The sequence below is a fragment of the Coffea arabica genome, chromosome 10e, assembly GCF_036785885.1.
Source record: "Coffea arabica cultivar ET-39 chromosome 10e, Coffea Arabica ET-39 HiFi, whole genome shotgun sequence".
NCBI lineage: Eukaryota > Viridiplantae > Streptophyta > Magnoliopsida > Gentianales > Rubiaceae > Coffea > Coffea arabica.
Genome location: NC_092328.1, coordinates 7,560,278 through 7,698,156, shown reverse-complemented (window position 1 = coordinate 7,698,156; position 137,879 = coordinate 7,560,278). Strand labels below are relative to the sequence as shown.

The window sequence follows — 137,879 nt, the reverse complement described above, 5'->3', positions numbered from 1 at the left end:
TCATTGAAACCACAACATAAGAAACCTTCATTTATTCAACGCACATTACAGTTCCTAGAACTACAAAACATCTCTCTTATGCATAAAGAATAGCAGACTGATAGTAGTAGGAAATTCATAATGGCTATTTAACACTAGGAAAAGAAAGGAAAATTGCTAGATCTATTTACCAATTTCTATATGTAGATTTTCATCACATGAATCGCGTTAACATCCTGGAAGAGAAGTTGATTGAAGCATCTAAGGAAGAATTAAGGTTTTCATGGGATTAATCCTTTATACACTGATAGTGTATACACTATCAAGCCTGGATGCATGACAACTAACTTTAATTTGAATTTAAAACCCCAAGTTTTGCACACGTGGCATGCATCCAAGTCCAATAGTGTATAAACTATCAGCATATAGAAGATTAATCCATTTTCAAGGCGAAGTACTAGAAATGGACTACTAGCTAAAAAGAGGCTCCATTTCTGAAATTGTTTTTGGTTGGCTTCAAAACAATCATGATGGAAAGCCTCTTTTAGAAACTTTAATTACTACTACAGCCGTATTTAGCAATTGATCAACAGCAACATAAACAACAGTGAAAGATTAGCAGGTTATCTTCATGAACTGAAAGAACTTCAATAAGCTTACACTTACCAGTATGCATAGTTTTTAGCAATAGTAGTCTTCAAAATAAGAAGATTCTATGCTATAACTAATGATCTAATATTCAAATGAAAACAATTAGTTCACATTAAAGTACATTGTTACTGTTAAAGTGCCAGTAGCACAAACATAAAGTTGGCATCATTCCTAAGCCCAATGCATCTACGGTTGCTATGCACCAAATGTATAGAACTACTCTACTATATCAATGCAATTTATCAGTCTTGATCTCACAGTAAGTATCATCTTTTTTTAATTTTTCTTTCAGTCAACAATAGCATGTTTAATCATGCAGAACCAATATCACTAAACCCTTGATCAACATGTTCACCCCTGTGAAACACACAAATTCCATTGCCTTTTAGGACTCATGAGGAAAATAATACATCTAAAGTCATCTCTTTTTCTCATTTTCCATAAAATATTCTCATGTGCAAGCAAAAGGCCGTCTTAAGACATGCCTTGCTGCCAATTACATGGCTATATATTTCCTTCGTGTCATTTCCTTCTGCAAGATTCAATTGGTAAAGAAATACTTTTTCGGGAACATTGAGAACACACAAACTACTTTGATGTTTAGAGTAAACCTCACGTGTATAGAAGTCAGAACGAAGTTAAATCCACATAATTAAACGATCATATATTTGTTGAATCTCAAACACAACTGCAGATTTTTTCCCCTTCCTAAGAATAAAAGAGACAGAGAAATGAGAAGGTCAAACAGAAAACTGAAGGCAGTGAAACCCAGAAAAGGAAGGAGACACAAGTGAAACACTATGAAATCCAAAGCTCGGTTCACTAATAGTATGTGCTAAAGTCATTTCATGGACCTCTGAGCTTTTGCAATATATTCAAGAGAAAAATCTACACACTAATATTGAGCATCCATGCAAGACTTAGACAAGATCTTTCCATGCTAAATGGTCATATCTGCAATCTCAAGACTAAACAAACTTTCTTTCCAAAAATTGCAGGATTTGCAATACTAACAAGAGAATATTATGGAGCGTTGCACCAATTTCCAGTCCACAGCAGAAGCGGTTACCCCATAGTTCACTTGAAGACGTAGAATAAAGATGATTCATTTGCAGCCTGTTTAATTGATGGTGTACAACAGGAGAACCCACACATACAAGGCTCTTGCTACTACATGATCTATGTAAAAGCTCAAGTTCTAAAATGCTATATCAGACGTTTAATAAAAAACGCAAATATGTAGAGAAAGGCCAGACATTTCATTCTTGTCCAATGAATACACGAGATCTCTTCTTTACGATTCTCATATGTGTAAGACTCACAAGTTATATTTGGCATCTATACAGTGCAATCCATTTTGGCATTTTCTGTTTCTATTACTCTGCAGTCTGTTTACTGTTCTATCTGTTAAGAATCCAAATTTCAAAATGGTAAAAAAAATATGAAATTCAACAAACAGGCAGCCAGTCTCACGTGACCAGGGATAGATTCACATCGGCATCTATGTAGTGCAAGCCATTTTCCATCCCTGGTACTATACTGTCGGCTTACTGTACCTTTATCTATCAATTATCTGAATTTTAAAAATGCATCATCCATTCTCACATAAGCATGCAACAGGAAAAAGGTAAGGTTAGAACAAATATATCATTGGGGAAAAGAAACTACAAATTCATTGATCCATGCCAGATACAGAAACAGTCTGCCCTGAAACAATCTTAGAGCTACAAGAATAACACAGCATTTATATGCTCAAATAATCTACAACAAATAACAAACTATTGCAATGCCACTAGGCCGCTAAGGTGAATACACATGAATCAACTGGCCAATTACAAGAAGCAAAACTTTTATGCGGAGAAAAGCAGGAATTCTATCAGGATATAAATCTTCATTAAAATGTGTCCACCAAACCATGATATCCTAACCAAGTGAAAAAGAGGAATTTTCAAGCCAGTGATATTGAGTTACCCATCAAAATATTCAAAGACAAAGAAAGTCATAAAATGAAATAAGAAACTTAAAGCCTCTTCAGTAATTCCACAATCAATACATCCATCTGGAATTAGCAACAACAAATGCAAGCTTAAGCATTTCTCTTAACAATAATCAAACCCCCCCACCCCCCCCCCCAAAAAAAAAGAAAAAGAAAACACAAGTCCCCAATTGAATATATCTCTTTGTTTCATGGGATGCCTTCAGGTAATGACCTTTCTCCTTAAAAAAGAACCCATCTAATTACCAGTATATAACTTCTAAAGACCACACAACTTCTGCAATTCAAATCCTCTTTGATACTATCAATTCCAAAAGTTATATGGTTCCACAAGATTTAGACTATCTAATTTACAATGCCACACCTTTAACTTGCTTAAAAGTTGAATCGAGACAACACACAACCTTGGATAGTCATATAGTCCTCTATGCCTTAAAAAAGATAAATCTAATCCTGTATGCATGACCTTAGGATGATCTGAGATGCCTACTATTAAATTATCTTATGTCAACATAGGTCCAAATGGAATTTCTTTTTCCACAAACGAGTTGATTGAGTTTTCCAAGCTCATTCACTTTATTCTTTGACTATCAGGCCTTTCAACATTTCACTTTATCCACTTTAACCATATCAATATCATATATCAATTACACGGTTAGCCAAACCATGGATTTTAAATGAAATTGGTTATTTAGCTAATGCAAGACATGCTCCATTATTCTTGACATATGAACGTGTTTCCCGAAATTATGGTATTAACATATCAAAGACATGGCAGATCAAGTTTCAGTATCAAAACAAGCTATAATACTTACTACTGGAAATTCTATGAATGCACCTAAATAGGTTTCCGACAATGGACATAGTTTTATTTTGAATTTGAAGATTAACAAAAATGCCATAGTATTTGAATAGGAGGCTAAACAACTCAAAATATGACATATGAACGTGTTTCCCGAATTATGGTATTAACATATCAAAGACATGGCAGATCAAGTTTCAGTATCAAAACAAGCTATAATACTTACTACTGAAAATTCTATGAATGCACATAAATAGGTTTCTGACAATGGACATAGTTTTATTTTGAATTTGAAAATTAACAAAAATGCCATAGTATTTGAATAGGAGGCTAAACAACTCAAAATCTTCTTTACCACTGGGGTTTAAGATGCCACATTCGTTCAAAAATCAATGGTTTGGCTAATCTCAAACTTTTGGAAAATGAGCATGTCAAACTTGTATACAACCAAATCTCCCCAGAAACTGTCTCCTATTTTGCAAGTTCCTAACTTCAATTAAGCAAGCATCTGAAGAGTTCAACTTAGACAAAAAATCTAGGAAGCATTTCCCGGAATGTTTACTATACAATAGTGTTGGGTGCTATTGGAATCTCCCATCCCAAAAGCTAGCTCAAGGGTGAGGCTTTCCTCACACTTATAACCTAACACCTGCCCCTTCCACAATCAATGTGGGATAAACATAAAAAAAAAAAAAAAAAAAAAATTGTCCTTGATTACCAAACTTCTCAAAGGTTTTTGTCCTTCATAGTTTACTGGGACTAAGAAAATCAGTTGCCCTTGCATCAAAGCCTTATATCGCAGATGATTGTACACCAACTTTATCAATTCCACTCAGCTTACATCACACATATGAGTTTCAAATAGAATTTTTAGTTAATTACAAATTTTGCCCCTTCAAATCTCGTTTTGAATAATTTCACTTGACTACAACTTTTCCTCTTTACAACTCCCTAATAAGAGCATGTTCTACATGATTCATGGCTTGTTCTCAACAATTTATGCTTTTTTAAGCCGATTATTAAAAAGCTGACAAGTGAAAAGCAAAAAGCAATCACAAAGCACCTCAATGGCCACTTCTTATAATCCACCTATTTCAACTTGGAATAAGATAAAATCAAAAACCAAAGCCACCATCAGTTGAGAACACTGCAAAACAACTTTTAGCTTATAAAAAGCTGCAATTAACTGATTTTACTTATTGAGACGAGCACTAAGTAATGTTGATCTATAAGAACAACCGAACTTTATCTCAAAGAGCTAATTTCTATCATAATCCAATGAAAAGAGATTAAAAAACCATCTAATTCTTCATAAACATGGATAAAATGCTTTCACATTAGTTATATCCAACACTTTCACTACCTTCCAAGTATGGCTCAAGAACTTTTTTTCCAGCATACTGCACTAGGCTGATTTGACTCGAACCAAAAATGGCATTAACCTAAATGCATCCATTCTAACATATTGTAAATACTTCTGCAACCAAACAAAGCTATTTGGAATTACTCCACTTCCTGCTAGCTTAATAGCAATCAATTAATCAATCCATCCTAAATTGAACACATTTGTCCAATTACAAGTCATCCTTAGTGAATGGCCTAAAAACTTACTCTGCACATAACTAGCAAATAGCTTATGGAACATGACAGTATCCCCCCTTTTATCTCCTTTTTAACATTATGTGAAACCAACATGATTCCTGCACTCTACTGTTCATATCGCACATTCAACTCACCTTAAAAGTTATTCAAATTCCAAAATCAAAAGAAAACATTGTATTTGAGATACAGAAATCAATCAGAAACATTTTAAGGCAGTGATACCTTTTGTACAAAAAAAAAGTTGCAAGGACCTGAATTACAACATTCAGAAAAAAAAAAAAAAAAACTAAACTTATTGTCGATGAGTGCACCTACTGAATCTCTTATAAGCAACTTTGTTTGCAAAACAATGTAAACAAGAAAAATTCATTCTTAAAGTTAGATGAATCCATAGCTATACTTATAACTATGTCATGTCAGTGCTTGACAATTCGCATGTGGATTTGGATTAGTTAGGCTATAATGTGTTAACATGTCCAAACGGTAGTAATAACTACATTTAGGCAAGAGTTGGGTGTATAAACAACAATTTGCTCAATTTATGCATTCATTTTTACATACATTCATTTTTACATAAAAATTCTGCTAACTTTTTAAGATTCATTTTCAACAATTTTCAAGTGCTCTATTCTTGGAAAACTTAACCACCGAATAACATTTTGGATAAGTTGCAATGCCCGTGGAATTACAACCTCGAAATTATCTGCAAAATTATTCAAGCATGACTATCTAATGGTTCTAACATATATCAAGGGCTTATCAAAAGAAGATGGGTTCTGAATAAGATTCAATTACAAGGATAAGAGATCTAATTATACTGCCATCCAACAAGAAAAAGAAGAGGTTCAAAATACAAAAGAGAAGATTTGAATACTCTATTGAAGAAGGATTGATTTAAGTGGGAATTTGAAGGAAACAGGTGATGACTAATTCATGGACTGTAATATGTGTTTAAGGAAATATAAGGAAGACGGTGATGAATAAATCTTGGACTATAATATGTGTCTCACTTGAAAAGTAGACTTGAACAATAATTCATGTACAGGCGGTAGGCGAGGTGGGGAGACCAGTAACAACCAGAAAAAAATATCAAAACCACGAAAGCCTCTAGCGAAGGAAAGGAAATGGATGTATGGCTTTACTATCAATTTGAGTACCTGAGATAAAAGTATATAAGGGGATAAAAAACTAAAAAAGAGTTGTCGGTAGCTGGATGTTATCGATAATATAAGCACAAAACAACAACTTGAAATGGCACAATACATGTTACATATGTTGACAGCTTGATGCAAGAAATGAAAAGTTAAAACATGTACATCCTGAGCCCCACGAACTAAACAAAAAATACCAAATAGAACATGATGCAATTATCAGTAAAACGGCCAGGACATCAAATACCGTCCAGCAAAAGAAACAACAATAAAAAAACAAAATAAGGAAAAATGGTATCCATGCAATAACAAACATGAGGCCATCGTAGATTTAACCAAGAATGCTAAACAGGCCGTGGTATTAATTACTAGTACTACAGCCACAGTGATAAGCAAGCAAGAATTGACACTAATCAACTCACTTGATTGCTAAAAAGATGATAAAAAAAAAAGGCTTTTTAATCAGTGACCAAGCTAAAGTTTCATACACGAAATGTAGTAGTAGAATTATGGGCAATAATCGGTAAACATACCTGAGGCTGAAAATAAAAAGAATCCGTGCATAGAATGACCAAGATTGAATTTTTATCAATGGTTTTTAGCATCTCCTGATCTGCAAGGAATTTTCCGAAAGAAAACATCAAAGAAATGGAAATATAAATTAGAAAGGAAAAGAAAAAGATTCTCATGGACAACTTGCACTGTATTTTATTCCTAAACAACCATAACGGCCTTCCCACAGACCCACACCCAAAATGCAAACTTCCTTTCGGATGAAGTTTAAAACTCCAGTTGGCTTCCCAGAAAGGTCATACAAGTAGAAATAATCCATAAACATGGAAGGCCATTTGGGTTTTCACCTCAGCAAAAGGCATCAAAGACATGCAATTTATGGAGCGATTTGAAGATATGAAGTATGCCTTTAAACTGTCAAAGACTGCTAATCAAGAATCCAGCAAAGGAGGAGTTTGAGTTTGGACTCTGAAGAGATCAGAGATGAATGAAAGGCGATATAATTGTTCTGGGCTGGGGTGTTTCTCGAGGAGAGACAGGGAATATGAATACCTAAAAGTTGATGTTGAAACAGAAAGGTGTGTGAGATGAGGAGAATAGCGGGGATTGGTGGGGGCCTGGAAAATATCTGGAGGCAGGAGAAAGTGGGATTTATATAGGGTGTGATTAGAGGAGATGGGATGTGCCCATGATTGGTGGGGTTAATAGTCTGGACTAATTTAACAAAAAAAATTAGAGTGTTAATGATCTAAATTTGTCTGGAAGTTCATACCTGAAGATTTTTTGGTAAGAGCAAAGGTGGTTTAAAGTGGAAACACATCATTCATTCACTAGAATAACGTGTCAGGACTACTAGATCTTGATTAAGTGCCCACTCTTCTGGAAGAATTCTTTTTTTCATTTTTTTTTTCTTTTTCTTGGATTAGGATTAATTGAATGTGCCCCAAAACTATCAAATACTTTTGTGATTTGATGAATACGAGACAAAAAAAATAATAAGAAATAATGTTGTGATTATAAGAAAATAGTTGAAAATTATATTTATTAAATAAGTAAAATAATATTCAAAAAAACGATCTATTTAACGGGTGAGCACGTGTTAATTAATAGAAAAATATATAAATAGAAGAGAAAATTATAATTATTAGTGTGTGTGTCTATATATATATATATATATATATATATATGATAGATTGAATGAAATATAGGTACGGATACCTGTTAAAAAATTCTTAGAAAAAAAAAACAAATTTTCCAAATCTCGATATTGCCGTTGGGGACAGCTACAGTTAGAGCTGGCAAACAGGTTACTCTCTATAAACTACCATTAGTTGAGCCAAGCTCTTAATTAGCTGTTGAGCCAAGAATCATCAGCTTGAGATATTTCCTAATTTTAATCTCGTACTTCTTGGTTGGGTTTTTTCCTTTTTTTTTTCTTTTTTGAGAATTTCATCATTTAAACATCAATTTTTTTTGTTTGGGGGATAGGTTACGTGATACGGAGGAGGGGTTCTGAATTCAAAATCTCTTATTTATATTAAAAAAATTAAAATATCCAAGGAGCAGCATTGAGATATGATGTAAATCTAAAAATGTTTTATAGTTTAAAAGGAACCACTCCACATAAATTTTCTTATTTATCTAGCAATTGAAGGTGAATTTTTTGAAACAAAGGTATCCATTATGTACATCCAAATTAATAGAGTTAAATTTGTTAAATATTAAGATGGCAATAGTCTTGCAAAGATATTGAGCTAATGATTGCTGCAATATATGTAAACTAAACTTTGTTTATTACTGAATTAATATTCTTCAATATTTCATTTCAAACATTAAATTATATTCAAATTGTAAGAAAAAGAAAATTTTATAACTCTTTTAACATTGTTAGAAGAATGTGATGTCATGCTTATCTTTTGACATCTATAACCTAGGATCAACAAATATGCTTAATATTTCAGATAATATCTATTCTAATGGACTGGATATCTTTTAGGGATAATTTCGGAAACCTCCCCTAAGGTTTCTTACCATTTCACTGAGCTCCCCTAAGATTTGAAATATTACACTTACCTCCTTTGATTTGATAGTTTTAGTAACAAAACTTTAAAATAATATTGACTTGGACAATTTTTTAAATGAATACCCAAAAATACTCTTGTGGAATGAGTTTTAATTTATTTTCCTGTAAAATTATAAGATTATTTAGTATAATTATAAGGAAAATGTGCTAAATTTTTCATGTCCATATCTACCATTTGATAAACAACTATAATAATAATTTTATTACTATGATATGATATTTTTAATGGTATTTGATTATGGATTTATATTTATAAGATAAAAAAGAAAATGTTGAAATAATTCATTTAGAGTTTTTAAATTTTTGGAGTAGTGGGATTATCATAATTTAATAGTGCTTTTGGGCCATTTCTTTTTTATTTATTGTATTTTAATAACAAAAAATAGAAAACAAAGATCAGCAAAAACATTGGATTACATATAAAATTAACTCGTAAAAAAAAAATCACTAGTTCAATATTTGGTTATAATAGAAACCTAGAGACAATAGTGGTAGTTCTACAGTTTTATTGATGAAAAATTTTAAAAAAGGAATAAGAAGGAAAAAGAATGAAAAAATAATTTTAAAACTCATTCTAAATATAAATATACCAAATATGAGAATTTCATTAAAATATTTAAGGGTAAAATTGTCATTTTAAATGACAACGGAGGTATGTGTAATTTTTCAAAACTCAGAGGGGCTCAGTGAAATTGTCAGAAACCTTGGGAGAGGTTTCTAAAATTATCCCCATCTTTTATAAGGAATTGGAGGAATATGCATCAATTTTTTCTAGGAAATCCCCGATGAAAAAGACACACTATGTCTTTCTTTCTATTGAATCGATCATAATCATTGCTTACATCACAAATAGGAGCTAATAAAGAGACTCGCGATTCTGTAGAAAAACATGGCGATCCCTTGTGGAAAAATAGTCTAAAATCAACTGAGATGATTAGTGACAAATTAGAAACTTACACGCTGTTTTGTTTAGTACAACAAAGAAGCTTGGAGAAATATGTGAATCATTACGAATCCATTAGTTAAACTTTTGCTTTTGTTTGCTTCACTTAATTATTAGTTTTTTTTTACTTGAAGTTCTCTGGTTCTAAAACGGTGACATAATGTTCAGTTTATGACAATTATAAATTCAAAAATTATAGCTCCAGTGGACTCAACAGTCAATAGCACTTATTTCATATTTCATAATTTTTTTGGTAGCATTCAAATATATTAATCTATTGATAGCAAAACTAAGCCCATTTATATCGGAATTTTTGAAATTTTCTTTTTAGAAAAGTGCATTGTAATTGTATCAACAATTAATTGTAATTTAAAAAATACATCAACAAATTATTCTAAATTTTTTTTCATGCAAAACTCGCAATCTAATGCTAAGCTAATTGGTTCATTTGAAATTTTGAACTACGTAAAAAATGGTTGAGCTAAATGCTTAACACAAAGGAGAGCCGAGCCGATCAAACAAGCCGACGTGCCCGATTGAACAATCGTATGTCAGGCAAGCCATCTGAGGTCCGTGTCAGGTGAATATGAAGCCACGTTACTGGAATATCAGCCATGAAAGTGGTTTGTCTTAAACTGAACACGTAGCCTAATGATAATCCACCAAATATTTTATTTTTTTACACAATTTCCAACACATCATCCACATAAATGACGAAACACACTATTAAAATATGAAGTTTAAAGTTATTTAAAAAAAACAAAAACAAAAAGTAAAACCATCATATGGTTCCCTAGCAACCTAACAATGGCTACGTGTCACATTTAGAGTCCATAAACATGCAAAATAGAAAATAAAGAAGAATACAAAAAAAAATTACCAGATATTTTTGGAGGAATGACAACGGGGAAGGCCAGTTGTCCCAAAAGTGCAAGCTAAAGGGTCACCAGAAAATCAGATGTTTGAAGACTACTTTGAATCTTGAACACATTTGAATTGCACAAAGTGGCTTAAGAGCCTAATCAACCTTCAAAATCTTCGAATTCAATCTCAACGAGTCAAGAAAATATTACTCGAACTCGACTCGAGTTAGGAACAATCATACTCAAATTCGACTCGTCAAAGTTTGACAAGGTTTGAGTTTGAGTTTGAAAATTTCTGGCAGTCCTAAACATAATCAGCTTCATTTAATCGGCTCTTAATCAACATTTAAGCCACACAATGCCTTTGCAAACTTGAATTTAGCAATTCCTGACATGAAATTAAAAGTAACAACAGCTAACATCTAGTGTCTGATTGTCCAATATCCGGTAATACAGTCATGAAATGAGAAGCAAATGACCACATAATTGTTTACAAATTCTTCACTTCAAATGTTAAACAGTCGTGGATTCTTGGGACCTGTTAATGGAAAATATAATGAGGTGGGGGCACAAAAAATCTTTTTGACATCGATGATTGGGCCTAGAGAAGGGTGTTTGATTGACCAGATTCTGGCCAGATATTTTTCTCTTTCCTCATTTCTTGCTCTTTCTCTCCCAACAGTTCACGTTGGGAGATTAATATCCTTACAATATATAAGAGGTACTTTTGCCTTACTGTTCAAAGCCAGTTTCATCTGCTCTTCCAAGGCCTTACCCGTCATTTTGCCCTCCATCCAGTGTTGCTTATATATTTTCTCCTCCTCTCACGCAGGACAATTTTGTATGTAAGAAGTGGAGATTTTTTATCTTCATATTACGCTTTTGCCCTTGATTTGCTTATTATTCCTTCGTTTACCCTCAATAAATTCTTTTTTTTATGGTACTGTGAGTGTTATGAAATTGGGTTTTTTTGTCAATTCCTTTGACAAGATTGCTGGGTTAAATCAACAAACAGTAATCTCAGTCTCCAATTTATATTTTCCTCCTTAAAGATGCCTTTCTTGTGGATTATAAGATTTTAGCTTGAGGTCATCATTGGAAAGTAAATTTTATGCCCCCACTTTCATGAATCTACTGTTCCCAATGCCATATTAAGCACAATGGTATACAGATTAGTCATGCGCATATGTACTGATCTCCGTCAATTTGCTTTGTTCTATTTGCTTTCATCTCCCACTGCTTTGCTTCCTTTGCATTGCCGCTGCTGGTACTCATCCTTTTACTTTCTTATGTTTTATATTTTATATAATATTTCCTCATTTTTGTTCCACCAAATCTAGATAATGATCCCGCACATATAATGTACCTGAACACGATTACGTTTCGTCTGTGCAAAACACTAAGTTTAAACTTATAATAAACTTTTACCATCCACTAACAAATTACGTTTGACCAAACTAACTTGTAAAACTCAATGCTCAGTTCAAAACAAAATAATACTATACACATGTGAACAAAGATTTCAACCATACAAAAAAAAAAAAAACAACAACAAAAAGCTGCAGCTTCACAGACATCTTTTACATAAAATAATTCCTGCAACTCACAATTAGCTACATAAATAAACACACATTTTCCCATGTTTTACTGCAGAAAATTTAACCCAAGTAACTTTCCCATGTTTTACTACCAATCTTTCCACACAAGCATTTTCCTAATACCTAAAACAAAACAGGCCAACCCCAGGCACCACCCGCGCCTCGCGCGGGGAAAACAACCTAGTATATGAAATTGGATGGTTAGTAATGAGTTTTTGGACACAAATATTATTAAGGTTTTGTTTGATAACTCAATTCAGTACTTAAATTTAATGAATTCAGATTTTAATATATTTAGATATGTTTGATAACCAAAAATTGAATATCTGAATTAATTAAGTGACACTGAATTTTTTAGTCAAAATTTGCTCCCAAAATTAAACGATAAGTTATTTACTTATTATTGGATGTGATATACACTCAAATGTATTACATTTACTACTTAACAATTCAATAATTTAATGGATTCATATTTTAGACTTCAGTTTTATCAAACGCACTCCAAGTAATCTATCTATTTCTATTTATATATACCTATTCACTAGTTGAGATATTCGAAAAGGTTTAATATTCTGATATGTGTTATTTTTAGGGTTGTTGAATTATCTTATTCTTTGATAAATTTAACTGAACTTATCCAATATTTATATGTTAGTTAAATTCAAATGTTTTAATCCCTATGTAACGCGGAAGTAAATTTAAATATCTAAGGGTCTGTTTGGTTGGAAGTAAAATGTTTTCCTTGGGAAAATATTTTTCGTGGAAGTAATTTTCCATGAAAATCATTTCCCTTTCATCATTTTCAGGTGTTTGGTTAGCTTATTGTAAATATTTTCTTACTTCATTTTTCTGGTGTTTGTTTAACTTTTGAAATATTTTTACTTTTATCTCTATCTTTACTTTCTACACATTATAACTACATACTTCTTTTCATGTAAAATAAGAAAATTTATCTCATTGTTTAACTTTAAAAAATCTTGGAGAAATGTATATATGAATAAAAAATATCTCTTTAAACAATAAACAAATTGCTGGCCATTTAGTGTCAAATATCAATCACATGCAATGCTTATTGTGACATATATCTTGCACTCTCACTGCTGAAAGTTCTCTAGAAAAGAATGTCCCTATTATACATAATTAATTACTAGCATAGGATGAGCAGGATGAGGTTTTTTTTTATTTTGAATATACTAGGGGGAGGGTTGGGTTGGGTTGGGTGGTATGGGTGAGGGAGTCTAAGAAAGAGGTTTTGGGTTCGAGTCCTCCTGTTTACACTAAAAAAAAAAAAGAACATACTACAAGATGTTTTCAGTAAGTTTGGAGCATACCACAGGCGGGATGCATGCATTTCGGAAAACAACTTCAGTAAGTTTGGAAGGGAAGTTGTTTTCCATAAGATGAGTGAAAATATTTTACATAGGAAAATGTTTTCAGTAACTTTTGTGCAACCAAACACGAAAAATTAGGAAAATATTTTCCTGAAAAATATTTTCACCCGAAACAAACGAACCCTAAATCCTTACTTTATTCTAAAATTTAAATTATTATTAACCATTTATAAGCCCTGTGCATAAAGTTAGTTGATTACCATGAAAAAAGCGGATCAACTTGGACCTGATTTAAGTGAAAGGTTCACAGCTTGAAGGTATAATATTGAGTGATTTTGCTGAACTAGAACTTAACGCCATAATTATATATATATATATATATATATATATATATATATATATATATATATATATATATATATGTATTTATATATTTTGAGTATGTAGTAGTTGTAGATGGTTGAGGAAATTAGACAACGCTCTCACAATGATGGGTACTTCTAATTTCACGTCCTCAGTGGCCATCACCTCTCCTTTGTCTGCCCCTCATGGGTAATTCGGTTTGGTCTCAACAAGCTTCCTTAAGAGCTGGTATCCAATGCCCGTAAGGGTCCGAGCTGGTGTCCAATACCCGTAAGGGTCCGAATCCTGTGGTTATCGTGTTCGGAGGGATGGGACTTCTCCTCCCGAGCCGAAGTGAGATTAGTCGGGCCCCGTAAAAATCGACCCGGATACCCACTCCGTCAGCCAAAAAAAAAAAAAAAATTCATACTTCAATGCCCATGTTACATCTATCATGTTTATCAGTAAAAAAACTCATTTATCTTCTCATTTTCGGCTCCCACATTAACCTAGCATGACAAAACTTCATAAAAATTGCACAAAATATATGACAATGCAGCCGAAATTATCGCGCAATGACGAAAATTGTTACTAATAATTACAGATGCTGTAGATTCGCCCTAGTCTCACAGAAACAATTAGGATGGTGAAAATTGATGAAATTTGTTCTCAATCAAAATTTACGCATCGATAAACTAAATTTAAGAAAAGAAATAGTTGTACAAATCGCCAGACAATTTTTCAAGCTTCAACTCATGAAAGCATTTTTATCTACAAAATGGATTTGACCATTTCCAAGTGGGACTCGAAGATTATATGGACCATTTCCAACTCAAGAAAGCTCCCAAAACTTTAGGAGTGAAAGACTGAATCAACGGATAATTCGCTGCGAACTTGCAAGTGCTCGCAAATCTTAAAAGGAGTTATCAGTCATGTCGATCAACTAGCATTCTCCTAGGTGGCTTCCATGACTAATTTGAGAATCTACTTGGTTGGGAAGATTAATTGTTGGGGTCACAGGCTAAGTGTTGCAAGAGTCCTTACGTCTAAATACAACAAACTCGTACAAAATGCTATGTGATACTTTCTCACCCATGAATTTAACTAGAAAAAAGGTGAAACCACCAAAAAAAAAAAAAAGTGATAGGTTGATCTTTAACAGTAATTATGGGAAGACTACGGGGCAGATTATAACGAATCCATTGAGATAATTAACAATGTGAATCTTGCTGCTTTGAAATGGTTCAAATAAATACCAAAGTGACATCGAAGCTTGTTCTAGTTGGTAAAATACTTCATCTATAACGGACAAGTTACAAGTTCGAATCATTATAAAAATAAGTGGAGAAACCACTGTCGATCATCTATAAATTTTTTTAAAAAAATAAACACCAAAGTTTGTTTGAGCTGATTAAAATGCTGTGAATTGTCATCATCTGACCTACTTTGTCACCGCCAATGGGGATAATTTTCTCCCTTCCATCTTTTGCAATTTCGGTTCCTTTTTTACAAGTTTGTTCTTCCTATTTCTCGTGGGCCGGACTAAACATATGCAACTATTACAGGGACGAATATTTAAGATTATTGTTTCCATTAATTCAAAGCAAATAAAGCAAATTTGCTCAGATTCAACTAAATTCTAGAAAAGAAATCTTTCTAACAACACAATTGCATAGTTGTAGAAAATCACTGAAAAAGGTACTAAATTAAGTTACGCATTTCACCTATGCAGGAGTCAATTAGAGCACTTTAGGATTAATTGACTTAATTACCACGAATGACAATTACATAATTTTGCTCTAATATAGTTGTTAAGAAATTTAGACTGTGCCTAATTGAATATAACGTACTTGTTACTATCACATAAGTTCAATTAAGCCTTCTGACAATCTTAAGTAATTTCTGAAGTGTCATCACTTCCAATCTGAAATTCTGTTGGATCAAGTTATTTGTGTGTTTACTTTTCTAGTATACAGATGTTTTTCAGCTATGAGTTCTTAACACAAATCTCAAAAACTACTACTATAGTGATCAAGAGTAGAAGTATCAGTTGAAGCAAAAGAAATAAATCATGTATAAGAATAAATAGAAAATTAAAATATATGCATATAAATTAATTCCAAGTAATACTAGTTAATTCCCCCAAATAGGAGATACTAGCTTTATCCCCATGCTAAGCACGGGACTTACACATTTATAAAAAAAAGTAATTAGAGTTTTAGAATAAATTATTCAATATTACTATTATAATAAAAATTTAGCTAAAATTCTTAGGCACTATTTGGATTAAAGGATAGGGAAGGAAAGGAAAAGAAAGAAGAGGACTCTAGTGGAAAAGAAAAGAAGGAGAGTAGAAAAAATTTAAATCTATTCATCTTGTTTGGATTATGGAAGGAAAGGAAAGCAAACTATCATGCATTAGTTATGTTTTTATTCATAATTTACAAGTTTAATTTATAAACACCTGATAAGTATTTTAGAAAAGTTTCATTAATTTTGGTATCCTTTCCTTCTATTTTCACTCCCTTTTGAATAAAAAAGTATGCTGATAAAAAATAACTAAATGTTATCTCTCCACTTCCCTCCCAATCCTTTCCTTTCCTTCCCCAACAATCAATTCAAATATTAAAAATCTTATTCCTCCATTTTATTTCCTTTCCTTTCCCTCTTATTCCCTCAAAACAAATACTGCCGTAGAGTCAAATGCAATTTCATATGAAATGGATTACAAAACTATCCATGCCATTAACTTTTGAACACAGCAATCATTGGCAATTGCCACTTCATGTGGCAGTCTTAATTGATTTTCTTTAATGTAGTCTCTACTCATATCAAATCCCCTTCCCCTTCCTCCCAGATTAGACTAGATTAGATTATACGAATTCTCTACCGTTGTGACAAAAAAAATTTGTTGGTAATTTTAATATTATTATATGTTTTTGTTATTTTGAAATTTAAATTATAATAAAATGTGTAAAATTTGTAAATCTGTAACATACCAGTGCCGGATATCTGCAATTCAAATACTTTCTATTGTACACAAATATTTATTTCACAAAATGCAAATTCATAGCATGCCAGTATATATATATTTAATACAGAGTTGCTTTTTACATATGGCTGGTGGTGACCATAGTACTCCTTTGAAAATATCGAATAAAGGATTTAAAATAGTCAAGATTCATTAGGTGAACTACCATTTTGTGATCTTTTGGGCTATGAAATGTCTATCATGCATTCGTGCCTAAAGGTAATTGTAGTCGTACTTAATTAGCTAATTTCCAAAGTAGTATCTCTACTCTTGAAATTAGAAAGGTTATTAACTTTAGATTCTCACGGGATTATATTTCTTGTGGTTCTTCCATTCTGAAAAACTAGCATTTTGACTCGTGCTATACACGGGATTATATTTCAAATCAAAATAATATTATATATATTTATATATTATGGTACAGAATAATAAATAAATAAATAAATATATGTATATATACTAAAAATTTTAAAGAAGTGTATGCTTAACATGTTGAAAAAAATTTAATTCATAATGATTTATATGATAGTGGAATTGTTAATGCATTTAAGGAGAGGGTTAGGTTGGATGGTAAGGTAAGAAGAGTTTTCAAAAAAAAAAAAAACCAATCTATCAATATCCGACAAAACATATTATGTTATACCCATATATCAAAACTTATGATATAAAAAAAAATTATAACCAATTTATTTTCTTCAATTTTTAGAAAAAAAATTCTTTCTCCTATTTTGTGCCCCTAAAATTGTTGACTGCATTTAGATTAGCATTTTTCATAAACTTTAACGTAGATTTTTTTAAAAAAATCTCTATAATATGTGTTTTTAGAGTTTTCAAAATTATTAAAAATCACAATCATTTCTTTCATCTCTTATCCGCCATCCTTGTAACCCATATTTTTTCTTCAACCTTCCTGCCACTTTTCAACTCCTCATCATTCCCTTTCCTCCCCTCTTCTCCCACCCAACCTCTAGATTCATATCCCTACAACCCAGTATATTTAACTTTACCTACCATAATGAAAATATAAAACTGAAAATTGATTACAATGGTTGCAATTATTAGCATCTAAAAATGGAAATGAAAAGCTAATAATATCTATAATACCCTCAAGTACTGCAATCAATATATATATATATATATATGTATTTTAACATAGCAAATACATATTTACATATGAAGACCGCAATAAGAATACATAAAATAATTAATGATACCAAAAGTTATCCTTAGTGTTTAGGTTTGCACTCTTATTCAAATTTAATCAGGGTCAGATATATACAAATTAAGTAGTATTTTAGAGTCGAATGTTCTATATCTTACTTTTAAACTATACTGTTACTTTTTTTAAAATTTTTTTGGTAGAATTGGTGTTGTTATTATCATTATTTTTATCAAAAATGAATATTAAAAAAAATCTATATCTTACTTTTAAACTATACTGTTACTTTTTTTAAAAATTTTTTGGTAGACTAGGTGTTGTTATTATCATTATTTTTATCAAAAATGAATATTTAAAAAAAAATTCCACATTAAAAGGCCAGTAGTTTATCAAAAATGAATATTTTAAAAAAAATTCCACATTAAAAGGCGAGTAGTTTTTTGTTTTTGCTTAGGATTACTAAGTTAAAAGATAAAATACTATCATTTTTTTTTACTTTTACTAAGTTTGACAATGTTTCTTCTTTATTTACCCTCTCACTATAAACTTCAAAACAAATTTCTATATAAGTAGAGCCACTTCTTACTTATTTAAATTAGAAAGGTATAAAAGCCACTTCTTATTTAGGAAAATGTTATTTGCACTCCATTTTTTATTATTCGCAATCCCACCATTTATTTTATCATATAATCTAATTAATGAAAGCATGAAAGGATGATATATTTATTATCTCTTCTTATGGTCTTATAGAAGTATTAATTGGAATAGAATCATAAATAACGCAAGGCAATCATATATATAGATAAGAGATGGTAAATTGTGATTTTTGGTGAAATCATATTGTTATCTCTTATTATTGGGTTGGAGGAGTTTTAATCGAAGTGGAATTATTAATTGGAGGAATATTATTTGGAGTGGGAAGATGTGTGAAGGGAGGAGTGTTAGTTGGAGTGGAATTCTTATTTGATGGAAACGTAGTTGTGTGTTTCAAACGTAGACATGATGTATTTTATGAAATAAAATAAATGTAAAATGCTAGAAAAATAGAACTAAGAGTGGGAAGGTGTGTGGAGGCTTGTTGCTAAAAATCCCTTCTCAAATTTATATAGATATAGATCCTTTGAGAACTGTAAGGGTACTTATAAGGGTATAGTGGTGCATTAGCAGTAAATAGTAAATAGTAAATAGAAATAACAGTCGCAGTATAGTTCCTATTCTAATGCAACCATAAATTGACTGAAACGTCAAAATATGATAAAGTGAGGTTGCATATACCATCCGGCATTTTTTGAAATCGTTAAGACACATAATTAACAATATAATGAAACTTAATTGAAGTGGTCTTCAATTGTTGATGGTTTATGGAAAAGTTTATAGGCTAGTGAAATGCAAAATTAGGGAAGAAGTGGGGAGAGGTTGTTGTGAATGGACAGAGTGAGAATTTTTATTGTAGGGTTTAAGTTGTTTCTATTTTGGATAGTTAAAAAACAAATTTGAAAGTTTGGATAACTAAAAAGATTGCACTTAATAGTAGTTTTTAAAAATTGTATGGATAAGTGACAACTAACGAAGCAGCGTAATATTAAAAGTTTGGATAATGTTTGGATAATTAAAGAGATTACTATTTTTAAAGATTGTACAGATAAGTCTTATATAACTAATTTAATGTAAGCAGTGTTTGTTTGAGATTCGTACAGATAACTAACTAATATCTTTGTAATTTTAAAACTAACAAAGTGTGATAAACATCAGATTCATCAGCATTATTTGTTAAACAAATGTCAAGTTCTAAGAACATTACAAGCCTTCTAAGAACTCTACTCTCATGATGCCTCCCTCCCTCTATTCTATGAGATCCCTAGCAGGTTCAAAAATCATATGTATATTTTGATTTTTTTTTTTGAAAAAACCCATATCTTAGAAAAAATAAATAAAAAAAGGTCAACCAAGAAATTGGGGTTCTAATTGAATCAGCAGGTCAAACAGGTTTGATTGATCAATTTCTTATTTGGTCCGACTAGAAACTATACATTTAAATTAGTTTCTTTACTTTTTTTTTTTTGCACAATTGATACTTATAACTTCCAAACAAAAAATGTTATCGTCATGTGATAATAGTTGAATATTTAAAAAACTATTTTATTTTTAGAAAAATAAAATATGAAAAAATTATGTTTTTTCCTTGAAACTAATTGAAAAAATTTAATTTTATCTTTGACCACATAATCTCATTGTAATTGTAAAAGTACAATTAAATGAAATTAAGTCTTCTGTTAATGTCTATATATGTGTGTGTATATATATATATATATATATGATATATCAACTACAATAATTAATAGTTAAAAGCACTTTATTTATAAATTTTACGTATACTAAAATAACTATCATGTGTTAACAAAAATTATTTTGGTGAAATCCCAACCCCTCCCTCCCCCAACTTCTTAAATCTCACCTTCCCCTAATAAAAAATAATTAAAAGAAAAATATTATTCTTGTGATTGTCTAATTTAACTATTTACTCATTGATTGAACTAGTGACCTGTTCGTTCAGTTTGCTTTTGCTGGGCACCTTGCCGGGATGGCTTAATAACTATGATAAGTAGCCAATGTTTTGAGTTAGCATGCAGTGACGAGGGGATTCAGAAGTACCAAAACTCTGGAAGTTTAGGAATTGTATTCAGAAGTTAACGGAAGATTTCTTTTGCCAAGTCGAGATCTTAAGAGTGGTATCTCAAACTTGAGAAAATTAAGCAACGTGTCAGTTGAGAAGCATATCTGATAAATAACAGACCTATCTCATTTTGACTCTTTAAACATTCTCAGAATCCCAAGGAACTCAGTCTCAAGTATTTTAGCTTTCCTTCTGCAGTGTCTCTCCTATCTTAACCTTCTCTCTCTTTTTTTCATGGCATCTCTGGAAATAAGTGAGGACGATTCAACCTTGAATGCTCCAAAACACAAAGATCATGAGTATGATACCAAAGATATCGACCCAGAGGAAGAGTCACCAGTAGAACAAGTGAGACTGACAGTCTCAAACCATGATGATCCTTCCCTTCCAGTATGGACTTTCCGGATGTGGTTTCTTGGACTCTTATCATGTGTACTTCTTTCTTTTCTCAATACTTTCTTCGGCTATAGAAGCCAACCACTTACCATAACTATGATATCTGCTCAAGTTGCTACATTGCCGTTAGGCCGTTTTATGGCAAAAGTCCTACCAAAAAAGAAGTTTAGGATCCCCGGTTTCGGATCCAGACAGTTTTCATTGAATCCAGGGCCGTTTAACATGAAAGAGCATGCACTAATCTCTGTATTTGCTAATGCTGGCAGTAGCTTTGGTGGTGGAACTGCTTATGCTATTGATATTGTGACAATCGTCAGGGCTTTTTATCACAGGCGCATTTCATTTTTGGCTAGTTGGATTCTTGTCACCACAACCCAGGTTTTTGTCTTATCAGTGTTTCTCTTCTGATTTTATTGAAGAGGTCCCGTATAGTGTAGGCAGGAGTAGTATCATTCCATGACTTCTCTGTGTAGTAATTTTCAATTTTCATACTCATGCGAGCCTTTTATTTTGAGCAGGTATTGGGATATGGTTGGGCTGGGATTATGAGAAGATATGTTGTGGAGCCTGCACATATGTGGTGGCCATCAAGCCTTGTCCAAGTCTCTCTTTTCAGGTAACTTTCAGACCTTTCTTTTGGTTAGACCGATGAATTATTAATGGAGAATCATTAGCCTCAAAGATTATGTCTGCGTGAGGGCCAGACGTCTGGAAATAGGGATTACAATCTTCCAGGCCTTCCCAGTTTCTTTGCAAATAGTTAATTTAATCTTTTATCTCAATGATGAGCTCCTAATAACTAGAGTTTGAAGTAAAGTTTATGGAAATTGACACATAAAACAGATTATGTTCTGGAATGATCAGAAGAACATTTGCAAGAGCAATTGCGGGAGACAACTCATGGTTAAGATTGCACGCCATGTTTTTAAAAGCTATCTAGCTAGGATTTGTTTACATTCTTGAGACTTCAGTTTACGTGATTAAACCCCTCAACTATACAAAATTCTCTATGGCGATGGCGTGGCCAAATCTTGCTTCTAAAAAATCTCTCAATTTCCTTGCAAATATTGAGGCTTCTGCTTATCTCATGGATCCAATTTCGTTTTCCCTTTTCTAAACATCCACGGTTGTCACTTTTGACAAAGAAAAAAAAAAAAGAAAAAGATCCACACACACACACACATAGTGTCAAAGTCTCATGGTTTATTAAGGGTAGCTTTCTCTTAATAATTTTCTTTAAATTTGCTCTTCTTGTTCTTTTAAACAATACTCATGGAGTATGCCTTAATCACTAGTTTGAATACCGATATATTTCAATTATGACCAACTAAAAAGTAAGCTAACAAAAAGACTCGACAAATTATTCAAATCTTCAAAACCATGTAATTTATTCAATAATTTCATTGCAGGGCTCTCCATGAGAAAGATAAAAGTCGCATGTCAAGGGGGAAATTCTTTGTGATTGCACTAATCTGCAGCTTCTCTTGGTACACATTCCCAGGCTTCCTCATGCCCATGTTGACTAACGTGTCATTGCTGTGCTTGGTATTTCCCCGCTCTATCACCATGCAGCAAATTGGCTCAGGCTTGAGTGGGATTGGTATAGGATCCTTCTCTCTTGACTGGTCGGCTGTAGCATCATTTTTGGGAAGTCCTCTTGTGTCGCCGTTCTTTGCCACCCTCAATGCTTTCGTGGGCTATGTGGTGATAGTTTATGTCTTGATTCCTCTAGCTTACTGGAAATTCAACTTGTACGACGGGAAAACATATCCATTCTTCTCCAGCCAGTTGTATGATAACCAGGGGAAGCATTATAATATATCAGCTATTGTGACTGACAAGTTTCAGCTAGACTTGCCAGAATATGAGAAGCTGGGACCTGTGAATATGAGCGTGATCTTTGCTACTACTTATGCCCTTAGTTTCGCAAATTTGACCTCTACACTCACTCATGTTGCTTTATTTTACGGAAAGTAAGTTTCTGAAATTAGAACGCACAAACTACTTGTTCTCTTACATGTATATCTACTCTGTGTTTACTTTCCTTGGGGGAGTTGGAACTTAATTGTGTTCTTCAACAGTTATGAAACTTATGTACAACACGTACGATTCCAGTTCCAGTTACCATCCAAATAATTAGGAACCAAATATGACCTTAGTGAACTTCATTTTGCAGCATCCTGAGAGCAATTAATGACCACTGACTAAAGAAAATAAGAAATCACATATACAATCATATATAGCCTTGAATTTTCTTCTGCCTATATATCCTATTATGGTGCTAACGTAGGGCACTGATTGAGCAGGGAGATTAAGGACAGATTTCAAGCTTCAAGCAAAGGAAAACCAGACATTCACACAAAACTTATGAGGAAATACAAGGACATCCCCTCTTGGTGGTTTATGGTCATGCTTTCACTTGCGTTAGCTCTCTCGCTTGTACTTTGCACAGTCATGATAGATCAGGTTCAATTACCCTGGTGGGGGCTCCTCTTTTCAGCTGGTATAGCTCTATTCTTTACCCTCCCAATAAGCATCATCACAGCCACAACAAATCAGGTAAAGCAACTCAACTGCATTCTCCTTTCACAGAAGAAAGAATGGTAGCCAGATTAGTAGGCATTGTTTGTGAGATGTCAAACGTTAATTATCAAGAAGCATTTAGAAATAATCAAACATGTCGACAACATATAATATCCCTAAAAGTCAACTCATATACTAATCAAATTTATTGGCCTTCATCTGCAATCTTGATTTGGATTGTTCCTGTCCTTATTTATATATTTTGCTCTCAGCAACCAGGGCTAAACGTCATTACTGAGTACGTCTTCGGTTACGTATATCCGGGCAAGCCTGTAGCCAATGTTTGCTTCAAAACCTTTGGCTACATAAGTATGGGTCAAGCTGTTTCCTTCTTGAATGATTTTAAGCTAGGCCATTACATGAAGATTCCGCCAAGGTCCATGTTCATCGTTCAGGTACTTCCTCTTTTGTTTTGTCTTGGTGACAAGTTAAATCCAGACAAAAGCATACATTATAATGCAAAAGTTATGCAACTCTCAAGGAGTTTGCATATAGAAGCCAGAAGGAATCCTTATTCTCATAAATGCTGCAATACAAAGAGCTACTTTGATAGATGGTCTGTAAGCTTTGGCCAACTTTACCATCTTTGTGATATAAACAATTTCAAAAGATCGTTTAAGTGATTATACTTGGCTTCCTTTTCTTTTGGGGTAATTATAGTTGGCTTCCTTATTTTCTGAAGAAAAGAAAGTTGAATGAATTCATTTTTTGATACATTTATACTAAGCACAAACATTCCTTTACATTAAGAAATCAATTCAGTACATAATATCTTTAAACTCAGAAACCCGAGGGACTTTGGAATATGAGCTTAACCTGCTCTCTTTGATAATTGGGCATCCTAAAATATCATAGATTCGTGGCACAGTTAGAACAAATTATGTATGCCTATTTCTTTGTCTTAATTCAAATGTTGAAACCAGGAGTGGATACATGCTAGTTCACAAGTATAAATGTGATTTTTATGCAGAATCTTTTTCTCTTTTTGTGATGTTTCCCATCATCTTATTCTGAAACAGTCCCCATATTCCCTTCCCCGCAAAATAAAAAATTTAAAAGAATAATAAAAAAGCAAAGAAATAGTGTTTGGAAAGAATACTTTCTACATTCACTTTTACTCTTGCTTTCCTTGAATGTTCAGTTTCTTGGAACCATCATTGCTGGAACAATCAACATTGGTGTGGCTTGGTATCTGTTGACAAGCATCGACAACATATGCCAAAAGGACCTACTTCCTCCCGACAGTCCTTGGACCTGTCCTGGAAACGATGTCTTCTACAGTGCGTCAGTGATTTGGGGTTTAATAGGACCAAAGAGAATGTTCGGACCACTTGGAAGGTACTCTGCCCTCAACTGGGCATTTCTGGCAGGTGCCTTGGCTCCCCTTCTTGTGTGGTTGGTACACAAAGTATTCCCCAGCCAGAAGTGGATAAAGCTCATAAACTTTCCAGTACTTCTTGGGGCAACAGCGATGATGCCTCCAGCCAGGGCTGTGAACTACAACGCCTGGTTTGTTTTTGCATTTGTCTTCAATTTCTATGTTTATAGATACAGAAAGAAATGGTGGCAGAGGTACAACTACGTCCTGTCAGCTGCATTGGATGCAGGCCTAGGTTTTATGGGTGTGCTCTTATATTTTTGTCTCCAGTACGGAGGTTTTTATCTTCTGTGGTGGGGATCTGAGGAAGATGATCATTGTCCTTTGGTCGCATGTCCAACAGCTAAAGGTATTGCAGTTGATGGTTGTCCAGTGCATTAATTCAAGGGACATAGATTTCTTTCAGCATTCTCATTTTTTCTTTTTGGGGGTCAGCATCGTTTTTAGTTGCACTGATATTATGTTAGTAATTAGCAAGATCCCAAAGAAAAATGTATTGTAGATAATTTATGTCTTTAATTGGTTTGCATTTAACATTTCAACTCATGCATCTATTAGATCTGAGCAAAAACTATTGCTGATTGTTCAGGACGAAACTGGAAAGCTTTTGTTGAGGGGACGAATTTTAATACATTTGAACGTAAAACAATTTTAAAATTTTTTGTGGAGCAAAAGCTTAAATCAAACAAAAAAACATTTTAGAAAGCGTTCAATTTTCTATAATTTGATAGGGGGCCATCCCCCTTAGGTCCGCCATGGCTGATTGTCACACACACACACACACACACACATATATATATATATATTAGGTCCGCCATGGCTGATTGTCACACACACACACACACACACATATATATATATATATATATATATATATATATATATATATATATATATATATATTACATGTACTTACCTGATAGGATTGCTTATCAAGTTTGGAGCAATACAATATATATAGCCCTAAAAATGTGATGAATATTTCTTGTTTCAATTTCACGTTTTAGATTTTTTTTCCGGCATTTTCTGGGTATATATAGTTACAAAATACGTAAAATAACTGAGAGACATAGCAATATGGCTACCAAAGAGAATGTAAGTTTTGTTTTTAATTTTTTTCAGTTTTTCTTAAAATTGGTTTCCAGCAGAAGATGGGTAAAATTTAAGAAGCAGGAAAGGAACATGGGGATTAGAATCCAGAATCTCTAATTTTAGATTGAATTAGGTGGAACTCATATTATGTTTTCTCTTGTTCCAAAGTTGCTTGACTGATTTACTAAACAATGACTTCTTTGAGCTCTAGTTTACACCATTTTCGTTCAAGCTATGGCACTTTTATGAAAAAAAAAATGTCCAAGTAGCATTATCATGATATATATATCCATATGAACTAAAACTACTGAGCGCTCAAAAAAAAAAAAAAAAAAAGAAGTTCATATCCTGACGGGCTTATAATTCTTTGCGTGGAAACTTAAAAAGAATTCCACAATTTTCATAAACTTACAACTAATTTTACTTGCTAAGCAATACAACACTAGAATTTGTAGATCTTTTTAGGTTTCCTGCCACAAATAGATGTGAACTGGTGTATCTAATTTGCAAAACACCAGCTCTAGTGCGAAGTGCAAGCTCTAAAACTCATTGAGAGAATCTAAGTAATTTATATGAGCAAATTAAAAAAAAAAAAAAGAGTAACGAAAGTACTACTTCTAGCCCCTCAAATTTCTGGCTTTTCAGTCATTATATTTGACCAAAATTAGGAAAACCATACGGCAAGTCATGACGCATGAGAAGTACATGGACAAAATTTTCATCCACGCTCTATTTGTGAGCAAGTAATAAAAATTATGATTATTTGTGAAAATATTTTTCACGAAAAATTGGTTATTCACCTTGAGAATATTTCTTAAAGAATTTTAATAGCAATAAAAATTTATGGTTAGTTTATATTTTTGTGTGGTGTTTACTTATTGATTTGATAGTTAGTTTTAGTCGTGGCTGAAAATTAACATAATTTTAGTTTTTTTTTTATATGAAGTGCTTGAAAAATAGGAGGGAATTGACTAATTTACTAAGTTACCCTCAAAATCGTTAGTTATAGATGTGAGGACAGAGTAAATACTCTTAGTAGAAAGGGTATAACAGAAAGTTTAAAAGATGAAAAATGTGTGCTAACAATTTGGTGCTACCCTTTTTATATTGTATGGATATTCCCACTGCTTTTTTCCCCCCCTATCAAGGGAATACAATGTCTATGTCCAATTTTTTTTCTCATCCTCATAGATTGATCTTACCAAAACAAAAAGGGTCACAAGTGTAATAAAGACAAAGAAGTTGGGCACAATTATTGTACATGTCCAAAAGGTAAAACAAATTTACCTTATGCTTCACCTTTCTAAGCTAGCATGTCTTCTTTTAACTTCTCTTTTCAAGTTCTATTTTCGCTTATGCTTCATGAGCACAATTGAGGTTTCTGTACATTGGCTTGATACAAAGTGTTTTGTTTTGGTTGAAGTTTACTAGATAGTTTCACTTCCAATATAGCGGTTATACAAGCAATCTTTTAATAGTATTTTGAGGTATACTGTTGATGAGCTTTATATTGAGTTGTTGGTAATCTTAAGGTACTATTTTTAAATCTTGGACGGGCTATTTACGTTTGCCACAGATTGGTTTTTGGCATCCTGTTGGCTTCTTAATTTTCGTTTACATTTTTGTTGAAGTTTTAGAAGAAAAGTGCGTAAGACATATTATTAGTCAGTTGTATACGTAAAGGAATGGCTGATGGAGTTTGCCGTGCACAGGCAAATATATCGAGGCCAATCTATTGGCATGACTACAGGGATGTGTTAATGTACACCTATTGAAACATTCATTAAATTTTATAGCAGGCGCAGAGGTCTGAATTCCTAACCTACAATCAGACCTACGCCTTATGCTTCATTTGGTGTCAATTTATCTAAGGCAAATTGGTTATATACCACTTGTTTATTGACCAAATTATTTGAAATGGAAAATTTTGTAGCCATTCTATTTGGAGAAATTATAATCTAGAGGAATGCTTACATGACATACTAATATTTTGGGCTCTCTTCACTACATTTGGGCTCTAGTAGACGAAAAAAAAGTGGTAAAAACTTAAAAAGGAAATGGATGCTGCCCAAAATAGCGAGGGAAGAAGAAAAGGCTGGATGCCAAAAGTTCTTGAAAATATGAAAGAATTAAGGAAAATTTGCCAAATTGGTCCCTAACATTTCCCAAAATTTTTTTTAATCCTTAACATTTAAAATCAGCCAGAATTATCCCTAACATTTAAATTATCCATTTTTGTTCCAATACTCATATTTGCTCATTTTTGCAATTGAAAATAGCACGCCTTTCTCACCTGAGTATATTTCCAAGGGCAAAATAAAAAAAACACACTTTATTTTCGGTTAAGTAAAGCCATCTTTCCTTCATATTTTCCCATTTGTGTTCTAATTGTCTCATTGAAAGAATGAAATTGAAGAGGAAAAACATAGCTGCAACTGGATGGCTGTGTAATGGAGGAAGAACAGTAAGAAAATGTAAAGAATAAGCTGACATATTGAAGAGTGAAATGGATTTGAACAACGAACGATGTCTTTGTGGAAAGGAGCCTATCATTATGACTTATTGGAAACCTGCAAATCCAGGGAGAAGATTCTATGGTTGTCCAAATTATGGAGTAAGCTTGCTAAACATTTCAAGTCAATTTGGGTTTGGGGTTAAAATTTGGTCTTGATATGTGATGTTCTTTGTGCATTTTAGGTAACTCGTGCTTGTTGCTACTTCAAGTGGTATGACCTGCCAATGAGTAGTAGATCTGTGTCAATAATATCTGGTCTATTAAGAACAATCAATCGGTTGGAAGCTGATCAAGAACGAAGAATCTGAAGAGAGAAATTGCTTTGGACTGGTTTGGTTGCCTCTTGGATATGCACTTTGATACTGTTAATGAGCTGGAATTGAATTAAAATTGGAAGATAGTTGTTGGTGGATCTAATATGTTAATAAACTGTTAATGAAGTGTGCTTTTCGATTTTGCTCTTGAAAATATACCCACGTGAGAGAGACGTGCTATTTTCGTTCGAAAAAATGAGCAAATACGAGCATTATGACCAAAATGGTTTATAATTAAAATGTAAGGGACAATTCTAGCTGGTTTTAAATATTGGGGACTAAAAAGTATTTTTGAAAAATGTTAGGGACCAATTTGACAAATTTTGCAAGAATTAAAGAAGAAAAGAAAGTAACATTATTTATTTGCTCCTTTTCATTTTCGTTTTTTTTTTTTTGTTAATTTGAGTTGGACAGGTGTGCGGGTACGGTATGCCATGCAACGCTGTAAGAGCTAGAGAAAAGGACATTTGGATTCTAGAAATTGTATTGGCAGCAAAATCAAGAGTAGTTAAGAACTCAAGAAATATTCTTTGATACTCCAAAAGAAAAAAAAAAAACTGCTGCAGCCACCAAAAGTTTGAAGCACTTATACGGACAAATATTAAAGAAAATACTTCAAAATTTTCCCAATTTATAATCATCCTTCTGAGGATTAAAAGAAAACACAAAAGCAACGTAAGATAAAAGGGAACACAACGATAAAAGGTTGCCAATTGAGTATAAATTAGCCTAGAGTTCGAAGTAATGGTCATGTGCAAACAATTTTCTCGTCTTAGATGATAGAACGCTGGTACTCAGTTTGGTTGAACCCGTTATCACATAAATTTAGTCTCCCACGATGATTTTCTTTTTTTTTTTTAAGATTGTTTGCCTGCGAAAGTATATGCTGCATATATAGAGCTCATTACTTACATGAAAATTTTCAAGAACTCGCGTGGGAAAAATTCACAAGTCATGTTATTTACTAGTGATTACACTGCAAGATCAAAATGAGAAGCAAATAGAGGAAATCAGTTAAAGGATGATACTTAATTTTCTAAATTATCACAAATAAAGGACACAAACATATCAGCATGTATTCAACTAACGAAGAAAAAACACTTGAAAGTTGTATAGTGTCTGGAGTCTTTACAAAATCTAAGCTCCATTATTTGCATTAAGCAACATTTTGGATGTGTGTATCAAATCGTTTTGCACAAATTAAAGTATATCATCTGATTGGAGTATATATATATACAATCATCACTTTGTTTCATGACGACCAATAGATGAATTAGATGCTGCATATCTGGAGGAAAAATCAACAAGTATGGCGTCTTCATCATTATCTTCAACCCATTGGTCGAAATTCTGAGCATAGCTTAATGGGCTGTACCTGAAACTAACAGCAGCTGGCCTTTGTCCTTTGGGTTCAACGATGGAAACACAATCACAACCTGCAAGCAGCTTTCCTCCCTGCATTGCATGGTGATTTTGGCGACCCTTCTCTCTTGATTTTATCCAAGGAAGCATCATTTTGAGACGTCCCCAGCATGAATATAACCCTTTTTCTCCTCTTTTAGCGTCCTCATGAGTTGATGAATACCTTACCATGGTTTTGCTCCTGACTTTTGGTGTGAGGATTATGCTGATTTCTAGCTATACACTTGCAGAAAATTTATTCTTGGTGGATGAGGGGGTGTTTGGCAGCTTTTGCTGTCTTTTTCTGATCCCTCTTGCCCATAAGGACGTTTGATATGTGGTTGTAACAAAATGAGATATCGCACCATCATGTGGACGCTCTTTTCTTTGTATGTGAATGAAAAAAATAAGGGGAAAATTGGTATAATTTGCAAATGAGATAAGAGTCTGGTGAAAAAGAGAAATAGAGGGCGGGATAATGATGGTGTTAATTGTTTTTTACACCAAACAGTTTTACCTATTTGGAAATTGTCCTGAAAATTTCAAATATATGCGCTACTTTTTTTTTTTTTTTTTTTCTAGTAGGAGAGGGATGGGATTTAGAAAATCGGGAGGGGGTGTTAGCACAAAAAATCACAAAGCGGAAGTAATATTAAAATCTTACAAATAATAAACTAAAAAAAGGCACAAGGAAAAAACAAAATATTTTGTTTCAATTCATTAATTTCTCTCAACTACGAACTTAAGACTCCAAATCCTTAAATAGAAAAGCATAACCACAAATCCAACTCTAATTATGACACCAAAATATGACTTAATTCTATTTCCTACACTAACTGTGATTTACTAATTTCTCTCAACTACAAACTGAGGCTCCAAGTCCTTAAATAGAGAAACATAACTACAAATCTTATTTTAATTATGATACCAAAACATGACTCAATTCTATTTACTAAACCAACTGTGATACCAAATCTTATATAGTTACCAAATAAAAATATAATTCTAAAACTACTAAATTTTCAAATATTGCTTGATTTAAAATATGTCAACAATGCATTCTTTAAACCAAACTTTTGATATTGTTATTTCTGATGCCATCGTGAGATTAAATCCCTTTTGCAGCCTTTGTAGTAGTGTAATTCTAGTGCAACTCCAATTTACAACTAATACCATTTGCAAATTTACGCGTGGAAGTGGACTATTTGCATACAATTTTGCTGCTAATTCTCCCCAATCAAAAATGTCATCCATATTGACCATTTCGCAATTAGGGCCACCATATTTCCTTGGGTAACAATCCATATAAATTTCAACTAATAAATCATACCTTTCATAATTTTCTTTATGGTAATAATTTTCACTTTTCACAAATTCTGTCTCCGTGGTAGCTCAAAACAATTTATGTACATTCACAAAATTTTAGACATGATCAAACAATATTGTGACAATTAACAATCTAGTAGCATCTTTTTTCCCGATCACTGCACAATACCAACAATCTCAATAGAGTCATCTTTTTAGATCTCTGTCCAATTAGGGCCACTTTTCCTTAATTCCAATCAATGAACGAGTACTCCAAGATCAATTCTCATGGTCCAATTTTTCAATATACGAATACTCTACCACAATCTCTATACCCTTCTATGGGACAGGTTCCTCTATTAAAAACTTTGCGCACACTCCAGGCACCACAGACACCTTCAGGATCATAATCTTGAATCTAGAGCTCTGATACCATTTGTTAGAGCAACAAAAAAAAAAAAAAAAAATTACGCGCACTGGCAACAATCTTAACACATAATTTTTTATGTGTTAAGATTGTTGCCAGTGCGCGTAATTTTTTTTTTTTTTTTTTGGGTGCTAATAGGGGTAAGGGATTTGAATCAAAATCTCTAATTCCTGCATGTATTGAAATTTATTGAAATAAATTTGCTACTTAAATACCCTAAAACATCAATTTTGTCTGGTAATAATTTACTGAAATTTGAGGATACGGAGGGGACAGAAAGTATGTAAGTTCACGCTGATAAGAATCTTTAAAAAGTACAAGATGACCTGCATTTTTAGAAGAACCATACGAGTTCTTAATTATCTCATCATCAATATAGCAAAAGGAATCGAAGAATCTCTCTCATTTTTTGTTGCATGCAAATTATCCGAATATGATGACTGCGAAGCAATCTTCGAGCCAAATTAAACCTTCTTTCACCAGGTTTTGATAGTTGGATACATTAGAGAAAGTAATCGACAAATTTTCTTTTCTGCGGTAAGGTACAATGCTTATAAAAGTAAAATTTCTAAGTGGTAAAATATGAGGAATTTGATGGTATCACTTTTTCTAAATTGTCTTGTACATATATATATATATATATTCCATTATTCCTCCTTCAAGGATGAAATCTAAACCAACTCTGAAACCCCCTGTCCAATAGATCAAGGCTAAATTAAAGAACAAAATAACAAAAAAGAGCTGAAAAAAGTGAAAAAGAAAAGAAAAATGAAACAAGAAAGTATTGAAAGAGAGCACTAGGTAGCTAAGACAAAAATAATTGCCAAGCCTTCATTCCACCATAACATAGAACAAAACAAATCGGAAAATAGAGATGATCAAACATATATCCTAAGTAATAAACATATATATGCATAACTAATCAATATACGAATCAATACAGATTACTTATTATATTATATTTATTTATATTAAAAAAAATTTAAGCGAGAGATAGGACGGGAGAGATAATTGCAATAACCTTCGAAGAATTGCAATAATAATAGGGTATTTCCACTATAATTATCATGTGAATATACAGATTTTTATTCATTGTCTTCGATTCACTTTTAACTTTTTCACTACTTAAAACTTCAAATTTTAAGCAATCAGTAGGTGCTACCTAATACCTTGTACCATTTAAGCCATCTCTCTTGTTCATGTGAAATGTAGTTAAACATAGGTAAATGAGTTATTTTAAAAGTAAAAAAAAAAAAAAAAAAAAATTGAATCATTTCACTCCAAATTATAATAAGACAGAGAGAGAGAAGATGCACTTTGGTACTCCTTTAGCTAAATCTTGACCATAACTCAATTACAGTTAGTTTATGTACTCTTTTGTTATTACACCAATTTGTTGAGTTCAAGTGAAATCTACTTCAATATAAGTGATTGGGATGATTAAAAGGCAAAAACATTGAAGTAGATCACCCCCAGTTTATTGTAAAAGAAGCCAGGAAAAAAAAAGAAAAAAAGAAACACATGTAATGTAAGAGCCCATTAGCATTTAATAGATCACAAAGTAACTGCAATCACAAAATTCATGCTCAAAGTAACTGAGAGTACATCTACTCTAAATCCAGCCAAAGCATGCATTCTAGCTAAATCTTGACCGCAACTTGTTCTGCTGAACTCCTCTTCACAACTCCTCTGGAGCATAATTCATTCAGTAACTCCAATGCCTCGTTTGCTAATCCTTCATAAGCAATACCTTCAATCAAGATTGTGTATGTAGATTCAGTAGGTTTACATCCCTTAGATACCATATAAGCCAAGAAATCAATTGCGCGATCTGTTTGGCGAGCTTTACAAAGGCCCAACATGATAGCATTGTATGTGATAGCATTAGGTTTGATGCCAAGTTCTTCCAGTTCATGAATGAAACTGATGGCTTCATCGACCTTTCCTTCTCGACAGAGTCCTCCAACGAGTGAAGAGTAAGTAATTATATCTGGTTGCAAACCTTTTTCACGCATTTCGTGCAGCAGTTTAATCGCACTTTTGGTCTTCCCCACCTTCGACAGTCCATCAATCACGGTATTGTAAGTGATTAGAACAGGAGAACAACCTCTGCTACTTAGCTGATCTAGAATCTCAACTGCAACATCAGCCTTTCCATCTTTACACAATGCTGTAAGCAGAGTGTTATAGGTAACAATATCTGGATAACAACCCCGAGATACCATTATCTCCAGATACTCTATTGCCCTATCCATCTTTTTTTCTTTGCAGAAACCATGAAGCAGAGGATTATAGCTCAAGGAATTTGGAGTGCATCCATATTTAGGCATCCTTTCCAGAACATCAATTGCTCGACCCAATAACCCCTTTCTGCACAAGAAATTAATTAGTATGTTAAAGGTAACTACGCTGGGAGAACAGCCTTTTCTAAGCATCTCAGTCAAGAGTTTCTCTGCATCCATCCACCTCCCTGTACTACACATGCTACGCAAGATGATATTATGTGTTATCACATTAGGTTGGCAACCATATGATGGCATATTTCTCAAGAACTTTATTGCTTCATCCAATCTCCCTTCCTTGCAAATACCATTGATGAGAACATTATAAGTAACCACATCAGGTTTACAACCTTTAGCACTCATCTCATCCAAGAGCTTCATTGCCTGTCCTACCCCACTTTCCCTACAAGTAGCTTCGATCAAAATTGTGTAAGTAATTACATCTGGATAACACTCCCTCCTCAACTGCCGGTCAAGAACCTCCATTGCCTGCTTCAACTTTCCACTACCACACAATGATCGCAAAATAGTGTTATATGTTACCACATCTGGAGCAACACTCATCCTGTCTAACAACTTCAAGGCATTATCAATCTCCCCAGACTTGCAATACCCACTAATCAACACATTATAGGTAATAACATCTGGAACAGCCCCCGACTCCTCAAGAAACTCCAAGACCCTAGTCGCCTTCTTAGTCTTCCCGAGCTTACAAAACCCTCGAATCAAACTTGTACATGGAATTATATCCGGTATATCACCCTTATAGACCATGACCTCAAGATGTCTAAATCCTTCCTCCAATTCCCCATTTCTAACCAACCGGCGAAGATGGATATTACTCTCAAACTCCTCATAGTTGGGGGAAGCTTGCCCCAGCTCTTGTGAGTTTTTCTCGAAACCATATAACCTACCACTAGTACTACCATTACTATTCAAAGTTTCGACCTTTGAAATGGCAAAGATTCTATTTTGCCTCTGTTTTGGCAACCCCACTAGTTTTCTCAACTCACATCCACGGTCAACAGAAGGGACAAAGAACCTAGCTTTCTGACAATCCACAAGGACATTAACTGAATTCAAGCTGGAACAAATACTAATTCTTGAGCTGTCTTTCTGAAGTACAGACTGGTATGAGCAAAAACCTTCAGGGGTTTTGGCTGAGGGCATCATCAGTTCCATTTCACCCCACCAAAAATTTATCTTTCTTTAGCTATCTATCACAGTCAGCTAAGTTAATAGCAAGAAAACACTGTCAAATTTTGCAATGTATAGATCCCAAAACAAGTGAACAGACTACAGAGTAAAAATTTCTACAGCCAAAATGATGAGATGCCTAGAATGAAGTCGAGAGAAAAAGGAACTAGCCTTTTAAGTAGAAACTAGGAAGTTTAAATAGAGAGAAATCTTACTGTTAATGAGCAGTGGATGCTTGAGGGATGAAGGAAGAGAAGAACCCAGGGTTGTGAATTCTGCCGCCATGTTTTTTTTTTTTTTTTTTTCCGATTTTTTCTTCGTCATTCTTATCCCATATTTGTCTTCTGAGACTGTCAGAGGGCCAGAGAATTGGAAAAGACAGAGAGATTCCAAGGCCCATATAATCTTGGAGGCCCTTGATGCTGATAATCTTGGAGGCCCATCTAATCTTGGACGCTTTGACGGGTTTTATCGGCAACTTGTTTGGGCCTTTCAAGATATCAGTCCATACCTTTTTTTTTTTGCCGTTTTCTTTTTTTTTTTTTGGCGCTTTCTGAAGTATTATATGTGCATAAATCTTTTTAGTCCATAAAAGATCATTGCATAATTGAAAACTCTAATAGATAACCAAGGGTACGTTTGATAAAACTAAAGTTTGAAAATTGAAAATTGAAATCTAAAATCTAAAGTTTGAATTCATTAATTTATTGAATTGTTAAGTATTAAATCAAATACATTTGAATGTTATCATATTCAGTGATAAGTGAATAGTTTATGATTTATTTTTAAGAGTAAGTTTTGCCTCAAAATTTAGTGCCACTTAATTAATTTGAATGTTCAATTTTTGATTATCAAACACATGTGGATGTATTAAAATCTGAATCTATTAAATTTAAATGGTGAATTGAGTTATCAAACAGAACTCAAGTTTAGGGATGGCTATGAGGGTGGCCTTGGCCCTGATTCCTGGGGAACAGTAGTGGGGATTTTTGATGGAAGAAGGAAGAAGGCATCCGTCCTCTTACACTGGCATAGTTACATAGGTGGTTAATCTTGCCTGGTCTCAGATTTAACAGTTTAAGTTGATGCACAGATTTAATGGAGATTTATAATCCCCCTTTTAAATTTCATACTTTTAATTCAATTCACCAATAGATGGTAAAATAGCGCATTGAATTCTATTATTGTAATAGTTTCAATCATTTAGAACTAAAAGTTTGCCCGTGCCTTAGCACTATCTTTTTTTATTTATTGTGAATTTATACAAATATGAATAATTTAAATACAAAAATTAACAACAATCCTATATGTTCATTCATATTAACTTTAAAAAATTAATGGATTCTAAATGCTCAATTATTTACTAATTTTTAAAAATTTGTTTACATACTTTCACTATAATGTGATAGGATATATCAAATAATGTATTTCATATCAAAAACTTGGTAGATATTCTTTTTTATAAATATGCTTTAGATAATTTTAATTTTTTTTTAATGACCATAAACCTAGAAGTATATATTCACATTTAATTAACTAGAAAAGATCCAGCAATCCGCTTTTTTTCATCAATAAATCAACAATAATGGTAAATATGTCGGTGCAACAGTTAATTCTTTTTTCTTTTCACTAAGTTAATTGAAAATTAAAGGGAAGAGATGATGAACAATTTGAATACTAATCAACGATATGGTGTAAAATGAAGTAATTTATGGAATATGTAAGATTTTAATAATTGTGATTTGAAAAAGGTTTTACTATAGTTCTGTGTAATAATTTGATAGAAAACACATATCATTAACATAAGATTAGTTATTTTTTAAAGTTATTTTAAAATTAGGGATAATTTTTAAACATATAATTAAATATTCAATATGGGTAAGATTCAAATGACCCATAACCCATTAATTCTTTTTAATTAGGCATGTCACATAAGAGTGAGAAACAACTCTAATTAAAATTACTACTTTCATATATATATATATATATATATATATATATATATATATAGATTCGAATCACTATCATTTCTTAGCGATAAAAATTGAAAGAATGGTTTTCTGTTTCCAAGTTTAATAATAAAGGTACACGAGTAAGAATACATGCTCTACTTCTCTTAAGTGAACTGAAGTTGGACCGATTTAACATGGAACCAGAAGCTTTGGGACAGCACATGCAACACGAGTAAGAATATCCTACAAAAGAATTAATACACATTTTTATTACATTGCACTTAATTGTCTTTTACCTAAAATTAATAGGTTTCAGTAGTACTTTCTGTTAGAAAAATATAGAAAATATATTACGATTGATGTGGATAGATTCACTTTCTTTAATATAGAAAATAGGTGTAAGTAGTACTTTTTGTTAGAAAAATATAGCAAATATATCATGACTGATGTGAATAGATTCACTTTCTTTAAGGCAATTTGTCCCTACTATTTCGTTATTGGATTTGTGGCAATTCTCTCAAGGAATTACAAAGCTAAAATAGAGTTTCCCTATAGCAACAAAAAAAAAAAAAAAAAAAAAAAAACTCTCCCTAGAATGATTTAGAGAATTTGTGTTTTCATTAGAGGAGAAGAAGAATAAAAAGCAAAAACCAATTTGAGGAAAAAGCACAAAACTAATATCAAAATCAGATTCTATCCGCTAGTGCTTTTTCTATTTTTCACCCACATTTGTTCATTTTTTTTTTTTTGTAAAAACCAATATTAAAATCAAATTCTGCATGAAAAACTAAGTAGGAGATCTTATGACAAAAAAGGTGGCGACCAAAGGCAACCATGCCCAAGAAAAATAAAATGAAGAAGAAAGAAATGTGAGGGGCATTTTTTCCTCTTCCCATGCAATCTTCTGATTTTGCCCTTAAAATTTGTGAGACATGAGTGTGTAATTTTTTTGCAACATGAATATTAATAAGAATGAGCTGAGGGACTAAAAATATGCATTTTTTTTATTTGTGAGGAACGAAAAATTATCATTTCATATGTTAGGGATGTAAAAGCTACGAAATCAATATGTGGGGAATGAAAAATCATATTTTATATGTGAGAGATGTAGAATACACGGATTTAACATGTGAGGGACTATTTGTATGATTTTCTCAAGTGAGTAAATGATTGTCTACAACCTTTTATTTGTAGTAGTCTGCAAACCCTTTTAATGAAGCTGTCGCATTAGATAGATATATTTTCACATATACATACGTCTTCATTAATAGATATCTCTTAATGTATAAATAGCTCTTTGTCAATAAATAGGCACTTTTTAATCACTTTTATCCATGGGTATCTTTTAATATATGACCTTTTTTTTTTTAACTTCCCCACTTGAAGTACATCATCAACTGTATCCAACACTTAACGTTGTAATTCACTAATCACTATTCATGAAATCCACTTCACAGTCGATGACGTTTTCTCTGGAAACAAGAAACAATGTATTTTAATAAGAGCCTGTTTGGATTGTGTTTTTAATAAAATATTTGTTAAAATAATGTGTTTCGTTTCGCACACTTTATATATTGGTACATTGTATTTTTCGAACATAAAAATCCAAAAGAAAGTGCAAACCAAACGAGATCTAAGCATATATGTTATCAGCCAAGTGGAAAACCATATGCCGAACGAAAGGCAACTCAAGTATTTCATGAAAATAATTTCACTCTCGAAAGGCCATTTAATCCAAAACCCACCTTAAAGGATTAGTAGCTATAACAAACTCTCCCCGACAGTTTAGAAGTTACGGTATAAAACTTGAATTAATCTTCTACATGCTAACAGTGCGTACACTTTCACCATTGGATACATAACATATAATTCGAATTTGAATTTGAAACCCAATTAGATGCATAACATATAATTCGAATCTAAATTTGAAACTCAAATTTTATATATGTGTCATACATTCAATCGTAATAGTGTATACACTATCAGTATATATAAAATTTAATCATAAAACTTACATATACAAACCCTGTTTGCGACAGCTGCCTCGGAATTTAATTGTATTGATCTGGTAAATGAGGAAATGGTTTGTAAAATCATAGTTGAGTTATAGTGTCCTGACAAAGCACCAATGAAGACTGAGGCATGTACTAAAACGAGTTGGATCTATGTATAAAAAAAAAACCTTCCTAATTAGGCATAATTTAGTTGATTACAATGGACATATTGGTGGAGGTTTTTTTTTTTTTTTTCCCCTTTTTTGAGGTATGTTGGTGGAGATGCTGTCCCAGCAACATTAGAGTTTTCGAAATTCTGATACGAATGAATAGGAAGACATTGGAAGCCTCAGCTATGTTTAATTCAATGGGAAAGATCTTTAGTTTCCTCCAATTCTTCTGCATGGTTTAACTCAACAAACTATATATTGGAATGCATTTGGTATAATCAAAGATGGAATCGTCGTTCAGAAGCCATAGCCCACTGTGCTCCACGGATATTGCAAGAGAATAATTGAAAGCTTTCGAGCCATTCTTGTGCATATATATAAAAATAACACAAAAGCATTTCTACTTTTGCTACTGAATGAAGCCTTCAATTTGGCCCACCAGTTTCAGGAGTCTTTGCGGCTTCTGTGTTTTGGAAGGATGCATCTATTGGCGGGTAGCCACATTGCCTTGAACACATGCAGAAATTCTAGGGTACCTGCAAATCATACTCTCAGCACATTGCTCATAGCAATTTGGATCGGGTTTTGCAAGAAGACAAAGGGCCATCGAGAATGAAATAAGTACTACCATCCACGATCTCATCATGATTCACGTTTGTTTTGGTTTCTTCAATGTAATGGAAAAGAGAATTTATGACCTATTTATAGGTACAATGACTGAGTTCATACACACACACACACACACACATATATATATATATATATATATATATATATATATATATTTTTTCATGTCCAAGCTACTTCATCATTGTAGAGCAAATCAAAAGAATACCATTCAGTTCTGTGCCCATACTCCATGTTTGAAGAATAACATCCAGTCCTGTATCATCCTTGTTGTATTTCACGATTTTCATAAATTCGAAGTAAATCTGCTGTCCTTCTCTTTTTCATAAACATTAACCTTTTGTGTTTGCCTTTTTTCTTTTTTGGAGTGAAGTAGTTGTGTATCATGATATTAATTTATGAAGGCCCATAAAGAATATCCCTGGCACATGATCAGAATATATCAATTATTTAGAAACCGCCGTAATGGATTAGTATGGAGGGCATGATCAACTTAGACATGATTTTAGTTTAATTCTGTATCCTGCAAGTACAATACTCAAGGCTCAAGCTATTTCAGTACTGCAGCAGGTAAAAATCGAGCAAATTATCATAAATAAATAAATAAAGTATTCGTTTCATTTCTGTTGCCATCGTCCTCGATCTTTTCCTGCCATTCTAGATCGTGTTGGGGATTGAAGCAGCAAGAAATAAGAAACAAGAAATCCTAGCGCTCAAGAATTCGAACAGGGTTTTGGAAACTTGGAATTCCAAGAAATGAATAACATTCAGTTCTGTTACCAAAACTTTGTGTCTAATCCACCATGCTATTTTTTGTCGTTCACTCTCTCTTATTATCAGGTTAATTTAATCATGGGGGATTATCGATTTTGCAGCAAACGTTTGTAAGCAACTAGCTTTGAGCTCCCACGTAAGTCAGTTTAGATCAGTTTTTTTTTGGCTCGTTTTTATCCTGTATTTTACATAGATTCAAACAAGCAATTGATAGAGTTACAAGTCAGTTGACATGAGAAGTCTTTTCTTAGAAAGCTATAGATTTAGTAAGTAGTTGTTCAATAAATTTAGATCTAAAATCTTGCATGTAATTATGTTCGCAAGGAGTGGTGACATATGAGAATAAGTGATCCGAATGCAATGATTTACTAATGAAGGAAACATAATATCGAGAAGAAGTTTATGCTGACTCCTGATTTAGGACCGTATTTGTTTGGATTGAAAATATTTTCTGGAAAATGTTTTTCACAATTTCCAATGTTTCGTTGTCTTATACCAAGTGAAAATATTTTACCTGAGAAATTATTTTTCTCATTTGGATGTAAAACAACTTAAAACAACTTCCTTAGATGAGGAACTGAAGTTGTTTTTCAAAGCAATGCATCCGCTAGCAAAATCGAAACTCCCTGAATTTGTTTCCAAAACAACGCATTCGTTGACAAAGTCGAAACTCCTATCATATGTTGAAAGAAGAACATTCAATCCATAAAACACGAAACACCCCAAAAGCATGTCAGACAATTTGATGAATCTTCGCTCGCGGCAAACTCATCAATGATTCCATTACTGACAAACTTTCGATGCAGATGAAATTTTCTCCTTTTTAACAACTTGATTTTTCCTTCTTCATGCAGATTCTTTTTTTTTTTTCTATTTTCTTTTGAAACCCCAATCTTTTTCATCAAATTGCCCTTGATTTTTACCCTTGGAAGTTTATACTATATGATTATGAAAATTGGATTTAGAGTCTGTAAATATTACTAATACATAAAAACAAATGTTATTTCACGTATAGATTTCATAGGTTAGGACTTGTCAGTTAGTGATGAAGTACATTAGCAATGGGCAGAGAACAGAGGTGGTGGCGATTGGTCATTGACATTTTAATGATAGGAGCAAAGTTTCAAATTGCAACCAAACACCTGAAAATTATGTAAATGCAAATCTTTTTCTAGAAAATAATTTCAACAAAAAATATTTTCGTAATAAAAATATTTTACATCTAACCAAACAGACCAATACTAAAAGCAAAACTACGTATTGCTAATTGCAAATCAATGTGACTGAAAACATACCAGGAAGAAAAATTCTGTTTGAATATCACAAGTTTTTAGCAGGCAATAGTACTATTGTACTGGACATCCGTCAACTTCAATTCCTTTGGCTGTTGGACATGAAGGCAACTCACAATGCTCTGCCATATGAGTTTTAGTACCCCACCAAGAAATGCCTATACCTTCGTACTGAAGACAGAAATACAAGAGCACACACATGAAAGCCAAGCCAGCGTCCAATCCGGCCGATAGGACGTAATTGTACTTCTGCCACCAACTCTTTCTAAAACGGTAGACAAAGAAATTGAAGATAGTTCCGATAAAAATCCAGCTGTTGAAGTTCAAAGATGTCGCCGGAGGCATATTGCCTGTTGATCCCAGAATTACTGGAAAGTTTATAAGCTTGATCCACTTTTGGCTGGGGAAAATCTTGTGTAAAAGCCACACCAAAATGGGAGCTAAGGCACCTCCCAGGAAACACCAGTTGAGGGCAGAATACTTTCCCTGTGGCCCGAAGACTCGTAAGGGTCCTACCAAACCCCAGAGAACGGATGCACTGTAGAATACGCTATCACCAGGACAGGTCCAAGGACTGTTAGCAGGAAGAAGTTCTGAATGGCATATGTTCTTGATGCTTGTCAGCATGTACCAAGCCACACCGATATTGATTGTTCCAGCGATGATGGTTCCAATGAGCTAAATCGTTATGCAACAAAAGATGAATAAGCAAAGAAGGAGATAATATTTGAATTGACTGACACAGAAAAAGGACTAGATAGGCAAACATCTTCGCCAATCTTTACATCTCCATACTTACAGCCAACCATCCACAACATCCTGAATGTGGTTCAAGCAACAACACAGAAGCCATAGACGAAAGACGAGAAGACAAAGAGAAGTACCTGAACCATGAACATGGACCTTGGCGGAATCTTCATGTAGTGCCCTAGCTTAAAATCATTCAGAAACGAAACAGCTTGACTCATACTCATATATCCGTAGGTTTTGAAGCAAACGTTGGCTACAGGCCTTCCTGGATATAATATACCGAATACGTATTCCGTGATAACGTTTAACCCTGGTGTCTACCAGTAGGAGAGACAAAAGAAACAAGTAAGAAAGCAAATAAAGATGAACGAGGCTATTAGATTGTGAAAAAGAATTCCTTTTTCTGATTTGTTTTTTATATTTCAACATACTTCTTTATAAGGTTTAACCAACAAACAATTAGAATTTTGTGTGAATAAAAACAGCAGGGTGGAATTAGAGTGCTGTTTGGTTTACCTGATTTGTTGTCGCTGCAATGATACTTGTTGGGAGGGTGAAAAATAGAGCACGACCTGCTGAAAGAAGGAGTGCCCACCAGGGCAGTTGAACCTGATCTTTCATGAATATACTAAGTCCAAGTGAGAGTGCCAATGATAGTGCAAGCATGAGGACAAACCACCAGCCAGGGATGCCCTTGTATTTCCTCATAAGTTTTGTGTGAATATCTGGTTTTCCTTTACTCGAAGCTCGGAAGAGGTTGTAAATTTCCCTGTACAGTCGGTTTGCCTTAGTAATACAAGGATAGAAAATGATAAACGGCAGAACGCTTGAGATTAATACAAGGATAGATTATTCTATATATGACGCTTGAGATTACTGTCTATGGAAGGTTTCATTAGTTACCAGAATGGAAAATGATTAGCCAAGAAATTTTTTGATTGATCCATTGACCTTATGATGCAACAAAATGAAACTCAATGCGGCTTGCTTGCTTCTAGTTTTCAGAGTTCCAAAAGAAGTTTCTCATCTAGAACTGTAGCATAATTCGGAAAGGAGTGGGATAGAAACCAAATTCAAAATCGAACTCTGATAGAGAACCAAACACAGATGAAATGTGAGAGATCAGTTGTTCATGCACTTCAAAAATAAAAGGAAACTTACTTTCCATTGAAACAAGCCACATGAGTAATTGTAGCAACCACAGCAGCGAAAGTTAGGGCATAAGAAACTGCGAAAAACATGGTTATATGTACTTGTCCTTGATTCTCATACGCCGTCATGTCTATCTCAAACTTGTCATTCACAATAGCCGATACATTATACTTCTGCCCGTGTATATCGAACAAGTCCGAGGAGAAGAGGGGATAGGTTTTGGCATTGTATATGTCGAGTCCCCAGTAACCTACCGGAATTAACACATAGACTACTAAGACATAGCCCACGAGTACATTGACTGTGGCAAAGAATGGAGACACTAGAGGACTTGACAGAAATGAAGCTATGACAGTCCAATCAAAGGTGAAGGATCCTATACCAAGCCCACGAATGCCTGAACCAAGTTGCTGCATTGTGACAGAACGGGGAAATAGCAAGCAGAGCAATGATAGGTTAGACAATGTGTTCATGAGGTAGCCAGGGAATGTATACCAAGAGAAGCTGCAGATCAGTGCAATTAGAAAGAATTTCCCCCTTGACATGCGACTATCATCTTTCTCATGGAGAGCCCTGCAATTATATCAAACAACACAGGTAGTATTTTTATTGGTAATTTCTAAATTTCATAATTTGTTCTGAATAATCATGCCTACAAATACAAATTTTACAAATCAAAACTTGTGTGCAGAAGAGAAAGAATGAAGAATCAAGGTTTTAAGCAAGACCAAATTGATATGGATCCTGAATACATAAAGCTTTTCTAACTTTTATTCCAGTAGAGGGAAATCCAGCATTACTGCATCACATATTCACAATCATTTATTCAATCAATAAGACTTTAAAGCAAAATGAAGGGCTTCTTATAGCACTTGTTTATATGATAGACCAACAAGATCTGTTTTCTTCATTGTTAATTTATTGCTACAAGTTTGAAAATTTGACTCTTCATTAAAGGGTTGCCTAGTTAGCTAGTAATGACTTGACTTGTGAGAAGATCTTTTTTTTTTTTTTTTTTTTGCATTAAATACATGCTAGTATATGATCGATCTTCAATGGCTTCTTCCTAACCCTCTTTCCCCTCCACTCATTAGTTACTGCTACATTTTATTGGTTAATGAATATATTCAGTTCATAAAACGCGCAATGAGTGAAGGAAGCACTCCCGTAGCTGCCCTAACTGTATCCTTAATTTTTCTGATTTTCTCCTACTCGTATATTTTGCAAAAACCTTTCTTTGATATCTAATAAGTTTTTGTCACATTGAAATTTAAGATGAATTAGATTAAAAGAAAAATATCAAATGAAACCAGATAAACTGGGAAGGTGGATAAGATTTTGAGACTAATTAATTATTACCAAAAATTGAATGTTTGAACACAAAAGATTTGAGTAGATTTTAACGCTGATTAATTATTAGAAATTGATTGCTTAAGCACTACAAAGAAAAAAGTGAAAATTACCTGAAAAGAGAGACTTGAACAAGACTTGATGGCCACCACATCTCTGCAGGTTCTATAACATACTTTCTCATTATCCCAGCCCAACCATATCCCAATACCTGTTTAAATTAATCAAAGCTAACATCAACATAGCAATCACAACATATGTGTTATGTTAAATGGTCTTAAAGGCGCTAATTGACAGGTGCATGAATAAATTCTACCTGGGTTGTAACAACAAGAATCCAACTAGCCAAGAAAGAAATTTTTCTGTGATAAAAAGCCTTGACAATATCCACAATACTAATAGCATAAGCAGTTCCACCCCCAAATGCACTGCCAGTATTAGCAAATATGGAGATTAATGCATGTTCTTTTATATTAAACGGCCCTGGATTCAACGAAAACTCCCACGAACCGATCTGGAATTTCTTTGTGGGTAACACTTTGGCCATAAAATGTCCCATAGGCAATGTGGCAACTTGTGCAGAAATCATAGTTATGACAAGCGGTTCACTTCTGTAACTGAAGAAAGTATTGAGAAAAGAAAGAACTCCACATGATAAAAGTCCAAGAAACCACATCCGAAAAGTCCATACGGGTAGCGAAGGATCGTCATGGTTTAAGACTGTCAATCTCACTTGTTCTATAGGTGACTCTTCCTCAGGATCGATTCCTTCAGCTTCATAACCATGACCTTTGGTTTTTGGAGCGTTCATTGTTGAATCATCCACGTTAATTTCGAAAGATGCCATGATGAAGATGGTGAAAAGAGGGTTAAGAGAGGACTTAAGAAGAGTGTTGTTAGCTAGTGTTAGTAGATTTGTAGTATTCTGTTAGGGGTAGGATTCTTGTGGAATAGGATTCTTGTGGAATTGTTTGAGACCTAATGGTTTTGTTCCAATTGGTCTTTCATTCCCTTGAAACTTTCTTTTGAGTCCAAGACATATTGGCTAAGATTTCGAGAAATCAATTTGGCACAAGATTTGTTTTCGAATCCTGTCCAAACTAGTTTTTCACCCCGGTATAGCATTATCACACTGTTAAAAAATTCTGTGATTTAAAGTTTTTAATACTAGATTCAATTTGTTTTAAATACAGATTTACACATAATTCGACGGAATTTCATTCTTAATCCAGCCATTATTAACACGGCAAAATGAACCCTAAATAAGTCGATATTAGACAAGCAAACCCATTTATACAGTTCAAAATACCCTTTTCAACGCTTAAAAATTTGCCGAAAAACATAAATTTATTGCACCTTATTTATGAAAATTAATCTTTCCTACACTATTAGTATATATACTAATGAGATTAGATGTAAGCTACATTATTTGAATTTAAATTTAAACATCAAATTTTGTATATGTAATATATATTTAGACCTAATAGTATTTATATGATAAGTGCATAAAAGATTTACCCTATTCATGATTTGTGAAATAAAGTGATCTGACTCCAAAATATACTGCCTTCATGTTATATTTAATCAGAAATCCCAATGGTAACAATACAATCGACAGCAACTAATACAACTTGGTTCAGTTGGTGAAAATAGACTTCTTTCTTACAATAATGTGTTTAAATCTTTGATGGACTGTATTGGTAAATGATATGTAAAATCCTTATAAATAATCTATGGTCTAGAGGCATGCTTTGACTCATGATTGTGATCAAAGGCAAACTCACCCAAAATTTTTTTTGCTGAAAAAATACAATTGACAGGAATTCAATTTACATTGTGGCACTTTCTACTTATATCGGGAGGAAGTGAAGAGTGCTCCAAAACTTCCCAAAGAGAAAAGATGTCCATTTCATGCTGTTATTTGAACTATCTCAACCACTGGAGTTTCACACTTCAAACATGTGCATCTCAGATTAACAATCCACAAATCCGTGTCTATATAAATTGCTATTGGGGTTTTTAGTTTTAAATTTTAAGCCTTCCTAGAGTATCTTCTCTCTAGCTCTTTCTTCTCCAACTTCTCTCTACTTCTTCTCCTCATTTCAAAGGTCTCCCCTTAGAGAAGGAAACTACACCATGATCTGCCTCCCATGAATCTCGTTTTGTTTTGTATTTTCTAATAAAGTCTCTCTTAAGTTTTCCTAACAAGAGTTTTCTATTTATTCTAGAATTTCTAGTAAGATTTTTTTGTTCTTCAAAGGATTTCTATGGAGATTTTTTTTTCTTTTTCTTTATTGTTAGATCTGAATTTATTTCAGATGTTGTCAAATTTAAAATTTTTTTTTGAATCTTGGATCAATTTCAATGGATCTCATAATCACTATTGGAGTTTAAAACTATTGATTAGTAGATGTGGTGATTGCAATATATATAGAAGGGAGCTATAACGATGTATCTATTAGAAGAAAATTTTAAAATTTCTTATATCTTTCAAATATGTTCGTAATTTTTTTGGATCTATTATATCTGTTAAATTATAAATTTGTAATTTCTAGTATGTATTTAACTTGTCATTAGGGTAGTGATGTAGATCAAATCATGTTAGACGATTTCCAATAGTTTGTTAATAAAATTTGCTTTATATATATATAAAAAAAAAGTTGGGTTTTGGGACCATATTTAAATTGCTTCAAATTCTAACAAAACTTATGATGCACAAACTTTAACATTAAGGAGGGAAAAGGGATTTTTTAGCCCACATGAATTTACGATTATGTTTTATCTTAATTTGGGAGTACTATTGTGAAATATTTTCTTTATCTCCCAGGCCTGACTTTTTTTTGGTTTTGGTAGATAAAAGTTTGGTTGAATTCAACTCCAATTATCATCATGGGTCAGGATATACCCCCAAAACTATAGGTTGCTTGTAAAAGTTTTTACAAATCGTCTACCGATACAGTCTTCACATTGGCAATGAAATTAGCACCATAGATTGGTTATATAGATTCTTACAAATCATCCACTAACATAATCCTCACATTAGCAGTGAAACCGTTCACTAATATAACCCTCACATTAGCAATGAAATTCAAATGCAAGATCTTTTGTGAGGAAGTAATCTATTTTTACCAATTGAACCAACTTGTATTTCTACATCTATTAATTTTATCTACTGAGTATCCATACAAATGTCTGGAAAAATTTTAGAGAAAATAACATGTTTCATCTCTCACATTTCGTAAAAATATTCTTTTCGTCCCTCACATTTAAAACGAAGCAAATTGGTCCTTCACATTTAAAAACCAAAACTTTTACATCCTAGAAATAAACTCTCAGTTGTGAATCAAACCATCTAACAACCCGGTACCAAATTTTAGGGGTAGAATTGGTAGATCACTCGCAAAACATATTTCCAACAAATAAATTAAAATAATTAAAAAATCTTAATTAAAACCTATTTGCTTCTTCAAAAGAACGAAATAGTGCTAAAGCTCTCAAGCACTAAACCCTTAGACAAATTCCTCAGTTTTGTTGCACTAAGGGTTTAGTGCTTGAGAGCTTTAGCACAATTTCGTTCTTTTGAAGAAACAAATGGGTTTTAATTAAGATTTTTTAATTGCTTTAATTTATTTGTTAGAAATATGTTTTTGCGAGTGATTTACCAATTCTACCCCCAAAATTTGTAACCGGGTTGTTAGATGGTTAGATTCACAACTGAGAGTTTATTTCTAAGATTTAAAAGCTTTAGTTTTTAAATGTGAAGGACCAATTTGCTTCGTTTTAAATGTGAGGGACAAAAAAATATTTTTACGAAATGTGAGGGATGAAACAGGTCATTTTCCCAAAATTTTAAACATAATGATCTCTATACTTAACTAAAATTTTCATGGGGATAAGAAAGCTCCTAAACCTCCATTCCTTTTTCTAGAATTTTCATCTATTTTAATTTCTAAAATTTAAAAGATTACAAAAATTTTATTATTTAAAACTATTTCAAAATGTTTAATCATTAAGACTTTGTCAGAACTTTTAAATACTTTCTTGGAAGATGGTAATAAACACTAAAGAGGTTTGTCAAAAATAAATTTAAATACAGAACCCAAAAATAAAGAAAACATGCAAATTACAAACTAATGACCTACCAAATATATTAATGACTTAAAATTAAAAATTACAATATTTTTTGTAAGTCTTTTCATTTTTAAATATTTGCTTGTACTAAGTAGACAATAGTTAAAAATTGTTTAGTATTTCACACATTATGCTATCATTTATTAAAATTTTTCGTGTTATGTATTTCTAACTATTCATTTTTCTTTTTTTTTTCACATGATACTCCCTCCGTCCCACTTTGATAGTCATGTTTCTTTTTTCACATAATTTAAGAAAAAGTAGTTAACTTTGTTGGAAAAGTAAATTTAGATTGCTATTTTCCTAAAATACCCTCACATTAAATATGGTACAACTTTATGGGAACTTGAATTGATGGTAAAAAAAGAATCAACTCTCATTAAATGGGGTAGATTTATAGTAACAACTACTTACATTGAATAAGGGTATTTTAGAAAAATTAAAATACAACTACATTATTCAATTGGAAAGTGGACTATAATTTGGGACAGATGAAAAAGGAATACAAGACTATCAAAGTGGGACGGGGGGAGTATTCTTTAAGACCGTGGATAGCATGGGTTTTAGGAATAGTTATAACTGTAGAGTTCTAGATTCATTCATTTGGTGGCACTGAAATTAGAGATCCTTTTTGGCTTCCATTAATTTTTTAGCATAGCCCCCACCATATAAACATCAGAAATCCTATATCATATTAGCACTAGTTTCATAACATCTATCAACTTTTTCGTGAACCTAACCACAAAATCAAAGAAGACAAATATTTATACATGCACGAGTACATCCGATTATTGATATTTTCATTGCTCCAAGTATCCTGCAAAGCGATATTGTTGTCAGATATTTGTCCATTTATGTGGGAAATGAGCAAATTGGTGAATTGCACAAATCTGAATATAGTACTGATAAATTGACGTACGAAACTACTTTTTGCTTATGCATGTAGAATAAGCTGTATATATGTTTGTAACACCAAATGATTGCAACAAGAAAAACATACTAGTACAATTTACGTTTGTTCAATCGACATTTAGGAAGCTCTAATGTTGCAATGGACATCCATCAACTTCAATGCCCATGGCTGTTGGACAACTAGCCAAATTGCAATGGTCTCCTTCGCTTCCCCACCAGGAAATGGTTTTGTTCTCATATTGGAGGCAGAAATACAACAGCACCCCCATGAAAGCCAAGCCAGCATCCAGTCCAGCTGATAGAATATAGTTGTACCTCTGCCACCATTTCTTTTTATACCGATAAACGAAGTAATTGAATACAATTCCGACAACAAACCAGCCATTGTAGTTCACAGAGGTAGCAGGAAACATCAAACTTGTAGCTCCAAAAAGTACTGGGAAGTTTACAAGCTTGATCCAGTCCTGGCTAGGGAATGTTTTGTGTGTCAACCATACCAAAATGGGAGCTAGACCACCTATAATGAAACCCCAATTAAGGGCAGAATAATCGCCAAGTCGCCCGAAGATTCGCATTGGTCCAATTAAACCCCATATTACTGATGCACTATAAAAGGTATTGTCACCAGGACAGGTCCAAGGACTATCAGGTGGAAGTAGTTCTGGATGGCATATGTTCTCGATGCTTGTTAACATGTACCAAGCTGTAGAAATGTTGATTGTCCCCGCAATGATTGTTCCAAGGAACTAGATTTTGAAGCAAGACTGGTTAAGCTAAGAACTAGAATTTCTTGGAGTAAACAATGATAAACTTGTTCGATGAAAAAAGAATGCAATAATTGAAAAACAGGGTAGATCTAAACATACTTGATTGTCTACTAGAACATGCATCTGTTGTTATCTCAAACATGACTTCAGGCAAAAAGTAACTTAATTATTCGTTGACACTGATACATACTATATAATTTTTTTTTTGCCTAACCTCATGCATCCACTATCGCATCTCTTTTCAGAATTTACAGAGATCCTAATTAGCTGAACTCACAGCTCCAAGAATATCACTGACTCGTGAGTTCCTAATTAGCTGAACTCACAGCTCCAAGAATATCACTGACTCGTGAATTCACATGTTGGGAAAGCAAAAGCTATTGTCTAATCTTTCATAAGAAAATAAGGAATCAATTATAAATGCTTAAAAATTAATTCTGTATTCCGGTGTGGTTTTCTAACTAGCTGGCAGATTGCTTAACCACTAGCAGGGCCTATTGATATGTTGTAGCAAAGATACATTGTTCTATATTTGAATCTTAATCACAAAATAAGACGAATTGTCCTGCCAGGTGTAGTCACCAATATGAGTATGGCTGAATTTCACATTTTTATTGTACCTTGTCAGGGCACCATGTGAAAAGAAATATATATAACTAAACATAGTAGGCACAAATAACAGAGGAGAAGCCAGAGAAAACTACCTGAACGATGAACATGGACCTTGGAGGAATCTTCATGTAGTGGCCTAGCTTAAAATCATTCAGAAATGCAACAGCTTGACTCATGCTTATGTATCCATAAGTTTTAAAGCAAACATTGGCCACAGGCCTGCCGGGATGTATTATGCCGAAAACATATTCTGTAATGACGTTTAGCCCAGGTGTCTGCAAACATGACAGATTAATAGTTACAAGAGGTGTTGTAATCAAATGTGGTAAATGCTTGATGCTCTTATTTTCTTTTTCTTTTTTTCAGGATTTAGATCAAATAGCTCTTAACATACATGATACATGCGTGCAACAGGCATGTGCTTTTCTAGTGTTTTCCTAACTTACATGTCATTCCTGAAGTACTAAAAACTAGTTTATCAGCCTTCATGCAACTTTAACTTAAGAACAAGAACAAGAGGCCTTGCAAAACATATTCATGAAGAGGAGAATTCATTATTAATTTTGTAATGGAGATCAACTGAAGTTCGATCTAGTTTACCTGATTTGTGGTGGCTGTTATGGTGCTTATTGGGAGGGTAAAGAGTAGAGCAATTCCAGCAGCAAAAAGGAGTCCCCACCAGGGCAATTGAACCTGATCGTTCAAGAATATGCAAAGCAAGAGTGAGAGAGCCAATGAGAATGAAAGCAGGAGGCCAAACCACCAGGAAGGAACATCCTCGTATTTCCTCATGAGTTTTGTGTGAATGTCTGGTTTTCCTTTGTTTGAAGCCATGAAGCGACGATAAATATCTCTGCTCGAAGAGATTTCTCATATGATTAACACAACAATAGGAAAAACCAGAAATCACCACTAACTAAATCATCACTGAAATTATTGACAAACAAGGAATACAGTACACTAGCAAATTCAGAAGCATAGTGCATGGTGTAAAAATTTGGAAGGACAACTGTGATTCTTTGTCTTTCGCAACTGGAATTGTCATTGTATCTAAACAAAACGTATCCCAATTTGGATAGGATACACTTCTGGTTCTGATTGGGAACCATTTATCCAAAAAAAAAAAAAAGTGCAAGACATCAATTATTTCTGCACAGTGATGAGTTTCGAAACAACTTACTTTCCATTAAAACAAGCCACGTGAACGATTGTGGCAATCACAGTAGCGAAATTAAGGGCGTAAGCAATAGCAAAAAACATGGTGATATGTATTCGTCCCTGCTTCTCATATGTTGGCAAGTCTAGCTCAAAGTTGTCATTCACAATAGCCGATACATTATATGGCTGCCCCTGGCTGTCAAACAAATGCGGAGAGAAGAACGGATATTTGTTCGCATTGTACAAGTTGAGACCCCAGTAAGCTATAGGAATCAAGACATAGATTGCTGCTACATAGCCCACCAAAATATTGACAGTTGCAAAGAATGGAGAGACAAGAGGGCTTCCCAGGAACGAAGCTATGACAGACCAATCGAAAGTGAAGGCTCCTATACCAAGCCCTTTTAGCCCTGAACCAATTTGTTGAGCCGTTATTGAGCGGGGAAACACCAAGCAGAGGACCGAAAGGCTCGACAAGGTTGGAAACAGTAGGCCAGGAAATGTGTACCAAGAGAAGCTGCAGGTTACTGCAATTAGAAAGAATTTCCCCCTTGACATGCGCCTACTATCTTTCTCATGGAGAGCCCTGCAATGAAATTATTGAATAAACTACATGAGTTTGATGATTTCATTTATATATCTTAGTCTTTTTCTTATTTTCTTTTAATCTTACTCTGGTTAATCATAATTAAAATACAATCGTATTGAGTGGGTGATAAATGGACACTTTGCTAGTAACCTTTAAGATTAGAGTAGGTCTCCAGTTAATTCAGCAAGTGAGATTTAGCCTTTACAACCCGCATGCCACTCTTGATTGATGACAATGGAAAATAAAATTGTGAGAAAAGACTACCCCCCCCCCCCTCTTAAGGGTGCTTTTGAAGAATTTTATGGTGGCATTGGACAAAAGCCTGCCCTGCACTTCATAGATAGTGGTAGGATTAAAAGAATTCTCAAAATTAAAAAGTGTCATTTGTGGAAATCCAAAATAAAGTAATATGCTATTCTTTATGCTAATAATTCTCTAATGTTAACTGGTCTGAGAAAAAGATATAAAAAGGGAAAGAAAATAAAAGAAATAGTTGAAATTACCTGAGAAGAGAAACTTGAACAAGACTCGCTGGCCACCACATCTCTGCAGCTTCCACAACATACTTTCTAATAATCCCAGCCCAACCATATCCCAAGACCTGATTGATTAAAGGCTCGACTAAGCATAAATCAATAAACATATGTTTACCGGTAGTAATACAAGAATGAATTTACTTAAACATCTAAACAAACCTGGGTTGTGACAACAAGAATCCAACTAGCCAAGAAAGAAATTTTTCTGTGATAAAAAACCTTGACAATATCCACAATACTAATAGCATAAGCAGCTCCACTCCCAAATCCACTGCCAGTATTAGCAAATATCGAGATTAATGCGTGCTCTTTAATATTAAATGGCCCTGGATTCAACGAAAATTCCCTGGAACCAAAACCCGGTATCTTAAATTTCTTTTCTGGTAGGACTTTGGCCATAAATTTTCCTACAGGCAATGTGGCAACTTGTGCAGAAATCATAGTTATGATAAGTGGTTCAGTTCTGTAACCGAAGAATGTGTTGAGAAAAGCCAGAAGCCCACATGATAATATCCCAAGAAACCACATTCGAAAAGTCCACACTGGGATGGAAGGATCATCATGGGTTGGGACCGTCAATCGAACTTGTTCTACAGGGGAAATTTCATCAGGGTCTACAACATCATCATCAGCATCAGAGCTGTTGCATTTTGGATCTTTCGTGGTTGAATCATCTAGGTGTATATCCATAGACGCCATGGAGGAGGTTTGTGTGAGTTCTTTTGAGAGGGTATCTAGAGAAATGAGAATAGTTAATATCCTTTCAATTCAAATGTCCGAGATTTGTTATGTGAACTTTTATGTCAAGTTCATCAATGTAATAAAGGATACAGAAATCTTCTTGTATCCTCCTTTTATGGTATCTTTCCGAATATCAGACAGACACCAGTGTGTGAGTGTGTGACTAACTGTTGTCCGACGGTGCTGTGTGAGGCAACTTTGCACCTGTAATGTTCTGAAGACCAAGTACATTGACCTTTGTTTTCTGACTCCAACTCATCAAATTGTACGTTGAATAAGAGTATTTAGTACACTGAACTTTTGTTTCATGGCAATTTATTCCTTGGCAATTTTTTTTTATTTCACTCTTTTAGCATTTGTAGAATTCGAATCATATATGTATATGAGTGAGAAATTGATTTTATACTTGCTTTTCATGTTTTTATTAATAGAGATTCTACAAAATCATTTACAGGGAAATGTTAATTTCACTCCACTTTTTTTTGTTAATTGTACTTTCATTATTTGTTTTATTGCGTAGTCTAATAAATGAAAATTATTGATAAAATAAAAGTGAAAGTACGATTATTATTAACGAAAAGAGGAAGGTGCAATTAACATTTTTGGTCATTTATATACTAGTACATAGTTGGTATTAGACCTATTTATTTGAAATTTATTGTTCTAATATCTATCATATCTGTCCGTAATTACTCTCTCCCTAATTTTCCCCTACTCCCATCATCAGCTTACTGACATATACAGATTCCCTAATTGATTGAGATTTTGATATCAACAGTATATTTCTAGAATCACTCATCTCTTCTACTCCTAATTGATATTCACTTTCTTATAATAATTTTCTTTTCTGAAAAAATATACTTTTAGAGTTTCATTCTTGTTTAATAACTTTAGCACATGATTTTCCGATACACCCTTTCCTTTTATAAATATAAGAGATATTACTATTTCAATGGCGGGTTATTTATGCGTTATCATTCTCCAAAAAAAGTTAGTACCAGAGCATGGTTTCCATTTAAAGACTCCAAATTAATAAATTATTTTATGAGTAAATCTTATATACAGTGTATACACTGTCATCGTTAGATCATGATATATGTGCAAAAGTTAAATTTTAAATTCAATTTTGAATAGTTATTATTAATTCAAGGCTGATAGCATATACACTATTAGTATAAAAAAGATTAATTCTTTTTTTATTCCCTGCTTTGTATGTATGCCTTCTTCATATCATTTTAATCTTAGGTTTTAATTTTTTGAGAAATTAATATGGGCGTATACATGCACTGATGCACATGGTAATCTTGAACAAAAATAGGTGCATTGACAAGCACTCAACAATAAAAATTCCAAAAGTAGTAAAATCTACTTTTCAATTTCAGGTTCTTTTTCTTTTCTAATTACTTCTTGTAAATGATTAGATACAGAAAATTTGTAGAAAAAGGTAGAAACTATTGTAACTTTCTAATTTTTAGTGGGAATCTGTTTCATTTATCCACGTTTTTAACCAAAATAAGTTCCTGTCTAAATTTAGTAGTCACCAAAATAACCATCCACGTCGCGAAGAAGCTAACCATTAGAAGTAGTATTTTTGAGACTTAAATGAAAATCTTTTCCACAATTAATATAAACGAGAAACTAATGGAAAATCTTATATTCCTCAGTGTCTGTACATATATACATGCTTTTGTATGTATTAACTGTGAAAACATTAGAGTCAATATTATTATCCTCATTTAAGTTGTTGTTGTCATTTCCAGGTTGTACTAAACATGAAACTCTCTACTGAAAATCCTGACTGCGTCTGGTAATTATGCGGTAACATAGTCGGAAGATGAAAGTAAAATGAAGGTTATTTGATAGTACATATCTAGAAAAAAACCAAAGATGAAAATTTGATTAAGAATTATTTTTAGTTAAGGTCACCAAAATTGATAACGAAGATCAATTCAATTCGCTTTACGTGGGCCAGTAAATCACTATTTTGAGTCATAGGTGGAGAACCATTATTGATTCCTTTGGAAAAAAAAGTCACCAAACTAAAATCGGGTATCTTATTCAATTTTTCTTTTCTTTTCTTTTTGTGGCTTTGCATGTCAGCATTTTTCATTAACTTTCTGTAATAGTATATTGGATGAAATAAATTTTAAAAGCAAGCCATCGAGTGCATTAATGCAAATACAATAGGAGATATTTGGAATAATATTTTGACACAAAATACTGTAGCAATTTTTGTAGTGTGATGTGAATGAGATAACAAGGTAGTTGAAAAAAATAAAAGATAGTTAGAAAACGTGTTTAGATGCAATGAAAAAATTTTGCAATTAAACCTCTATACAAACATACTCTTTATCAAGAATTAATTAAAAGTATAAGAGGTCAAGAAGGTCTTGATCTAGTAGTTAAAATTAAAACTCTTAAATTCAAAGGTCCTAGGTTCTAAATTACTTTTCCTCCCCATGCTTTTTAAATTCCATCCCTCCCTTGTTAGAAAAATTTTTGAAAAAAAAATTAAAAGAATAGGAGATATGCAAGATGAGATTAATCCTATTCACTGTGTATCCCACTACAAAGTTAACTACCAAAATATATTCCCGACAAAAGAAAATCAATATGAGATTGTTTTTCTTTATATTTGAAATATATATATATATATATAATAATTAAAATATATATATACGATACAAGTAAAATAATATTTTAAAAAAATATGTAATCCAGATTCCAGACGCACCCATTGTCCTTAGTTCTTAAATATGTAGGGACATTTGTGCATACAGCACAAGTTCTAGCGGGAGCGTCCACATAGATGCTGACATGGGAAACTTCTGTAATTTTGCTCTTATTGTTCATGGATTGAGTAGCAATTCAAAATGTTGCCCCATTTGGGAGCCTATTTGTTGATTGCTCCATCTTTCTCCATGTTTAGTGCAGATATCACCTTTTTTTTAGGTGGCTAAATTCAATTTGGTACGATAAAGCTACAGTATAGATGTTCTTATATTGCATGAATTTCTGCACTTTCTCAAAACGCAAAGTTACTTGAAAATTTTCATAGTTTACATGTGAAAAGGCTATATTATAAAAGCAAAAACGACAAATATCAGTTACTTGTAACAAGAAGGTTTGAATTATATATCATAAAATGGTAAGAAAGTCTATTGAATTTAGAAATAGAGAATTCATCCCATATATCTAATGGAAAATCCAGTACTAAGCAACATATGAGTTATATGGATAGACGCAAGTTAAAAATGGTCTACACTCTGATATTTAGGAGTTTTCATATTTGTATTTATCGTTTAATTATCCTGTATCATTTTTTGTAGATAAACTCATACCTAATGCGGTACAATTTGACAGCAAAAACAATTTTTTTCTCCTAATGTATGCTAATTTGCTAAGCCAAACTTCTTTCGCGTGGACAAAACTACTTCAACAAGTAAATTGCTGCTAGACGCTTACAACTTAAAGCATATGCAGGAGCAAGAAAAAAATCCTTCAGCATTCAAGATGATATAAAACACCATTGCTTATAGAGCAATTTGAAAAGATTCTATCTATACACAGCTCTGCGTGGTAATTTTTCCAAAGCTCAAGCTCTATCTTACAACTTTCAAACTATGGGGAAGCAATACAGTAATCAGTGAAATGTAGGACAGCCGTCCACAGATATGCCTTTAGCAGTAGGACAAGTTGCCAAGTCACAATGCTCAGGGTTATTGTTACCCCACCAGGATATGCTTCTGTTCTCCATGCCAACAGTGAAGTGAAGCAGAACTGCCATGAAAGCCACTCCAGCATCTAATGCCGCGGAAAGAATGTAGTTGTATCTCTGCCACCATTTCTTTCTATACCTGAAGACAAAGAAATTGAAGATTGTTCCTACCAAAATCCAAGAATTGTAGTTCAACGCGGTTGCTGGTGGCATATAAGCAGTTGCACCAAGGATTACTGGAAGGTTAATAAGAGGAATCCAGGTCTGCTTTGGGAATTGTTTGTGCAAGAGCCATATTGCAAGTGGCCCTAGTAATCCTCCAAGGAAGAACCAGTTAAGTGCTGAATAATTGCCATGAGGGCCGAAAATTCGTTTTGGACCAACCAAACCCCAGATGACAGAGGCATCAAAGAAAACTCGATCACCGGGACATGTCCAAGGACTGTTTGATGTCCGATCTTGGTGGCATATGTCTTTAACTGTATGCAACAGCCACCATGCTACACCAAGATTGACTGTTCCGGCAATTATAGTCCCAAGGAACTGGAAATGCAAACCGAGATAAAGATTTAGTTGATTAATTGCAAATGGAAGTATTCAGATCTTATTATGAATCTAACGTTAGCCATCTTTCTCATGTTGATAATCACATATGAAGTTGCCTAAACATCTGATTATCAGCCAACGAAAGCTCAAAGTTACAGATCCTATTAACAGTTAAGGAAATGCAAGTTGTCAATAGCTTAATACAATCTATTGAGTTAGTACCTGAACCAAGAACATTGATCTTGGAGGGATCTTCATATAGTGGCCGAGCTTGAAATCACTCAGAAAGGAGATTGCTTGAGTCGTGCTCATGTAACCATAGGTCTTAAAAGCGACATTTGCAATGGGTTTTCCAGGGTATATGACTCCCATGAGATACTCTGTGATGATATTTAGACCTGGAGTCTGTGATACAAACATCAAAATTCAATTAGCTAGATTAATTTTTTGCTAATTGACCAACACAATCTCTTGTAGCATTCTTAAGAGAATCAAAATCAGTATAATCTAAGATGACGAGAAGCTGCCAACTGTAAGTGAGTGCATAATCGACTAACAAAGGAAATGAAAATGAAAGCTGCAGATGGATTTCAGTATTACCTGATTAGTTGTTGCAGTGATGATGCTGACGGGGAGGGTAAACAGGAAAGAAACGGCAGCTGCAAGTAGAAGTCCCCAGTAAGGCATCTGGACTTCTTTTTTCAAGAAAATGCAGAGTGCAAGAGAAACAATAAGTGTCGCCGAAAGAAGCACGATAAACCACATGTTAGGAATGTCTTTGTACTTTCTCATCAATCTAGTGTGAATATCTGGCTTTGCATTTGAAGAAGCTCGATAACGGTCATATATCTCTCTGTCATTTTACAAATAGCTGTTAGATATATTCAGGGCCAGAGAAAAGGTGATGAAGCATTCACTAATCGAACATGGACAAAAGCTAAAACTACCAATAATGGAAAGTCAGCAAAATTAGAGAAGGTTACCTCCCATAAAACAAGGCAACATGAGTGAGAGTAGAGGCAATGGTGGCGAATCCAAATCCATATGTGAGAGCAAAAAAAGTGCTCAAGTTGATTCTCCCTTGTTGCTCATACTGCACTTTATCCAACTCAAACTTGCGATTAACAATTGTAGATATGTTGTACTCTTGACCTTGTGCGGTGAAAAGGTCTGAAGAAAATATTGGAAAGTTTTTGGCATTGTACACATTAAGTCCCCAGTAAGATATAGGAATTACAAAATACATAACCAACACATAGCCAACAAAAACATTGGCAATGGCAAAGAAGGGAGAAATGAGAGGGCTGAACAGGAAGGAAGCCACTGTTGACCAGTCCAATGTGAAGGCTCCAAGTCCTAATCCATTCAAGCCTGATCCTAGTTGCTGAGCGGTGACTGAATTGGGATACGCCCAGCATACCCATGAAATGCTTGATAGAGCCTGGAATAAGAACCCTGGAACCAAGTACCAGATAAAACTACAGACCAATGCTAGCACAAAGAATTTTGTGCGCGAAGTTTGTCGCTTATTGCCATTGCTCTCCCCATTTTCATTTCCATCTGCATCTTCTTTCTCATGCAGTGCCCTGTAATAGTCAATATGCAAATTTCTTGTTTCATCACAATTTGTTTATGCGGTGTAAAAGTTACTTGAGCACTCAGGTCTTCCCACTAAATTGCTTTATATGAGAGGGACTTGCAAGAAGTTTCTCATTTCTTCTCAAACTCAAAGTAGACAGGCGTCTTCACTAGTTGATGATCATATATCTTATGCGAATTTTGTATATGAAGTATTTTTACTGCATTCTGTTATTCGTTGCATGACAACGAAATGGAAAGGATGCAAATACACAAAAACAAAATTTTAAAAAATCCCAAAAATTTGACAGTTTCCAAAGTTCTTTGTTCCATTGCATTTCTAACTTGACGCGCCATCAGTAACTCCCAGTCCCAGGCATAAGTGGAACTCGGGGACGGAAAGGGCCAACGCCCACCAAATTTTAGAAAATTAGATTTTCCTCATTTAGAAAATTAAAAATTTTTTAAAAATATTCTTTATAAACTTAAACTTTTGCCCCCCACATAAAACTTGAAAATATCTTATGTTATATACCTAAGTTTAGATGATTAAGATTCGGTCTGTCAAAGTAAATTTGTGATTCCTTCTATGATTCTAGATACTAAGTTAAGAAGAGTAGAACAGGTTTGAAGAAGAATTTTTTTATCTGACACTTGATCATAACAGCCAACAGCCTTGGAGTGTGAACTGGAGACGTTATATACTTGATCATCTCAAGAAATTGAAAACGGTACCAGAAAAACAAAAGAGTTGGAAAAAAATCAGGAAACATAAAGCTGATATTTTGGACCTTCTTATGTTCACGACCATGAAGACAGAAACTGGATTTGAAAGATAGGGGCTGAGATTTGACATTTCCAAGTTTTAAGCACTAATTAAGGGGCGTGATTAGGGCCACTTCATAAGGGTTTGTCATTCATTAGTTTTCGACAGGCGTACGTACCTAAGATCTTCTCATCAACAAAGTCAAGAAAGAAAAACAAATATGTTAAGGTCAACCAAATTAAGCATGTAGCAAAAATGACAGAAAAATATTATCAACAATATAAATTTTTGTAAAAAATACTTTCGATATAATCTGGTTGTTTTGGGTATGATGACATTAGATATGAGATTTGGACGTAGGAAAACCATGAGATAAATAATTGGTCACAAATCCTTTTTTATCAGTTGTGATAACAGAGAAACTCTACCTATAAAATATTTTATAATCTCAATTTTCTGAAGTATGTGTTCTTTGTGTCCAGCGTGCTTAGGTCCATAGTTAAAGGAGACTTTCAGCGTTGTAAATTTTGAAATTTAGTGTCTAAATCATAATGGGGCGACTTATGCAGAAGAGTTGCTTTCAAGCAGAGCTTTTAATGAAGGCGAACAAGTTTTTCTTCTACTCCTTTGAGTTTTAAAAAAGTTTGGATCGTACGATAAACAAATCGAGCTCGAGCACTATTCGGTTCGTTTAATAATTGAATCAAAAACTAATATATTCGTGAACTATTCGAATAGGTTCGTAAACAAATATTTAAATTATAAAAATAAGTGAATACAAGTATAAATACGTTTAACACTATCAAATAAATATATATATATACCTTATATTTTTCTTTAAAAAAGTAATCATACATAAAACTAGTATTATTTATTTTACAAAATAAAGAATATAATTAAATGATTTGGCCGAGTTCAAATTCGAACCCAAATATTTATACAAATTAATGAATTGAATTCGAATAATATTTATAACTCGTTTAATACTTGATCGAGCTCAAACCCGATTCATATATTATACAAATAGAGTTTGAATACTAAGTATTCAGCTCAGTTGGATTCGTTAAAAGCTCTACTTTCAAGGTGGAATTATTAGTGTGGATCACGAAAATCATGCAGAAATCTTCTACCCGAAGAAAAAAAAAAAAAAAAAAAAATTTTCTTTTCACGATATGTGAAGGCAGCGTACCGAAACAGGGAGATCTGGACAAGATTGCTGGGCCACCACATGTGCGCCGGCTCAACCACGTATTTCCTTAGAAGCCCAGCCCATCCGTAGCCCAAAACCTGCCCACCCAACGTTAACATCAACCTATTGAATGGTTTTCCAAATAAAAAATACAACAACCCGTTTCTAAAAGTCTGCATAATTGTCAAACATGGGAAATTATTTAATTAAATTATAACAAAAAAAAAAAAAAAGAGTAGGAAATTGGAACTGCGAAAATTCTGCATGAAAACTTTAAGTTGATGCCGACATCAGTAGTGCTTGCTCAAGATCAAGACTAGGAAATTGGAACCTTTTTTTCTACATTTTTGTTTGACTAAAACACTCGTTGGGATTAAAAAAAGGTCGGCGGCCAATCAATTCTTTCATGCAAAGTCTGACGAAAAATTTTGCACCGCACAAGCAACATGCAGTAAAAAGTTTCGTAACAACCAAAAAAAATTTTTCGTTAAAATTTATTTCCAAACAGTAAAATGTACGTTACAACCAACCAAAATAATACTAACCAAAAGATTCTCAAGAAAACATGAATCATAAGTAGTAATAATCATGTAAACAGGCAAAAAAATTTTCTAAAAAAAGAAAAACACACACACAGACCTGGGTTGTGATGATAAGAAGCCAAGCAGCAAAGAAGGAAATTTTTCTTCGATAAAAGGCAATGATGATATCAACTATCCCAACAGCATAGGCAGGCCCGTTTCCAAAAGCAGTGCCAGCATTAGCGAAGATGGATATAAGGACGTGCTCCTTCATGTTGAACGGACCCGGGTTAAGCGAAAACTTCCTGGATCCAAACCCGGGTAGCTGGAACTGGGTGGTGGGCAGCGCAGCAGCCATGAAGCGTCCGATGGGGAGAGTTGCCACCACAACTGTGATCCAAGACCTGGTTCAGAAATGAGAGAAGCATGCAGGAGATGATACCCAAGACCCACATACGGAAAGTCCATACTGGCTGATTCGGGTCGTCTGTGTTGGGTACGGTTAAACGAACCTCCTCTATTGGCGAAAGCTCATCTTCATCTGCTGCTGCGCCTGTAACCTTCTTATTATCGTCATCAATATCTTCTTCGGGTATTCTTGGTTCTTCTATATTATTTCCCACTACTTCACCCATTTTTTTTTTTTTTTTTGGAACTAGGAGAAATGATAAAAGAGACCAGTTTTGGTTTTTTTTTTTTTTTTTTTTTTTTCTTATTTGGGCATGGGGAAACAATCGTCTAAGTACATGTTTATATATAGCGGTGTGTAAGGAAAGAAGGGAACTACAGATTGAGACAGAATTTGCTTCTTCTTTTTTTTGGGAAAAAATAAATGGAACAGAGATTCTTTTTGTTTGTTTTGTAGTATTTGGTTGATGGAAGGTTACCGTAATGGTTTACTAATAAGTGAGTAGTTTAAAGCAAGTGTCGTGAAGACGGCATAGTTGGCGTAAAGTTAATGGGAAAGCAACGTCAAGTAGGTTGTAGGTGCCTAGGAATAAGTAGTCAAATTTGAGGATGGATATTAATGTGCATGGGAGTCATCTCAACTCAACTTGTTAGTTGAGTATTTTCTGACTTCTCGTTGGATTTTGTTTCTTAGGATAAGAATAAGTGTTACAGTTTACATATATTCATCGTTGGATGTATAACAATTAAAATATTTTTAATTTCACATTTCAATTTTTGCATCCAATGGTTTTCAATTATTCTATTACCCTTAAATGTACGGATAATTTTAGAAATCCCCCTTGAGATTCCTCACAGTCACGCTCCCCTCTGGTGAGGTTTTCAAAATATCAGAGACATCCCTAAAAGTAAGTAGTTAGTATTAAATCCAACCTAATTTAAAAAGACAAACAATAAAAAAAAATTTGGGAGAGAGAGAGAGAGAAAACAGTCTGATACAACAAATTCCCTCAAGTCTTGCATTAGTGAGATAATTTCATATAAACAGTACCTAGGCAATTTAACAAGAATGAAATTTTAGAGGAGGTTTCAAAAATAGAATATCAGTTAAGCATAATCTGCCATACACAAACAGCAACTATATCAACATAAGTTGCCAAAAAATAAAAAATTTTCAGTACAAAATTCTTAGAGACTAACTTGAAGATGTGATTTAAAGACCTCTTGAATCCTGTACAATAAAGGTGAGAATCTTCACATATGATTTAAAAACCTCTGCTTCTCTTATTGTAATTGAAGTGACTTCTTATTCCTTTAGTTTTGCATGCCACCCATCAACTAGAAAATGGTGCCTGAATTTTGAGAACCCATCTCTATATTTATTAAATTGGATGTAAAATATGTTACGAACCAGATGGTTTATTCATATTTGATTCAAACTCATATCAAACTAGTATATGATTTCTCCAATCCCACTTCTTAAATTCCACCCACTTTCACGCTTTTTTTTTTTAAAAAAAAAAAACTTTATATGATTTCGAAATGGAAAGGGATTAACATGGAGTCCTATTCTCCTAGTCTACTCAGTTTTCAAATGTATTTGTCCAAGAATGGATTGGCGGAAAAATAGTACTATGAAATGCAAGTGAAATTATCAATCATGCATGCAGATTGTAATGAGCAGTCATTCATCGTTGTATTTACACTAATAATAAAGACAACCATTAATAAGTGGAGTCATTACTGGTCCATTCGACAAATAGGAAAGAAAATTTTTTGTCCTTGGAATTTTTCGGACACATCCGATATGGACAGCTTATCGACCTAGGAGTAATGGAAAAGAGGGATGGATGTACTTCTTAGAATTAGAAACTATATGTGATGATTATATGGCTCGAATCCAATAAAAATCAACAAGTGGAAACCAAGAAGAAAGAAAATCCTAGAGCCTGTTTGAATTATTATTTTCTAGAGTTTTCGTAGAAAAAATGCATTGTAATAATTTAATGTATATGAGTTAAAAATATAATAAAAAAATATGATCAGAAAAAAATATAAAAAATTTTTGAAGAAAAATGGTAATCCAAACAAGGCAAGCCGGAAACAAATTAAGTTCAGAGTGCTTGGCAGCTGGAGAGCCATGAATCCTCGAATGTACACCAGAAAACTGACTACTTCTAGTCAGTTTGCATTTGCCACCAGAACAGAAAAGTCTTGATATATTAATGCTATCATACGATAATGGATGGCATTCAACGATGATCAGCTGCTAGGGCTTGGACACCAGAAATGAATGCTTGGTGCAGACGTGTGTGATTAAACATGTCCAAGTAGACTCTGCAATGAGTTGTACTAGTAAAGTTTTAGACAAATACCCAGAAAATGCATTTGTCAAACGGGATCATAGTTTGAACGTAGAGTTTAGCAACGTGACGGTGGTGTTAATTAGCTGCAATATATTGTAAAAAAGTAAAATAAAAGAGCAGTCAATTCTGTCTTTGTTTTCCATATATTCTTTGATATTAATACTTGGATATGCTAATGAGTACATCATACTCTTAATCACTACTAAAAATTTATCAAATACCAAATTTGAACTCTAGGAAAGTAGAGTCTCGAAATTACTTTCCTTCCTGCTGCGTAAGGGGCCTTTAACACAATTAAAGAAAAGGGCAACGTCACGGACTTTAGGCCTAACGTCACATGCTTTTGCCTGCCCTGACCCAAAAGCTTGGAAGCAAACAATTTGGTTAGTTGAATCCAGTCCATTTAGTGTAGAAGATTCACAATCATCTTCATTCATTCATCCGTGACGCTTGTGTTGCATTTATCTTCTAAAAATAAAAGAAACCCACAAGATGGATAAACTTGTTTCAAGGATGCTATGAAATTTATCTGGCTTAGTACAGTTCAAAAGTTTACAGAAATACATCATCTGCCAGAAAAACTACAGACAAAACCAGGCAAAATAACCAGCAAGATGGATAAAGACATGAAGAAAAGATCATTAGAGAAAGTTAAAGGAATGAAGAAATAGTAGTCAACAAATCATAAATACACACACTAAATCCGAACTTTTTTTTCTTTTCGCTTTTCTTATGCTTTTCTGCACAATGTTCACGAGTGCGCTCCATCTGTAGTTTGTGTAGACTAATCAAATACTAGCATGTCGATTGCTATGAGAACACAAATTTTCATGTGGAAGATACTTTTCAATGTTGACAGCCAAGAATCTCTTCCCAGATTCTGATACTTTCCCCATGAATGATTTGTTGATGGGGCTGGACTAATACGACCGAAACAAAATGTAAATCGGCTCGTCAAAAACAGGGTGTCAGTGGGGCTACAAGGTGGTACTACGAACTCTGAATATTCCTGCATTCAGACTTTTGGACTCCAAAGGATCTTTCAATACAAGTCCTAAATGTTGTTCAGATTAATCTCTTAGACACTGAAGGTATACAGTATGATAATATTAAGATAATTTGGCGTTTAAACACTAATAAAAATTAATCAAAATGTTATCTTGGATTATCTTTTATTTTTATCATGGCTTTTAACGATGCAATGGACTTGAGTTTCTGTGACCAGAACATGATTGCAAAAAGCACCAAACTCTGTGCGGACAACTATTGAACTTTGAGTTGAGCCGAAATTAAGCATGTTGAAGAAGATATCTAGGGCAACTCGAGAACAACTATGGGCTAGTCACTTTAGTCTACCACGTTCTTTTATATGATAGATGTGTAATGCTCCCAATATTCAAGGCAAAAAAGTACCACAGCAAAGTTTCTCTCATATATTCCCATTTAGGCTTGAACTAAACGGACAATTTAACAGACTTCCCCTGAGATTTATGACAATTACAGCTAACTTCATCCATGTTTAAAAAATGTCACGCACCTCCAATACATAGTAACTTTGGGTTTCATTTGGTTGATGCTCTTAGTAGGCCTAAATCACTCCCTCCATATTCCTTTGGCCAAGTTTATGACTCTGTATTTGTTGTTCATAACTGTTTATTAAACTTTGGTAGGCCAAAAAAAAAAAAAAACAGACTTGTTGATTTATTTACTTGTGGATCATAATATTCAACAAAAGCAGACTTCATATGTAGCTTGAGTGCGCAAGAAATGTTCAACAAATCATAAATGGAAAGAAGGACAATTTTGAAAATGATCTATTTCCATGTCATGTAGTATACAAAGAATCATAAAGCATTGAGATAACCTAGCTTTTTCATTTGATTCACAACATATCAAAGGAGACTGCCGAAATCCCCACATGAACACTTTCCATTAACAAATTTATGCAGCTTTTTGCTGTCTCGGATTATAATTGTCCTTGAAGTTGATATTGAGATATATTTAACAAAATTATGGCAATCCTTACACATGCTAATGCTCTTCTTAATCCGCATTGGTGCAGCATTTGGTGTATTCAACAGCCCAAACGCAACTGCCATTTTTTCGCTGTGATGAACGGTAGACGAAGTTGTTTCTTGCTCTTCAGAATTTATAGCCTCAAAATTTGATTGGAATTCGTATCCAAGAGTCTTTACGCACTCATGTAAATCCGCCAGATATTCTTCGACCTCTTTCATCAAACCTTGTTGATCATCGGGCTTAAATGAATAAACCTCGTCTTTAATGCTCATCCAGCTCCAATCTTTCAGTTTTCCTATTTTTCCAGCTTTCATCATTTTTCTCACCCTTGAAACATCCTTCCATCTCTCTGCAACGAAGTACAAATTTAACAACGACAAATACGTCTCTGAGTCCTTTGGATTAAGGTTGAGCAGTTGCTCCGCTGCCTGAAAAGCCAAATCTAATTTCCCATGACTTCTACAGCCTGCAATTAGCATTGACCACATAACTTCGTTGGGCTCAAAATCCATCTTTTTGATAAGGTCAAAAGCTTCTTCCAACCGACCTAACCTCACAAACATATCGATCAGGCATCCATAATGGTCCATCACAGGCTTGATTTTACACTCATTTTTCATCATGTTGAAGTAAGCCAATCCTTCATCGACCATTCCAGCATGGCTGCAAGCTGCAAGAACGCCTACAAAAGTAATCTTGTTTGGCTTTACTCCAACAAACCTCATATCCTCAAAAAGCTGTAATGCCTGTCGTGACTGGCCATGCCTGGCAAAAGCAGTAATCATTGCAGTCCAGGATATCATAGTCCTGGTGGACATCTCAAGAAAAGCTTTACTTGCTCCCTGAATGCTTCCACATTTGCCGTACATGTCGACTAAAGCAGTTCCAACAACTACATCAGACAAGAACCCAGATTTAATTGTTTGAGCGTGAACCTGTTGTCCTTGTTCCGCAGCAGCCAAACTACTGCATACATCCAATACACTTGAGAAGGTGAATAAATCTGGCTTTAAACCAGACCGGTGCAATCTCAAAAACATCTTGAGAGCCTGAATCCCACTTTGATGTGCTGAGACTCCATCTTCTGCAAGATCTATCATCTGAGCATGGCCCGCAATCATAGCATTCCATGATACCAAGCTGACGATGTCCATTGCATCAAACAACTGGTTCGCCTCACTAATGCATCCATTTTTCAAGTACAAATACATGACCGCATTCATCACACGTAAATTAGATCCATAACCAAGTTTAATGCTCAAAGACTGAACCTGCATCCCAACTTCCAAAGCCTGGATTACACAGCACAGACTCAACACGCTAGTCAATGTAAACTCATTTGGCTCTGCACCCTCAAGTAGCATCTCAACAAAAAAATCCAACCCCTTGGCAGGGTTCCCATTATCCCCACAAGCTGATATCACACCAGTCCACGAAATAACATTCTTTTCCTCAATGCTTTGAAATACCTTAACTGCGGAATCCAAAATCCCGTTTTTAGAATACAAACTACAAAGTGCATTTCCAATGCTCGTGTCATCCGCAATCCGATATTTCAAAATAAAACCATGAATTTGCTTCCCTAATTCAATATCCGATAATGATGAACAAGCATTCAAAACAAGCCCCAACGTATAATTCGTGGGATACACCCCAGCTTCCAACATTTCTTCAAAAACACCAATAGCACGCTCTGGCTCTGAACTTTTAATATAACTGGACATCAAGGAGGTCCAAGAAACCACATTTCTCCTAGGCAAACTGTCAAATACTTTCCTAGCATTTCCCACCGTACCAAATTTTGCATATACATTAACAAGAAATGTCATGAGAAACCAATCTTGATGCGTGCCAGTTTTTATGATATGGGCATGAATTACTTGTGCTTCCGAAACTGAATTCTTATCTATGCATTCTTGCAACAGTGGAAGATAAGCAGCGGACTCAACTTTCAGACTACATTCTTTTACTATTGCAATTGCTTCATTGAACTCCATACTAAAAGGGTCCAAAGCCTTATCCAGTTGTGCATTATTCCCATAGTTTTTCTAACAAAACAAAACAAATTATAGACATGAGCTCGACAAGATTCACATAAAGTAATGGAATTAAATGCAGAAAAATCATTGATACCTTATCGAATGTAAGAGAAGGTGGAATGTGACGTTTGAAGTCAGGATCGAGCTTGAGTGTGTTGCCAACTACAGCAGAAGGCAAGGAGGCCATCAATTTGGATAGTCTGAAGCTCGAAAAGTGATTTAAATCCCTTTGTTGTGTAGCTGAATTTCGTGTTTGGTTATTCCTTGAGCAGTATTGTTTAGGGGTGTCTGAGAAATGGAAGTACGTTATCTCGTATTTTTTGTGTGTTTGGAGCCTTTGGACGGGATTGAATTTTCCTTGAATTACAGGATAGAAATATAGAATCATACATACTATTGGAGGAGTTCGTTGACCTTCTTGCCAAGTCATCTGGCCCATCGGGAAATGCAGTCATGATGTGGTTGGCTTTGATTGGTCAGACTGAAGTTTGGATGGAAACGAACGTTTTTCTCCTGCGTCCTGGTATTTTGTTTAAAAAATTCTGTGATCCCTTTTGATGTCATCCCCCCAAACTTGTATTTCTTACTAAAAAAAATAATTTAAATTTTAAATATTTAATAATATTTAATTAACAACATTTCTTTCACCTTCCAACTGCAAAGAATAATATTTTAAATTTTAAATATTTAATCTAAAGATCAATAACATTTTTTTCACTATTAAACCTCAAATTTCACTCGTGAATCCAGAACGAAATGTAAACTCTCCATTTTTTATTATACCTATTTTGCTGCGTTCAATGAGAAGGTGGTGTTTATCGTTTGATTTGCTGCCTTCAATAGAAAAGGTTTATGAGAGTGCACATGGTTATATTTTTCCACTTCAATTGGAAAGATAGTGATTTGATTGCACAGCCTCATCTAAATTCATGCCCCATGCTCTAACCGCAGATTAGAGAGATTATCTAACAAGAAGGGTTCGGGAAGCGTCACACAGCCCACTACCAGGCAGGGCATTTTAACTATTGTCTCGTGTTCAAGAAAGGTTTTGATCCCAAATGTTCTTGAAACGTTGAAAGTTTCATACATTGCTAGGGATTAAAATGTTTTATACAAATTTTAGTAATGATGTAATCCCGTGTCAAATCGGCCCGTCTCTAGCAGATCAATGCCCGAGAAGAAGCCTTCTAAATCATATGCAGCTTAAGCCATCAACTCCTCCCAGCGGCTCCCATTTAACACCATCAACAACTGTGGAGCAAAATGAATGCAAGCGTTAAAGGATGCGAGGGTATTTCATTTACAAATCAACCGGTAAATTCCACAAGTGCCAGCATTTAATTTCACACATACATTGCGGTAGATGCGGAATATTAATCTCTACGTGGAAGTAGAACCTAAAACATTAGCAATACAATAGTCAAAAAGACAGTTTCCAAAGGGGGATTGTGCTGCAATGACCCAATTTAATGGGAAAAATCAACGGTTTAAGTAATCAACTACGAAGATTATGGTCCTACTATCTAATTCTAACTTGGAAATCAATGAAGACATCATGCCAACAATGTTGGCGTTTGATCCGCAGTCAATAAGCTGCAGATTTACCTTACAATGTGGGGAACCTTGTTCAGTCCTTGTGTTTCATTGTTTCTTTCTCGAACCCAATTGTTGGAAATTGTTTGGCATACTCTTCAACCTCATGCCGTAGCTTAGTAATCTCAGATTGTAAGTTAGCATCCTTCATTGCTGCCACAAAGTCCTTCAATTTTGTACCTGAACAAAAGCAAAGATAGAGCTATTTGAACACCCAGCCAGCTTATTAAGCTCCAAAGGATCTCAAAAAAGATGAGTCAGAGTAACGTTGAACAAGCTTTAAAACCTTTAGTCTCAGCTTTGATCTTCAGAGCCAGCTTCACGGCTGCATCGAAGAACTTGGCCACTTCGACGAAATCTTCTTCAGCAAATCCTCTAGAAGTGAGAGCAGGGGTTCCTAAATCACCGTATAAATTAGAGTTAACTATAAAGTTACAATTGGACAGAGCAATGCAAAGATGATCAGTAGGTGGGTGCTCTACCCATTCTAATGCCCCCAGGCACCATTGCAGATACATCCCCTGGAACAGTATTTTTATTTGCTGCAATGTGTACCGACTCCAGGACTTTTTCAACCCTTGAACCATCAATCCCCTACAGAGAGAATTTCAGACCCAGAAGAATAAGCACGTCCAGGTTTTTAGCAACTAAACACACAGAGAATTTCAGACCCAGAAGTATAAGCACGTCCAGGTTTTTGGCAGCTAAATTTTGTTGATTATCTGAACCATGAAGACCAGCACAAAGAATTCCAGCCAAAAATGAATCGCCAGAGGATGATTATCCTCAATCAAGTTCTCTTTAAGGACAAACAAAAAGTAGAACAGGAATTATTCTTTTAGTTCCCAAAGAAGATAGTAGGAAACTGCAACTTCGACAGAAAAGCTTTTCTCCACAGTTCATCTGAAGCTTTCGTTTAGTATCTTCAAAAGATTAATTTAGGCACATACATCAAAGCAACAAACTTAAGAAGCATCTTTAGAAAGATGTTCCACTGAAAAGACAGAAAGAAGGAAATAACAAAAGTTTCCAAGTTCGGAATCTCGAACTGGAATAGATAAGGGAGCTAAAGTAAGAACAAAGATATCTTACCTTGTTCCGTAAATTGACCAAAACAAGATGGTTATCAGTTCCCCCAGATACAAGTTCATAGCCACTAGCTAAAAGAGTCTGCATCGATGAAGATAAAATGTTTTTAATTAGATCAAATACAGCAAAATTAAGCCAATATTACCCTGAGAACAGACCAGATTTCAGGATTCCAACAGAAAATAGTCTTTATTGTAAGGGAAAAAAGGTCATAGCATGGATTTTGATGTTACCTCTGCAAACTTTGAGCAATTACTCAGAACTTGCTCTTGATATGCCTTGTACTCTGGTGTCATGGCCTTGAATAAAAACTTTGTCAGCACGATTGTAAATACACATACAAAAAAACTACAAAAACCGCCATGAAACCATCATGCAAAATCTACAAACAACTCTACCTGTTTCAATGCAACAGCCAAGGCACTTATTGTATGATTGTGAGGGCCACCTTGAAGTCCAGGGAAGACGGCCTGATTGATTTTGTCTTCATAGTCATACATCACCTGAAAGATGGAACTCAAAACTATTTAAAAGGAATCATCAGTAAGCATCAGTTCAAAGTTCCACCTTAAGTCATCAAAATGCTTTGTATTTCCTTTAATTTTTCATTTTCCCTTTGGGGATAAATCATGGTCAAAATGGGATATGCAACAAACAGTTCAGATACAGAGCAAGATGCATGAGATTCTGCATTTTAACTTCTTGATATTTCTATTTCTCAATTAGAGTTCACTTCTTATGAGGAGTTGAGAGATAGGCCAGTAGTTCTGGACTGCCTCACCTGGCTGGCGCAGGATAAAATTCTTAGTAGAAAAAATCCCCAGGTTCTTGTATGCAGAATATACCCAAAAAGGAAGAAAAGAGAAACTCACTTCTTGTCCTTGTTTGTTAATCTCTTTTACCCCCTTTCTGAAGAAAATCATTGCTCCACGTGGCCCACGAAGTGATTTATGTGTTGTGGTTGTAACAACATCGGCAAATTCGAATGGTGATGGGATGACACCAGCAGCAACAAGCCCACTGATGTGTGCCATGTCAGCTAACATCACAGCCTTTTGCTTGTCACATACCTATCAATTTCATATCAACTATTAATAAATGACTACAAAACATTCAAAAAGTTCAGAAATACATGATAATGTTGATGTAAGATTGCAATCTTAAACTCATGTACCTTGCGAATTCGTTGGTAATCATACAGCCGTGCATAAGCACTTGCACCAGCTACAATCAGCTTTGGCCTAAATAGTGTTGCACTCTTCTCTAACTGCAGTGGCACCAGATGACCATCAGCTTGGATAGTCAGGTTTGAACAATATTAAAAAGAAATGCAAAACTAACTAAAAACTTGAATTCATTCGCAGCAAGCACTGTCAATAGAAAGACATAAGACTTAATATTTGGAAAAAGATCCAAACAAAAATTCACCCATAACTTTTAGTAAGTAAAAACTACTTCTATCAGTTATTCTGGAACTAAAGTTGTACAAGATTAAGAAAAGAACAGAGCAGAACGCTTCAAAATTGAAATTGTAACTTCAGAGACAAAGAGATTATGGTACAGGAGTAACAGATGTTGTTTCTAGTCTATATTTCTTTTCTATATATGGAAAGTTCAAAAATTATATAGTGAGATAGGCAGATGGGGGGTGCGCAGCCTTTAAAAACCAATATGCTTCAAAATGAGTAGCAAATTTCAATACCCCACCAAATGGTATGATTTTTACAAAATTCTTCCTTCTTCGTTCTGCTTCATTTAACAGTCAGTTTGCAAAGGATGAGCATGAGAGAAAGAGAGAGGGAGGAAGGAAGGGAGGCCTGGGGTCAGGGTTTCAGGAAGGGAGACTGTTTGGTTTGTAGCCGTTTCACATCTGGAGTAAATGAAATCGACATTGACATCCTTTTGGAATTCAAAATCGATGTATACAATATCTCCCAGTGGCCAAATATTAGGCACCTAACATTTAAAAACTGTATTTCGTCATGGTAGAAGACCCAGAACATCAATAACAAGGAAAAATTGCCAACAATCGAGTACATAACCAAGATATATTAATATGGAATTCGTTTCTAAAAGTAACATAATAGCAGACAGCCTTATCTTCCATAACTTCAGAATAAATATACTATATGTACCCATAAGCGCACCAATTTATGCAAGCAAAACAATTACAATTAACTGTTTCTTCCTGTCTCAATTATATTGAGAATTTTGAGTACTAGGCAATCAATAAGTAGGAAGCAAGGTCACCATTGCAGTGATGAGTTAAAAGCCGTTGAGTATAAAATATTTCTGCAAGACCAGAAGAACTTCCAGAAAGATAAGGAAATCACCTGGTCATAGTCAATATACCCTGTGCTCTCATCCAGTCTGTAAGGCATTGTCTCAAAAAAAATTGAGACTGCAGATATCTTCTTTGTGTCAGTCTGCAAAAGAACCAAAAGAAATGGGTAAGGGTGTAAAAGTGTGTGGCGAGAGCAAAGTGCTAAAACTAGATTCGAAATCTGGACTTCCAAATTTCATGAAAATGCAATGACCTGATAACCATGTGAAAGATGTCCACCATGAGGAAGATCAAGTGCCATTATCCTTTCATGAGGTTTGAGCAAAGCAGTATACACTTGAAAATTTGCAGGTGATCCAGATAATGACTGAACATTCACTAAAAAAAGTAGATACGTAAACCACTTGATATAAGACCAAAGCAATCTACTTGAGATGGTATCTATCAGACTCCCATGATAATATATCTAACGAATAACTGGATCACCAGAAAAAAGCCCAGTGCTCAGCTATATTATTTATGTGCAAGCAAGATGTCTCAAAATAGACATCATTTTTAATTTAGAAATAGGCATGCCCAAGGCCAAGGAGGATTCCGAGAAAGAAATGCATTTTACCTCCCCATTTTGTAGGGTCCAAATTAAAAGCTTCTAAAGCTCTCGTCTGACACAATCTCTCAGCCATGTCAATGTACCTTCATGTGCACAAAGCCACTCTTATACACTCCCAATACATGATAATTACTTACTCAATTCTGTGAAAGAAAGTCTTTTTACCTATCCAAAAGAAAGCCAACTTAGGAATTTAAGAAAATAAAAAAAAAACAAAAGCAATTTTCCACATACTCATTTCCTCCGTAGTATCTAGCACCAGGGTACCCCTCACTATACTTGTTCGTCATTATCGACCCAACCGCTTGCATCACCGAAGTCGACGTAAAGTTCTCAGATGGTATAAGCTCAAGTCCCTACTTTCACAAAAAGCATCTAAATAAGCCAAAATTCGATTTTGATTTTTCTATTAAAAACAAAAATATCAAATGAAACTTAAGGCGGCATTGGTAAGTCGGCAGTTCATGTGATTTGAATTTAATTTTAACAGAACAAACGTGCATGTAAAAAATGGTGCTAAATCGTTCCACTATTACAGACTAATTAAGATCAATAACAAATGAGAAGTAGTAAAATGAACAAGGCTTTTGTTATTAGAAGTATAAATCACCTTCCATTGCCTGGCTTTTTCGAGCTCGATGATGTCAGCAATTTCCGGATCAATCTCCTCTAGCGGTGCATTCAATTGTTTTATCCACTGTTATTCAATTCCAACAAAATATCAACATATTAAGCTATTGATACATGCACTAAACCAAGATCTAACAACTTCACCTCACAATGTAATTAAAAAAAATACTCAATCAATACCGTGATACGTGAATTTTCCTTTTCACCTACAGCTTGATTCGCCACAGAAGACTGTATCAATCCAAAGAAAAAAAGAATACAAAAAAAACGCAATAATTTGTCAAACATCTAGGATGCATCAGTATAATGAAGTTTTACATGCATAAATGATGAAAAACAAGTATTTATGTGTTGTGTGTGTAGAGAACGAACCATCCGATAGACGGAGGAGACGCGGGAGGAGAGAGGTCTGAGGGAGGAGGACGAGGAAGAAGAAGAGCAGAGTCTTCGAAGAGCAATCGCCATTGCCATTTCTGGGCTTTCCTCGTCGTTTTTCTTGGTATCCCTCTGCGAATTGTGAAATGGCAGATTGATTTTTGCTTGGGGGGTTTTACCCAGCCGGGGGTTGGTGAAATGGGCAGATTCGGTTTTTTATTTTTTATTTTTTTTAAATGGTATTTTTGGATGTGACAGACATTATGTAGTACTTGTGTTAAGTGCACAATCAATGCACTTGTAATTAGAGAATAATTAGAATAAATTAATTTTATATAAATTTTTTATAGTATATTCAAAAAATTTATATAAAATTTTTATGGAAGAACTTTGATTTATATGATTATAGTAATTTGATGGTTACAATAATTAAGATGATTATGAGTAGTTATAATGGTAAAATATGATTAGGTGCTTAGGATAAAAATTAGTTTTTATAAAGATAAAATTGAGAGTTCAAAAGATGACAAAAAAAATGTTTACGTCAATTATCATTACTCGTATCTTTACAATAATAAAACATGCGTAGATAGCTAACACTGACTTGATGTTAACTTTGTGTGTTTTCAAATTTACGCTAATCTCTATTTATATCATATATAAATGTGTAGGGAGGCTTTCAGTATAAATAAAAGTTGTCATCTTATGATTTTCCTAAATTACCATTTAAGTATAACTACCCACTATCATATATGTTTTTGTCTCTCCGACACCGCATCATATCTACGTTTGCCTCTTCTTTTATAATTATCCGCTTTCAAATAATAGTCTGTTCTTACATTTTATTTATGTAAATGTCAATTTTCTTTATGTATGTATCATAAAAATATAACACTAAATCTCACCCTAAAAAATAATTTTAACAAATATTTTTTAAAAATTTTAAATTTTTATTTATCATTACACATGCAGGGAGCGTGCCTTAGGCACTAATAATGTATAGATAGATGCCTGTGCGAAGTGCAAAGCTAGGATGCGAACCTAAAAAGGCTGCGAAATTAGTGAGATTGGGTGTCTAATCAGAGTATCTTTAAGGACCGGGAACCTTAAAAAACTACTAAAAGCTAGTGACGATGAAAGAGAGAAAAATTAATCCGAGGGATGTGGCAGCAGGCGGATGGTGGTGGGTTTGGGGCCTACAAAATCGAACAACCGTAGTGGCTGTTGGGCTTAATGACAGAACTGAGAGTTTTGTGGGTGTGAGAGGTGAGAAAGATTGTCGAGGAAAAGATTAGAGAAGCTGCTGGTAGCTGGTAAGTGAGCCCCCGACACAGGTCCATGCACTTCGGTAGAATTTTCCGGTAGAATTTTGATCCCTGGCCGCTTTTTCGGTAGAATTTTGGCCGGAGTAAATGGCGTCCACGTCATGTGGTCAAATGTAAGGAGTAAATATGGCAACTCACTAAACTATTTTTGCAGGGTTTATTGTTTTTTAAATTAAGTCTTTTTTTTTTTCAACAAATCTTTCATTTGGAAAGACAAAGATATCCCTCTATCTTTATTACAGTTACAATTACTCTCTGTTTTCTACTGGGTTGTAAATGAATATACCAGAGACGCACTTTTTCCCCTATGAAATAATGAACGGAATTTTCATTGACTAAGAATGCATGATGAAAAAAATACAATGTGGCCTCCACCTCCTCCTCCGCTCCCCTAAAAAATGCTGCCTAGCTAGTGCTCGTGATCTTGAGATTTCTCAATAAATTAAGCACGTACTCATTGGAGAAGCAAATGCGCTCCCATTTTGCCGTTTTCTCCTTTTGCCACCAATATACAGTAGTATTCTGTACCAATATGTTCATGGCTCTTCGTTCTTTAGTAGGAGTAATGGTAAATGAGTTGAGGGATGCAATGTCACCATATCCGTTTATATAAATTTACAGTAATCTGATGACACATATGCTAAGACATTGCATCTGAATTTTGCAGCTAAAATCAGGTTTCGGACTTCTTCATGACCATCAACGAGGAGTTTCATAAATCACACGAAAGTCTCTGGTGGTCACGTATAGGGATGGCAATTGGGGCGGGTACTCATAGACTAATAAGGTGGTGGTTGGGGCGGATAAGGGGAAATTTTTTTCCGCCTTTAAGAAACGGGGCTGGGGGTATAAAGCCGCCCCGCCACCCGTTTATATATAAATATATATATATATTTATATGTATATATATAATATTTAATTTAATTAATTATAAATTTATAATAATGATATTATTAGTTATAAGTATTATATAATACATATTAGTATATGTAATATAATTGATATTATCAATTATACTAATAATTATACATGTCTACTAATAGAAATTATTAGTTAGTCATACTAAATTTACTAATATATTTATACTAAATTCTTAATTACACTGAACACAATAACACTTTTTTCTCAAAAAAAAATACAATAATAACTTAGTGATTGTATTTATTTCAAAAGTGAAAACTTGACTACTTTTATTAATGTGTTGATATTTTAATACTTAATTATTTGTTAAAATTTTATTACAATAAAATTATATGAAAATTTTTATTAGCCCTACGGGCGCCTCCGAGAGAAGCGGGGTGGGGCGGACTGGAGCAGGGACGCCAGGCGGGGCGAGGGCGAGGGCGAGGGACAGTAATGGGCAACACCACTAGTCATGTAGCAATTGTTAAGCATGTAATGATATATTTAGAGTGGCTGGAGTTTCTGACTTGGAAAAACTCTTTGTTGCTGCCCTATCCAATGATTCCGGGGTTTTGATCTCTCTCTTATGTCCTTAATATGTGTTTTACTACATCAAATCTTCATCAGCAAATGGTATCTAAATACAAGCACTTATATGACGTGTGATCTGATTCATGTAAGTTATCAGTATATACTGCTTATACGTCCTATATACAACATCCAAATTTACCTTAAAATCTCAACAAAAAAAAAATCTATTAAATCCATTATTAAGTTATTCTTTTGAGAGTATTATGCTGATTTTTCATGTGATTTTTTTTAATTAACTCATGTAAGTTGAGAGGGAAAAGCATGCATCTAAAATAAGACAAGTGGAAAATAATTTGATAGGCTTCGCAAGATGAAAAGATTTTGCAGATTATGTGCGGTGTTGATCCTTTGTCCTCATATATGGCTTCCACATCCTTGTTTTTTATTATTATTATTATTATTATTATTTATTGATAATTTCGGTTGCGAAGTCAATTTTTGCATCAGATACTTCTTCTTATGTATGCAATATTCCCTTTCTTTTGGCGTGAACAAAAAAGAATCACAATTAAAATAAACACCTACCACAGCCACAGGCTCAATTTCATCAAAATGATCACATGCAGCTCAATTTTTTATAGCCTGAAAAGTTAAGATTAAAAGTAGCGTTAGAAAAGTAGGTGTCAAGATCTTAATCCCATCCTTAGATTTCTAAGAATTACTAACTCAATGTCAACCATAAGTTGGAATTAATAGGATCTCTAGATATTCTAAAATGTTGGTTGTACCATTATAATCTTGTGATTTACGTCCATATGTTGTAATATCAAAAAATATTTCCATGAATTAAAGAGTCATATATTATATCTAGTCAAACCATTAATGTTACTTTTCTAATTTTTTGTCAAAAAAATAATAAATTGAGTATATGGTACCCAAATTTTGTTTAGTATTGCTGCATGACTATTGAAAAATTTAGAAACTTTTTTTTTAAACAATTACAATTTCTACATTTCTTTACGCATATTTTCATGAACTACCATCTTAAATTAAAATAAATAAAAAGCTATACTTTTTTTAGAGTAAATCATTGGTACTCTATTACTATGTGGATTGTAATTTTTTGCAGAAAAATTTTTTAATTTTCCGTGAACACATTTTCCAATTAATTTTTTATTTCACATACATCAAATCGTTATAATACATTTTTTTTATAAAAAAAATCCTAAAAATAACAATTCAAACGGGCTTATTTTATACTAATGGCTTATCATTTTGTACCATCCTACCTATCAAGATTGGTGACCTCTTATAATTAGTTGACCATTCTTTCAAAATCATTTAAGAGTGTGTTTGGATTGCATTTTTCATGAATTTTTCGTTGAAAAATTACTGTAGCGATTTGATGTATGTGAGGTAAAAAGGTGATAGAGAAATGTGTTCATGGAAAATAAGAGATGAAAAATGGCTATCCAAACAAGCCCTAACTTTTTTTACTTTTTATAAAAAAAAAGTAAATCTCATTATTGGATTGTTTGAAATCATCTAACACAATTTGATTTACATTACTACTCTAATGGTAAGATAAAAATATACTAAGAACAAATCTGTAATTTAACAAATGTAATCAATCTAAAAATTATAATTAAATTTGAAAAATACAAGAAATTTAAAAATTACATTCTGATAAAATAAATCACTGCAACTCATTATGTGCATGTTGTAATTGCCAAATCTAGTTTAAAACTCCAATAACGATAATGAAATTTGTTGAAAAAACTTAAAATCCAAAAACATTTTAGATTTGATAACTAAGCCTAAAATAAATTCAAATCTAACAACAAAATAAGAAAAGGAACAGCACAAAAATCTCACAAGAAACTCCTAAGAGAACAAAAAATTCTCACTAAAAATTTCTAGAAAAAATAAAAAAATTCTCATTAAAAAATTGAAGAGAAATTTTATTAGAAAAACTGTGAGAACCTAAAATTTTCTAATTTCTAGGCTTTATTTTATTTAATTGCACGCCTTGTCTGCATTTTCTTTATTAGGAAAATTTTCTAGAAATTTTTGATGCATAAATATAGTTTTAAAATTATTTTTCTAGTATCAGTTAGTTTTTGAGAAATTTAAGAGTGAATACTGGATGTGGGACCCGCTAGTGCAGTAAGTGCGGTAAAATTCGGGCAATTAGGTTAAGTTTTGTATACCAGGAGTAATTTACTAGGTGCTAAGAGATAATTAGAGATTTCCTAAATGGATTAGTATAGGAGAGACAAAAGGACAATTATCAACCAAAAAGGTGACAAGTGTCATCTTGTGATTTAATCTTAGACTTTGACCACTATTCATGCACTTTACTAATATCCCAAAATTGATCAAAAATCCTCATTTTCTTCACTCTTGTGGCCGACTCTCCCTTTTGAAAGAAAAGAAAAAAACCTTCAACTCTCATCTTCTCCAACTAACTTAATCTAGCAAATCAACCGTTTAAATTTTCGATTTCTCCATAAAAACCCTTAGTTTAGTGCTTGTGAGGTTGTTGTTGGAAGTGGTTTGGAAAAAAGTGATGCTTAGTTGCTTCTTCTCTTGAGTTATAAGGTGAGTAGCTAAGGAACCTCTCTTTTGTTCTTGATAATGTTAAATTTGTGACTTGTATGAGTTAAAGAGATGGTTTTAGGTAGTATTTCATGATTTTTATTTGAGTTTGGTGAATTTTATATTTATTCTTGATTTTTTCTGTTTTTATATGTTTGATAGTGTGTGGCCATGGATGACGGTTTGGGATAGTCTAGAATAAAGCTATAGTGCGTAAATTGTAGCGAATTGCGGAAAATTTTCACTTTGTGCGGAAAATTCCAGATTAGAGTTTTAATTTTTCCCTGTTCTGCCCAGTACTGTTGGACCTAGTTAGAGGCCGAATTAGCCTTAGATTAAAACATGAAAGTTGTAGAGAATGATATTTTATAGTTGCCTGCAAAATTTCTACCCCAGTTGGAGTAACGTAGCCTATGAAAAGACTGAAATACCCCGGCTACCCTGTTTCTGTCCGAAACTAATAATCAGCTTTGGTAATTGGTTAGTTTGACTGGGAATACTACTGATTTGGTTGTCGATATCTTCTTAACATTTATAGCATGGTATCTTAGCTTTCAGATGGCTTTGGAATCACTTGAATTGGAGTCGTATGTGCTGAGATATGATTGAATGAAACAGGACTGCTGGTTGTATTTAATAGTGAGTTTCGAACTGAAAAATTTAGGGCTATTTTGGTAAATTTGACCTAGTTAGGGTGAGAACTGGACTAAATGGTCTTCATCAAAGTTAAAGCTCTCTGTCTTAGCTTCGAAACGGTATAACGTACACTTCAATCCAATAAGCGTAGTTTCGGTTATGTCCGATACGCTAAATAGCGGTGAATCTGCCTTTTTGGTTTCTTAGCTTAAAGCTCATTTCCGGTCATTTCCTTAGCTAAATCTTATCCTTGAATGACTTTAAGCCTATTGAATGGCGGTTATGATGAATTTATATTGTGTATGATTTTGGGATTGATTGAGGAAAATAATGAAGTCATAAGTGGCTGAAAAATAGGTAAATACAAAGGGCGCACTATCCAAATTCACACTCGAGGATTAAGTAATGATTTGAGAGCGAATGCCATATGAACCATCTAGAATATTTGCGTCTTCTTTTATCGAGGTATATAAGTTCGAATCTGGCTGAACCTTGTACACTTGAAAAATGAAATTTACGACTAATAGAAATACATTTTCTTCATTTCTTCGACTCAAATGGATATTTCAAAATTTTACGAGCCAGCATAAGTTTTTCAAATATTTTACTCATGTCCTTTGGTTTAAATATACTCTTTTCACTTCCAAAAAAATCATATTTATACTTTGTACTAGTGGTATTTGAATTATTTTCGATTCACCTAACTTTTACTGGAGGAACTGTAATATTTTCTCTTGATTAACCTTAGGGTTCATCGGTGATTGAGAGTGTTACCCAGAAGATATTCTGGACATTATTTTGCCTTAATAGGTGAGTGTACCACTCCCCTGATGTATTGCTAAACTGGTTATCTGTACTTGCAAATTGCTATTTGAATGTCTTTCTCGACTGTTTATTTTGTACGAGACGAGTATGTACTTTATCACACTCGCTCTCTGGCCTATGTGACTTGTTTCCTGTATATACTTGAATCTGTTACCTGCGTCTGTTATAATGTCATTTGGAAGTGCATCCAACGACCTTCCCCTTAAATCTGAGTTCAACCTCATGGGGAGTTAATTGAATCAAGCCAGCACGGGCTTGGTCAAGGAAATTGACAATACATGGGTGCCTGTTCCTTGGGAATTTATGGGTATTGGAGACTCTGGATTTTCGATATACTCGAGTATTACCATTTCTGTTCCTGTTTTGCGTTCGGGCCTAGTAAGGGATATGTTTGGTAAACGGGATTTTGGCGTTAAAGTGGTGATCTACTGGATTGGTTCCTTTATTTGAACGTTGACGGATGGTCAACAAGGTTGGATCAAGTATTGCAACGGGTATTTGGCTCCTGAGAGCCACCTGTATCCTTTACATTGTGGTGTTCATTTCTTTCTCGTATTTGATGTGAATATGTGATTCAAAAGTGTATTCTCATGAGTTCTATTGCTTACACTTTTGGTACCTCATTGAACTTTTAACTCATCTCGTTCCGTTATCCTTGTTTTCCTTACAGGGAACCACTTTTGGAACTATGATTTTGAAGCATAAGTCGAGCAAGTTTAAATATTTTGTATAGCTCCTCAATGGTTGGAAACCCTAATTGTACTTGGATTCTAATGTTCCCTTTTGATTTGTAAAAATACGAATGTGATTTATAAAAGCATGTACTCATGTTCATGTGTTATATTTGGTTTGTATAAGTCCATTTCAAGGATTATATGAAGTTACTTGTATTCGATTCGGTCCCAATCGAATTGTGACATGACCGGCACTGTTCATATGCGTCTTCGATTTTTTCCGTTTTCGTTTCATGATTTTTGCTTCGTTTGAGCGCACTAATACATTCTGAAACGTTTTAGACTGTACATAATCACGCTAGTAGTCCTGGCGAGAGTTGGGCAGACAGTCCGCTAACCCCTTTGGTACGCATTAAGGGAAGGTGGAGCTGTCACAAAAACAAAATAAAACGAAATCCATCAAAGAAGAAAGCTTGCAGAGAAAAGAAAACGAATTAGAGAGAAGTTAGAGAAAATGAGAAGTAGACAGCGAACATTTGACTGCCAATTAATTAATGGAGAGGCAAAATTCATGCCTTTCAACTCTAAATCCACACCTAAATAATACTCCCTTCGTCCCATTTTGATAGTCCTGTTTTTTTTTCACACAGTTTTAGAAAAAATAGTTAAATTTGTTGGAAAAGTAAATTTAGATTGCTATTTTTCTAAAATACTCTCACATTAAATATGGTATAACTTTATGGGAACTTGAATTGATGGTAAAAAAAGAATCAATTCTCATTAAATGGGGTAAGTTTATAGTAATAACTACTTACATTAAATAAGGGTATTTTAGAAAAATTAAAATACAACTACATTCTTCAATTGGAAAGTGGACTACAATTTGAGACAGATGAAAAAGGAATACAAGACTATTAAAGTGGGACGGAGGGAGTAATATGACATTCGAGCCGTTAGCATTTAATGCATTTCCTTCCAATTCCAAATTTATGAGTTCACATTAGAAATAATTTGCTTTTTACTATTTTTTAAACTGTTTATTCCATTATTTATCTTTCTATTGTTTTCCAATTTTACGGACTTCTAACTAATATATCCTAAGAAGTATAAAAAGGGGAGTTGGCTGATATCTCATAAGAAGTGATGGTCCCGTATGGGCACCATCAGTAGGTGGTTAATTATGGAATTTCACTTTGATGTTTGGGTGTTAGACAGATACGATGGTGTTGTTAGCTTACGTGGAAGCAATTGGGAGTTCTGAAGTTGCATGTCTTGCATGTCTTTGTTAAAAACGGTGCGAACGTCCACTAACTTGGCTTCAAGGTGCAAATCTGTTCTAGCTTACGTGGAAGCAATTGGGAGTTTCTGAACTTGCATGGCTTGCATGTCTCTGTTAAAGACGGTGCGAATGTCTACTAACGAGGCTTCAAGGTGGAAATCTGTTCTAGACATTTGTCGGTTCATATATATAAAGTGCAAAATTGTTCACTTTTGCAGTCTTCTTGTTCACTTTTGCAGTTTTCTTGCTTAGTTCTTTTGTCGGAGCTTTGAACTCACTGGTAAGTTCCTTCTTATTCATTTTTGTCACGATTCCGTGTCTTTTGTTGCATGCATGAGGTTTTGGCAGTTCATATATACATATATAAGTACAAAATTGTTCTGTTTTGTAGTTTTCTTGCTCATTTCTTTTGTCGCAGCTTTCAAACTAGCCATCAGTTCCTTTTGATTCCTTATGCGTTTTGTGCTACATGTGTGAATTTTGCATATGTATATATAGGTCAAATATGTATATATAGGTCAAAATCAAAGTACAGAAACAGAAAATCATTCAAAGTCTCCAAATAAGTTCAAGTATATACATATTGTATTCTGGAAGTTTGATTTCTATGTGGTCTGAAAGTTTGATTTCCATAAAATGACTTGTTCAAAAGTGCAGAAACAGAAAACCATTCTGAGTCTGTAAATAAGTTCAAGTATATACATATTGTATTCTGGAAGTTTGATTTCTATGTGGTCTGGAAGTTTGATTCCTATAAAATGACTTGCTCATCTCTCGTTTCTATGTTTTTTTATCTATGTCTCGAATTGCAGCTAACTGTTTAAGATTGCTGCTGGTGCAAATTGTTCAAGGATCATTATCAATGGCTGATCGGTTAGTTTTGCTTTGTTATCTGAGTTATTCTGTTTGATGTATTAAAGCTTTTGACTCATATCTTTGATTAGGATCAGTTTTGATTATTTCTACCTATATGCTTATTTGTATGAATAATTTTACATTTTCTTAGACTGGAGCTAAGTAAATTTCCTGCATAAGTATATTTATGATTATGGTTTAACAAATAAACAATGCCACCAAAAAAAAATATGCTACTCTTCAAGAACGATACCAGGAAAGAAATAGGAGACGGCGAGAGCGTCGTGCTATTAATAGGCCAGAAGAAGTTGGGAATTGTAGCAGAGGCACTTCCACTATAGCATTAACGGCAGTCCAAATCTGTCCTCAGTATATTGAATCAGTATCTGGTGTTCCAGAACAACCAGGAAAATGTAATCAGCAAAAGAGAAGAAAGCGTGATTCTTCAAGTTCAAAAGCTCCTATGATTAATCTAGATCAGAATTCTGATCCTATTTTGACTTCTACAGAGTCAGAATCAATACCTGTTGAATGCATTCAATCAACATATGGTATTCTACAAGGAGCAAGAAAATGTAATCAGAAAAAAGGAACAAAGGCTGATCTTTCGAACTCAAAGCTTGGTATAATTGATCTGGATCAAAATTCTGATAATGTCTTAATCTCTGGCAAGTTAGAATCCTTCCAAGGTATACAGAATTCTCAAACAACAAATGTTATTCACACCTCTGGTATTGACATTCCTTCAACCAGTACGGGGGTAAACAATGATAGTTATCAAATTGCTTCAAGTAGTACAGCAATAAACAATGCCACTCTTGGATCTCAAAAATCTGCCCGGCGATCTCAACAACGTCCTCAAAGACAAAAAAGAGATATTCTGCAAAATATTGCTACAGAATCAATGACATTACCAGAAGCTCCTTCTTGTAAACTCTGTGGAGCAAAAAAATTTCACTTAGAGCCTCCTGGTTTTTGTTGTTCATCAGGTGAAATTCGACTCCTTGAAACTGAGATGCCTCGAGAATTGATGTTATTATATCTCAGTGACAATGATGAAGCTACAGACTTTCGCAATTGTATACGAAACTATAATAATATGTTTGCTTTCACTTCAATAGGAATGCACTGTGATAAGGAATTAGGAAAAAAGTACAATGGTATCTATACCTTTCGAGTGCAGGGTCAGATGTATCATTTTATAAATCCATTAGTTCCTGCTGATGGTCAAAAGCCAGTGAATTTGCAGTTGTATTTCTATGATACTGAGCATGAAGTAGAAACTCGTCTGTCCATATCAAACAAGTTCAGAGAAAATTTGATAGCAATGTTAGCTGATCTATTGAAAGTAAATCCGTACTCATCATTTTTCCGTGGATTACAAGACTTGCCTGATCTAGATGAATACAAAATAATGTTGCAATCAAATCCAACAGTTGATCAGCACGTTTACAACAAGCCAACAGTTTCACAAGTTGGTGCTCTTTGGACAGAGTCGCAGACCTCTGATCAAACGAATAGCAAACACATTCAAGTATATTCAAAAAGTGGCAATGCTCAGATTCTGAAACACTATCATGGCTGCTATGATCCAATGCAATATCCACTTATATTTCCTAATGGAGAACCAGGATGGCATCCAGGCATAGAAAAACTTTCAAGTATACAAAATAATGCTGCTTCAGGTAAAACCTGTCCAGGAGAAAGAACAATTCCAGTAGATATGTTCATGACTGCAGAAGATGTTATACATGCTGAAAACCAAGGTATCATTAATCATATATATTAACAATTTCTATTTAAGATCAATTTACATTAGCTATAGTTATTACATATTGTACCTAATTACTCATCTTTCTATAAACAGTTGCAGCAAAGTGTAGCAAAAAGCGAAAATATGTATCTTGCAGAGAATATTATTGCTACAAACTGCAGATTAGACCTGAAGACAAATCAATGCTCTTGCATATTGGAAGGCTCCTCCAGCAATATGTGGTTGACATGTACGTGAAGATTGAGACATCACGACTTGATTTTTTCAAGAATGATCAGTACCAGAGTCGCCTGAGGACAGAGTTATATCAAGGTCTTCTTGATAGCTTATCAACTGGAGAAACCAATGGCTCAAATGTTGGTAAAAGATTCATATTGCCTCGTAGCTTTATTGGTGGTCCACGCGACATGAAACGTCGTTATTTAGATGCAATGACTTTGGTTCAGCAGTATGGCAAACCAGACATTTTTTTAACAATGACCTGCAACAAAAATTGGCCAGAAATCAAGAACCTTTTATTGCCAACAGAGAAGACAGAGAATAGGCCTGATCTGGTATCCCGAGTTTTTCGAGCTAAGTTGCAAATGTTAAAGAATGAACTTTTCAAGAAACATATTTTTGGTAAAGTTGCAGCTTACACATATGTTATTGAGTTTCAGAAACGTGGTCTTCCTCATGCACATTTTCTCATCATTCTAAAGCATTGCTCTAAGTTATTGAGTTCTGAGGCATACGATCACATTGTTTCTGCTGAGCTACCTGATATTCATATACACAAGCATCTACACTCTTTAGTAGCACAACATATGATGCATGGACCCTGTGGACAAATAAATCCAAACTGTCCTTGTATGCAGAAAAATGGAGTTTGCAAAGATAAGTATCCAAAACAATTTGCTGAATCAACAAGACATGGTCAGAACTCTTATCCAATCTATCGACGAAGTGATGACAAAAAGACTGTCAAGGTTCGAGGACATCATTTGGATAATCGATGGGTAGTTCCTTATAATGCATATCTTTTGTCCAAATTTGACTGCCACATGAATATAGAGATATGTTCTACTATACAAGCAGTTAAGTATATTTATAAATACATCTATAAGGGTCATGACAAGATACTATATCAATTCAGCAATGGAGAAGCAAATCAGATGCTTGATGAAATCAAGAACTTTCAATCAGCCAGATGGATTTCAGCACCAGAAGCTATGTGGAGAATATATAGTTTTGATCTTAATGAAATGCATCCCTCTGTAATGACTCTACCAGTGCATCTAGAAAATCAACAGCCAGTAACTTTTCCAGATCAACAATCTGTTGATGATGTTATAAAGAATGCACATTTGAAGAAAACTATGCTTACAGAATTCTTCCAGATGAATAAGTATGACCATTTTGCAAAAAATTTGAATTGCCTATATACAGATTTCCCTCAATATTTCGTATGGGATGCTAAGTCAAGATATTGGTCATTGCGACAGCAAAGAGATGTAATTGGAAGAATTGCTGGAGTTCATCCTTCTGAAGGTGAAAGGTACTATTTAAGACTCTTATTAAAGCATGTTAAGAAGCCAACATCATTCCATGATCTAAAACTAATTAATGGCAAAATTGCTACATCCTTCAGAGAAGCAGCAGAGTTCTTAGGTCTATTACAAGCTGATAATAGTGCAGAAATTTGTTTAGCAGAGGCTATTCTATATCAAATGCCATCTTCACTTCGTCATCTGTTTGCTACAATCTTAGTCTACTGCAATCCTTCAAACTGTCAAGAGTTGTGGCTAAAGTTTAAGCATTTTCTTTCTGAAGATATTGAACAGAATAAAACGTTATCTGCAGAAGTAGTCAACAGCACAGTGTTGCAGATTATAGACATGCATTTGAGAGCAATGGGAAAACAGATCACACACTATGGTTTTCAGCTATTACCAAATACACTACTACAGAATCACATGGACACAAAAGAACTTCAGGCAGAAAAAAATATCATCACTCCTGAAGAAGATTTGCTCTCAGTATATCAACTAAATGAAGAGCAGAAAATTGCATTTGATAAAGTACTGCATTGTGTCAACAATAACATATCAAAGGCATTTTTCATTGACGGACCAGGAGGAACTGGAAAAACCTACCTCTATAAAGCTCTGCTTGCAACTATAAGATCACAAGGCTGCATAGCACTTGCTACTGCAACATCAGGTGTAGCAGCATCCATTCTTCCTGGAGGTCGAACTGCACACTCAAGGTTCAAAATCCCCATTAATGATGATCAAAATAAGTACTGCAACATCAGCAAGCAAAGTGTCTTGGCTCAGCTAATCAGAGATGCAAAGCTCATTATATGGGATGAAGCTACTATGGCTAAAAGAAAGTCAGTTGAAGCCCTTGACAAGATGTTACAAGACATAACAAATAACGACCATTTATTTGGTGGAAAAATCATTGTCTTTGGTGGTGACTTTCGTCAGACTTTACCAGTGATCACACATGGTACCAGAGAAGATATCATAGATACCAGTCTTGTCATGTCACCATTATGGAGCAAATTCGAAAAGATCAGATTAACAATCAATATGAGAGCTAGACTTGATCCAGATTTTTCCACATTCTTGATGAGAATTGGAGATGGAATTCAGCAAACTACTGATCAAGATGAAGTCCAGATACCAGAATCAATCAACATTCCTTTTCAAGATGATGAAACTTCCATAAATGCTCTGATTGATACTGTGTTCCCAAATATGGAGTACATTACTTCAACAACATCATCTATCATCAATCGAGCAATATTGATGACAAGAAATGACTTTGTTCATCAGATTAATCATAAATTGATAATGAAATTTCCAGGAGCAGAAATAACCTACTTCAGCAATGATGAACCATTAGACTCCTCAGTACAGTTCCAAGATCAAGATCTACTGCATTCTCTTACACCTAAGGGCCTCCCTTTACATGAGCTACTACTGAAAAAGAACTGTCCAGTCATGCTTCTCAGAAACATCAATCCAAGTGAGGGCCTATCAAATGGTACACGCCTAATCTGTAAGGAATTTTCGAATAACATAATTCAAGCACAGATAGCATTTGGCTCTTTTGCAGGAAAAATTGTTTTCATTCCAAGGATACCATTACAAGCTTCTGATGAGGAATTGTCTTCAGTACAGTTCAAAAGAACTCAATTTCCACTACGTTTGTGTTTCGCAATGACCATTAATAAAGCTCAAGGGCAAACACTTGATTATGTTGGACTTTACCTCAGAGAACCAGTTTTTTCTCATGGACAACTTTACGTTGCTTTGTCAAGAGCACGGACAGCTACTAACATTAAAGTCCTGATACAGCCACCACACAGACAAACAGAAAGCACCAATTTTACACGAAATGTTGTCTATCAAGAAGTGCTTTCAGCAGTAACTAATAGCTAACTCCTACTTCCTCGCACTTCCTCTATTATTTTCCTTATGTTTTCTATCATTATTTACCATTTTGGTTCTTTTCATAAATCTGCTTTAGTGATATATTGATTCTTTGACCAGCTCTTTTTACAGCACTATGCCATGGACACTGTATATACTTATCTGTATACATAAATGCTGACTAATCTTGCAGTGAAATAGAAGAGCTCTGTATTCCCATTACAGAAATAGCACAAGAAAAAGAAGATTGGGTTGCAAAAGCTATTCTCATTGAGAAAACAGCTCCCCGTATCAGTAAAGATGGAAGTACTACATTTCAGAAATATCTGTTCCTTGACAAAGAGGTAAATTTATTCATATAAAGAGTACATAAGGAAAATGTTCTACAGAATAGAAGTAAAAACTCACTCATTATATTTTATTCTCTGTTGCTGCAAAATACAGAAAAGTACAATCCAAGCTGTCTCATACACAAGAGACATACAAGCTCTAGATCAAGCACTTGTCTTGTACTCTACATACTACATTGGCAATGCAAAGGTGGAGCCTATAACAATAGAAAATTTCAGATACTGCACTTCACCATTTCAACTAACCTTGACCAGAGGTACATTCATCAAAGAAGCAGATCAAGAAAACCAGTATCCTATCGATCAGTGCTACAATTTTACACCATTCAGAGACTTCTATAAGTACATGGATACAAATACAAATCCGATAAGTACTACTTCACTTTAATAATTTTCATTACATTGTTACTACAATGATTCTTACATATCAATACTAATACCTAATGCTCTTGTCTCAGCTCTGCTATGCACTGTCATTGGAGCTCTTCCCCGTCGCTTCATTGCACGACAAAGAGGCGATTATCCAATTCAAGAATTCATCATCCTAAATCAAGAGTAAGTATAAAAACAATGCAAATTAATAAAGTGCAATACAACACAAAACTCATATTAACTATTGATAACTGATGCAGACAAAAGCCAATGATACTTACAATGTGGCCAAAATTCATTGACATTGAAGCACAATACCTTCTGAGGATCTTAAATCAATCCCCGACATTGATTATAACAAGAGCCAAAGTGACTTCAGTACATGGTATGTCAATCTGTCCCTAATTCATATAAACTTACAAAAGTCAAGTATATTATCTGCTTTACAGAATATAGTACTAATTTTTCAAATAATCATATAACAGTTTTATCTGTCGAGACACAAACAATGAGTGCTATCTTGTTTGATCCACAAATCCCTCAAGCACTAGAACTCAAAAGTTGGTAAGTTGATAAAGTCAATATTTACTTATTCGTTAGGCACATTATAACCAAAATCTGACACCATCCTATACAATATAACAGGACCAAAGCAAGCAGACCTTATATTGAGCAAGTTTTAGCAAAAAAACTTTATGATGCAACTCATCAAACAGTCCAACCTCCTCCTGAAGAACATATGCACGACATCAGCTATGCACTAAATACTCCTTATCTGGTACAACTACTACATTTATCAGTACAAAATACAATATATTCGATAACAAATACTATCACAACAAAATCTAATATTTAACCACATGAAATCTTACAGGCAAAGCCATTCTGGATCAAAGCCAAAGCAAAGATAGTTCAGCCTCAACATCGACTCTACATCCTTACCTGTCCAGCTTCTAATTGCAAGAAACAAACTGGAGCTCAAGCAAATTTCAACTTCTTATGCCGTCATTGCAACATGACATTTGCAAAACCACTGCCAAGGTAAATCCATAAACATATTTACACACTAAAATTCATAACATTCTTCTTATCATAACATAACAAAACCATAATACTTAATGCAGGCTCAAGTTCTTAGTGCAACTGTCTGATACTACTGGAACAATTACTGCACAAATTGAAGACCAGCATGCTCAACACATTCTCAACATCTCTGCTGAAGACATACTCTACATGACACTAAAGGTAATTTTGAACATTAACAACATTACTTTTTATAGAATACAAATTTATTCACACTATTCATATACCAAACCAAAGACATACTCATTCAGAAACCAATGTCCACAGAACCAAATTCCAGATATTGCAGACATCAATATAAAGCTCCATATGAGCACATTTCGTTTTCAAGTCAGGAAATTCACTCATCCTCTACAAAACACAATTGTAGCAAAGTACAACATCCTCGCTTGTCTACCAATTGAAGATCCTACACAGACCCCTGCACCAGCAACCAATGAAGCCTCATCATCAAACCTACCTGATCAACAAATTGCAACTGAAGATTCAAGCAAAGACACAACCAATCCAACCATCGCACAAGCTACAGCAACTAAGAAAAGAGATCCACCAGCAACAATCACTGACCAGCCAAAGCACCAAATAATCGACTAAAATCATGCACCATTCCTATGTTTTGCATCAGCTTTTGAGATCAGTTTAGTGTCATAAAGTCACCTATTTTTGTCAATGATCACCTTTTGCTAATGTACATACCAGCTTTTGCTGCTTTTGTCTACAGTTCTTGATGAAACTTGTACACTATAGTAAACAGCTTTTGCTAATGTACGAACTACCAGTATCCAATGTATGCACATATATTATAAACTATTGCCTCCTGTAAATTCACATAAAAGCTCCAAGTTTCTGTTCATACCAACTAAACCACAATTCGGGACCCAGCATATAACAATGAACAATCGACAGAAGTGACTCAAAATTAAAGAAAGATGAGTGCTTGGATCCATATTATCAATCTACATTCATCGTTTCTTATAAAAAAAAAAAAGGGGGCAAAGAAAGAGAAAACCCGCCAACAACGATTCATCTATTGGATGCCAAAATGACTACCGCCTCAAAGCTGAAGTTTTTTGCTTTCTTTTTGCTTTGGCGTACGACCCAAAACCTTAGAATTAGTTAAAGCTTGTCCGGAGGACTAGACGGGAAAGGGGAATGAATGAAGTTCAAGAAACTCACGGGGGATGAAGCGCTTCTTGACAGCATATGCAAGCAAAACAACGACGAAAAAATCAAAAATCAGGGGATTGATGATGTCATCGTTGACGTCAAGACTTGGTATATACAGAGTACAGACACCCAACCAGGGGGAGCAACCAAACCGCGGAGAAGCAGATGCTTCCAGCTGCCAACTTAATCCGTCTTAGGGTTAAGAGACAAGGATAAAAACACACTTTTAATACATTTGGTAAGTGTATTTCCTTTCCTTGAAATTAACAATAGGTGTTTTATTATTAAAAATAATTGTAGTACAAATTCAAAATTAATTTAATTTAACTTTAACAATTTACTTTTAGAGCAACTTGTATATTTTAAAATACAATTGAATTTAAAATTTTGAATTAAATGAAGAGGTAAATATGTTTCAAAAATTAAAAAAAGTACGCATTTATCAAATAGAAAAAAAGTACTTGTGCAAATATACTTCCAAATAATATCATTAAGCGCTTTATAAATATTTTGACCAAAAATTCTATTCATTTAAATGGTTTTTTTTTTTTGATAAGTCATCACAGCTCCAAATGGAATGGTGTCACAATAAATTTGCATAGGTTTCTTTTATTTTTGCTTTTTGGGTTTCCCATGAGTAATCCGTACTTAGACCGATTCCCATTTTTAATCATTAGGCCCTGTTTCGTTCTAGGAAAGTATTGGGGAAAGGGAGAGTAAATCCATGGAAAGTATTTCTTGTGTTTGGCAGGAGCGGGAAAAAAAAAAGGCAAAAGAAGAAAATCATGGAAATTGAGAACGAAACTTCCCCTTGATAGATGCTATTCAAATACCATTTTAATTATTCTTAGTAACCACGTCCAATACCTTAATTGTCTAGGTCTTAATTAAGTATCGTTAAGCAAAATTGTTTTTTCAAAAATTATTACTCCTCGGAAATTTATTTTGATTTTCTCTGATTATTTTACAAGCATCACTAATCGATAAATACTTTTCCATTCTTTTATAGCCACAAAATTTTTTTTTCACTTTCATCTGGGCACCATCATGCATCGCATGATGCCCCAACAAACTAGTAAGCTATTTAACAACAGTAGACTTTCCAGGCAAATGTGTCATTGGCTTTGAGATTTTTGGGCTTATCAAATGTGTAAAATATGAACATTCACTCAACGTGTCACAGTCAGATTTGACCCGACTACAGATGAACCTTTCTATCTTTAATCATTCAACGATGATATTTTGTGGTTAATTCGTGTCAGAAAGCTATTCCTTACCATGGTAATTCTTAAGAAGGTGCTTATCTTTACCAAGGCAATTTATGTCATATTTTTTATGAAGAGATAATTTTAGAATTTGCAAAAAAAAAAAAAATACAACTAAACTTATTAAATTCTAAGGAATTTAATGTCTTAAGAATAACTCGTTACTCAAATTTACTTCTTATCCAAAAAAAAAAAAAACACTTGGTAGGTGGTGGGTGGATGAATGCTGTACTACCTTGACATTCTCGATCGCGAATGCGAGTAATCTTTTGGGGGTTTGAAACACAAGCAATAATGCACCCCCAATCCTTTTCAAGGCAGAAAACAAATTTTTAAAGTCTTCCTTCCACGCTTCATCATTTATCTTGCTTCCAACTCGTCAAGCCTCCTCAATAATACACTTGCAATTCCTTGGTCCCACCATCCCCTCACCCGCCCCCGGTCCCGCAGCCCCCTGAATCGATAGTCTTCCCTCCGTTCAGCTTTTCTGTTTTATCATGGCCAATCCTCATTCCCCGGTCCCTTAATCCCCTCCCAAACAACCCAAAATCTCCCCAGGCCAAAAAAAAAAAGAAGGAAGAAGCAAAAAAAAAAAAAAAAAAGCACGAAGAGATGGAGAGCTACCCATTGAATAATTCATCCTACCCGGATTCCGTAAATTCCTCCCCAAGGTCCCTCGAAAATTCCTCCTGGGATGAGGCCATTTCTTCTTCATCTGCCTACTTCAAAGTCAAGTTCTTGTGCAGTTACGGCGGTAAAATCCTCCCCCGCCCTCATGACAACCAGCTCACTTACGTCGGCGGCGACACCAAAATCTTAGCCGTCGATAGGAACACCAAGTACTCCATGCTCATCTCTAAACTCTCTTCGCTTTCTGATTCCTCTGAAGTAAGTTTTAAGTATCAGTTGCCCGGAGAAGACCTTGATGCGTTAATTTCGGTTACCAATGATGAGGATTTGGAGCATATGATGCTTGAATATGACCGTCTTCATCGGTCTTCAGCTAAGCCGGCGAGGCTGAGGCTGTTTATATTTCCGTTGAATGCCAACCCGCCGCCCTCCGTGAGTAGTTTTGAGTCGGATGATTCCAAGGCTGACAGGCAGTGGTTTGTTGACGCGTTGAATGCTGCGCAGATTAATCAGAATTTGGAGGGCTCTTCTCCGCAGTCTGTGGCGGTTTCTGGGGTGGAGGAGCCGGCGAGGAGCCCTGATTTTTTGTTTGGTTTGGAAAAGGGTCATCCCACGCCGGCGAAGTTGCAGGATCCTCCGCCGGTGGCCCCTACGGTTATGGTTCGGCAGGTGATAGGCGAGCCCGTGGTTCCTCCGGCGGCGGAGATTCAACGGCAGATGCATGAGTTGCAGAAGATGCAAATTTCAGGCCATGATCAAGATTTGTACAGGAGGAAAGTCGATGAGTTTTACCAGCAAAAACCTCCACCCCAGGCTCCTCAGGCGGAGCAGGTCCCGCCGGTGACAACTCCGGCGACGTATTGGCAGGAAAGACAAGGGCCTTTTCCAGCTGGGGTTGGAGTTGGAGTTGGGGTTGGGGGAACCGAGCCTCCTCCTATGTACCTAATTCAAACTCCGGCGGGAGTTTATCAAGCTCCGGCGATGAGACAGGTCCCCGGCCAAGTCGGTCAGCAGTACTTTGGAGTGCAAAGGATGGTGCCGGAGGCTTACCGGGAACAGCCGGTGTATAATCCGATGGGTCCGCCTGCATCTTCCTCGATGATTCAGCAACAAAAGTTTGGTGGGGCCTACACATCTGACGGGATTGGAATCGGATTGGTACGGCCACCAATTGCTTCTGAGCCCGGGTATGCGCAAGTTAGCTACGACAGCGCAGGAAGGCAGGTCTTCTGTGCTGCGCCTGGAGGCGTGAATGTGATGCACCCTCCTCCGCCTTACCAGGCGGTGCCCACGATGGCTCCCACCTTGGACGTTAGACAGGCCGGTGGAGTTTTGAATGCCGACGGCAAATTTGTGGTCAAGTCTTCGCAGCCATCTTGAATGTATTAGATATTTTTCTTTTTAATTTGTATCTTTTTTTTTTTTTTTGTTTGAAACAATTGTATCCTTAATACTAGTACTAGTTTTTATAATGTAATGCGATTATGATAGGTGCTTATGGGTTGACATGAGCTTGTTTGGCATTTTTGTTCTGGTGTATACATATGTAAAATTCAGCAAAATCAAGAGAAGCGAATTAATTACGCTACTATCGAGAGGGTTAATATTTTTATGTAACATTTAAAATAATAACTGTAGTATTTTTTATTATATGATATATGTAAAATAAAAAAGTCATTGAAAAATTTGAGAACTGCATTGTAAAATGTGTTTGAGATGTTATAAGTAATTTTTATAATAGAATGCAATTATGCTGGATGTGTATGTTTTGACAAGCAGTGGAGCTCTTTTTGCATTTGTTTGGATAGATTATTATTTGAAATATTATTTGGGATAATTACTATAACACTTTTTATGATATGATGTATGTGAGATAAAAAAGTGATTGAAAATATAAAAATGTAGGTTAGGAAATATGTTTATGATGCAAGCGAAATATTATTTAGGATAATTTTAATATTATTTGGGAAATTTGTTATTTTGTGTATACTATTTCTTTTTTCGGGGATTCAAGAATGCTAGATAAGTGGATTATGTTGGAATCATGGCGAATTCATTAAGGGTGACTTTATGGGCATATTTTAGATTAAAGTTAGCAATATTGCATTAGTTTAGTCATGCATATTGCTGGATTTCTTTTGGTGTTTTGCATTGATTGGTTGGTAGTTGACCTACAACGCGCTATTTGGTTAGGTTTCTTGCAAGACAAAGTGCAATAGAAGTCCACACCAAACATTATTGAATTAATGAATTTGAAGGTGGAAGTGGAACTAGACGGATCAGGCTCCGCTGCTTGTATGATACTGCTTGATAATTCAATTCAACATTTAAAAGTATGATTAATCTTTCCTATATTAACAGTGTATACATTCTCAGCGTTGAATGAATTATAACTATGCAAAATTTGAATTTGAAGTTCAACTTTTGCACACATGTTATTAATCAAACGGTGATAGTGTATACACTGTCAATGTATATAAGATTTACTGTTATAATTAATGAATTCAAATTTTAACATGTTGAGTCGCGTATGGTAACTAAAAAATAAACATTTAAATTAATACTGAATTTTTTAGGTAAAGCTTACTCCTAATAGTAAGTAATAACCTATTCACTTATCATTTAATGTAATATATACTCAAATGTATTAGATTTAGTACTTAACAGTTCAATAATTTAATGGATTCAAACTTCAGATTTTAGTTTTATCAAACGCATCCTTAGTGCGCAGTCATTTATCACCGTCTCCCAAATTTGATTATGCACGACTCGAATAAAATAAAATAAAAAAGAGGATGAAAGGCACTTTAGCCCCGGAATCATGGGGTTAATCTCACTTTACCGCCTTAGTACACAGTTTATCCCCCTTAAGACTAGTCAAACTAGAAATTCGAGAACCAATTGGCTAAAAGCAAAATTCGATGAAATGACTAAATTGTCCCTGGCAAGATAGTTAACGAATGGCTAAAAATTGAGTCGTTGCCAGAGCCAGTCAGCCATAGATGCCTTAATGTTGACAAATTGAAGAAGTAAACAAAAAGTATAAAAACTATCAAGGCCCAAAACAAGCGTATACTAATTACTTGTATTTCCGGTAACGATCACAGCCATTTTTCCACATCGTATATATTTGTCAAAATGTCTCATAGCATAAGCAGGTCAAAACAAGTCATCGGCATGGAGATATAATAATATGCAACCTGTAATTGTGGGAAAGGCATTCTTGATTACTTTTTCGATCCCAATTATTCCCAAATTTTATGCAATTTTAGCCCTTAATTTGACTACATTGGGCTCAATTTATTTTGCGACTGAAAAAAAAATATATAGACCGTGAAAGAGAGATGATAGAATGAGAACGAGCTGATCGACTCCTTTTCTCAGCATATTTTTCTCCGCGAAAGACTTTAATTGACGCTCATAATTCAAACTTTGAATCTAAAAACGGGTAAGGATTCTAGAAACCTTAGGAGCCCTTTCTCGGGCTCATAATTTAAGCTCTAAAGTTAACGACAAGAAAACTCTTTAAATCTAGAAAAGCCAAATTTTGAAATATAATTCCCAAATAACTAAACTCAAATCAAATTTTGAAACACCGAATAAGCCAAATTAGATGCAAATATTTTGTTAGCTTTTCTCTCTAATATCATGTGGCATCTATGCCAAACTGGTATGGCAGGCATAAACCATCGTCTTTTGCAACACTCGTATGGAGGGACTGTTTTTGAGATGGAGGCCAACTCAAATCCCACTATTGAATGCCCCATCTTGAGCCGATTGATCCCATTTCCATCTTGAGAAACTCCGGTTGTGAATGATACGAAAACGATCGCATGCTTGTCCGAAACCATTAATATCTTGCCGCCCTTCATGATGACTTCTTTAAGTGGTTGTTAGTCCTCTCACACGTCGGTCGTTGTGTTTGGATTCAGGGGCGGAGGGAAGGGGGGGGGCCAGGGGGGGCAACCGCCCCCCCTCCAATTGTTAAAAAAAAAAAATTCTAAGTAAAAAAATTTTTATTATATTGTTTTGCCCCCCCAAATATTGATAAAAATTTTCACTTTGCCCCCCTCCCCCAATTGTTATAAAAAAAATTTCTAAGTAAAAAAATTTTTATTATATTGTTTTGGCCCCCCCAAAATATTGATAAAAAATTTCACTTTGCCCCCCTCCCCCAATTGTTATAAAAAAAATTTCTAAGTAAAAAAATTTCTATTATATTGTTTTGGCCCCCCAAAATATTGATAAAAAATTTCACTTTGCCCCCCTCTCAAGGACCCAAACAATAATGTTTGAAAGTTATTTGGACTTGGTCCAAATAACAGAGACTCGCCCCCCTAATTGCAATTCCTAGCTCCGCCACTGTTTGGATTGCTATTTTTTAAAAAAAATTTTTATATAAAAATATATTATAAGAATTTAATGTATGCGAGGTAAAAATACGATTGAAAATGTGTTTACGAAAAATATAAAAATTTTTCTGTAAAAAGCCACAGTCCAAGTTTACTTCAAAATTTTGATTAGCTACCTTTTTGTCTATTGAATTAAATTAACCGTATGCTTCCCCTTTGAAATAAGATCAAAGAATACTACTGTAAAAGTTAACTTGTGGAATTGGAAACAACACTTCATAAAATTCAACCAAAAAAAAAAAAAAAAAAAAAGAATAAGTGTAGGTAAGAGGAATGACCCAATTATTAAGACTGAAAAGGTGGGCAATTTAATTCGCGTCATTATTGTCTAATCGCGTGACCATTTCAAAAAGCAATAATCTACCGCACATGACGGCGCGATAAATGGGCATATTGCCTTTGAATTCTTGTTAACTTCAGAGCTAAACCACGGGACAATTTCATGACCCAAATTGGAGTTTCTTAAAAAAAAAAAAGAAAAGAAAATTATCAAATCGTAACCTGCCTATAGAGACTGTGGGTATCCATCACAGTGGTTCGAAACCCCCAAGTACCTGAATCTACATCTGAGTTTTTTTTGTAAAAAAAAAAAAAAAATTTGCATTTCAAGTTTCAATAATTGATAATTGAGAACTAACTAAAAGTTTAAAAACCTTCTTCATAATTTGAAGTATATGATTAGCCATGTAAGTAACATTTATTTAAGTAACATTTATTTTTTTGCAACAGTGGTTTCTCATGTATTTGCTTCATTATCTTTGACCTGTAACCGACAAATCATGGGGTTTGAATAATTAAGAAGAGTAAGTGGGAAATCACGGTTGATTCTCTTTAAAAAAAAAGGAAAAATCGTCCAGAACGTCTCTCACATTTTGTAAAATAACTTTTTTCGTCCCTCACTTTTAAAAGTGTAATTTTATGTCCTTTACATATTCACATCAGTCAAATTTAGTCCCTAATTAGGTTTTCGATCATTTTTTAGCCGGAATCCATCATGTGCAAGGCACGTGATCATTTTTTAAGGGTAAACTTGTCAAATTATATTTACATAATCTGATTTATAGTCCTCCACATTTTATAAAAATAAATTTTTTCGTCCCTCACATTTTATAAAATGATTTTTTTCATCCCTCACATTTCACAAAATGAATTTCTCCATCCCTTACATTTCAAAAAATAAAATTTTCATTTCTCACTAATTAGGTGTGTGAATACATTTTTTTTAAACAAATGTATATGTCTATTTGATTTTGCTTAATAATAATAGTATAAACACATGTATGTAATCGGGTCCAACTTGTGGGTTATCTTCTCTTTTTGTATGATTATGACTAATATTTATCAATAGAACATTGAATTGCATATTCTTATTGTATTTGACCAAAAATAGCTTTATTGGCCAATTTGACAATGAATGCAAGATTTTTTACTAGCTAATACCAAATGAAATCAAATGATCACGTATAATATATGGTATTTGTATTGTTAAATGAAATCAAATAGACACATACATATATTTATGATATTCGTATTATTAAGCAAAGTCAAATAGACATATACATGTGTTTAAACAAAATGTATTCACACACATATATATATTTTTTTAGGGTTTCCCTCATACACATAATTAGTGAATGATGGAAATATTCATTTTTTGAAATGTGAGGGATGGAGAAATTCATTTTGTGAAGTGTGGGGGATGAAAAAATTATTTTATAAAATATGAGGGACGAAAAAATTTATTTTATAAAATGTGGAGGACTATAGATTAGATTATGTAAAATATAATTTGACAAATTTATCCTTAAAAAATGATCACGTGCTTTGTACGTGATGGATTCCGGCTAAAAAATGATCAGAAACCTAGTTAGGGACTAAATTTGACCGATGTGAATATGTAAGGGACATAAAATTACACTTTTAAAAGTTATGGACGAAAAAAGTCATTTTACAAAATGTGAGGGACGTTTTGGGCGATTTTTCCTAAAAAAAATTTAAAAGTTAAAAATTAAAAAACTAATAATGTAATGAGATAGATACGTTTGAATTGAATATATCACTTCAATTTCTCAATAGCAACTTATTTGGTGAGTTAATATATGAGTATGAGAAATAAAAATAGGATAGGGGCATTATAGTCTCTTAATAAGAAGGAGGAAGAGGAGGAGGACGTAATGGGGGCGTAAATAAATAAAAAAGGGACTGAAATGAACATTCCCGCAGCTAAAATGAGAAACTACATACTAATAGACAAGTTTAAAAAGCTAACCAAATTATCGAAATAATAAAGTAAATCATCGCAAATATGAAAATTTGATGAAAGAGACTCGGGTATTTCACTACTAGTTCTAGCTTTAATGGACAGACAGAATATACAATTGAATTAACCTTGCCTTGCATATGGACTAGGTCGAATACTTGTGGTTTTAACATGTCTGAATTCGTGACCCGCCCCCTCATTCATGCCGACCCAAATTATAAAAATGGGTTGGGATACCCTATTTTTATAGTAGTTTTGTAGGGTTGTCTTCGGGTTTGGCTCACAAAAATAATCTAAGATACAGACTATAGACTTGGCCAAAAAATACAGGCATTAAACCCATTTTAAAATAACAGAACCCATATTTAATCTCACCAGTCTCATTCACTCATTATATCCTTTCAAAAAAAGAAAGAAAGAAAGAAAGAAAGAAAGAAAGAAAAGTGTCAACTATCCTTCTCAAAAATAGCAATATTCAGTTCCCATACTTCCACATCTTGCAACTTCTACTTGCAAGCGATTGAACTCTTCCCAAATAACACCATACCATATTGAAGTCTGATGCTTGCCTAGTCCTATACAATAAGACGAGGTGAAAAATTGTAATACAAACGCTAACATGATATTATGTTTAGGAGATAAACATGTGGTAACAACGAATACTAAAAATCACCAAGTCCATCTTCTGGAGCCTTGCTTGGTATGGATTTTGTAGCATCGATGAAGTGAGTTTAAAGCGTGTTGGAAAGACTGGGAGCCTAGAATTCCCAGTTCAGTAATTGCAAAATTGTGTGCACCCTTGGCATTACAGCCCCTAGTTATTACATGATCTACGCAGGGATACTTTTGTTATTGACTGGTTCTGTTCCGTTAGAACAAAAAATACAAAAGTCAAATAGAAAAATTAAAAATAGTTATAACAATAGTATGAGAAAATGCGGTGAGCTGAGATACGGATATCTTGTTTTCTTTAAGGTAATTCAAGTCTCTGCAGAAGAATCAACTCTGGTGTAGCAGAATCTCCAACTAGTCACCCCTAGGATATAACAGCCCATCCACATTTGCTGTCACTCTTATTAGTCTACACAACTAAGAGCGTATAGCTCCACTAACACCGATTTTTGTTGCCAATCTATGAGATAAAAAATAACAAAGGAGTAAATATTTTTTCTCTTATGAAAAGTTGTTGTAGTATTATTTCTATCTCAACTACACGTATATATAGGTGATGAAAAGTTAATCAAAACCCATAAGTTACATTATATGCTAGATATATGTAGGAATTATTGGCTATTCAAATTATATTTAAATTAGAATTGTAGATTACAAAACTTATTGCAATTGAATTACAAAAAACTTATTGTAATTTTTTTTTTATCAAATGGCAACATTTGACATAATCTACTTCTTCTACTCGTAATCCTACTCTAGCCTACACTTAGGAGGGAAGCCCAACGGGGCCTAGAAAAATCGATGGAAATTAAATCATTATCGGACTAAACGGGTGTACATGATGCACTCGTATGGATTTAGAAGAAGTTATATTTAATGATACATTGATGGGAGGTAAGATTTGAACTCTTGACCTCCAATCCCATCAAGATTTGAATTCTTGACCTCCTATTCCATCAAGACTTAAAGTCTTTGATGGTGGCCAACAGTTCAAAGGGCCGTTGGTTACAAAAAAACTTATTGTAATTGAAAAATCATAATTCATATAATAAATCTTTAGTCAAAAATCATTCATTCACCAATAAATTTAAGAAACCGTTGCCAATTTATTCTCCTTGTAACTTACACAATTAATTGAGAATTTAACTATTTTATTAAAACAACAACTGGAATACCGGAGCATTCCAAATAGTAAACTTTTTTTGGTTCAGCCACATGGGCCTTTCGTCTGCTATTTGTGCGGGTGTTGGCCCTCTTAAAATTTGGGCGGGCTCAACTATTTTCAAGACCTTTGGTAATAAAGGTCAACCATGCCCAACCCAATACAATTACACATTGCAGTAGCAAAGCTCAGGCCCCTTTGATGTCTACTGGACCATGTACAACCTGTTTCATGCAGGTGAGGGGGGATAAGACGATTGGCTTTTTTGTTATTATTGGCCAGTAGAAAATTTATACTACATTATTTATTTCACCGGACTATATAAATTACTTGTATGAATGTGCCTAGCTATAACAAAAGAACATGTCACCTTGAAATTTCTATAGCAAGATCTCAATGTAAAAGTTACTTTTGTTCGGCAACAACATGGTAAAAATTTTTCACTTTTCATCAAGTTAAACGAGAAAAGAAATGAAGGGTCTGATCTTAACTTTAAGACACTAAACAGGGTTTATGTAATGGTACTAAACTACAAAGTGAGATTTGCTCGAGGCGTAAAACTACTATTTTCTGTGGCGATGGGGTTGAGATCCTCCTGCCATCGTTGATTTTTCAATGTTCCAAAGTTCAACTGGTTAAAAGGTTATTTGAAATAATTATTGTAATAATCTTTTGAATGTACTGTATGTGAGATAAAAAAGTGATTAATAATATTAGAAAAATATGTTGAAAAATATATTATTCGTGATACAAGCAAATAGCTTTTGTAAATTGCCTGTCCAAACACACAAGTAGCATTCATCTACATGCCACTGTTAAACATTCCATTTAAAATTATTTGACTACAAATAGCGCACTGGAGGAGAAGAATTTTTATTCTTTGTTTTGGGTACGTAGCAGTTTCATCTTCGCCATCTCCACCCTTCTTCCGCTTTCCTTTCTTGCTTATTCCCTCCCTCCTCCCTATGCTTTACATTTTGTCAAAAGGGAGAAAAAGGAATAAAGAAAGCTAGAAGAAATTGAGGCTAGTGCATGAAAGGAAATGAAAGAAGATAGGCCCAGTTCCAATGCCACTTTACCTCAGATGTCGATCTCAAAATTCAACAGGAAGTACAAGTTCCAGTCAACACCTTGTTATAATTAAGAATAAAAAGTCAAGAAGAATTAGGCTTTTTGCCAGAATGCTAGAATAGATTCTTTATTTCTTTCTCCTCGCCATCTTTGGTAATGCTGGAGGTCAGGGGTTCAACCTCTGCCTCCCACAAACTTGTCACTTTACGTGGCTGGTCTTCTGCCCCCACGGGATAGCTCGAGCGGTCTGCTCCCTCTCCTTAAGGTATGGCGACCTTCCTGCCTTGTCCAGAGTTCGAGTCCCGTTGTTAACGTGCTTGGTGTGGAGTGGGGCCTCCTCTTCCGGGCCGCAGGGAATTAGTCGGGCCCCGTAAGGATTGACCCGGACACCCCTGTATTGACAAAAAAAAAAAAAAAAAATTTAACCATTCTGGTTTACTACTAACTAATAGACCTTACGTTGCATGATACAATTTCACTATCTTCTAAAAACCAGAGTCAGTTTAATTTATGTGTTTCACAGTAGTTGAACAACTAATTGCTCTCACAGGCAAGCAGAGTTAGTGCTCCCAATAAATTAAATTATCTTCATCTTCATCGTCTGAGGTATCAGAAGTATATCGTTGGACACCTAGCAAACACAACGTACGAGCCAAATTGTTATTGCGTAGCACCAAATGACTACTCATGCTGCCCCTTCATGTATCTTCATCTCTCTCGGTGCTCTGTTCTTCCTCTTTCTTTGTTGGCGTTTTATCACTAGTTGAGCAACTAGTTGTTTGTAAAGATATTATTATTGTCTTATTTCTGTTTTCCTCGTACTTACATAAGCTACTATGTTTAGTTCGGCATAGTTAGGAGTTAGACGTGGAATAAATCACTGTGGAGACATCAAATACATAATAATTTAATAACAAACAAGATACAAGCAGGAAAATAAATAATGTGCAGGATTGAATGCAATTCGACTTCATTATTAAGCTCACGCCATAACACACATTATTTATTTATTATGAGAATTTCTACAAAAATATAACTTAAATCCAAATTAAACCTAACTCTTATATAATTTCTCTCACCTTTCAAGAACCCTTTTTTTCACCCTATGTATAAAACTATATGTCGCCCCTTATGTATTATACCAATCCTTACTCCATCTATTTATAAGTCACATTACTTAATTAACACCCAAGTAATCATAGAAAATAATTACTAGTAATTTAAAGACTGATACAGAATGGAAGTAACTTCTAATTCCTAAACTCATACAAATACCTAAAATTATACAAAATAGAAAATTTCTTCTAATTTCTAAACTCATTTAAATGGAAAATTTTTTACTTCTATTTCAATGAGAAAGCCAGTTACTTTCACACAAAATATGGAATCTACCTAAAAGAAATTAAGCCAAATTTCTAACAGATATTCATACCATAGTCACTATTAGCAGCCAATGATAACTGTAGCGTCCAAAACATGAAGCTATACCAAATAATTATGTGTCAAGTGCAGATCATCGAACAAGTTTAAGAAGAATTGATCCGTGAGCAAATTGTACCATGTTTTACTTAGTAAATAGCAAAAATATGATTCTTGGGTTATACTCATAAGTTGCCTCGATGTATTAATATTAGGAGTGTGCAAAATCAAAAAATTTCGATTTACCAACCGAATTCGAAATTTTTGAAATCGGTAATTCGGAATTCGACACTGAAATCGAAATTTCTGATTTCGAATTATGCAAATTTGGTTTGAATTCGGCAATGGAGTTTTTGAAATCGGAATTTTCGATTTCGAAATCATAATTCGAAATCAGAAATAGAAATAGAAATTTCCGATTTCGATTTCATTTTATAATATATATATATTATATATTAATATTTTTTATAATATATGTAATATAAATTTTATATTATATAATAATACATCTAACAAAAAAAAGAAAAAAAGGTTTCCGAATTTGGAATTGATGAATTCGAATTCGTTGGGCATCCCTAATTAATATCACAGCATAGCCAATTATTTCCCTCAACCAATAAAGCCGAATGTGATCTGGCCACAAGAGTCATATCTCAGATCAGATTTGACACAACTAAACATACTCGTGTATAGATAATAAAAAGTTTCATTTGCGTATGTGGCCGCAAACTAGAAAGAGAAGTCAAATCGATTAGTTAGAGGTTGAAGTGGAGCCAACCCCATTGGAGTTCACCTATGTTTTCAGACTCGAACCGGGACTCGATTCGGTCGAGATCAGGGGTCAGGGGTCAATGGAGTTCGACCGGGGTCGATAGGGGGTCAATCCGGATGATGTCATATATACGTTATATATACATATATATATATATATATATATATATATATACACACACACCTACAAATCAAATTTACAAAATAAAATCAAAGAACCCAATCATCTAAATTTATATCCAATTCATCAAACAATTTACCAAATTCATCTAAACTCACAAAATTTATAAAATAGAAATCCCATGCATGTTTAATCCTTAACAAATAGCAATCCAAATAAGATAACAAGTTCATATTGAAATGCTTGATAAATATCAATCTAAATAAAACAATATGTTCCAAAGAACTATCTAAGCCATTCTTCATCTTCATCTTCATCATCTTTGTCTCCAATTTCATGACTTTCGAAGTCGATATCATCAAGATCATCCTCATCATCAAGTTGCACAATATTGGTGTCTTTCTTATCTAAAAATTATTTAAATACTCATAAATAAAAATAGACAAAAATTAAAAAGAAACTTAGATAAAGTTAGCAAATATAAACTTACGTGATTGAGAGGCTTCATTTTCGCTATTTTTGGGAAATTCTTCTTCAGTCATTTCTTCTAACTCATCATAATCAAACTCTCCTTCTTGTTCCTCATCAACTATCCAAAATTCAACTTTATCAATAGTTTCATAATCCACCGAATCATAAGACCTCTTTTTATATGAAAACCTACAACGAAAAAAGAGCAAAAAAATAAAAGAAGTAAGTAATTTTAAAAAATTAATAAATTTACAAAAGAAGGTAAGTATGTATAATAGTAATTCCATACCTATTCTTCAAACGTAAATTATAATGAATATAAATAAGATCATTCAACCTTTGATGCTCAAGTTTATTTCTCTTTTTGGTATGGTTGCGTTCAAATACACTCCAATTGTGTTTATATCCTGAAGAAGAAGATGTTTGGCTCAAGAGCTTAATTGCCAACTTTTGTAAATGTGGAGCATCATTACCAACCAATTTCCACCGCTCATCTATATTAGTAAGACATAATTAGTACTTTTTTTTAAAGAAAACCAACAAAAGTAATTCTTAACATAATCAATGCGAAATTAAAGTAGGCATACCTGGACGGGCAATTTTGTGAGTATTTTGAGCAAATTCCAATCCAAAACTTTGATCCTTTGATCTAAACATTGATATTTCATCGATTATATATTGAAGTCCATCCATTTTTAACTTTTGCATGACTTCTAAAACACTTTTCGTAATCTCAGGCATGTGACAAGGGCTATCCTTATCATATTGGAAGGTCGGATTCAACCAAAAGGCAGCCGTATGAAGATCTTTTTTCAACATATTATCCCACATCCTATCAATTATATCAATGTATAGGCCGTATAACTTTTTCTTGTTCTTAAACAGTTCTTTAATGCCATTAGCAACTCTCCACATGCCTTCATATACATAACCCACTGATGATTTTTCATCAGAATCACAAATGCGCACTACTCGCGTGCTAACTACTTGATTGTCTTGAAATCTGAAGGAACTGGTGGTGTTACGGTGGTGGAGGCTAGAGATTGAAGGATGATCGATGAATCTCAAGAGATGGCGGTGGAGATCGGCGCTGAAGAAGAAACTCAAGAAAGGAAGAAAAAGTATGAAAAGAGAAACAGAGTACCCGATGCAAGTTTTGTCAATTTTGTCCAATTTTTTCAATCGAATTTTAGCATTTTTAGTTGGTCAGTCAACTATCAAATTGTCAAACTTTGACTGAAAAAAAGGCCGAAAAAGAAAAAAATAAAAAACTGGGGTTAATCAGATTTTCCGGTTCACCGGTCAAACCCAGACTATGACCGGGTTTGACCGATTTTATAACATCCTAGTTTTTTAACTAACTCGGACCGGATGCTTGGTTGGTTTCCAGTCCGAGTCTGAAAACACAGCTTTTCATCAGAATTTCCTCCATTAATCATTTCATTAAATATTCAAATCTAACAAACATGCTGAAACTTGAAATGATTTCTAATTCTTTCTCTCGGCTGCAACCAATATTTCTAGTAGCAGCAACAGCCTATGTTCCAGCTAAGTAGGCAAGGGATAATCTATTCAATTACTGATTATCCTTAACAGAACGTGAAAGTTTATGACCAAGATTCCAGAGACTAAACAGAATTAAACACATTTATGCTCTTAATTACAAATCTGATGCATAATGAATCCCGGCCCCAAATGGCAAATCTAATTAAACACCTCAGCTTCTTATACACACCCATAATATCCAAACCCCAAAATATCCAAATCCCAAATGTCCAGCATAATGAATCAAAAAATTCCAGTCACAGATCAACTTTAGCATAACGAATTAGCAATAATAGCCTTCAGATTGTAAAAAATTACCAGATTTAGCTTCAGTTCACTCGCGTGCTAACTACTTGATTGTCTTGAAATCTGAAGGAACTGGTGGTGTTGCGGCAGTGGAGGCTAGAGATTGAAGTACGATCAATGAATCTCAAGAGATGGCGGTGGAGATCGACGCTGAAGAAGAAACTCAAGAAAGGAAGAAAAAGAATGAAAAGAGAAGCAGAGTAGCTGATGCAAGTTTTGTCAATTTTGTCCGATTTTTTCAGTCAAATTTTAGCGTTTTTAGTTGGTCAGTCAACTGTCAAATTGTCAAACTTTGATTGAAAAAAGGCCAAAAAAGAAAAAAAATAAAAAATCGGGGTTAATCAGATTTTTCGGTTCACCGGTCAAACCTGAACTATGACCGGGTTTGACTGATTTTATAACATCCAAGTTTTTTAACTAACTCGGACCGGATGCCTGGCCGGTTCTCGGTCCGACCGGCCTGTTCGGTCCGAGTCTGAAAACACAGGAGTTCACTACTTGTATGGAGAGCTTGGTCGATACTTTTTAGTTTTTTCATGCATTCCCTTCTTTTTCTGATGATGAAGACTTTACGCAACTAATAACTGAGAAACAAATCATTCCTCTTTTACTCATTTTCAGTTCTTGTTTAGGACTTTCGATGATAAACAAAGACAAGTTGAGACGCTTACCCTGTTTGTTCTTTAATTAATTTCCCATCAACGTAAAATTAAGGTCATCGGTATGAGTTGTAAAGTTTTTGATGACTATCAATCTAATGGAGTGTCACTTTTTTTTGGCCGACTGCCACCTATGTCAAATGATACATTACGTGAAAACACATCGCCCGAATTGATGGCCATCGCATTCTGAGATGTCTTACCAAAATAAAGCACCATCATACTTCTTTGCGAATATCTTTGCTGATCCAATATTCACATGTATACTTAGGCACGAATTCCATATGCATATGAATCTCGAAGTTGAAGCAAAATTTGAACTTGACCTACAGCTTATTTTATGAATGATCTGGACTTGGTAGTATGGCAATTTTGAAGCATGTTTTGAGACAGACATGCTTATATATGAGGATAATTTCACAAACCATCCTGAGATTTTTAACAATTACAGAGAGCTCCCCTCAGATTTTAAAAATTACATATACTTCCCTTACTTTTACTGTTTAATAACAATATAGGTCCAATGAGATAGTTTTTTTACAAAACCCTAAAATGCCCTTTTGTACAGAACTAAGAAAGAAAAATATAGTATACTCAATCATTTTCTTCCATGCTTTGTATAAATTAACAAGCCTAATTCCTAACAACCATCCAAGTATAAGTTTTAAAATTAAGAACCATTGAAAAATTTTCAAATTGTATATATAGTATCAATACTTGCCAAGCAAAAAAAAAAAAAAAAAAAAGAAAGAAAAAAACACATACACAAACACCATTGACAGCCAATTGTACCTCAAAATTAAATATCAATGCTCAAATACCTTTTCAATACAAGCTAATTTGACCTAGAACCGCCATTATAACCCTTCTATAGTTTTAAAAATATTAATATCCCAAAAGTAGAGAATAAATTCTACCTCCATAATAAAATCATAATAAAAAATTTCTAATCCAATGAAAGAAATCCTTATGTAATTATTGACCTTTTATAAAAGTTTTTCTCGACAACAAACAAATTATGACAAATTTCAGATCATTAGTTTTTTTTCTATTTCAATCATCAATTTTATTATTTATTTCTCTATCACTGTGAGTCTCTTCATTTCCTTTTAATTTGACACGTAATCTGTTCTCTCTATTGATTTTGTAATTTTAATTTGTTAATATCCACAAAATTGAAGATAATAAAAAGAGGTTATATTAATTAGTAAAGAGAGGGGCAAAAATAGACAAGAGATAGAAAAATAGATTTTTTTTTAGGTTTTGTAAATTTATTGTCTTAAATTTAAAATTGTCTACCAAGTGGAGGGCATTATAGGGATTTTACTATGTCAAGAGAGGTAAGTGTAATTTTTTAAACTTGAGGGGAGCCAAGTGAAATTGTCAGAAACGTCAAGGGAGGTTTGTGAAATTATCCCTATATATATGTAGATATATTTATTTATTGTTGGTGAAGCATGTTTGAAATACTTACAAGTAGTAAATTTAGAAGGTCGACATCATCTTTTTCATTTTATTTTTTCTATTTGAGTGGAAAAGATCTAGATCTTGATTTAATCTTCTGATGACTCTTTTTTTTTTTTATTTGTTGGTATGAGTTCTAATGACTTAATGAGGCTCGCAAGGAAAATATATATATATATATATATATATATATATATATATATATATATATATATATATATATATATATATATATATATAAAGGGGATCCCCCTGAGGTCTCAAGCATGTATAACTTTGAGTGCATGTTTTGAGCATATTTTCAATTAAAGACTGAAATAAACATGATTAAGGTTAAGTCCATGATTAAGGTACGTCGAGTCTTTTGTTTTGTCTCCTTTATTGTCCAGGGTTTCAACTTTCAGTCCCTCTTCTCCGTCTTACCTCATAAATTTTACCCCTTCAAGTTTTTTTATGGCATAAATTTTGTCTAATTCAGTTAGATTCTCTCTAATGTTAAGAAAAACAGAAGTCAAGATGCAAGTACAATAAAAATAAAAAGAAAAAGCAGTTAAGTAATACGGGATAAATTTCACCAATTTTGTATCGGTTTGGCAGCATGGCCGAGTGGTAAGGCGGGGGACTGCAAATCCCTTTTCCCCAGTTCAAATCCGGGTGTCGCCTGATCAACAAAAAACTTGAAATCTTTTCTTCTGTTCTGCTGATATAACTCACCGAATTCTTTCCCATCCGAAGCAGAGGGAGGGCGCTATTTATTAATGCTTGTTTGATTCGAAGCATTCGGGTGGCATTTTTTGAAGTGGTTTTTTTTTGAAAAGATTGTAAATCCTTGAATCCTATCCTAGATTCAAGGAACTATTCTAAGGGTAGAGGGATTATCAATAGTGTTCGGTCAGAATCCCTTTTTTGACTCTGCGCCATTGACTCTGCGCAATCTAAGGTGGGACTCACGAGAAACATCCATCCAGCCAATTGGTGACAGGAGGATGCTCCCATGAATTTTAAACCCAGAGTGAAGACCCCACGATCTTTCGATGTGGGATAGAAGATCTCCCATCCCCCCCCGCGCCACGCACACCACTCACATGAGTTGTTTTTTTCGCCGAAGCGAAATAAACACACACACCCAAACAATGAACAGACACACCGAGGTAACACCGAACACACCGGCCCAAACGAGCAATCTAAGGTGGGACCCACGAGAAACATCTATCCAGCCAATTGGTGACAGGAGTATGCTCCCATGGACCTTAAACCCAGAGTGAAGACCCACGATCTTTCGATGTGGGATAGAAGACTCTAATGTCGGGTTACCACGGCAAATGAAGTAGGTAAAAATTCTAAAGTTAATTATTTGCTTTAACTTTTTACTTATTTGGGCATGTTAAGGCTAAGGTGGCAATTCGTTGAACATCAAACAAAAAAAAAATGGAGTTGAAAAGACCTTTAAAACAGGTAAAATGTTTTCATTTGACATTTTAGTCAGAACAATACAGTCAACAAGACAAAAGATTCATCTTTTTCTTCTTAAGTCCGAAAAGCAAGGAAAAAAGAAAAGTCAGAGCCCGATTTGTTTGACTAATGACGGATAATAATGCTTAAAAAGATTTCTTGAAACAAAAGGATGCATTGTTTTTTTTTTTAAAAAAAAAAAAAGAAACAAACAAACAAACAAACAAAATTGAAATTTTGAGCCCCTTTAATAAGCAATCAATACAACAGAACCCTATGCTTCCTTTCCAAGAACATATTCACCTACACATGAGACAAGCTAACTGAGCTTGATGATTTCAGATTGAAAAAAGGGAAAAAAAAAAAAAAAAACTTCCTTTCCAACAATGATGTCATTCACTTGCAACTAGCATCAATCATGGTCCAGTGAAAACTTTTTGTGTATCAGCTGTATACTTACGTAATTGTTGATAGGATTTCTCTTGCTTCTACCCTCCCCCACAAAACAAAAAAAAAAAAAAAAAACTGCATACTTATGTCATGTTAAGATTGTTTGGCATGGCATGCAATGCAGTTTTTGGATTTTTTATATTATCAATACGATGGTCTTATAATCGTAGTCAAGAGACTCGAGGCTTTGAAGTGTACGAAGACAATTATATTGAGCATACCACGACAAATGATTCCCAAGTTTTGCAGAGACTTTCTTGTCCCTCCAATTTATTGTTTCCACATTGACCAAACGCAGTTTGTAGATGCAGCCCAGTCCAGTTTTGGTGTCAAGAGATTCTCTTGTAGAACTATTTAATTGGTTAATTTTTTTTTTGTTTGTTTTGCAAGTATCATTCATCTATTTATTTGATCACTACAAAAAACGTACTGGAGAAGAAGAGTTTTTGTTCGGTACTGTTCTGGGTACTTGGTAGTAGATTCGTCTTCACCATCTCGTTTCTTCTTACCCTCTCGTTTCTTGCTTATTCCTTCCCATCTGCCAATGCTTAAAATTTTGTTCAAAAGAAGGAAAAAACTAAAACAAGGAAACTATAAGAAATTGAGGCTATTGCATGAATGGAAATGAAAGAAATATTAGACTTTTGCTTGAATGCTAGATTCTTGGTTTCTTTGATCTCTTTTAACCATTGTGGTTTTTTAATAGCCCTTACGTTGCATGATACATAATTACATATACACTATCTTCTAGAAACCACTGAAAATTTACGTGTTTCACAGCAGTTGGACAGCCAATTGCTCTCACTCGAAAGTAAGTAGAGCTATTGCTCCTAATAAATTAAAGGGAAAATCGTTCAAAATATCCATCACATTTTGTAAAATAACTTTTTTCGTCCCTCATTTTTAAAAATGTAATTTTACGTCCCTTACAAATTTACATTGGTCAAATTTGGTCCATACTTAGGTTTTCGACTAGCTTTTGGTCGAATTCACCACGTGCCTTGCACGTGATCATATTTTAAGGGCAAATTTATCAAATCAAATTTTATATAATTCGATTAATAATCCCTCACATTTTATAACATAAATTTTTTCCTCCTTCATATTTCACAAAATGAATTATTTTATTCTTCACATTTTTCAAAATAAATTTTTTTCATCTTTTATTGATCATGTGTGTGAATAAATTTTTTTAAATCCATGTATATATTTATTTGATTTCACCTGAACAGCATGAATAGCATGTGAAATCAAATAGAGATATGTTACAAACTATTCGTATTGCTCAAGTGAAATCAAATAGATATATACATGAGTTTAAAAAATTTGTTAGTTTTTCACTTATATGCATTTTCTTTTACTCAAAATTTGAAAATAAAGAAGGCATTTAATCTTAAATATTATCGAGTGTTTATATCGAATTAAATTTGGATAAAAAAAAGTAAACAAAAGAAAAGTATGACAAAAAGAAATAAGTGATTGGCACTTTCAAAATTTAACAAAATCACAAGGCAAATAATTCAACTGTTGGTCTTAAAAGTGTCAAATAGAAATTTTAGATTTAAACTGAAATTTGTTAGCACATATATAGAATTCGAGTTAGGACCCATTAATTAGATGACTTTATTATACAACTCAATAAATAAATTATTACCAAAAGAGAAATGTCACAAATATTGAATAGGTTCAAATGGTGAAATCATATAAATATATACACGGGTTTCAAACAAAATTATTAGTTTTAAACTCCTATATATATCTATTGAATAGCATGTGTATAACTACGATTAGTATGTTTAGATGAAATTCAATAGAGATAAATTGCATGTTATTCATACTGTTCAGGTAAAATCAAATAGACATATACGTGGGTTTATAGAAAAAAAAACTATTCGTATATATAATCAATGAGGCATAAAAAAATTTATTTTGAAAAATATGAAGAATGAAAAAATTCATTTTTTCAAATGTGAGGAATGAAACTACTCATTTTGTAAAATGTTTGAGACGAAAAAATTCATTTTGTGAAATGTGAGAAACTATGAATCAGATTATGTAAAAATTTAATTTGACAATTTTGTCCTTAAAAATGATCACATGTAAGTCACGTGGTGGATTCTGGCAAAAAATTAATCGAAAATCTAAGTAGGGACCAAATTTGATTAATGTGAATTTGTAAGGGACGTAAAATTATATTTTAAAAATGAAGGATGAAAAAAATAATCTTGTAAAATGTGAGAGACGTCTTAAACGATTTTTTCTAAATTAAATTATCCTCATCTAATCATCTTCTTAGGCATCAGAAGTTGTTAGACACCCAGCAAATAAAACGTACGAGCCAATTATTATTGCGAAACACGAAATGTACTCTTCTTTTACATAAACAAGTTAAGAAAAATTGATTATGAGCATGCTGTGTACCATCGTTTGAATTGCTATTTTTACGAATATTTGTAAGAAAATGTATTGCAGTGATTTGATGTGTATGTGATAAAAAAATAGTTAAAAATATATATTAATAAAAAATGCTAAACCCCCCCTTTTTATTTTTTTACAAAAATCACAGCCAAATAGCAAAAATAATCATTCTTGAGATATGAGTTGCCTCGATGCATTATTATCATAGCATAGCCAATTATTTATCGGCACCAATAAAGCCAAACCTGATCTGGCCACAAAAATCACATCTCAGATTTGACACAACCAAACACGCTCGTGTAGAGATTTAGTAGATAATAAAAAGTTTCATTTGTGTTTGTGGCAGCAAAATAGAAAGCATAGTCAAATTGATCAGTTGGAAGATGGAAGGGGCCAGCTCCATTGAGGTTCGCTTGTTGTAGAGGGGGTTGGTCTTAGAAGTTACAACTTTGTCGGCCACCATAATGCCTTTGCTCGATAAAAGCCAATTCTCATGCATTCCCTCTTCTTCTTCCGATGAAGACTGGTAATAACTGAGAACCACATCATCCCTCTTTTAGTCATATCAATTCTTGTTCAGGACTTTCGATAATAACCAAAGACAAGATGAGACACTTATACTGTTTGTTCTTTAATTAATTTCCCATCAACGTAATTAAGGTCATAGGTATGAGTTGTAAAGTTTTTTTTTTATTAAGAAATTGACTTAATTTCTTTTAGTCAAATTTCTTGTTTTGTGTGGAAGTAACTAATTTGCTAATTGTTTAGTTACTTGGAGTAGATAATAAAGTTTCATTCTAATATTATTTGATTTTTGGCCAAATGATGTTCTATAAATAGGTAAATTAGCATTTTACAAGAGAGAGAGTTCTTAGTAGGTGAAAAGATTATACAAGAGTTGGATTTGATAATCAAGTTGTAATCTTATAGTATTTTTTTTCATAATAAGAACATATGTTTCTCTCTGTATACGTAGATTTTATGATTAAGTCGAACTATATTAATTCTTGTGTGTTACTCATAGTTTGTGCTAGTTATTATTTTCTGTTAAACTGTTGATTTTCTCCATTTCTATTTGAAATAATCGGCTTGATACCCAAAATTTTTTTATGATCATTCATTCTGATACTTTTTTTGGCATAGTGTCGTACCACCTATATGAAATGATACATTACGTGAAACTCATGGTCTCAAAATTTGAGCCCCTTTAATAAGCAATCAATACTACAGTACCCTATGCAGTAATAGTTGTACAGATTAAATACAAATTTGTTAACAAGAACATTAAATCTACACATTAAACAAGCTAACTAAGCTGAGGATTTGAGATTGAAAAGGGCAAAAAAAAAAAAAAGGAAATTCCTTTCCACCAATGATGTCATTCACTTGCAACTGGGATTAGCCGTTTACTTATGTGGCTGTAATAGTTAATAGTAGGATATTTTTTGTTTCTACCAAGAGAAAAAAAAAAAAAACTGTATACTTATGTCGTTTTATGACTTTTGCTTGGCATGCCATGCACTTTGTTGATTTTTTATATTATCCACTGGACGCCACTAACAATAAGATGATCTTATGATCAAACGTGGTGAAGTCTACAAAAGCAATTTAACTCAGCACAACATGACAACTGATTCTCAAGTTTTGCACAAATTTTCCCTCAAATTTGTTATTTCCACAATGACCAAACACAGTTTGGTGCCCAGTCCTTTGACAGTTTCTGTGGCACTTTTTTTTTTTTTTTCCCCCTTTATTCACAATTACATGTACAATTCATATCTTCACAATGTTTACCTTAGACCCAAAAAAAACACACACACACACACACAATAATCCTGATAATGGAAACGAGAAATAGAAAACAAGAGGAACGAAAGGGAGGGGGAAAATATTGTGAGCGCTCCTAAAAGAAGGGAAAATTAGTAATAAACTTATTATGATTTTGCATATTGCCACATGACTTCACTAATGTTTAATTATATATTTATATCTCCTTATAATTTTATGTAAAATGAAAAATGGATTGAAAGAATCTTCAATTTTGACAATTAGTACTCCAAGAGTAGGGATGGTAATGGATATGGTAAAATTCGATATTCGTAGGCATTCAATCCAATGGTTAATTCGATTAAACGACCCATGAGTTATTTATCAAGATTTGGTATTGATAAGGAGTAATCGATGGATAATTCGATAAGATTTGGCAGAAGGACGCTAAAAACCCAACATCCAATACTCGACATTTATATATATATAATAAACTTTAAAACTTAAGTAAGTGATAAAAAAATATGAAATCACCACTTTGTCAAGTGGATCCAACAATAATAAAAATTAACAGATAACATTGTCAGAAATTAAAGTGGAGGATTTAAATTAGTCCAATAATAAATGTTAAAGAATAACGTTGTCCAGAAATAAAAATCGCAAATTCAAAAGTGATTCACTAAAAACTTTTTAAGTACCATTCGAGCCATTTGTCCATATTGAATTTTATAATGTCTTCATAAACTTATATAGTATCCATGTATGTTGAATTAAAAATAAAAAAAAAACATTTTCCCTTCTTCTAAAATAAAAGAGCTTGCCTAATTAATGATTTTGATGAACTCATTAATTAGGGTTTAGATGTTAATTTTTGAAAATTGGTTAAACATTTTCTTTTTTCAAAAGACTAGATTTTAGATTTGTAAGGTGAGCAAATATTTATGACAAATCACAAGAGTTTACCATTAACAAGTGTCCTCAAACCATTGGCAAAGAAATGAAGAAGTGAGAAGTTGGGCGTTGGAATCTATACATTTTTTTTTGCGCACCGATACTTTCACTCTTAACGAGACTAATCCGGATTCGACGCGGCTCTTAATCGGGTGAAAGCCTGACTCAGAACTTTTTAAGATGCCACATACATGAAAAGAAAAGCAAGGCGAATAAATGAAATACTATATCAGACAGAAATAGTGAGCCATCGCCTTTCTCACTTGAGACACTGTTGAGTTTAGTGTGGCGACACACAGTTGATTGGTGACTGGAAATCAATTGGTACCACCATTATTCCATTCCCATCAACAAACCCCGCTAATTTTCTCGGGATAATTTCAGAAATTTCCCCTAAAGTTTTTGACTATTTCACTAATTTTCATCCAAATTTTAAAAATTATACTAATATCCCTTAAGTTTTATTATCTTTTAACATTTAGGTCCAATCAACAATTAAAAAGTGATATTATGAGAGAGAAAATAATATGATTCCACCATTGTCCATCGTCTACTAAATTATTTAATTAATTTAATACCCACCTATACATTAAAGAAAATACTAAAATTTGTTGTTTATCATTAGAAATTAAATCACATATGGTATCAAATATAGCATATCATTCTATACGTTTGATTTAATGTAAGATCTAAATTGCATTTTTTAGTTGCAAATTCACCATTAAACATGATTAATAACAAATAATAAAAAATTCTGTAATCAAAATATTACAAAGAGTGAACTTTAATTCCATAAAATTCTCAACAACTAATTTTAATATGTTGATAAGTATATTTATGATGTTAAAGTTTATTCTTTGTGATATTTTGATTGCAAATTTCTTGATTATTTATTGCAGATCATGTTTGACAATGGGTATATAATTGAAAAGAGTAATTGTATATTGTATTAAGTAAAAAATATAACATGATATATTATTTTTTGATACTGTATGTGATTTGATCTATAATGACAACAGCAAATTTTAGTGTTTTTTAAATGTATGAATTGATATTAAATTAATTAAATAATGTAGTAGATGAGGGGTAGTGATGGAATCATAATATTTTTTCCCTCTTAATATTACTTTTTAATTATCAATTGGGTCTAAATGTTGTAAGATAATTAACTTTATAGGAGATTAGTGTAATGTTTGATACCTGGGGGAGGTCAGTGAAATAATCAAAAAATTCAGGTGAGGTTTCTGAAATCATCCCAATTTTCTCTTCACCTGGCTTTCACATCACTATAAATGCCTTTTTTTCAACCACTTCTACCACTCCGCCACTTCAAAACCCATTTCCTTTCTTTTCTTTCTCCGCTTTTTCTCTCTTTCTCTACTTTATCAAACCTAATCTTCTTTCTTTCTTGCTCCTACTTTTCTTTTTGTTAATATATTTTTAGCGAAGGGATTTTGTAAATTGATTAATTTAAACAAGTTTCGGTGATTTTGATGATCAATGTGGTCTGGTTGAGAGAATTGATAAAGAGGAAATGGTGGGAAGCTAGGGAAGGAGGAGCAAGAAAATTTTGAAATTTTGAACAGTTCAAAATTTAGTACTAGAATTTTTTAGAAAATAAAAGAAAAAGGACAAGAAAATGGTGGTGAGGAAAGTAGGCAAGTATGAGATAGGAAGAACTATAGGAGAAGGAACATTTGCTAAAGTTAAATTTGCCCAAAATACAGAGACAGGGGAGAGTGTTGCCATGAAAATACTCGATCGCTCCACCATCATCAAGCACAAGATGGTCGACCAGGTTTTTCTCTATTTCCCATTATCCCTTTTGGTTCAAATTTAGACAATTCAGTTTTTTTTTTTTAAATGATTTTGCTGCTTGTATTGTAGCTAATTAGCTACTCTCTAGACAGACTGAAAATGGATCCAGCAAGTACTTGTTTTTATTTGGTTATAATCTAGTTCCTTTCTGCTCTTAATTGAATTTGAATCAAATTCTTGAAAATTAAAGCTTAAGAATAGAGTTTTGTTGGTGTAAATTATGTTATGACATGACAATTGAGGTAGAGGCATGGTTCGAGGTAATGGTCTAGTATGCTAATTAAGCTCATTGAAAGATGACTGTGCTGAAACTTATTTTGTGAAATCTCCAATGATACTTGAATAGCCATAACGTAGCTAGTAATCTGTGGTTAGTCAACCTTACTTGTCTTGAATTTGGATTTGAATGCTGCTTAATCGGTTGAACTCGGTTGCCAGCAAATCCTATGAAGCGGTTGTTCAGTTGTTGATTTTTTTGACAACTTGATGTTGCATCATTCTAATGATTAATAGCTAAAATTTGGTAATTTTTAATCTACAGTTACCATCCCACTTTTTCACCACTTGAAAGTTGTAGCACCTTTGATGTTTTAGATATATGTGCTTTTTAATTTCTTACATGAAGAGCTCAATGATACTTATCAAATGGGATTCTCCTCATTAGACGCTAGGCAGTATGTTTTTGTGTATTTTTGTTCTCATTAGACGCTAGGCAGTATGTTTTTGTGTATTTTTGTTCATTTTCTTCTGCTGCTCTCGCAATAGCTTACATGTTTTCATGTCCGAGCCTAAGCTTTTCAGAATTTCCATAATTAAATCTCAATGACAGGTCTTGTCATTTTCTTCATGCAGATTAAGAGGGAGATATCTATAATGAAGCTTGTCAGGCATCCATATGTTGTCCGTCTACACGAGGCATGCTTTCAAAATGAAAACTTTATTCCATTCCTTTTCAAATGGAATTGTTATTATTATCTCAGAATTCTATGCAGTTTGCTAGTCTTGCTAATCTTAGTCATCCCATGTTAGGTGATAGCAAGCCGCACCAAGATCTACATCATCTTGGAATTTATTACTGGTGGTGAATTGTTTGACAAAATTGTAGGTCCTTTACCAAACATTGTTGCGTAAAATGGATTTTCTAATATGCTCCCAGCAAAACTTCTAGCATGCTTAGAGGGTCACAATGTTTCGGCATCCATATGTAGGTTCACCATGGAAGGCTAAGTGAAGCTGAATCTCGTAGATACTTCCAGCAGCTTATAGATGGTGTGGACTATTGTCATAGTAGAGGAGTCTACCATAGGGACCTAAAGGTTCTCATTTACTGACCCAGTGACACTTGACTGAATCTGTTTTTTATACCTTTTATTGGAATCCTCATGATGCATGCTATGCTTCGCAGCCTGAAAATCTTCTACTAGATTCACAAGGGAATTTGAAGATCTCAGATTTTGGACTTAGTGCGCTACCAGGACAAGTAAGACATCAGAAGTTGATATTTCCTTGCCCAAGTTGTTGAACACAATAGCATTGGGACACTAATAGTAGTTTTTATGCTCAGGGAGTCAACCTGCTCAAGACAACGTGTGGAACTCCAAACTATGTGGCACCAGAGGTATTTCTTTGAACTGGTTCTTGGACTAACTGTAGCTTGTAATTTTATAAAGGGGATTAGATTGTTTACTTTTCCCAGTTTTATTTTATTAAACATTTCCCAGTTGCACGTGATATATGTACGCTCTATAGGTTTTGAGTCACAAGGGCTATGATGGTGCTGTAGCAGATGTCTGGTCCTGTGGTGTCATCCTTTATGTCCTGATGGCGGGTTATCTTCCATTTGACGAGATTGATCTTACTACACTATATGGCAAGGTATTGTGTTTTCAGCATATCTGCACTATCATGAAAGTTATCAGATACTTGGGTTGCTTTGCTTGACTTTTGGATCTAACTCCATTGAAGCTTGTTTCTAGTAGTTTTGGTGTCAAGAGATTTGCCACATGTCAAGGAAGCAGTTGGCCATTACCTTCATTTATAAAGGATATAAACTATTATGTCATACTGGTATGTATGTTTTGCAGATTGAAAGAGCAGAATTTTTATGCCCATCTTGGTTTCCAGTTGGAGCAAGATCCTTGATTTCTCGAACTTTGGACCCCAATCCTGACACGGTAAGTAAGTCTAACTAGTTTGAGATTCTGAAACCGTAGTTGTTATGCTCTTGTCTTCTTCCAATCGACAATTAGTTGCCTATTTCAGGTTTTCTTCAGTTCTAGAGGCTAGCTTGAGAAATTCATGTATTGAAATTTGCTTTCTTGGAAGTTTCTGAGCCAACAAAATACAAGATTTATTGGAGGAGAGCAGGAAGTCTCTCGCTTTAACTGATATTTTTAGTAGCATACCAAAGAAAAAGCAATAGATTGGAGTAATCTCGTTACAGAATTTATTAGAGTACTTGCACCTTATTTGTAAAATTTGGTATGATTTGAATGTTGTAAGAACTGAAAACATAATGCACAACCTTGTAACTCAAAAGGTTCTGAGTTTGTAAGGTGCTTCCATTGGTCAGCAGTTTACGCATTTGAATATCTATGGTAGAGTTTTTCAGAGAAGAGCTTTGTTGGGGACCATTACTTAGTGCACTCACTTTGTGTTACAATGTCTCTTCGTTTATGCAGCGTATCCGAATTGAAGAAATCAGAAATGATGAGTGGTTTAAGAAAGGCTATGTTCCTGTGAAACTTGCTGAAAGTGAGGATGTCAATCTGGATGATGTTAATGCTGTTTTTAATGATGCTGAGGTTGGTGAGAGTAAATTTGCAGCAGCATTTTGCATCATCGTTAGTTCTAGTGATATATTAAGATATGACTGCAATCTATATTTCTTTTTTCTGGGCTTTGGTCCTGTAGTCAGGAATTGGTTGTGATACTTCCACCCGTAGCTGTGGTGATGGAGCATTAGAAGCTATTTGCAGTCTTATACTTATAACTGACAAATATCTGTATCCTTGCCTGATGAATCTCTTTGTTTCTTTAAGTTCTTAAGTATATGTATCTCATTGTTCGCTCTTCTTTTCATCACAATAGTTCTTTCATAATCAGCTTTGCAGGTCATAAAGCTTGTAAAATAGTATTCCTTATGTGATTGGGTTCTTAGTATATTGCATGACAGCTTGTTCTTTGTTGGGAAATGCATTAACAACTGCATGAATAGCTACTAAAATGAAAGATGTAATACGCACCTGCATGATGCACATTTTGTTCTTTAACCCCATTACTGCAAGGTCCAATCTGTTTCTTAACCAACTGTTATGATCTGTGAGGGTGGCTTTCATGACTTAATTCATGATGAAACAAGTTAAAGTTTGTTGAGTAGGTATGCTGTTTTGCTATATTAGGAGCGAAATTTTCTGTGCTAACCACAGAATGTTCCCATTTTAAATGACTAGTTATTATGCTGAGTTTTAATTTCTTCATTCATGGGTTGGAAGTTGGCTCTTTATTCCTCACATGTTCTCCATGTTATTGTGTTGCAGGAAGAACAAACTAATGAGCAATGTGGGAATGAGGATGTAGGGCCTTTGGTTCTTAATGCATTTGATCTAATCATTCTCTCCCAAGGATTAAACCTTTCTGCCTTGTTTGATCGTAAGCAGGTACAAGCACCAAATTATCACCTCAATTTGAATGAATTTTAATTCAAGTATTCATGTTACTTCTTGCTTAATGTTGTAGTTCATAATGCAGTCCCCCTCCCTGTCCTAGTTAATTTTACTTCATCATATCTGATCCAACATTTTCATTGAACCCTGTGGATATACAGGATTTGGTGAAAAATCAAACGCGCTTTGTTTCACAAAAACCTGCAAAGGTTGTTTTATCGAGTATGGAAGTTGTTGCTCAATCAATGGGTTTTAAAACCCATATTCGTAATTATAAGGTAGGATACTAGATATGTTACCTACCTTTTTGCAAATCTAGAAAGCAGCCTTGTGGCATATTATTTCTTATCCTAAAAGCTTTTGTAAAGTTGATCTCTATCTAAACCTGTTAAGTGGTGGAATACATGTTTTGAAATTTTAATTAAAAAATTTCTCAGATGAGGGTGGAAGGCCTTTCTGCAAACAAGGTTTCACATTTCTCAGTATTTTTGGAGGTAAGGATGCAGCCTTCTTACTGTCCTTAACTCTTGACAGACAGTTTTAGTTATGCAATCATTTCCTGAACAGATCTTTGAGGTTGCTCCAACATTTATTATGGTAGACATTCAGAAAGCTGCTGGAGATGCTAGTGAATATCTCAAGGTCAGATACTGGAAATTATTCTACATTATTGCTGTAATTGAGCTTATCGGTATTTGTTATGCTCACTGTTGATCTCTTCATCTTTACTGTTGGAGTTGAGGAAACTAGTAAAAGGGCTATAATACTTACTCGGGTGCTGTCTTTTTGCATTCGCATAAGAGAGAGAAGGTGGTGGTAATGCATGGTTGCTGGAAATTATGAAGTGTTCCAAACTTGTTACAGCACTAGATAGATATTATTGCCTGCTAAACGAATCTCGAGTCTTTGATTGTTGAACTGAGATTTAGTTGTTTTCTGGCAGTAGAGCTGAGAAATAGAATTGAAAAGATAATTTATTTCTTGGATATTTGTTTTGGAACTTGCTACTATAATGTAGTGATTATAAAGAATTTACTCTGCAGTTTTACAAAAACTTCTGTAGCAACTTGGAAGATATCATCTGGAAACCACCTACGGACTTGTGCAAATCAAGGATCTCCCTGGCAAGGAGTAAAAGGCGATGATCTATACTAGTATCCCGAAAGCAACCAAGTCTGTAGGATAGAAATGTTGATGCAATATGGGTCGTATACGTATAATTTACAATACCATGCTTTCCTCTGCCTCCTACCATGCTTTGAGTGATATGGTACTGTCTGTCTGTCTGTCTGTATTCCCCAGTTTTGTATTAGTTGTGCAAATTAATATGAAGCCCTCATTGATGAAGTCCCCTTAAGTTGGATTGCCTGGGAGACAATGCTAGTTATACTTACCAATCTTTAACACCCCTCTAGTTGTACTATCACATATAGAGTAGAAGTTGTACCACTTGTACTTCCTGCTCCCTTTTTTAAGAAGTACCATTTGTACTTCTTGCTCCTTTCTTTAAGAAGATTGGTCTTTGTTGTAAAATTTTTCACTTTTGATAGTGTAAAAGTTGTACCACTTCATCACCTTTGACGAAGATTAATCTTGCTGCAAAGTGTTATGGTTAGAGACAACTTGTAGATAACAGGAGGCACATTGTGAATTTTGATGCTGCATTGCTTGGAGGCAGGCTGAAGCGTCTTCCATTATGTGTTGGCAAGTGCAGAAACCTTCCAACAAGAAGAAGTTCATTGCAGTTCTCTTGTGTGCGAATTGCAATCGTCAAATTTACTAATCAACAATTTTAACCTTGTTTTTAAGCTCCAATGACAATGGTGGACAATTATCAAAAAAAGATTCAAGATCCAAACAAATTTCAAATCTAACGATCAAATTTGAAATAAATTCAGATCTAACAATAAAATAAGAAATTTTTTTGTCTCACTAAAAACTCTTGAGAAAAACATAAAACTCTCAATAAATAAAAATAAATTTAGGAGAGACTTTATTAGAAAAATAAAGCAAAACAAAATTTATGAGAGGAAGACTATAATGTGATCTTCCTTCCTTCCTAAATGAAAGGTCTTTAAAAAGAGGAGAAGAAATGGAGAAAAGAAACCTCTCCTAAATTGGGATTTGTAATTTTTTTTCTTAATTTCTTGTATATTCAACGCGGGTAAAATAAATGAAATGGGTTAAGGCATTATCTTGATAGCTTTAAATTTTTAAAAAATTTAATTATGAAAAGTGATTATAGAAAAAAAATTAAAATCAATGAAAGCCACTCTTAAATTGATTATGAATTTTAACTTTTTTTAATTATTGAAAGAGAAATCTATAATGAGTTAAAATAATCGAGACAACAAGTCATAAAAAAGACACGACGCGAAACGAAACCATTCCACCAGAGATCCGACCCATAAAACTATCCGCTCCATCGGATCCGACTCCATAAACCTTGTCTGAATTGTCACACTCCTTAGACAGAGCAAAGGCGAGGAAGAAGAAGATGGTGAAAGCCGTCGTCGGAGAAGAATCACGGCTAAAGTTAATCGAAGATCGGCTCAGCCAAGCCTCTGTTCCCTCTCAGGTAGGTCTTGTGATCGGGAAATTGAGCAAGAGCTTAGACAAAGGCTTCGTTTTCGATTTAATTCCGACTCCCCTGAACGACGCTGGTGAACCAGCTTCTTCACTAATTGAGAGCGGTAAAGATGATGGAAATAAGAAGAAAGGTTCCAAAAGCAAGCCTCAATCCGACTCCTCGGCTTTGGTTATCGACAGAGATTGGGTTTCCGAACACGCTCGTCAGGTTAACACATTTCCACTAGTTATACTTTTTTTTAAATAATTTGCTGTAATTTGAATTATCAAATTATGTGTTTGAATTTAGAATATGACTACGAGAATTGCATATTTTTGTGCTAAGAGAAGATGAAAGTATTTGAGTATTTTACATGTTGCACTGGATGATGTATAATGTATGTGTATGTATTACTGCAAAAACGTGACGTAAATAAAGATTATTTTGATCATTATGAAATGAATAGCAGTCCATAGAAATTAATTTTAAATTTTGATTGTATCTTATTTTAAATGGTTCTAATTTCATGGAAATTATTATCTGGACTTTTATGTTCCCTGTGGGGATTAGATGTATTCCAGTATTCATCCTATTTCAACTTTGAGCCCATTGATTGAGTTTTACGAGTTGTATTAATAACCTGCACGAGGTTCTTATCTATCTCCAGAGAGTTAAAGATACATTTGGGCTGGATATCATCAAAGTTGGGCTCTTTGACCTTGCGTTCATGTCCAGTTTTGATTTTCTTAAGTTTGGACTTTGGTTGCCTGCTTGACTTTCAGCCTAGGACTCTGTGAAAATCTATTCTTGGCAAGTTAGATATATGGTTCAAAGAGTTGCTCAAGTACTAATGAAGGTTTCGTTTTCAGGTCTCGAGAATGCTGCTTGGTGGGATGAAGGTTATTGGTGTCTATATATGGGTCAATGAAAGCTCCTTCAAGAATTCAACAATTACACTTTGTCAGGTCTTGTTCATTCAGCAACTGGAGTTTTGCATGTTTAAATACAAACTTGAATTTGTGATTGAGAGAGAGATGACTGTTTAATTTTATGGATGTGAAAGAATAGGTGGATTTGACTATTATGATGGTATTCTCAATCCTGGTCTGGATATAGACCAGAGTTAAGACAGCCAGATTTGAGTATTACACTGCCATCTCTCTCTCTCTCTCTCTCACATACGTGCGCGCGAACACGTGTTCACACAAGTGCACACATTTTGTTGAGTGAAATACAACCTATGACATCATTGGTGGCAATATCTGGAACAATTTCTAAGCCACATTGGGCATGTTTCATGCTCTTGAATGTGTTTGGCCACTTAATGACCTTAGTGTTTCTGAATATTTGACCTGGTCCATATGCTACTGCTAATATTATGCTCTTTCAGACTGTAAAAGGAGTCTGTGATGCAGTGCCCTTTATGGACACTGATATGGATGAGAGACTGCTCATCCACATTAGTTACAGTCCCAGAAGGTAACTTCAGGAAAAAATTTGCCCCCTCATACAAGTTTAATGTCTTTCAGTTCATTGATACCCTGCCTGAAAATTTTGTATCAGATGGACCTGTCGAAATTGTTCGCTGGCTTCTAACATTACATCAAGTAGTTTACGGCCTTGTGATTTCAAAATGGGAAAAGTTTTGTCTTCCTTGAAAGAATTTAGGTGCACATATAACTTTGATATGAGGTAATTGTAATCTGATTTTAGTTTTTCATATTCTAAGCCTAATGTGATTGGTGAAAGTATCTAGCATTCCATTCCTACCCACAAAAAAAAAAAAATTCTAGGAGACAGAGCACTATTCCCATTTTTCTCTCTCTCTCTTTTTTTTTGGGCTCCTTGACATTTTCCAATCACACTTAGTGAAGTATTGTTGTGGCTACCTGGGTATGTTTTTAAGTGGTTGAGTTATATTTTTCACAGGTTACCAGTTTTCTCTGAAAATGGATCAAGTATCAGAAAAATGAGTGAAGTTCTTCGTCGTGGACTTTCAACGCATGCCAAAGAGCTTAAAGGCGCAAAGTGTTTGATTAATGGAAGACTGGTAAGGAACTGTTAAATTGCGGAACTGTTGCACTGTATGTATTGTTTCTGCGCCTGGTATGGAAACAGTGAATTATTATCAATCATGGAGTAGTGTGGTTCTGTGAAACTCTAACTTGAAATGCAAGGTCTGTGTCCACCATGCATGTAATTTGGGTCATAAACTTTTTAAGTGATGCACACTTTTTGGAGCCTTTAAAATATTGTTTGTCTGCTGGCCATATATACTGCTAGTAACTAATGTCTAATGTCATCTATTAACTATGAAGATAACGGGGTAGAATGCTGCTAATATTGATATTACTAATGATAGTGTACTGTTGGTGCTGATCCAGTGACATAATACAAAGAAGAAAGCAAATAAATTAACAAAATGAGACATTTCTGGCACAAATATACCCTTTAGATTTCTATAACGTGTATTATTCATGGTAAAAGGTATTTTCTAGTAGGAAATTAGGAAAATATGTTAGGCAAGTTGTAAAGCTGCAGAAGTCATGCTTAGATTGACTTCTGAACTATTATTGCCCTGCTTACCTTCTAAAAAATTTGTTCTCAGCCTTTTCTTGTATAATTGCCTACCTCATGCTAACCTGCGTTCATCGTGTATAGGTCACAGATATGGGGCATCTAGTGATAGGTGGTCTAGGGTGCTAGGGATCATGAACCTTACTTCTAAACATCTCAGGGACAAGGCCATCATCAGGGTGGTATTTTGTTACCCACTGCTTCTTCTTCAAAGTTGTAATATTTTTGAATAAACAAGGCAATTTTGTGGTCCTGTAAGCCTTAGATAGTCCAGTTAATTTGTGTTAAGAGTATTGCGACTGGTAGTAGAAATGTACATAAGTTCCTAGTTATATGATGAAAGCCACATAAGACATGAAGAAAGCATGTCTCTTTGTTTTGTTTCAGATAAGGAGAAGATCTGGTGGATGGAAAAAGAGCGTGCCTTTTTGCTACCTTTTTCTTATAAAATACATCAGCCTATTCAATTTCATTGTGATTATGTTAAGTTTAGAAGATTACTTGTAGATATTGCATTGTCAAGCTATAGCCGTCATCTGAAATTTGATTTTTTGAGTCTAGGTGCATGATTTTGTTGCAAAGTGAATCAACTTTGCAACTGCAAGTGTCTGTCTCCTTTAGTACTTAGACATGGTTGAATGTTTAAGTGATTTTCTTACCATCCAGCCATCAGTGTGCACCTGAAATCATTGCATATGGTTCGATGCCTATCAATCCAAATGTATGTTTTTTCCCCAAGCTATAATAATCTCATAAAAGAGGCTAGATCGGAATTTAAAAGTTGCTTTCTGATTGCTTAGTATAGCTTTGTGTGATGTTGATATTTCATTCCTTCCATCTGTTAAAGCCATCCAATTCAAAAGCTATTGGCTAGAGTGTAAAAGTTATTTTCCCACTGGATTAAAGGCAGATTTTAGTATGGTTGATGAGTTAAAGTGAGTAATATATTGTGCACACCCTGCAATGCCCCCATTATGGCCTGCAGAAGAAATGGTGTCAAGTTTGCTTCTTCAATGACACAATTCCTGTATGCAATTATTAATAGACAATGTTTAGTTGTCTACTGTCAGCTTTATCTCTTTCCTTTCTTTTCTAGTCTATTCTCTTTCCTCGATCTTCTCAAATCATGTATGTTTAGGGGATTGAAGATGAGCAATATGCACCAGATGGTTTACATGAAGTTGAATTTCTCCTACCTTTCATGCACGATAAATCTTTAGAAGGTGAGTTTGGCCAGTTTTGTTAATATTTCATTTTATACGTCATTGAGGACCTGGTTGGGTTACTTTGCTCAACTTTTGTAAGCTTATATCGCTTATTGGTGTGATTTTTCTTTATAAAGTATACAGGCAGACAGAGGTGGTTGGTGTCCTTGTCTTTCATGGTTCTGTGTGCTCTTTTGCCTACCTGAATCCGAAGGAACCGATGTCACAAGCTTTGAATGAGATAAAGGTACTCCACAATAGTTTCAGAATGTGCTTCCCCCTTTCTTTCCCTAACATGAAATCTTTTTGATATTTGTTGACAAATTATTTCAATTCTATAAAGGTTTTTGGTGTGCCCATCCTGTGAACATACCAAGATTGACAGATGGATAGTATATGCTTGTCTTTAGAGAGTTGAATTTTCAAGAAGAATTGTGAATTTGGTAGGGCAATTTTCAACTACGAAAATTTAATCAGCTAGTGCTGAAACTGTTATTTCAATTTTGATCAATGTAAACTGGCATCTCAAATTCACTTGATCTCTTGATAATGTTCTGATGTTAGTAACATTTTACTTGAATTTTTTAAATGCCCATGCTTTGATTTGAAAGCCCTGTTCAGTGATGAATCTCTTGGAAGATCAGGGTTTTATATTTCTTCTCCCTTCAGGCTGATATTTTGTAGCTGTAAATTTATTCAGATGTATGATCATAGGCTTCTGGTGTTTAGGAAGACATAATCATGAGTTTGCAAAGTAGATTGGAGATCTTGTGTGATGAGGCAGACAGAGATTCAGAATCAATAATTGATGAAGATCAGGAAGCAGGCCGTCATTTGTCAATGGGAAAACAAATTCCGCAGCTTGACCTACAATTGCAGAGGTATATGACTGTCAGCAAGTGTTGCTTATTCAATATTGGTGGAAAGTACGAGAGTGCACAGACAGTTTTGCATTATCTGTCCTGGATTCAGTTGGTCTTAAGCGCTTCTATGAAAGGAAAAGGATGTCTAATTATGTTTTTTTCCTGGCATTTATTTGACTGTTATTGATGATCAGATCATGGGATGCCATTTTTATCTTGTCGTGATGAGACGTGTCTACTTTCCAATTTTCTATTTTTTCCTGTCATGGTTTCAGTGAGTGAATATGAGCAATATAAAAAGTTATTTTAATCAACAAACTGTTTCTGGTGACTATGCCGAACTGACATGGAACTTTATATGTAAAAATAAATTGTTTGGTCAATGCTAATGAAAGCTACTTAGTCCAGTGAAAGAGAATCAGATGAAATTCTTGTGAATTTGGTTAATAGGAAGTGAGGAGTATTTTTTAGGTCAGAAGGATCGGCCCTGCAGTCAACTTTTCTGTGTATGTATGTGTGCATGTGTGCATCAGGGATGAAAGGACAAACAAAGACAGAAATAGAGTAATATAAAACAACCCAAAAACAAAATTGGCGAGTGCCTATCTCGTCCTCTGTTCTCATGGTTTATTAGATGGTTAGAAGTGGAATCATTTATGAAGATAATATGTCCTCCATTATAAATAGATCATCTTCTTTAAGTCCTCAAAGCTGATAGTTGAATTCCTTTTCACCTATTTTTATTGTCATTTGAATTAGAGAATTCTCAAACCTGTCATTTCCTCGAAGAGTATTCATTCCATGGCTGGCGGGTACATACATCTGTGACTACATTCTGCCATCTGAAACAATTGAGGTGCGTTTCTGGAAACTCTGACTGTAACAAGATCATATTGATAAACTTATGTTTTATATTCTTTTCTAACAATAATTTATGTTCTCTGACTACCATTCAAACATTTGATGAATGCTAAATGATATATTGGATCAGAATTAAGGGCTTCAGATCTTTGATTGGAACTTTAATTCTTCAGAAAGAGACGTGTGTTTTGACAGTATCCATCTTTAGCAGATTATGTTGGCTGCGTAGTTAAACACTTCTTAAAATAAAATGAAATGGTGACTTAGTGATACCGTTTTGACTTTTCCTTGTCCTGCTCTTGCCATCCCAGGTTCTCAAAGATCATTGTGTTGAGCTGATGTCCATGGAAGCTCCAGAAGATGATTCAGCAATTTTGGGGCTGGAATCTGAAGCCCTTTACGTAACTTCTGCCAGCAAGTCTTTTTGGGACATTGCTGCTAGTCAGTTATCTTCAGAATCTAAGCCGGATGGTTTAATCTCAAAGAAAAGCAAGAAGGAAAGGAGCCCCGGGACATCACAGCTGGCTAAATTAGGTGATTTGAGTATAGTTGCAGCCTTCTTTGTTCTTATATTCTCTGTGGTAGTGGGTTTGGCTTTATTTGTTTTCAGATCACAATAATATTGAAGTTCAATCCAGACGTGCCAAGGCTGTATGTAGAAACTTTTCTTCTTGTCTGATTGGATACTATCCACCAAATCAAAATTTTGGAGAAACAGAGTTAGATTATGAACTTATAGTAAGCAGCTGTTGTAACCACATTTTGAGAATTTTCATTTTAGGGTCCGCGGCATAAAAGGATAATATGATCAGTGGAGGAACATTGATCATTATTTCACCGTCATTTCGTACAGATAATCTGTGATCTACACGCAGTTTTTAGATGTTTTTTGTTTCATGATTCTGGATTCATTTATATATCTGCGCTTACTAAGTTATGAGCTTGGTTGCTATTGGCTGTCAGTAATTCCTACATGACACACTTCTGATAATTGTATTCTCTAAGCAAGTTGAAAAGGCAGGGAGGAATATGGTGTAGAGTAAACTTGTTTCACATTTCTCCAGTCGTCTTCTGTAAAATTTAGTGCAAGATAAAATAGCCGGTTGAATAGGCACAAATAATCACTTTGACAAAGTAGTTGGTTTGTGATAAATATGTTCCCTGTAAATCTGAAAGCAACATGCAGCAAGGGTTACAAGCTGCACCGATCTTCTCTCTAAGGAACGGAGGTGTGAAGAAGAATAAGAAACATCAAGAGCCAGCATGCCTGGAGCAAAGTACTGAGTGAGTAGCCGAAGTCAAGAGTGACCCTTTTCCATAATGTAGAGATTGCTTGCTAGAGAGATGGTTATTTCCTTTGGGGTAAGGATCAGGTAATGATTTTAGGGTATTCATAAATCGTCAACCCAACAAGCCAAAGATTTGGCCACAACAAAATGGGCTCTAACAATCTTTTGACTCAAATGTGAGTCATCAAAGCAAAATGATAGTAAGAAAATGAATCCGTGGAGCAGGAGGTCCTTGCCAAGTATGATATTTTCTAAAACCTGAGATTTCTGACGACCCTGATAGAACTAAGCGTTAATAGTAATTAGTATAGTACTCCAAAGAATCAAATCCTACTTGGCTGACCCGGCAGGATGCTCCTCACTAGCATCATCACTTGGAACATCAGTTCCGCTTGGAATTTTGCCTGGATAATTAGTTGTTGAAGAATCTGACCCAATCATGCTGCAGGTCCAAAAATTCATGAATGAGAAAGATGAAAAACGAGAGGTATAGGATCCCTTCATGATTTGGGGGCAGCATACCTTCTGTCAACAATAACCATGGAGCGAAGTTCACAATTGCTAAATCTGCATAAACAAATGGAAATGGAAACATCAACGCACTGGTGGAACAAAACAGTGTCAACGGATGGTGAAAGAATATTTCTGGAATTGACTACAGCAAGTACGTCTCTTTGAACTGATTTTTTTAGCATGGATTGCACTCTACAAACAGCATGTGTCATTGTTGACACCATCAGGGAACAAATCCATTGCAAAATGCAAAATTAAAAGTTTAAGGCAATATCTCATGGACCACCACGTTTAAAGGGGAAGCAATTCTCCTTCAGTAATGCCAAAAGTACAAGCACAGTGGACCTAATATCATGTTGATGCTCGATAGCAACTACTGAGTCAGTTCAAAGTTTACCTATCTGCCAAAAAAACTAATGGGGTTTGCAGTAACTAACAATTGCATTTCCATATCATCCACCAATTTAGGGAGAAGCCAGCAAACTCAGACCAGTTTGTAATAAAATTACAACCTACTTGAGACTGTTAGCCCACGGGATTAGATTTATTCTGATGGCTTACTCGCTGTACTAACAGACAAAAAGCATTTGTCATGTTAAACAATTTCTCCGCATCAAAATTGTCTACCTCATCTTGCGAATACAATCATGGGCTTCTAGATGAGCTTTAACAAAAATTGAGATGAAATTTGTGGCCAATTACTTCTAACGATTGAAAAAATTGTCCATTAAGGTGGTCTGCAGACATATAGTGTAACTTACGGTGTGCATATTTCACTCTTAACGGATGGATGACAGTCATTTCCATATGCACTTAGTGTATGAACCAAGAAGCCACTATGGGTAACAATTGCGATCTCCTTTTCCTTCCGTGTCCACAACCTGGACAATTTCAGAAAACGAAGTTAAGAATAGAAGGAGGACCAAGAAGTCGATCTTTCACAATCTGGTTGACAACCTTTTTTTTTTTTTCAATCCACCCTTATTAAGTTCTCTCCCTTTTTCATAAAATACACAGTTCAAGCCTTCACGCATTATCATCCTGTTAGAATTGATACAAATCTTCCAAAATTTAATTTTAGGAATTAAATCATTTAAGGAGCTACCATAGCTGTTCCAAAGAATCAAGAAGTCACCATTTCAAGAATTCCATCCCCCTAGCTGCAACTTTGTCATTTGGTTCTCGGACATCAGCCTCCCACAATACATCAGCATCACTTTCAATCTGAAAGTAAACGTAACACATAATCTATTAGCAGTGGCTACAAAAGAGATAAAAGAAGCAGTTAATTCATTTTCTGGGCATTGTTTAACAACTTGCAAAAAACTACTTGCCAGTGAAAAATCAATTGCAGGAAAAAGAGTCGTATACTCGCTTACGCTTCTCCTTTTATCACACCAATGAACTCCCTGCATTGTGAAAATGAAAAATATCAAGAAACATCCTATATTCAAACATCACCAGATACAGGCGAAATACTGTTGCAGGTAGAAATCTCCACAAAATCATGCAATGCATTTAATTGAAGTCCTAATTTATTTAGCCACTTGTCCAAGTATAGGGGTGAGAGAGAGAGAGAGAGAGAGAGAGAGGTGGATGATGCATCTAAGAAATCCACGTCATTCAAGTAAAAGTTAAAGAAATAACAGCTTTTGTAAAAGTTCCAATCCATCAGAAAGCAGAGAATTAAAAGTCCACTGGAATGCCGGAGCAATTTTGTTTCAAAATTAGTGTAAACCATCAAGTTACTTACTGAAAATATCATTAAATACCACATTCAATAGGGCATAGCAAAAGGGAAAGCAAACAAGCAAATTAGTTTTGATTAAGAACACAAACATATAAAACCTGCAATTATGCAGAAGGCTTATACATAAAGACAAAGGCACACATTTTAGAGCTAGAGGAAGCGAAAAAGAACATGGATATACTCAATATCTATGGCTAAAAAAAATATATATCAATAGCAAAGTTCAAACTCCATGGTCAGATAAGTTACATGCTATTGGAGTCTCATACCAAATGTTCTCGACAAAGTTCCACAGCTATGAATGGAGGGCAGTTCAGACTTGAAATTGCTGGTCGGCTACTATTCCCAGCATTTTCAGTCATAAGTGGAGGAACATCTATTCCGTCTTTGTAACTTCCTGCACCAAAAACTCCTACTGCCGTTTGCATAGTCCTACAAAAAAACTAACCACCGTTATTGAAACTTATTGTCTTCATGTTCAATGCTAAGACTGCTAGATACCACCAATAGGAGGTATTAATATCCAATATCACCTTTGAAAGTAAAATCATGATACCAATAGGAGGTATTAATTCTTTTGCCCCTTTTCAACGTCACTTTTCTACTTGTCACATCTCAGACATCCATTTTTATCCACTCAAATATATTGATCAACAAGTGCCAGTGCAGGATTCTCAAATGACTTTTCAAATAGCAGCAATTCAGAGACACACAAATGCAAAAAAATGGAAAAACTATAAGGTATTCACCTTTCATGCTCCAGAACGAAGAATAAACAGCTTCAGGTTTTAACGACTAGTACCTTAACAAAGGGGAGCAGATGACTAATTCAATCCTCTTGGACAGTCCAGTTGAATGAACAT

At 34.2% G+C, this 137,879-nt stretch overlaps 13 protein-coding genes, 1 long non-coding RNA gene, 1 other non-coding gene and 1 pseudogene across 32 annotated transcripts in view; 7 read left to right on the top strand and 9 right to left on the bottom strand.

Moving 5' to 3' along the window:
- Positions 1-20,913: 20,913 nt before the first annotated feature.
- Positions 20,914-25,552, top strand: LOC113711189 (oligopeptide transporter 4-like). Its single transcript, XM_027234370.2, has 6 exons — positions 20,914-21,492; positions 21,633-21,730; positions 22,524-23,087; positions 23,421-23,673; positions 23,910-24,092; positions 24,839-25,552. The coding sequence occupies exons 1-6, from the start codon at positions 20,953-20,955 to the stop codon at positions 25,454-25,456; spliced, it is 2,256 nt and encodes a 751-aa protein (XP_027090171.1). The 5' UTR covers positions 20,914-20,952; the 3' UTR covers positions 25,457-25,552.
- An 8,101-nt stretch (positions 25,553-33,653) lies between these two features.
- Positions 33,654-35,965, bottom strand: LOC113713084 (uncharacterized). Its single transcript, XM_027236801.2, has 2 exons — positions 35,824-35,965; positions 33,654-35,641 (listed from the first exon to the last, which is right to left on the bottom strand). Exon 2 carries the CDS (start codon positions 35,591-35,593, stop codon positions 33,770-33,772), a length of 1,824 nt encoding a protein of 607 aa, XP_027092602.1. The 5' UTR covers positions 35,594-35,641; positions 35,824-35,965; the 3' UTR covers positions 33,654-33,769.
- A 6,506-nt stretch (positions 35,966-42,471) lies between these two features.
- On the bottom strand, positions 42,472-46,360 carry LOC113711188 (oligopeptide transporter 2-like). The gene is made up of 6 exons (XM_027234369.2): positions 45,986-46,360; positions 45,783-45,880; positions 44,329-44,892; positions 43,684-43,936; positions 43,302-43,484; positions 42,472-43,095 (listed from the first exon to the last, which is right to left on the bottom strand). Exons 1-6 carry the CDS (start codon positions 46,343-46,345, stop codon positions 42,472-42,474), a joined length of 2,082 nt encoding a protein of 693 aa, XP_027090170.2. The 5' UTR covers positions 46,346-46,360.
- Positions 46,361-50,759: 4,399 nt separating this feature from the next.
- On the bottom strand, positions 50,760-55,073 carry LOC113711187 (oligopeptide transporter 2). The gene is made up of 6 exons (XM_027234368.2): positions 54,534-55,073; positions 54,342-54,439; positions 53,272-53,835; positions 52,692-52,944; positions 52,184-52,366; positions 50,760-51,458 (listed from the first exon to the last, which is right to left on the bottom strand). The coding sequence occupies exons 1-6, from the start codon at positions 55,071-55,073 to the stop codon at positions 50,841-50,843; spliced, it is 2,256 nt and encodes a 751-aa protein (XP_027090169.1). The 3' UTR covers positions 50,760-50,840.
- A 3,463-nt stretch (positions 55,074-58,536) lies between these two features.
- On the bottom strand, positions 58,537-64,276 carry LOC113712063 (oligopeptide transporter 4-like; annotated as a pseudogene).
- Positions 64,277-67,993: 3,717 nt separating this feature from the next.
- LOC113712064 (pentatricopeptide repeat-containing protein At4g14850-like) lies at positions 67,994-70,674 on the bottom strand. Its single transcript, XM_072068150.1, has 2 exons — positions 70,360-70,674; positions 67,994-70,274 (listed from the first exon to the last, which is right to left on the bottom strand). The coding sequence occupies exons 1-2, from the start codon at positions 70,651-70,653 to the stop codon at positions 68,100-68,102; spliced, it is 2,469 nt and encodes an 822-aa protein (XP_071924251.1). The 5' UTR covers positions 70,654-70,674; the 3' UTR covers positions 67,994-68,099.
- A 569-nt stretch (positions 70,675-71,243) lies between these two features.
- On the bottom strand, positions 71,244-77,045 carry LOC113712065 (serine hydroxymethyltransferase 2, mitochondrial). Of its 2 annotated transcripts, XR_003453215.2 has the most exons (17): positions 76,844-77,045; positions 76,652-76,702; positions 76,452-76,538; positions 76,076-76,197; positions 75,848-75,924; positions 75,485-75,609; positions 75,281-75,373; positions 74,122-74,214; positions 73,820-74,017; positions 73,346-73,450; positions 73,181-73,246; positions 72,951-73,028; positions 72,341-72,452; positions 72,145-72,255; positions 71,871-72,038; positions 71,619-71,662; positions 71,244-71,516 (listed from the first exon to the last, which is right to left on the bottom strand). XR_003453215.2 is itself a non-coding variant. In XM_027235343.2 (16 exons), exons 1-15 carry the CDS (start codon positions 76,940-76,942, stop codon positions 71,893-71,895), a joined length of 1,563 nt encoding a protein of 520 aa, XP_027091144.1. In that variant the 5' UTR covers positions 76,943-77,045; the 3' UTR covers positions 71,244-71,516; positions 71,871-71,892. The 2 variants fall into 2 exon arrangements, 1 of the variants encoding a protein (XP_027091144.1); XM_027235343.2 differs by lacking the exon at positions 71,619-71,662.
- A 9,812-nt stretch (positions 77,046-86,857) lies between these two features.
- LOC113711186 (uncharacterized) lies at positions 86,858-92,573 on the top strand. 3 transcript variants are annotated; one of them, XM_072066914.1, is made up of 4 exons: positions 86,858-88,238; positions 88,340-89,783; positions 89,877-92,012; positions 92,113-92,573. In XM_072066914.1, exons 1-3 carry the CDS (start codon positions 86,936-86,938, stop codon positions 91,675-91,677), a joined length of 4,548 nt encoding a protein of 1,515 aa, XP_071923015.1. In that variant the 5' UTR covers positions 86,858-86,935; the 3' UTR covers positions 91,678-92,012; positions 92,113-92,573. The 3 variants fall into 3 exon arrangements, with proteins under 3 accessions (XP_071923015.1, XP_071923014.1, XP_071923013.1); XM_072066913.1 differs by having other exon boundaries at positions 88,340-91,279; positions 91,352-92,012; XM_072066912.1 differs by having other exon boundaries at positions 88,340-92,012.
- LOC140015064 (uncharacterized) lies at positions 88,216-94,788 on the bottom strand. Of its 4 annotated transcripts, none has more exons than XR_011821824.1 (4): positions 94,650-94,788; positions 92,672-93,894; positions 90,382-92,562; positions 88,216-88,727 (listed from the first exon to the last, which is right to left on the bottom strand). It is a non-coding gene; the product is annotated as an uncharacterized lncRNA (long non-coding RNA). The 4 variants fall into 4 exon arrangements; XR_011821823.1 differs by having other exon boundaries at positions 92,672-93,423; XR_011821822.1 differs by having other exon boundaries at positions 92,672-93,933; positions 94,650-94,787.
- LOC113711185 (replication protein A 70 kDa DNA-binding subunit B) lies at positions 92,657-94,189 on the top strand. Its single transcript, XM_072066915.1, has 5 exons — positions 92,657-92,775; positions 92,876-92,954; positions 93,036-93,168; positions 93,265-93,431; positions 93,515-94,189. The coding sequence occupies exons 1-5, from the start codon at positions 92,661-92,663 to the stop codon at positions 94,065-94,067; spliced, it is 1,047 nt and encodes a 348-aa protein (XP_071923016.1). The 5' UTR covers positions 92,657-92,660; the 3' UTR covers positions 94,068-94,189.
- A 1,342-nt stretch (positions 94,789-96,130) lies between the features above and the next one.
- LOC113711184 (uncharacterized) lies at positions 96,131-98,123 on the top strand. Its single transcript, XM_027234365.2, has one exon. It carries the CDS (start codon positions 96,518-96,520, stop codon positions 97,913-97,915), a length of 1,398 nt encoding a protein of 465 aa, XP_027090166.1. The 5' UTR covers positions 96,131-96,517; the 3' UTR covers positions 97,916-98,123.
- Positions 98,124-108,566: 10,443 nt separating this feature from the next.
- LOC140014979 (uncharacterized) lies at positions 108,567-110,987 on the bottom strand. 7 transcript variants are annotated; one of them, XR_011821728.1, is made up of 5 exons: positions 110,758-110,987; positions 109,482-109,543; positions 109,232-109,388; positions 108,914-109,083; positions 108,567-108,830 (listed from the first exon to the last, which is right to left on the bottom strand). XR_011821728.1 is itself a non-coding variant. In XM_072066727.1 (5 exons), the coding sequence occupies exons 2-5, from the start codon at positions 109,807-109,809 to the stop codon at positions 108,709-108,711; spliced, it is 825 nt and encodes a 274-aa protein (XP_071922828.1). In that variant the 5' UTR covers positions 109,810-109,996; positions 110,758-110,987; the 3' UTR covers positions 108,567-108,708. The 7 variants fall into 7 exon arrangements, 3 of the variants coding, with proteins under 3 accessions (XP_071922828.1, XP_071922830.1, XP_071922831.1); XM_072066727.1 differs by having other exon boundaries at positions 109,184-109,388; positions 109,482-109,996; XM_072066729.1 differs by having other exon boundaries at positions 109,184-109,388; positions 109,482-109,984.
- Positions 110,988-113,460: 2,473 nt separating this feature from the next.
- Positions 113,461-113,531, top strand: TRNAC-GCA (transfer RNA cysteine (anticodon GCA)). The gene has a single exon. It is a non-coding gene; the product is annotated as a tRNA-Cys (tRNA).
- Positions 113,532-121,205: 7,674 nt separating this feature from the next.
- Positions 121,206-126,974, top strand: LOC113712404 (CBL-interacting serine/threonine-protein kinase 8-like). Of its 3 annotated transcripts, XM_027235813.2 has the most exons (14): positions 121,206-121,704; positions 122,577-122,639; positions 122,754-122,825; positions 122,933-123,040; positions 123,130-123,204; positions 123,289-123,342; positions 123,474-123,599; positions 123,809-123,898; positions 124,406-124,528; positions 125,264-125,383; positions 125,551-125,667; positions 125,827-125,883; positions 125,957-126,031; positions 126,433-126,974. In XM_027235813.2, the coding sequence occupies exons 1-14, from the start codon at positions 121,546-121,548 to the stop codon at positions 126,532-126,534; spliced, it is 1,341 nt and encodes a 446-aa protein (XP_027091614.1). In that variant the 5' UTR covers positions 121,206-121,545; the 3' UTR covers positions 126,535-126,974. The 3 variants fall into 3 exon arrangements, with proteins under 3 accessions (XP_027091614.1, XP_071923945.1, XP_027091615.1); XM_072067844.1 differs by lacking the exons at positions 122,754-122,825; positions 122,933-123,040; XM_027235814.2 differs by lacking the exons at positions 125,264-125,383; positions 125,551-125,667; positions 125,827-125,883; positions 125,957-126,031; positions 126,433-126,974 and having other exon boundaries at positions 123,987-124,431.
- A 765-nt stretch (positions 126,975-127,739) lies between these two features.
- Positions 127,740-134,307, top strand: LOC113712802 (uncharacterized). The gene is made up of 10 exons (XM_027236384.2): positions 127,740-128,186; positions 128,828-128,923; positions 129,349-129,437; positions 129,522-129,650; positions 129,888-130,008; positions 131,674-131,758; positions 131,878-131,987; positions 132,470-132,621; positions 133,363-133,459; positions 133,776-134,307. The coding sequence occupies exons 1-10, from the start codon at positions 127,887-127,889 to the stop codon at positions 134,082-134,084; spliced, it is 1,488 nt and encodes a 495-aa protein (XP_027092185.2). The 5' UTR covers positions 127,740-127,886; the 3' UTR covers positions 134,085-134,307.
- A 236-nt stretch (positions 134,308-134,543) lies between these two features.
- Positions 134,544-137,879, bottom strand: part of LOC113711154 (phosphoglycerate mutase-like protein 1) — a 5,270-nt gene continuing 1,934 nt past the window's right edge. For all 4 annotated transcript variants that reach the window (XM_027234337.2, XM_027234338.2, XM_072067845.1 and 1 more), the window contains 7 exons: positions 137,819-137,879; positions 137,286-137,448; positions 136,601-136,675; positions 136,402-136,490; positions 136,028-136,147; positions 135,276-135,320; positions 134,544-135,195 (listed from right to left, as the gene is read on the bottom strand). The exon at positions 137,819-137,879 is cut by the window's right edge and continues 19 nt beyond it. In XM_027234337.2, coding sequence (XP_027090138.1) covers positions 135,084-135,195; positions 135,276-135,320; positions 136,028-136,147; positions 136,402-136,490; positions 136,601-136,675; positions 137,286-137,448; positions 137,819-137,879 — 665 coding nt within the window. In that variant the 3' untranslated portion in view covers positions 134,544-135,083. The remainder of the gene's footprint in view (positions 135,196-135,275; positions 135,321-136,027; positions 136,148-136,401; positions 136,491-136,600; positions 136,676-137,285; positions 137,449-137,818) is intronic.

Bases quoted from the DNA above. Each gene is read 5' to 3' on its own strand.
- LOC113711189 (XM_027234370.2), top strand. From the start codon at position 20,953: ATGGCATCTCTGGAAATAAGTGAGGACGATTCAACCTTGAATGCTCCA. The intron at 21,731-22,523 runs GTAACTTTCAGA...ATTTCATTGCAG, and splicing joins GTCCAAGTCTCTCTTTTCAG to GGCTCTCCATGAGAAAGATA. The intron at 23,088-23,420 runs GTAAGTTTCTGA...CTGATTGAGCAG, and splicing joins GTTGCTTTATTTTACGGAAA to GGAGATTAAGGACAGATTTC.
- LOC113713084 (XM_027236801.2), bottom strand. From the start codon at position 35,593: ATGGAACTGATGATGCCCTCAGCCAAAACCCCTGAAGGTTTTTGCTCA.
- LOC113711188 (XM_027234369.2), bottom strand. From the start codon at position 46,345: ATGTGGTTTCTTGGACTTTTATCATGTGGAGTTCTTTCTTTTCTCAAT. The intron at 45,881-45,985 runs GTAGAATTTATT...TAATTTAAACAG, and splicing joins TTCTTGTTGTTACAACCCAG to GTATTGGGATATGGTTGGGC. The intron at 43,937-44,328 runs GTAAGTTTCCTT...CCGACTGTACAG, and splicing joins GTGGCTTGTTTCAATGGAAA to GGAAATTTACAACCTCTTCC.
- LOC113711187 (XM_027234368.2), bottom strand. From the start codon at position 55,073: ATGGCGTCTATGGATATACACCTAGATGATTCAACCACGAAAGATCCA. The intron at 52,945-53,271 runs GTAAGTTGTTTC...CTCTTCGAGCAG, and splicing joins GTGGCTTGTTTTAATGGAAA to AGATATTTATCGTCGCTTCA. The intron at 51,459-52,183 runs GTAGTTTTCTCT...TTCAAAATCTAG, and splicing joins GGTCCATGTTCATCGTTCAG to TTCCTTGGAACAATCATTGC.
- LOC113712064 (XM_072068150.1), bottom strand. From the start codon at position 70,653: ATGATTCTATATTTCTATCCTGTAATTCAAGGAAAATTCAATCCCGTC. The intron at 70,275-70,359 runs GTATCAATGATT...TTGTTTTGTTAG, and splicing joins CTTCTCTTACATTCGATAAG to AAAAACTATGGGAATAATGC.
- LOC113712065 (XM_027235343.2), bottom strand. From the start codon at position 76,942: ATGGCAATGGCGATTGCTCTTCGAAGACTCTGCTCTTCTTCTTCCTCG. The intron at 76,703-76,843 runs GTTCGTTCTCTA...GGATTGATACAG, and splicing joins TCTCCTCCGTCTATCGGATG to TCTTCTGTGGCGAATCAAGC. The intron at 72,256-72,340 runs GTAGAGCACCCA...ACGGTGATTTAG, and splicing joins GCCTGGGGGCATTAGAATGG to GAACCCCTGCTCTCACTTCT.
- LOC113711186 (XM_072066912.1), top strand. From the start codon at position 86,936: ATGATTAATCTAGATCAGAATTCTGATCCTATTTTGACTTCTACAGAG. The intron at 88,239-88,339 runs GTATCATTAATC...TTCTATAAACAG, and splicing joins TATACATGCTGAAAACCAAG to TTGCAGCAAAGTGTAGCAAA.
- LOC113711185 (XM_072066915.1), top strand. From the start codon at position 92,661: ATGATACTTACAATGTGGCCAAAATTCATTGACATTGAAGCACAATAC. The intron at 92,776-92,875 runs GTATGTCAATCT...ATCATATAACAG, and splicing joins CAAAGTGACTTCAGTACATG to TTTTATCTGTCGAGACACAA. The intron at 93,169-93,264 runs GTACAACTACTA...GAAATCTTACAG, and splicing joins CACTAAATACTCCTTATCTG to GCAAAGCCATTCTGGATCAA.
- LOC113711184 (XM_027234365.2), top strand. From the start codon at position 96,518: ATGGAGAGCTACCCATTGAATAATTCATCCTACCCGGATTCCGTAAAT.
- LOC140014979 (XM_072066727.1), bottom strand. From the start codon at position 109,809: ATGTGGAGAGTTGCTAATGGCATTAAAGAACTGTTTAAGAACAAGAAA. The intron at 109,389-109,481 runs GTATGCCTACTT...TTACTAATATAG, and splicing joins TCACAAAATTGCCCGTCCAG to ATGAGCGGTGGAAATTGGTT. The intron at 108,831-108,913 runs GTAAGTTTATAT...AATAATTTTTAG, and splicing joins AAATGAAGCCTCTCAATCAC to ATAAGAAAGACACCAATATT.
- LOC113712404 (XM_027235813.2), top strand. From the start codon at position 121,546: ATGGTGGTGAGGAAAGTAGGCAAGTATGAGATAGGAAGAACTATAGGA. The intron at 123,041-123,129 runs GTTCTCATTTAC...TATGCTTCGCAG, and splicing joins TCTACCATAGGGACCTAAAG to CCTGAAAATCTTCTACTAGA. The intron at 123,343-123,473 runs GTATTTCTTTGA...TACGCTCTATAG, and splicing joins CAAACTATGTGGCACCAGAG to GTTTTGAGTCACAAGGGCTA.
- LOC113712802 (XM_027236384.2), top strand. From the start codon at position 127,887: ATGGTGAAAGCCGTCGTCGGAGAAGAATCACGGCTAAAGTTAATCGAA. The intron at 130,009-131,673 runs GTAAGGAACTGT...ATGTATGTTTAG, and splicing joins GTTTGATTAATGGAAGACTG to GGGATTGAAGATGAGCAATA. The intron at 132,622-133,362 runs GTATATGACTGT...CATTTGAATTAG, and splicing joins CTTGACCTACAATTGCAGAG to AGAATTCTCAAACCTGTCAT.